Raw genomic sequence first — 131892 nt, 5'->3', positions numbered from 1 at the left:
GCCGGCCTCCACAGTCTTCTGTGGCAAAGAATTCCACAGATTCACCGCCCTCTGACTAAAAGGATTCCTCCTCATCTTCCTAAAGGAACATCCATCAATTCTGAGGCTGTGACCTCTGGTCCTAGACTCTCCCACCAATGGAAACATCCTCTCCACGTCCACTCTATCCAAGCCGCTCACTATTTGGTTACGCCAACTGCCACACACTCACACACTGACGCCAAATGATACACTCTCAGTCATTCACAGACTCACACACACACACACACACACATACACACACACACACTGATGCAAGCACACACACACAGACGCACGCACACACACACACACAGACGCACACATACAGACGCACACACAGATTCACGCACACAGACACACAGACGCACGCACACACACACACAGACACACACATACAGATGCACACAGACACGCACATACAGACGCACGCACAGACACACAGACACGCACACAGACGCACACGCAGACACACGCACACAGACACACGCACACAGACGCACACACAGACACGCACACAGCAGCACATACACAGATACATGCACAAACATGGAAAGACGCACGCACATAGACGTACGCTCACAGACACACGCACACAGCCACACACACACACACACACACAGACACACACACACAAACGTATGCACAAAGAAACACACACACACACAGACGCATGCACAAAGAAACACACACACACACAGACGCATGCACAAAGAAACACACAGACGCACGCACACAGACACACGCACAGACACAAGCACACAGACACACGCACAGACACACATACACACACACACGCACAGGCACACATACACAGACACACACAGACACACAGACGCACACACAGACGCGCACACACACACACACACACACACACAGATGCACGCACACACACACACACACACACACACACACACACACACACACACACACAGACGCACACACACAGTGACATACATTCACTTTGAGGTCATGGTCTCTGGTCAGTGAGGACTGGAAAGAGGGTGGGTTCCAGAGGAGTTTTACGAGAATGATCCCAGGAACGATGGGGTTAACATGTGATGAGCCTTTGAAGGCCCTGGGCCTCTATTTCCAAAATACAATCCCGATCACACCCTGTAATTAATCCCAGGGCTCCCACAGGTAGACGATGTCAAAATACAAGCACGCAGTGTGAACTGTAGACACCAAGGTGGTTGTGGACTGGAGATGTACACACGTGGGGCAGTGGACCTGGGTGCGTGGCTTGAAGATTTCAGAAATCCAAGGTACAAAGGCACTTGGGAGTGCAGGTGCAGGATTCCCAGAAAGTTCATCTGCAAGTCGAATCGGTAGTAAGGAAGGCGAATGCAATGCCAGCGTTTATTTTGAGAGGGCTAGAACACAAATATAGGGATGTAATGCTGAGGCTGGATAAGACGCTGGTCACACCACACTTGGACGACTGTCAGCAGTTTTGGGCCCCGTATCTGAGGAAGGGGTGTCGGTGTAGGGAGAGATCACTGCTTGGTCAGACTCGGTGGGCCAAAGGGCCTGTTTCTGAGCTGTCTCTCTGAACTAAACTAAATTGTTGATGGAAGAGGTGTGGTTGGGCAAATACCTGATTATTTCACCTTGTCTAATTTAGTTTGGTTTAGTTTAGTTTAGAGAGACAGCGCGGAAACAGGCCCTTCGGCCCACCATGTCCGTGCCGACCAGCGATCCCCACACACTAACACTATCCCACACATTGGGGAAAATTTACAATTCTGAGCAAAGCCAATTAACCTACAAATCTGCACATCTTTGGAGTGTGGCATGAAACCGGAGCATCTCGGAGAAAACCTTCCTGGTCACCTCAAACTTTCCCCCATCCTGATGGATTGTCACTGAGATTTGTTTCTATCCCACGGATACTGCCCGAGATGCTGAGTGCTTCCAACATTAACGTTTTTATTTTAGGCTCTTTCCCTTTTAAATCCTTCGGTAACTTTAAAAAAAAATTGATTAGCTGTTAAGTTTAATTATTTTAAACTCTTTACACGCTGTTTGTTCATTTTTGTGAGATTTAACATAGAAACATAGAATATAGGTGCAGGAGGAGGCAATTCGGCCCTTCGAGCCAGCACCGCTATTCATTGTGATCATGGCTGATCGTCCACAATCAGCAACCTGTGCCTGCCTTCTCCCCATATCCTTTGATTCCACTAGCCCCTAGAGCTCTATCTATCTCTCTCTTAAATCCATCCTGTGATTTGGCTTCCACTGTGGCAGAGAATTCCACAAATTCACAACTCTCTGGGTGAAAATGTTTTTTCTCACCTCAGTTTTAAATGGCCTCCCCTTTATTCTTAGACTGTGGCCCCTGGTTCTGGACTCCCCCAACATTGGGAACATTTTCCCTGCATCTAGCTTGTCCAGTCCTTTTATAATTTTACACGTATCTATAAGATCCCCTCTCATCCTTCTAAACTCCAGTGAATACAAGCCCAGTCTTTCCAATCTTTCCTTATATGACAGTCCCACCATCTGGGGGATTAACCTTGTGAACCTACGCTGCACTGCCTCAAAAGCAAGGATGTCCTTCCTCAAATTAGGAGACCAAAACTTCACACAATACTCCAGATGTAGTCTTACCAGGGCCCTGTACAACTGCAGAAGGACCTCCTTGCTCCTATATTGAAATCTTCTCATTATGAAGGCCAATATGCCATTAGCTGTCTTCACTGCCTGCTGTACCTGCATGTTTACTTTCAGTGACTGGTGTACAAGGACACCCAGGTCTCACTGCACTTCCTGTTTACCTAATCTGACACCATGGAGATAATTATCAGCCTCCTTGTTTTTGCTGCCAAAGTGGATAACCTCTTATTTACCTACATTATACTACATCTGCCACGCATCTGCCCACTCACTCAACCTGTCCAGGTCACCCTGCAACCTCCTAACATCCTCTTCGCAGTTCACACTGCCATCCAGCTTGTCATCTGCAAATTTGCTCGTGTTGCTTTTAATTCCATCATTCAGATCTTTAATATATATTGTAAATAGTTGCGGCCCCAGAAGGATTTAGAAGGAACCTGAGGGGCAACCTTTTTCACACAGACGTGGGTGGCAGGGTGGTGCAGCGGTAGAGTTGCTGCCTCACAGCGCCAGAGACCCGGGTTCCATCCTGACCACGGGCGCTGTCTGTACAGAATTTGTACCTTTATCCCCATGACGCGAGGGCAACGAAGGCTATCCCGTCTGGTCCGAACCGACAGAAGGTCGACTGTGGCACAAGTCACAGAAAATGTTAATGGTGGTCACGGGAGGAATGTGTCACAATACACAGTGCATCGCACCCTGCTGCATATGGGGCTGCACACGGAGGACCAACAGCATATTAGGCGGGTGGGCATAATGTTTTGGCTGATCGCTGTATGATGAGCATTTGAAGACACTGGGCCTGTACACGCTGGAGTTTAGAAGGTTGAGGGGAGACCTCATTGAAACCTCTCAAATAGTGAAAGGCCTGAATAGGGTGGATGTGGAGAGGATGTTTCCACTGGTGGGAGAGTCCAGGACCAGAGGGCACAGCCAGAATAAAAAGGACGTACCTTTACAAAGGAGATGAGAAGGAATTTCTTTAGTCAGAGGCTGGTGAATCTGTGGAATTCATTGCCACAGACCACTATGGAGGCTAAGTCAATGGATATTTTTAAGGTGGAAATGGATAGATGTTTGATTAGTGCGGGTGTCAGGGGTTATGGGGGGGAGACAGGAGAATGGGTTTAGGAGGGAGAGATAGATCAGCCATGATTGAATGGCGGAGTAGACTTAATGGGCCGAATGGCCTAATTCTGTGCGTATCAATTATGAACTTATGAACATCTCTGGAGAACATGGATAAGGGTCCCAATGCAAACCATTGCCTATCTGTGATCTTCAAAGATGCTGCCTTCCCGACTAAGCAACTCCAGCACTTTGTACCATGAGTGGAATACAGCACGGCAAATTGTGGAGTCATGCATTTTGTTAGTAGGAATAAAGGCGCAGTCTGTTTTATAAATGGGGAGAGAATCCAGAAATCGGAGGTGCTGAGGGACCTGGGAATGCTGGTGCAGGATTCCCAACACAGTTAATTTGCAAGTCGAGAATCGGTAGTAAAGAAAGCACACACAATACTAGTATTGCTTTCAAGACGACTAGAATACAATAACAGGAATGTAATGCTGAGGCTCTATAAGGCGCTGGTCAGGCCGCATTTGGAATATTGTCAGCAGTTTTGGGCACCGTATCTGAGGAAGGATGTGCTGGGTCTGGAGAGGGTCCAGAGGAGGTTTACAAGAATGATCCCCGGAATGAGTAGGTTAACCTATGATGAGCGTTTGTCGGCACTGGGCCTGTACTCGCTGGAGTTTAGAAGCATGAGGGGGGACCTCATTGAAACGTACAGAATAGTGAAAGGCCTGGATAGAGTGGATGTGGAGAGGATGTTTCCATTGGTGGGAGAGTCTAGGACTAGAGGTCATAGCCTCAGAATTAAATGGACGCACCTTTAGAAAAGAGATGAGGAGGAATTTCTTTAGTTAGAGGGTGGTGAATCTGTGGAATTCATTGCCACAGACGGCTGTGGAGGCCGTCAATGGATATTTTTAAGTGGAGACTGACAGATCCTTGATTAGTTCGGTTGTCAGGGGTTATAGGGAGAAGGCAGGAGAATGGGGTGGAGAGAGAAAGATCGATCAGCCATGATTGAATGGCAGAGTAGACTTGATGGGCCGAATGGCCTAATTCTGCTCCTAGAACTTATGAACATCTCTGGAAATCATCGATAAGGGTCCAAATCCGAAACATCGCCCATCCATGATCTCCAAAGATGCTGCCTGACCCACTGGGTAACTCCAGCACTTTGTGGCCTTGGTGTTATATTGTGTTTCCACACTGTCCCTTCCAAGATATTCCTCTATCATGATGACCAGGACTTGTGACCCAGACAGAAACTCCAGTGGCCAGCATCTTTGTTTAGTTTAATTTAGAGATACAGTGCGGAAACAGGCCCTTTCGGCCCACTGGGTCCACGCCGACCAGCGATGCCCACACATTAACACTATCCTATACCCCACTAGGAACAATTTGTACATTTACCAAGCCAATTAACCTACAAACCTGCACGTCTTTGGAGTGTAGGAGGAAACCGAAGATCTCGGAGAAAGCCCATGCAGGTCACGGGGAGAACGTACAAACTCCGTACAGACAGCGCCCGTAGTTGGGATGGAACCCGGGTCTCCGGCGCTGCATTCGCTGTAAGGCAGCAACTCTACCGCTGCGCCACCGTGCTCAGACTGGAGAAGCTCATCAGCCAGAGCCTTCAACATCTCAAAACGCAGGGAAAAAATTATTGGATTCATGTGTCAGACATGTAATATTTGCCCGGACAACTGGACTGTCGACATAACCATGGGGACAAAGGGTGGATTCCTCTCTGCTTAATACTCAGTTAGCTCACAGCTACAGCAACAGCGTGTTGAATAACAGACCTGGACAAAGGGTTTTAATAAGTGTCACACTGTTATACCGTGTCATTTTAAATTGAAACTTCATACGCTCCTAGACTGAATAGAGCATTGAGGAGAGGTAACCAGAGCTGATGGAATGCTACTTCAGCCGATCAATCACTTTCTTTTTCATACAGCACTTATATATAATTGTGTACATTTTTTTTTAACAGTTGAACCTTTTATGACAGCACTTCGAATGAATGGCCACAGAGAAAACAAAGAAAACATTAGCACGTCCGATAAGAGCCAGCTTAACTGCAGGAAGAATTACTTCAGTTCATTTTAGTTTAGTTCAGAGATACAGCACAGAAACAGGCACTGCGATCCACCGAGTCCACACTGACCAACGATCCCCACACACCAACACTATCCTACACACACTAGGGACTATTTACAATTTTACCGAAGCCAATTAACCTGCACGTGTAAGTCTTTGGAGTGTGGGAGGAAACCAGAGATCCCAGATGAAACCCACACAGGTCACGGGGAGAACGTACAAACTCCATACAGATAGGCAGATTATTATCTGAATGGTGTCAAATGAGGAAATGGGGAAGTACAAAGAGATCTGGGTGTCCTTGTTCATCAGTCACTTAAAGTTAGCATGCAGGTACAGCAGGCAGTGAAGAAAGCTAATGGCATGTTGGCCTTTATGATGAGGAGTTGAGTATAGGAGCAAAGAGGTCCTTCTGCAGTTGTACAGGGCCCTAGTGAGACTGCACCTGGAGTACTGTGTGCAGTTTTGGTCTCCAAATTTGAGGAAGGATATTCTTGCTATTGAGGGCGTGCAGCGTAGGTTTACTGGGTTAATTTCCGGAATGGCGGGACTGTCATATGTTGAAAGACTGGAGTGACTAGGCTTGAATACACTGGAATTTAGAAGAATGAGAGGGGATCTTATTGAAACATATAAGATTATTAAGGGATTGGACACTTTAGAGGCAGGAAACATGTTCCCAATATTGGGGGAGTCCAGAACAAGGGGCCACAGTTTAAGAATAAGGGGTAGGCCATTTAGAATGGAGATGAGGAAAAACTTTTTCAGTCAGAGAGTTGTAAATCTGTGGAACTCTCGGCCTCAGAAGGCAGTGGAGGCCAATTCTCTGAATGCTTTCAAGAGAGAGCTAGATAGAGCTCTTAAGGATAGCGGAGTCAGGGGGTATGGGGAGAAGGCAGGAACGAGGTACTGATTGTGAATGATCAGCCATGATCATATTACATGGTGTTGCTGGCTTGAAGGGCTGAATGGCCTCCTCCTGCACCTATTGTCTATTGTCTATTGTCTACAGCACCCACAGTCAGGATGGAACCCAGGTCTCTGGCGCTGTGAGGCAGCAACTGTACCGCTGCGCCCCTCTATTAGATTTCTTGATATTTCTCCATCAAACCTGTGAAGAGAGAGTGCAAATTAGGACAAGGTGCAGGTGGTTTTACTGTAAGAAATTAACTGCAGATGCTGGTACAAATCGAAGGTATTTATTCACAAAATGCTGGAGTAACTCAGCAGGTCAGGCAGCATCTCAGGAGAGAAGGAATGGGTGACGTTTCGGGTCGAGACCCTTCTGCCTGACCTGCTGAGTTACTCCAGCATTTTGTGAATAATTACCTTGGATGTGGTTTTTCTGCTTTAGTGCAGCACTCACAAACAATGAGCTTGCATTTATATCGTGCCTGACCAAATGTCAGATGGTCCCGGGTGTTAACAGCTGACTGAGGATTCTGGACGTGATGTACTGGTGGAAATTTGGTCGACTAACTTTAACACAGCAAGATCCAATAACCATTTTAGTTTTAATTTTAGAGGTACAGCGCGGAGACAAGCCAACCGATTCCGCGCCGACCAGCGATCCCCGCACATTAATATTATCCCACACACACTCGGGACAAGTTACAATTTTACCAAAGCCAATTAACCTACAAACCTGTACGTCTCTGGAGTGTGGGAGGAAACCAGAGCACCCGGAGAAAACCCACGCAGTCACAGGGAGAACGTACAAACTCCACACAGACAGCACCCTTAGTTGATTGATGAATAGATACAGCTTGGAAACAGGTCCTTCGGCCCACCAAGTCCAAGCAGACCAGCGATCAACTAGTTCCATGTTATCCCACCTTCCGAAACACTAGGACCAATTTACAGAGGTCAATTAACCTACAAAGCCGCACGTCTTTGGGATGTGGGAGGAGACCGGAGCACCCGGAGGAAACCCACGCAGTCACAAGGAGAACGTGCAAACTCCACACACACAGCACTCAGGGTCAGGATTGCAAGCGGGTCTGCGGTGCTGTGAGGCATCGCTGTGCCACTGTGCCATCCCAATAACACAGACAATGCTGCTTGCAGGTAGTTGGAGCAAAGATTGGTCAGGGAATAACATCCCGACAAGCACGTCCCAAAAGGAAATCTGATAGTTTGACATCCACCAAAGAGAGTAGACAGGGGCTCAGTTTGACATTATTTTTATTAGTTTAGTTTAGTTTAGAGATACAGCGCAGAAACAGGCCATTGCCCCACCGAGTCCACACCGACCAGCGATCCCCACACACTAACACTACCCTACACACACTAGGGACAATTTACAATTTTACAGAAGTCAATTAACCTACAAACCTGGACGTCTTTGAAGTGTGGGAGGAAACCAGAGATCCCGGGGAAAACCCACACAGGTCACCGAGAGAACGTACAAACTCCGTACAGACAGAGGGCGGCACGGTGGCGCAGCGGTAGAGTTGCTGCCTTACAGTGAATGCAGTGCCGGGGACCCGGGTTCCATCCCGACTACGGGTGCTGTCTGTACGGAGTTTGTACGTTCTCCCCGTGACCTGCGTGGGTTTTCTCCGAGATCTTCGGTTTCCTCCCACACTCCAAAGACGTGCAGGTTTGTAGGTTGATTGGCTTGGTAAATGTTGATTGGTTTGGTAAATTGTCCCTAGTGGGTATAGGATAGTGTTAATATGTGGGGATCACTGGTCGGCGCGGACCCGGTGGGCCGAAAAGGCCTGTTTCCGCACTGTCTCTAAACTAAACTAAACTAAACTAAACTTCAGGATGTGGTCAGGATGGAACCCGGGTGTCTGGCGCTGTGAGGCAGCAACTCTTAGACAATAGACAATAGGTGCAGGAGGAGGCCATTCGGCCCTTCGAGCCCGCACTGCCATTCAATCTGATCGTGGCTGATCATTCTCAATCAGTACCCCGTTCCTGCCTTCTCCCCATACCCCCTGACTCCGCTATCCTTAAGAGCTCTATCTAGCTCTCTCTTGAATGCATTCAGAGAATTGGCCTCCACTGCCTTCTGAGGCAGAGAATTCCACTGCACCACCATGCTACACCATCAGCAAGAGTGGAGGTTCTCCAAGAAATAAAGCATCCTGTTTGCCTGCATCAGTCGAGTGCAAAGGCACTTGCTACTACATAAATATTTAGGGAATTAGGAAGGGGCCATGAAATGTCATTGGCAAGGCAGATTAAGGCTCAACTCAAGGCTTTTTATATGTACATTAAAAACAAGAGGGTATCTCGGCAGAAGGACCACTCAAGCATAAAGGAGGATGTTTGTGCTTGGAGTCAGAGGATGTGGAAAAGCTATTAAACGAGTACTTTTCACTGGTATTCACCAAGGAAAAGGTCTTGGAGAATTGTGAAGACAGACACAAAATGCTGGAGTAACTCAGCGGGTCAGGCAGCATCTCTGGCGAGAAGGAATGGGTGACGTTTCGGGTTGAGGCCCTTCCTCAGACTGAGAATAGTTAGATTAGTTAGGGTATTCTGGTATGCTAGGGCAGTTTGAGATCAAGAAGGAAGCGATGTTAGGTCTTGTGAAGAACATGCAGCTGGTGCCTGAAGAGATGTATTGAGATTGGCAAGAGAGGAGCTTGCAGGGACTTTGATGAAGATTATTGCGACCTCCCTAGATGTAGGTGGGGACTGGAGAATAGATAATGTTTTAATTTAGTTTAGAGATACAACATGGAAACAGGCCCTTTCGGCCCACCAGGTCCGCGCCGACCAGCGATTCTTGATCATTAACACTATCCTACACCCACTAGGGACAATTTTTACATTTACCAAGCCAATTAACCTACAAACCTGTACGTCTTTGGAGTGTGGGAGGAAACCGAAGATCTCGGAAAAAACCCCATGCAAGTCACGGGGAGAACGTACAAACACCGTACAGACAGCACCTGTAGTCGGGATCGAATCCGTGTTTCCGGCGCTGCATTCGCTGTAAGGCAGCAACTCTACCACTGTACCACTGTCTGTACAGAGTTTGTATCAGAAAGAGAAATAATTCTTGAGTCAGAGGGTGGTGAATCTGTGGAATTCATTGCCTCAGTCGGTTGTGGAGTCCGTCAGCTTTTTAAGATGGAGATTGATAGATTCTTGATCTGTACGGGTGTCAGGGGTTATGGGGAGAAGGCAGGAGAATGGGGTTGAGAAGATAACGGTAGATCAGCCACGATTAAATGGCAGAAACTTGATGGGCCAAATCGCCTAATTCTCCTCCCACAATTTATGAATTTATGAAGTTATAATCCAGGAAATTATAGGCCAATTAACCTTGCATCAGTGGTGTGAGATGTAAATGTGAGTGCTCACAATCACGATGCCAGAGACAAAGTCGTGGAAACAAGAAATTTATTCACGAGTCTGCAGAACCGGGTGCCTCTCCAAACCGAGACAAAGACAGTGCCTTCTCTTTATACAGTACAACTTCGTTGAATCTCCCTCCCTTCTGCTGAATCCTCCTCCCCTTCGGGCTCCTTCCAATCAGAGCGCTGAGGTGCACAATCTTCTGTACCGCCCCCAGGTACCCCCCCAGATCATACATTGTATGTGCATGGCAATTGGCAGTTCCCCAATCAGGGGCATATTTGCAATATTCATTTACCTCATTGAGCAAACGCAGTAGTTATCCACATGACCCTTAGTTACCTTCACAACCCATTTCAACCCATCCCTGCTGCTTAGACACTCTCCTACATTTATGGCCCTTTGTCCAGCCTGCCTCTATCCCCGTACCACACTCTCAGTGCTCCAACGAACTCGGTGGTAGTTCAATCATCCAGCCTATCTCTACCCCTGACAGTTTAATAGCCCTGTCCTTGGTAGAGTGGTTGTTCCAGTATCCTGTTTCTGGTGGTTTAATCATCCTGTTTCTCACAAGTGGTAAGGAAGCTGTAAAATAGGATAGTTCAGGATAGGATTGACTCACGTTTGGAAGAGAGTTGGTTAATTTGGGAGAAACAGCATGATTGTCCGTAGCAGGTCAGGTCTTCAAAGACTGAGTTCTGGTTGAGGAGGTGTAGAAGGTGATTGATGATGATAGGGTAATATTGTAAGGTATTTGATAAAGGTCACCATGGTAGCTGAGCTGAGCTGAGTTGCATTGAATTGAATGCTTTATTGCCACACGTGACAGGTCACGGTGAAGTTTTTGCTTGCACACCCAAGGTATACAAATAGTCACCCATAAAGGACACTTAGGGTAACAAACTCCCCCATGTGGCAGATCCCCCTTTGTTCCCCTCCCCCCCCTCACGGCGGTCCCGCCACGCCGGCTCCTCCTTTGATCCTTCCCTCAGCAGCGGCGTTTTCAATTCCACGTGTCTGTCCTCATCTGTGGGTCGGCGCCATCATCGACCTCCGCACGACCTCTCCGCTAACGCCGCCAGGACCCTCCAGACCCTCCGTGGCTCCGACCCAGGGCCCAGCCACGGGCGCCACTGACCCCGGCCCCCGACACGGGCCCCACAGACCCAGGCCCCAGCCACGGGCCCCACAGACCCAGGCCCCAGACACGGGCTGACTCAGGCCCCAGACACGGGCCCCACAGACCCAGGCCCCAGACATGGGCGCCACAGACCCAGGCCCCAGACACGGGCCCCACAGACCCTGGCCCTAGACACGGGCCCCACTAACCCCGGCCCCAGACACCGGCCCCACAGACCCAGGCACCAGACACGGGCCCCACTGACCCCGGCCCCAGACACGGGCCCCACAGACCCAGGCCCCAGCCACGGGCCCCACAGACCCAGGCCCCAGACACGGGCTGACTCAGGCCCCAGACACGGGCCCCACAGACCCAGGCCCCAGACACGGGCCCCACAGACCCAGGCCCCAGACACGGGCCCCACAGACCCTGGCCCTAGACACGGGCCCCACTAACCCCGGCCCCAGACACCGGCCCCACAGACCCAGGCACCAGACACGGGCCCCACTGACCCCGGCCCCAGACACGGGCCCCACAGACCCAGGCCCCAGACACGGGCCCCACTGACCCCGGCCCCAGACACGGGCCCCACAGACCCAGGCCCCAGACACGGGCTCCACTGACCCCGCCACCAGCCACGGGCCCCACAGACCTAGGACCCAGCCATGGGCGCCACTGACCCCGGCCCCAGACACGGGCCCCACAGACCCAGGCCCCAGACACGGGCCCCACAGACCCAGGCCCCAGACAAGGGCTCCACAGACCCAGGCCCCAGACACAGGCCCCACAGACCCAGGCCCCAGACACGGGCTCCACAGACCCAGGCCCCAGCCATGGGCCCCACAGACCCAGGCCCCAGCCATGGGCTCCACTGACCCAGGCCCCAGCCATGGGCTCCACAGACCCAGGCCCCACAGACCCAGGCCCGAGCCATGGGCTCCACTGACCCAGGCCCCAGCCATGGGCTCCACTGACCCAGGCCCCAGACACGGGCCCCACAGACCCAGGCCCCAGCCATGGGCTCCACTGACCCAGGACCCAGCCACTGGCCCCACAGACCCAGGCCCCACAGACCCAGGCCCCAGCCATGGGCTCCACAGACCCAGGCCCCAGCCATGGGCCCCACAGACCCAGGCCCCAGACATGGGCCCCACAGACCCAGGCCCCAGACACGGGCCCCACAGACCCAGGCCCCAGCCATGGGCTCCACAGACCCAGGCCCCAGCCATGGGCTCCACAGACCCAGGCCCCAGCCATGGGCTCCACAGACCCAGGCCCCAGCCACTGGCTTCAATCGACCCGTGAGGATACTCCAGTTTCCTCATACAACCCAGTTGTCGGTAGTTAGTTGGAGAGGAATAGTTCAGGTAGATGCACAGAGTCTCTTGCCCAGTGTAGGGGAATCAAGAACCGGCGGACATGGGGGGGGACTTTAACTGATATCTGATGGGTAACTTTTTTACACAAAGGGTGGTGGGTGTATGGAATGAGCTGCCAGAGGAGGTAGTTGAGGCAGGGACTATCCCAACGTTTAAAAACAGTTAGACAGGTACATGGATAGGACAGGTTTGGAGGGATATGGACCAAACGCGGGCAGGCGGGACTAGTGTAGATGGGACATTGTTGGCCGCTGTGGGCAAGTTTGGTCGAAAGGGCCTGTTTGCACACTGTATCACTCTATGACTATATTTTAAACCCTCAGTCACGTGTGAGTGGTAAAATCCGGAGGAAATTGTTGAGATTATGGAGAGAATAAAATGGGAAGTGTAAATGGGGTTGTTGATGGTTGGCACGGATTCATAGAAACATAGAAAATAGGTGCAGGAGTAGGCCATTCGGCCCTTCGAGTCTGCTGTTCAATATGATCATGGCTGATCATCCAAAATCAGTTCCTGCTTTCTCCCCATATCCCTTGATTCCGTTAGCCCCAAGAGCTAAATCTAACTCAGTGGGCTAAAGGGCACGTTTCCACACTGTGTAATCTAAGACTGCAACGTGCTAACACTGAGCTGGAAACACATTCATTCTAATCGCAACTCTGGCATGACATTTCAGCTGAAAGAATTCAAAAACAGTTTGCTACAATGGCCAAGAAATAACCTTGGCAGATTAAGCCCAGACAATACAGCAATTGTGTACGGAACAATCACATTGTTGCCTTTGTCAAACACACATTCAGGCATTCAACATCGCAGCACTCATCTGAATTTAATCAGCTGCCTTGCCAGTATGGGGGGAATGTTGCTACCCAGTGGAGCTCTGACCAGCAGAAGTCTCCTGCCTGGGTTGGTACATGAGGGTTAGTGAAACAAGAGACATGTGAAGTACATTCATAGAGTCATGGAGTGATACAGTGTGGAAACAGGCCCTTCAGCCCAACTTGCCCAAACTGCCCCACAATGTCCCAGCTGCACTAGTCCCACTTGCCTGCGCTTGGTCCATATCCCTCCAAACCTGTCCTATCCATGTACCTGTCCAGCTGTTTCTTCTGATGGGATAGTCCCAGCCTCAACTACCTCCTCTGGCAGCTTGTTTCATACACCCACCACCCTCTGCGTGAAAAGGTTACCCCTCGGATTCCTCTTAAATCTTTTCCCCTTCACCTTGAACCTATGTCCTCTGGTTCTCGATTCCCCTACTCTGGGTAAAAGACTCTGTGCATCTACCCGATCTATTCCTCTCATGATTTTGTACACCTCTATTAGATCACCCCTCATCCTCCTGCGCTCCAGGGAGACCCAACCTACTCAACCTCTCCCTGTAGCTCACGGTGGGCGGCACGGTGGTGCAGCGGTAGAATTGCTGCCTTACAGCGAATGCAGCGCCGGAGACTCAGGTTTGATCCTGACTACGGGTGCTGTCTGTACGGAGTTTGTACGTTCTCCCCGTGACCTGCGTGGGTTTTCTCCGAGATCTTCGGTTTCCTCCCACACTCCAAAGACGTACAGGTTTGTAGGTTAATTGACTGGGTAATATGTAAAAATTGTCCCTAGTGTGCGTAGGATAGTGTTAATGTGCGGGGATCGCTGGGCGGTGCAGACTCGGTGGGCCGAAGGGCCTGTTTATCTCTAAATCTAAAAAAATCTAAAAATCTAAACCCTCTAGTTCCGGCAACATCCTCGTAAATCTTTTCTAAACCCTTTCAAGCTTGACAATATCCTTCCTCTAACATGGTGCCCAGAACTGAACACAATACTCTAGATGCAGTCTCACCAACGTCTTATAGAACTGCAACATGACCTCCCAACTTCTACACTCAGAGTACTGAAAGATTTAAGATCAAGTACTGGAAGATTGACCTCTTTACACTGCGGCAGTGGGGTGGTATCTGGGGCAATATGGTGAGTGCATGTGTGCAACAAGCTAACGTTGACCCGAAGACCCAGCATAGGCGGCCATTGCTCTTCACCCAGACGTGGCAGCTCCTAGAGGGGCGGCCCGGTGGCGCAGTGGTAGAGTTGCTACCTCACAGCGCTAGAGACACGGGTTCAATCCTGACTACGGGTGCTGTCTTTACGGACCTGCGTGGGATTTCCCCCGGGATCTCCGGTTTTCTCTCACACTCCAAAGACGCACGGGTTTGTAGGTTAATTTGGCTTTGGTAAAATTGTAAATTGTCCCTCGTGTGTGTAGGCGTGTAAGTGTGGGGGATCGCTGGTCGGTGCGGACTCGATGGACTGATAGGCCTGTTTCCGAGCTGTATCTCTAAACTAAACTAAACTGAACTAAACTAGAGTCATAGAGTTAAACAGTGTGGAAACAGGCACACACCAACCAACATGTCCCATCTACACTAGTCCCACCTGCCTGTGTTTGGCCCACATCCCTCCAAACCTGTCCTATCCATGCACCTGTCTGTTTCTTAAACATTGCGATAGTCCTAGCCTCAACTACCTCCTCCGGCAGCTCGTTCCATACACCCACCACCCTTTGTGTGAAAAAGTTACCACTCGGGTTCCTATTAAATCTTTCCCCCTTCACCTTAAACTTATATCCTCTGGTTCTCGATTTCCTTACTCTGGGCAAGAGCCAAGAGAGTCTGCGATGAGTTCATGGCCCTGTGCCAGTTTACAGAACACAAATGCTAGGGTAATGCAGGACTCGGGCAGAGTGGATGCTCCAAGATGTCACACTAGGGGTGCCAACTATCTCAGTGCCAAATCAGGGACAAGGTGACGTCACCACCCCGCTCCCCACGTGACCTCACCCAGCCAGCAGCTACGTGCTCCCGCTCCACCAATGGTGGCCGCCCGGGCCGGGAGGTGGTTTGCTATGCAACCTCCGTTAGGCGGCGCCCAGGCCTCTGGGCCTATACTGTCCGGACCTATACTGTCCGGACCTACACTGTCTGGACCTACAGCATCCGGACCTACAGCGTCCGGACCTACATTGTCCGGACCTACACTGTCCGGGCCTACAGTGTCCGGGCCTACAGTGTCCGGGCCTACAGTGTCCGGGCCTACAGTGTCCGGGCCTACAGTGTCCGGGCGTACAGTGTCCGGGCCTACAGTGTCCGGGCCTACAGTGTCCGGGCCTAGAGTGTCCGGGCCTAGAGTGTCCGGGCCTAGAGTGTCCGGGCCTAGAGTGTCCGGGCCTACAGTGTCCGGGCCTACAGTGTCCGGGCCTACAGTGTCCGGGCCTACAGTGTCCGGGCCTACAGAGTCCGGGCCTACAGAGTCCGGGCCTACAGTGTCCGGGCCTACAGTGTCCGGGCCTACAGTGTCCGGGCCTACAGTGTCCGGGCCTACAGTGTCCGGGCCTACAGCGCCCCCTGGCCTAATCCTGTACGGGACAAACCAATTTAGCCTAAAATAAGGGATGTCCCGGCTAATACGGGACAGTTGGTAACCCTATGTCACACCAAGGCCACATTCACCCTTGGCTGGACATCAATAAACTCAGTCATGCAGGGAACAGAGGGCCATGGATCATGTACAGGCTGATGAGATTAGTTTTCCTTGGCATTATGTTCGGCACAGACATTGTATGCCGAAGGTAGACACAAAATGCTGGAGTAACTCAGTGGGTCAGGGAGCATCTCTGGAGAGAAGGACTGGGTGACGTTTCGGGTCGAGACCCTTCTTCAGACTGATGCTTCTCTCCCGAGATGCTGCCTGACCCACTGAGTTACTCCAGTATTTTGTGTCTACCTTCGATTTAAACCTGCATCTGCAGTTCTTTCCTACACTTTGTATGCCGAAAGGCCTGTTCTTATGCTTAGTTTAGTTTAGTTTAGAGATACATCGCGGAAACAGGCCCTTCGGCCCACCGAGTCCGTGCCGACCAGCGACCAACCGACCTATGCACTATCCTTCACACACGAGGGATAATACCAAGACAATTAACCTATAAACCTGTATGTCTTTGGAGTGTGGGAAGAAACTGGAGCACCCGGAGAAAACCCACTCGGTCACGGGGAGAACATACATACTCCGTACAGACAGCACCCGCAGTCAGGATGGAACCCGGGTCTCTGGTGCTGTAAGGCAGCAACTCTACCGCTGCACCACCGTGCTGTCCTGTGTTTTACTGGTCTATGTTCTATGTTATCGAGTCATGGAGCCCTACAACAGCCCTAACTCATCAATGCCCACCAAGATGCCCCATTTGAGCTCGACGCATTTTCCTGCGTTTGGCCCATATCTCTCTAAACCTTTCCAATCCATGTCGCTGTACAAGGGTCATTTAAATGCTGCTACACTGTCTGCCTCAACTAGCTCATTCCATACACCCACCACCATCTGAGTGAATACATTGCCCCGTGGGTTCATATCAAAGCTTGCCCCTCTCACCTTCTTGGTTTTGATTCCCCATCTCTGGTTTAGATTATTGTCACGTGTACCGAGGTACAGTGAACAGCTTTTGTTGCGTGCTAACCAGTCAGCGGAAAGGCAATACACGATTACAGTCGAGCTGTCCACAGCGTACAGATACATGATAAAGGGAGCTACGTTCAGTGCAAGGTAAAGTCCAATAAAGTCCAATTAAAATAGTCTGAGGGTCACCAATGAGGTGGATAGTAGTTCCGGACCACTCTCTAGTTGTGGTAGGATGGTTCTGTTGCCTGAAACTGTCCCTGAATCTGGAGGTGCGCGTTTTCACACTTCTATACCTTTTGCCCGATGGGCGAGGGGAGAAGAGGGAGTGGCCAAGGTACGACTGGTCCTTGATTATGCTGCTGGCCTTGCCGAGGCAGCGTTCGGTGTAGATGGAGTCGATGGAAGGGAGGTTGGTTTGTGTGATGGTCTGGGCTGCTGGCCTTGCCGAGGCAGCGTGAGGTGTAGATGGAGTCGATGGAAGGGAGGTTGGTTTGTGTGATGGTCTGGGCTGCTGGCCTTGCCGAGGCAGCGTGAGGTGTAGATGGAGTCAGTGGAAGGGAGGTTGGTTTGTGTGATGGTCTGGGCTGCGTCCACAATTCCCTGCAGTTTCTTGCGGTCTTGGATGGAGCTGTTCCCAAACCAAGCTGTGATGCATCCCGATAAAATGCTTTCTGTGGCGCATCTGTAGACGTTGGTGAGAGTGGTTGGGGACATGCTGAACTGCCTGAGCCATCTAAGGCAGTAGAGTTGTGGGTGTGCTTTCATGGCCATTGCTTCATTATGGGTGTTCCAGGGCAAGTTGCTGGTGATATTTAACCCTGGAAACGTGAAGCTTTCAGCGATCTCTACTTCAGCGCCCCCAATGCAAACTGGGAAATGTCACTTCCTGAAGCCGATCACCACCTCCTGGTCTTGCTGACATTGAGGGGAAGGTTGTTGTCTTGAAGAAAGCCAATGGAATGTTGGCATTCATAACAAGAGGGGTTGAGTATCGGAGCAAAGAGGTCCTTCTGCAGTTGTACAGGGCCCTAGTGAGACCGCACCTGGAGTACTGTGTGCAGTTTTGGTATCCAAATTTGAGGACGGACATTCTTGCTATTGATGGCGTGCAGCGTAGGTTCACCAGGTTAATTCCCGGAATGGCGGAACTGTCGTATGTTGAAAGACTGGAGCGTCCGGGGTTGTATACTCTAAAAGTTTTAAAGGATGAGAGGGGATCTTATTGAAACATATAAGATTATTAAGGGATTGGACACGTTAGAGGCAGGAAACATGTTCCCGATTTTGGGGGAGTCCCGAACCAGGGGCGACAGTTTAAGAATAAGGGGTCGGCCATTTAGAACGGAGATGAGGAAAAACTTTTTCACTCAGAGAGTTGTGAAGCTGTGGAACTCTCTGCCTCAGTGGAGGCCAATTCACTGGATGCTTTCAAGAGAGAGTTAGATAGAGCTCTGAAAGATAGCAGAGTCAAGGGATATGGGGAGAAGGCAGGAACGGGGTACTGATTGTGGATGATCAGCCATGACCACGGTGAATAGCGGTGCTGGCTCGAAGGGTCGAATGGCCTCCTCCTGCACCTATTGTCTATTATGTCTCGGCACCAGGTCATGAGGTTCTCGATCTCCATCCTGCACTTCCTGAGTAAAATACTCTGTGCATATCTATTTCCATCATGATATTTCACACCTCTAGAGTCACCCCTCATCCTCCTGCGCTCCAAGGAATCAAGTCCTAACCTGCCTAACCTCTCCCTACACCTCAGCCCCTCAGCCCCTGGTAACATCCTCATAAGTCTTCTCTGCACTCTTTTCAACTCAATGACATCTACAGAGGGACGATTAACCTACAAACCTGCACATCTTTGGGATGTGGGAGGGAACTGGAGCACTTGGGGACAAACCCGTGTAGTCACGTGGAGAACGTGCAAACTCCACGCAGTCAGGACCGGAGGTCAGGATCGAACCCTGTTCTCTGGCGCTATGAGGCTGATGTTTTACCAGCTTGTACCACCTTAAGTGCTAGATGATTCCTTTAAACACCAGGGTAGAGCTACTGCCTTACAGCGCCTTACATCCTGACTGCGGGTGCTGTCTGTACGGAGTTTGTACGTTCTCCCCGTGACCTGCGTGCGTTTTCTGCAGGTGCTCTGGTTTCCTCCTGCACTCCAAAGAAATACAGGTTTGTAGGTTAACTGACTTGGTATAAATATAAATTGTCCCTACTGTGTGTAGGATAATGTAAGTGTGCAGGGAGATCGCTGGTTGGCATTGCCTCGGCGGGCCGAAGGGCCTCTTTTCACGGTGTATCACAAAACTAAACTAAACATTGGGTCTCGCCCCGAAACGTCATCCATTCCTTCTATCCACAGATGCTGCCTGCCCCGCTCAGTTACAGCAGCATTTTGTGTCTATCTTCTTAAACTCAACATCTGCATCTTATCTGGAATGACAGCTGGAGCATAGAATCTGCTTTGCATCTGTTGTGTTTACCTGCACCCTCAGTCATGCCTAGCTAGGGTTGCCAACTGTCCCGTATTAGCCGGGACATCCCATATTTTGGGTTAAATTGGTTTGTCCTGTACGGGACCGCCCTTGTCCCGTATTAGGCCCGGGGGGACGCTGTAGGTCCAGACACTGTAAGCCCGGATGCTGTAGGCCTGGACACTGTAGGCCCGGACGCTGTAGGCCCGGACGCTGTAGGCTCGGACACTGTAGGTCCGGACAGCTTAGTTCTGGACACTGTAGGCCCGGGGGCCGCTGTAGGCCCAGACAGTGTAGGCCTACACTGTCCGGGCCTACAGTGTCTGGGCCTAGCGGAGGTTGTGTAGCGACCAGCCTCCCGGTGCATTGGTGGAGCAGGAGCACGTGGCCATTGGCTGGGTGAGGTCAGGTGGGGACGTCACCTTTTGTTCCCTTGTTTGGGAGTGAGGATGTTGGCAACCCTCGTCACGCCCTGCCTTGTGCGGTGCATGCATGGCAACCTCTGTCCACATTTGATTGCTTGCACCCAAGGGTGCTGCAGTGCCCAATAACACCCCACTGAATGCAAGCTAGAGGACAACACTGCCACCTGGTGCCTGAGCGTATAACAATCCCTCCGAGATATAATGGGAAGGATGTGTGGGGAAGGAACTGCAGATGCTAGTTTACATCGAAGTTAGACAGAAAATGCTGGGGCAACTCAGTGCGTCAGGCAGCATCTCAGGAGGGTGACATTTCGGGTCGAGATCCTTCTTTAGATTGAGTCAAGGAAGAGAGAAAGTAGAGATGTGGAAGGCTAAGGTGTGAAACTGACAGATCAAAGCAGACTCCTGTATGTCGGCGATACCCAGCGCAGGCTCGGCGATTATTTAGCTGAACACCTCCGCTCAGGCTGCCTGGGCCTACGTGATCTCCCAGTTGCCAAACGCTTTAACTCCCCCTCCCATTCCCACAATGACCTTTCTGTCCTGAGCCTCCACCATTGTCAGAGTGAGGCCCAGCGCAAATTGGAGGAACAGCACCTCGTATTGAGCAGCTTACACGCCAGCGGTCTGAATATTGTTTTCTCTAACTTCAACTAAATCCTGCTTTCCCTCTCTCTCCCTCCCCCACCCTAGTTCTTCGACTAGTTTCTCTGTCCTGATTAATTTTATTGATTGTATGCACCCTTGTCACCTTCTCCTCACCTAACAATCAACCATTCTATATTTCCTTCAACATCGTCTTCTTTGATCTGTCGTTTTCACACCTTACCCTTCCATATCTCTAGTCTCCCTCTCACCTGACTCTCAATCTGAAGAAGGGTCTCGACCCGAAACGTCACCCATTCCTTCTCTCCAGAGATGCTGCCTGACCCGCTGAGTTACTCCAGCATTTTGTGTCTATCTTCGGTGTAAACCAGCATCTGCAGTTCCTTCCTACACACAGAAAAGTACAACACAGGAACAGGCCACTCGGCCCACTATGTCTGTGCCAAACATGATGCCAAGCTACACTAATCTCCTGTGCGTGCATGTGACCCATATCCCACCATTCCCGGCACAACCATGCGCCCATCTACAAGGCTCTGAGACACCATGATGCTCTCTGCCTCCACCACCACCCCTGGCAGCGTGTTCCAGGCACCCACCACCCTCTCTGTAAAACACAAGCCTGGACATCTCCTTTAAACCTTGACCCTGCCTTTAACATTTCCACTCTGTGAGAACGTTTCTGACTGTCTACCTTATCTATTCCTCTCATAATTTTTAATACTTCTATCTTTGTGGGCAGCACGGTGGCGCAGCGGTAGAGTTGCTGCCTTACAGCAAATGCAGCGCCGGAGACCCGGGTTAAATTCTGACTACGGGCGCCGTCTGTACGGAGTTTGTACGTTCTCCCCGTGACCTGCGTGGGTTTTCTCCGAGATCTTCGGTTTCCTCCCACACTCCAAAGACGTACAGGTTTGTAGGTTAATTGGCTTGGTAAATGTAAAAATTGTCCCTAGTGAGTATAGGATAGTGTTAGGATCGCTGGTCGGCACGGACCGGGTGGGCCAAAGGGCCTGTTTCCGCGCTGTATCTCTAAACTATCAGCGTCTCCCCTCAGCGTCTGACACTCCAGAGAAAACAATCCGTGTTTGTCCACCCAGTTTGTTCATTCCCAGAGATCTCTGATCTCAGCCCAAATACAATCCCAGAAAAATTCACAGGTTCTCAAGGTTGGGACTCTGTGTCGATCAGAATCAGGAAGAATGACTGATGAATGCAAAGCTGTTTAATCCTGTGTGCGCAGGAGAACTGAAACAATACACTTGGCCACTAGGAGGGGGTGTCGTTTCATCCACAGGATTTTGTAACAGAATGTTTGACAGAAGGGTGATAGCGGTAGAGTTGCTGCCTCACAGCGCCAGGGACCCGGGTTCCATCCCGTCTACGGGTGCTGTCGGCACGGAGTTTGCACCTTCTCCCCATGACTGCGTGGGTTTTCTCCGGGCGCTCCAGTTTCCTCCCACACTTCAAAGACGTGCAGGTTTCTAGGTTAATCGGGTTCGGTAAAAACTGTAAGTTATCCCTAGTGCGTGCAGGACAGTGTTCGTGTGCAGGGATCGCTGGGCGGCACGGCCGAAGGGCCTGTTTCGGCGCTGTATCACTAAACTAAATGAAACTAAACAGAACATCTAACGGATCTTTTGCAGAACTGCAGGCATTTAAAAATATGGATTTCCAGATGAGATAATAAACAAAGTCCTCTCCTTCACTTTCTGCCAGTGAAGCTCCAGCACTGGTGACGTGATCTCTGACCCAGCAGAAGAGGTTAGACACCAAAGGTCCCACCTGATCTCATCTTCATAAAAATCGTAATCATAATCATGCTTTATTAGCCAAGTATATTTTGCAACATACGAGGAATGTGATTTACCATACAGTCATACCAATAAAAAGCAACAAAACACACAAATACATTTTAACATGAACATCCACCACAGTGACTCCTCCACGTCCCTCACTGTGATGGAAGGCGAAACAAAGTTCAATCTCTTCCCTTCTTTGTTCTCCGGCAGTCGGGGGCTTTGAGCCTTCCGTTGACTGGACGATCTTGGCTCCCGTAGCTGGCGGTCGGGCCCTCCGTCTCGGGGCGATCAAGCTGCCACCCTTCTGTCAAATTTCAGCTCCCCCGCGCCGGGCGATCAGACCCCGGGTCGGGGCTGGTCGAACCTCCTGCGACTTTGGAGCTTCCCGACATCGGTCTCTACCCGAGACTGCGAGCTCCTCGGTGTTGAAATCCGCAGGCCGTGGTTGGAGCGTCGATCCCAGGCAAGGGATCGCAGGCTCCGATGGTAAATCCACGGCCTCGCGGTGGGGCTCAAAGTCAGTCCCGAGCAAGGCCGCCAGCTCCATGATGTTAGGCCGCAGAGTGACCGGAGATACGATCTGGAAAACAATGGCATCTCCGGCAAGGTAAGAGATCTTGGCTTCAGCCCCACTCCCAGCAGAGTGAGATGTCCGTTAGGGAATGTTGCCGACGAGCTTGTTACAGGAGTACGTGCTGAGGGACGCACTGAAGCTGAGTGCAGCCAACGCCAAGGCCCTGTGAGGGAGGCCCATAGTCTAGGGTCCTTCCTCTGCTGCATATTGGGGGCCAGGGTGTAGTGGAGACGCCCCTCAAACAAGGGAAGGGATATCACCCCGGGGGGCCGCGTGAATGGCAAGGGTGCCGGGTATAGAAACGTAGAAACATAGGTGCAGTAGTAGGCCATTCGGCCCTTCGAGCCTGCACCGTCATTCAATGTGATCATGGCTGATCATCCACAATCAATACCCCATTCCTACTTTTTCCCCATATCCCTTGATTCCGTTAACACAAAGTGCTAAATCTAACTCTCACTTGAAAACACCCAGTGAATTGGCCTCCACTGCCTTCTGTGGCAGAGAATTCCACAGATTCACAACTCTCTGGGTGAAAAAGTTTTTCCTCATCTCAGTCCTAAATGGCCTACCCCTTATTCTTAAACTGTGACCCCTGGTTCTGAACTCCCCCAACAATGGCAACATTTTTCCAGCATCTAGCCTGTCCAATCCTTTAAGAATTTTATATGTTTCTATAAGATCCCCTCTCATCCTTCTAAATTCCTGTGAATATAAGCCCAGTCGACCCATTCTTTCATCATATGACAGTCTTGCCATCCAGGGAACTAACCTGGTGAACTCCCTCAATAGCAAGAATGTCCTTTCTCAAATTAGGAGACCAAAACTGCACACAATCCTCCAGGTGTGGTCTCACCAGAGCCCTGTACAACTGCAATAGGATCATCTTGCTCCTAAACGCAAATCCTCTCGCAATGAAGGCCACATGCCATTAGCTTTCTTCACTGCCTGCTGTACCTGCATGCTTACTTTCAGTGACTGCTGTACAAGGACACCCAAGTCTCGTTGCACCTCCCCGTTTAAGAAATCTGACACCATTCAGATAATAATCTGCCTTCTTGTCCTTACCACCAAAGTGGATAACTTTACATTTATCCAAATTATACTGCATCTACCATGCATCTGCCCACTCACCCAACCTATCAAAGTCAAGTCAAGTCAAGTCAAGTCAATTTATTTGTATAGCACATTTAAAAACAACCCACGTTGACCAAAGTGCTGCACATCTGACTAGGAAAAAAAAAGAAACATACAGTGGCAGGCAGCCAAACACAACGGCGCGGCAATCTTGAACAAAATGTTAATTCAATCACCCACAGTCCAACAATAAAAGCACTAAACAGGCACCCAAATTACCCAACCCCAAAAACCCCCCAAAACACAGTCCAACAATAAAAGCATTAAATAGGCATTCAAATCACACACCCCAAAAACCCCCAAAAACACAGTCCAACAATAAAAGCATTAAATAGGCACTCAAACCACCCAACCCCAAAAACACACAAAAAAGAAACATCCATCAAAGAAACATCCATCACAGTGAGTCTCCTCCAGTCCTCTCTCTCCTCACTGTGATGGAAGGCCACAATGTCTTTCCCTTCTCCCGCTGTGCCTCGCCCGCAGTCAGGTTGTTGAGGTTGCAGGCCGCACCGGACGGTCCACAGCGGGCCAAGCCCAAGGCGCGTCGCGTCGCAGCCGCTCCCGCAGCCTCCGAAGACGGCCGGCTCCGCCGATGATAAGTCCGATCCGGGGCGGGCGAACACGCTGCTGCCGCTGTTGCTGCACGTCGGGGCGGTCGTGGCTCCCGACATTGAAGCCCCCGCCCAGTAGAGAAATATCCCGCGGCCTATCTTAGGCCGCGCCGGACGGTGAAATGTCCGCGCCCCAAGCCCCGCGATCCGGGGCGGGCGAACACGCTGCCGCTGCTGGAGCTCCCGATGTCGGCATCCACGCGGCCCGAGCCTAAGGCGAGTCGCAGCCGCTCCCGCAGCCTCCGAAGACGGCCGGCTCCGGTGGTGGTAAGTCCGATCCGCGGGCTCCGCGAACCAGAGCCCCGGAGGCCGACAGCTCCAGGAGTTGGGCCGATGGTAGGCCGCAGCAGGAACGGAGACACGGCCCAGAAAACAAAGGTCGGGTCTCCGTTCTGAAGGGACATCTATTTACAGTGTTAGTTTCCCCCTCCCCCCCACATACACCCATAGTACACAAACACAAAAACACCACATCACAACTACAATTAAGACCCCAAAAAAAACAACAAAAACACAAAGACAAATGGACCGCAGGTGAGCGGCAGCTGCTAGGGCAGTGCCGCCATTTTGTATCACCCTACAACCTCACAGCATCCTCCTCACAGCTCACACTGCCACCCAGCTTAGTGTCATCCGCAAACATGGAGATGTTACATTTAATTCCCTCGTCTAAATCGTTAATATATATTGTAAATAACTGGGGTCCCAGCATTGAGCCTTGCAGCACCCACTAGTCACTGGTATAATGATATTTCTGTGAACACTACCAAGTACAACTTTAATGATTGTATGTATGTGGAGCCGCTGAGAATGTCAGAATAGTTTTTGCACAGTTCTTGTTTTGTATATATTTTTTAAGCTGAATAAAGTTTATTTTTTCAGTTTAGTTCAGTTTACAGATACAGCCCAAAAACAGCGATCCCCACACATTTAGATAGAGCTCTTAATGATAGCGGAGTCAAGGGATGTGGGGAGAAGGCAGGAAGGGGTTCTGATTGAGAATGATCAGCCATGATCACGGTGAATGGCAGTGCTGGCTCGAAGGGCCGAATGGCCTACTCCTGCAACTATTGTCAATTGTCTATTGTCACTTACACTATCCTACACACTGGGGACAATTTACAATTATACCAAGCCAATTAACCTACAAACTTGTACGTCTTTGGAGTGTGGGAAGAAACCGGAGATCCTGGAAAAAACCCATGCAGGTCACGGGGAGAACATACAAACTCCATACAGACAGCACCTGTTGTGAGGATGGAACCCGGGTCTCTGGCACTGTGAGGCAGCACCTGTTGTGAGGATGGAACCCGGGTCTCTGGCACTATGAGGCAGCAACTCAACCAATGCGCCATCATTCCGCCCTAATTTTGACTTTAAAACATATTTTTAAACATTCCTATCTGATCTCCACAATAACTGCTCTACAGCCAAAACTCAATCACAACCTTGGATACAGCTAATAAGTTCATGTTCCTAAGATCTAGGAGCAGAATTAGGCCATTTGGCCCATCAGGTCTACTCTGCCATTCAATCATGGCTGATCTCCCTTTCCCTCTCAACCCCATTCTCCTGCCTTTGCCCCCTTAACAAACTACACCAGTACTAGTCAAGTCAAGTCAAGTCAAGTCAATTTATTTGTATAGCACATTTAAAAACAACCCACGTTGACCAAAGTGCTGCACATCTGACTAGGAAAAAAAAGAAACATACAGTGGCAGGCAGCCAAACACAACGGCGCGGCCATCTTGAACAAAATGTTAATTCAATCACCCACAGTCTAACAATAAAAGCACTAAACAGGCACCCAAATTACCCAACCCCAAAAACCCCCCAAAACACAGTCCAACAATAGAAGCATTAAATAGGCATTCAAATCACACACCCCAAAACCCCCAAAAACACAGTCCAACAATAAAAGCATCAAACAGGCACTCAAACCACCCAACCCCAAAAACACACAAAAAAAGAAACATCCATCAAAGAAACATCCATCACAGTGAGTCTCCTCCAGTCCTCTCTCTCCTCACTGTGATGGAAGGCCACAATGTCTTTCCCTTCTCCCGCTGTGCCTCGCCCGCAGTCAGGTTGTTGTGGTTGCAGGCCGCACCGGACGGTCCACAGCGGGCCGAGCCCAAGGCGCGTCGCGTCGCAGCCGCTCCCGCAGCCTCCGAAGACGGCCGGCTCCGCCGATGATAAGTCCGATCCGGGGCGGGTGAACACGCTGCTGCTGCCGCTGTTGCTGCACGTCGGGGCGGTCGTGGCTCCCGACATTGAAGCGCCCGCCCAGCAGAGAAATATCCCGCGGCCATCTTAGGCCGCGCCGGACGGTGAAATGTCCGCGCCCCAAGCCCCGCGATCCGGGGCGGGCGAACACGCTGCCGCTGCCGGAGCTCCCGATGTCGGCATCCATGCGGCCCGAGCCTAAGGCGAGTCGCAGCCGCTCCCGCAGCCTCCGAAGACGGCCGGCTCCGGTGATGGTAAGTCCGATCCACGGACTTGGATGGTAAGTCCGATGGAGGCCGACAGCTCCAGGAGTTGGGCCGATGGTAGGCCGCAGCAGGAACGGCGACACGGCCCAGAAAACAAAGGTCGGGTCTCCGTTCGGAAGGGACACATATTTACAGTGTTAGTAAATATGTGTTAGTTTCCCCCTCCCCCCCACATACACACATAGTACACAAACACAAAAACACCACATCACAACTACAACTACAACTACTAATCAAGAATCTGTTCATTTCCAACTTAAAAATATCCCTCGGTTTGATCTCCACAGCCATCTGTGTCAATGAATGTGACTCAACCTCCACAACTCTCTTGAGGAAAGAATAGCAAAAATTCACCACCTTCTGAGAAAATCTTGTCAAATGAGGAAAGATTAGAAAGACTGGGCTTGTATCCACTGGAGTTTAGAAGGATGATGGGATCTTATAGAGACATATAAAATTATGAAAGGACTGGACAAACTAGATGCAGGAAAAATGTTCCCAATGTTGGGGGAGTCCAGAAGTCTATGAATAAATGGGAGGCCATTTAAAACTGAGGTGAGGAAAAACTTTTTTACCCAGAGAGTTGTAAATTTGTGGAATTCTCTGCCACTGAGGGCAGTGGAGGCCAATTCACTGGATGAATTTAAAAGAGAGTTAGATAGAGCTCTCGGGGCTAGTGGAATCAAGGGATATGGGGCACGGGTTATTAATTGTGGAGGATCAGCCATGATCACAATGAATGGCGGTGCTGGCTCGAAGGACCGAATGGCCTCTTCCTGCACCTATTTTCTATGTTTCTAAAATAATTCTTCCTCATCTCCATCGTAAATGGCCAACCCTCAGTTTGAAACTAATATCCCCTTTCATCACCTCTATCAATCTCCCTCAGAACCTTCGGTACCTCAGGCGTAGATAACTATCTGTCAAGAACCCGATCGGAAACGTAACCCATCCGGGTTCTCCAGAGATGCTGCCTGACACGCTGGGTTACTCCAGCACTCTGTGTCCTTTTGTGCATTAACCAGCGCCTGCAGTTCCTTGTTTCTACATCGTGAAGCTGACGCATTGCTGCTCTTTTGTTGTTTTGGGTATTTTATACTCCGAGTTTGCGTTTGTTTGGAGGGAATTGCCTGAGGTTGTGTGAGTTAACGTGTTTGTGCTTGTGTGTGAAAGTGTGTTGATGTATGGGGCTGGTAGGGGGCAGTGTGTGTGGAGTGTGTGGGGGATTGTCTCTGCAGGTTACAGTGGCATATAGTGATAAGGTGTGGAAACAGGCCCTTCAGCCCAACTTGGCCATGCTGACCAATATGTCCCAGCTACACAAGTCACCCCTGCCCATGTTTGGACCATATCCCTCTAGCCTTTCCCACCCATGTTGCTGTCCAAATGATTTTTAAATGTTGTTGCAGTAGCATGTGGAGGTGTAGTTTGTTAAGGGGGCAAAGGCAGGAGAATGGGGTTGAGAGGGAAAGATAGATCAGCCATGATTGAATGACGGAGAAAACTCGATGAGCCGAATGACCTAATTCTGCTCCTGGAAATTATGAACTTTTTGCAATCTTCGAAGAAGATGCTGCCTGACCCGCTGAATTACTCCAGCATTTGTGTCTACTTTCAGGAACAGCTTCTTCTCCACAGCCATCAGGCTATTAAACACTACTACCTCCGTCATTCAATCATGACTGAATCATCCACCTTTTACTATTCTTTAAATGATGCCATGTAGGTATGTCCAAATTCAGGCCATGATAATAAATCGAAGAATGCAATGGTCCTAACTCCTCGGGTGCAACAACCAGAGGTGCGGAAAGTGGCAGGAGGGAGCAAGAAATTGCAGAGAATTGTGGACGCAGCCCAGACCATCACACAAACCAACCTCACTTCCATCGACTCCATCTACACCTCACGCTGCCTCGGCAAGGCCAGCAGCATCATCAAGGACCAGTTGTACCACGGCCCCCCCCTTCCCATCGGGCAAAAGGTATGGAGTGTGAAAAAGCACACCTCCAGATTCATGGACAGTTTCTTCCCAGCTGTTATCAGGCCATTGAACCATCCTACCAACTACTAGAGAGCAGTGCTGAACTACTAACTACCTCATTGGAGACCCTAGAACTATCTTTGATCGGACTTTACTGGACTTTATTTTGCACAAAACATTACTCACGTTATAGACACAAACTCAGTGGGACAAGCAGCATCTCTGGAGAGAAGGAATGGGTGACGTTTTTGGTCGAGACCCTTCTTCAGACTCAGAGTCAGGGGAGAGGGAGTCTCGACATATGGTGTAAGGTGTGAAAACGCCAGATCAAAGCAGATGGTGGTGATAAGATGTAGAATGGCTCTTGTCAGCTGAGGTGAAGGGGCCAACGTGACAGATAATCCGTAAAATTAATCAGGACAGTAGAACTAGTCGGAGAACGAGAGAGTGGGGGTGCAAGGGTTACACGAGGTTAGAGAAGTCAATATTCATACCACTGGGTTGTAACGATACAATACAACTTTATTTATCCCAGGAGCGAAATTGCTCTGCCAATTGGTAGGCTGCCCAAACGAGATATGAGGTGCTGCTCCTCCAATATTCTCTAAAGGTGTAGGGATGTCCAAGCTCAAGCCATGACATTAAATAAAAGTGTGCAATGGTCCTAACTCCTCAGATGCTGTGGTCCTAACTCCTCAGATGCAATGGTCATAACTCCTCAGATGCAATGGTCCTAACTCCTCAGATGCAGTGGTCCTAACTCCTCAGATGAGGGAAGTTGCAGCGGGGAAGGAGGAAGAGAATTAAGTGAAATTAGACTGAAACAAGCTCCTTGTGGCTGCTGCTGCTGGTGGTCGACTGATCGACAGGTCACCCCGGGACTGGGATGTGATGCAAACCCGTGGGGGGGGGGGAGGGAGCGCTTGTGATGTCACCGGTGCCCAGGAGTGTGCCCGTGGGCAAAGATAATAGAGGAGCAAGATAGACCACTCAACCCTAAAAACCGTAGTAGGTCATGGGTAAATTGGGAGGGGAAACCTTTCTTTTAAAAAAAAATCTCTTGCTCGAGGCGCGGGACTTTCCAGCGCCCGGCGCGGCTCGGCCGCGGGACCTTCCATCTCCTTGCGCAAGTCGGGAGCCTCGGTCGCCTCAGCAGAAGTTAAACTATCTGTCCGTGGGAGAAGCATTGGGGAAGAGAGAAAAAAAAATTCTTGCCTTCCATCACAGTGAGGGGGTGTCTGGAGGAGTCACTGTGATGGATGTTTGTGTTAAAATTGTGTGTCTTGTGTCTTTTACTCTGTACTGCGTGGCTGCGTGGCAAATGATTTCCGTTCAATTCATTTTGAATGACAATAAAGGTAATTCAGATGTCTAAAGCTAGCACTTCTGTAGCAGTGTAGGTATGTCTGCATTACATTTTATTACACTAATATAGAATGGAAAAATATCTTGACATGTGCTCATAGTTATTTTATTCACAATGTTAGGATTTCTGGAAATAAGTTTGATGTCACTGATTGTGAATGTGTATGGGTAGGCCCTAATGAAAAAAGAGAGAGAGGAGAGAGAGAGAGAGAGAGAAGAGAAGAGAGAAAGAGGGAGAGAGAGATTGAAAGAAAAAGGTTACTAAATAAATAATTAGAAGAAATCACAAGAAAGAAACTAGATATATGTGTGTGTGTGTGTATATATATATATAAGGGCGGATATATGTATAGAAAGGGCGAATCGCCTTTATGGTTTATGTACATCATGTGAAAAATAAGATGGAGAGAGAAATAGAGCTTTGCTATAAATCAAAGTTGCTTCTGATCCATGAGAATGTGGCGGTGCCCGGGGATTAGGCCACTCCCTGGGTCACCAGACCCACTACAAGAAGGAACATTGAGATATATTTTTCTATCTTGCCTCTCACATAAACACACATTCATATATATATATATATATATATATATATATATATATATATACACATTTATATATATATATAATAATTTAAATTTGTGCAGAGTGTGTGTTTGAGCAATACAAGGGAAACTGCACAAATATTAAGACGCTTTCTCGTTCCTGCTCGCCGGACCTGGAGCATCTGACTATCTCATGCCGACCATTCTACCTTCCCCGGGAGTTCAGCTCGGTGATCATCACAACCGACTATATCCCACCGCATGCGGACACCGACGTGGGACTGTCGACCCTACACGATGTGTTGTGTCGACACCAAAACAAGAACCCTGATGCGGCTGTGCTGGTGGCTGGAGATTTCAATAGGGGAAATCTCAAAAAGGTCATGACTAACTTCTACCAACACATCACGTGTGTCACCAGGGGGGAAAGAACTTTGGACCACTGCTACACACCATTCAGGAAAGGCGACAAGACCGTTTCTCTCCCTCCTTTTGGAAAATCTGCCATTTTTCTGCTGCCGGAGTATAAACAACGGATAGTACGGGAAACGACAGTGACGAGGGACGTAAAGCGGTGGGCTGACCATTCAGAGGCCATGCTGCAAGATGCACTGGGCGATGTCGACTGGAATATGTTCCAAGCAAGTTCCAGAGACGTCAATGAGTTTGTGGAAGCGGTTACGGACTTCATTGCCACGATAGCCGATAACATCGTCCCCACGGTAAGGGTCAGTATCTTTCCTAACCAAAAACCCTGGGTGGACAGGTCTATTTGCGTTGCCTTGAATGCTCACACCGCTGCTTACAACTCTGGCCTGGCATCCGGCAACATGGACGACTACAGGGTAGAGTCCTACCGACTGCGAAGGGCAGTGAAGGAAGCAAAAAGGAGATACCGGGACAAGATGGAGTCACAGATGGAGCAGCAGAACACCAGGCGCCTTTGGCAGGGGCTACGGACAATAACTAGCTACCGGTGCAGCACCCCCTCAACCGGAAGTGCCGGCTCCTCCTTAGCTGATGATCTGAACTCTTTTTATGCACGGTTTGAGACGGGTAACACCCCCAGCTCGCCGTCTAAAAACAACACCGAGGGGGCGCTGGCTAGCGAGGCTGGAGGGAGATCCACCGCCGGGGATGTGCACACATTTTCGGTGTCCGAGCATGAGGTGAGGTGGGCTCCGACGCGTGTGAACACGAGGAAAGCTGGAGGCCCAGATGGTATATCTGGGCGAGTACTAAAGTCTTGTGCTACTCAGCTTGCTCCAGTGCTCACCACAATACTCAACCTCTCCTTGGCAAAGTCCGTAGTCCCTGCATGCTTCAAAAGATCCATCATTGTACCGGTGCCAAAGAATGCCTCTCCAGCGTGTTTAAATGACTACCGACCGGTGGCCCTCACCTCGGTTGTCATGAAATGCTTCGAGAGCCTGATCAAGAAGCACATCTGTGCCCTCCTTCCTCGAAACATGGACCCACTACAGTTCGCATACCGTCCGAACAGGTCCACGGATGATGCGGTCTCCCAGGTTCTGCACACCGCTCTCTCTCATCTGGACGAAGTACAAGTCTCATAGTACAAAGCGAATTTACAGAAAACTCTGCTTTAAGTGTCGAATAGGTCAGGAGGACACATTATTGGCAACAATGCTGAACACAAGATTCAACTGTCAGCACCTTATGCCAGTTTACCCACTAAACAAAAATCAGATTCATTTCTGGTTTCTGGAGGGAGAGACAGATTGCATTTTGCAATGACCTTTGGCCAGGGGGGCTATGTGAGGATGCTGTTCATTGACTTTAGTTCAGCATTCAACACAATAGTCCCCAGCAGACTGGTTGAGAAGCTGCTGGAACTGGGGCTTAGCACCCCTCTGTGTGCCTGGGTCCTGGACTTTCTCACTGCCAGGCCCCAAGTGGTCAGGATGGGGGAACACACATCTAGCTCCCTCACCCTGAACATAGGATCCCCCCAGGGTTGCGTCCTTAGCCCCCTACTGTACTCCCTGTACACACATGACTGTGGGGCCAGGTTCAGCTCAAACTCCATCATCAAGTTTGCTGATGACACTGTGGTGGTGGGCCGGATCCCCGACAACGATGAGTAGGCCTACCGGGAGGAGGTGGCTGATTTGGCACTCTGGTGTCAGGAAAATAGCCTCCTCTTGAATGTCACTAAAACTAAGGAGCTGATTGTGGACTTTAGAAGGGCTAAACATCCAAGGACGTACACGCCACTGGAAATAAATGGGTCTACTGTGGATAGGGTGAGCAGTTTTAAATACTTGGGAGTCCGCATCACAGAGGATCTGACATGGGCAACGCACATTGCCGCACTGGTGGGTAAGGTAAAGCAGCGCCTTTACCACCTTAGACAGCTGAGAAAATTCAGAGTGTCTCTGAGGATCCTTCAATGCTTCTACTCTGGGGCTGTAGAGAGCATCCTATCCGGCAACATTACAGTCTGGTTTGGGAACAGCTCGGCCCAGGACAGGAAGGCCCTGCAAAGAGTAGTGTGTTCGGCAGAACGCACCATGGGAACTACACTCGCCCCCCCTGCAAGACCTATACATCAGGAGGTGCAGATCCAGAGCAAGCAAGATCATGAGGGACCCCTGCCACCCCAGTAACGGACTGTTCCAGATGCTACGATCAGGCAAACGCCTCCGCTGTCACGCTGTGAAAACGGAGAGGATGAGACGGAGTTTCTTCCCACAGGCCATCAGGACTGTCAACGTTTATAACTCCAGAGACTACATTTTTGTCTACACTATAGTAACTTTATTAACTATATTTATATGCTGTAACTGTAATTCTTTTTTGTGCACAATCCGCAGGCATTGCCACTTTCATTTCACAGCACATCGTGTATGTGACAAATAAACTTGACTTGACTTGACAATAGGGACTGGGGAGAAAGGATGGGAGGGAAGTGGGCAAAAACAGTAAGAAAGAATAAAATCAGAGAGAATAAGCAGGGGGAAAACATTTTAAAAGAAAAATAACAAAAAAATGTGTTGATAGATGAGATATATTCTGCATTTTAATGGTATCATCACACATACTGTTTCCCCACAACACTGATTACACTGCGAGAGGCAGAGCGGACGCGGGCTTTGCTTACTAAAATGGCGGACGCTCCGCTCCGTTGAGGACGACACTTCGGTCTACGCCATTTCAAGTGGTCCATCTTGCTCCTCTAGTATAAGAAGATAACTGTAGATGCTGGTACAAATCGACGGTATTTATTCACAAAGTGCTGGAGTAACTCAGCGGGTCAGGCAGCATCTCAGGAGAGAAGGAATGGGTGACGTTTCGGGTCGAGACCCTTCTTGTTCTTCAGTCTGAAGAATGGTCTCGACCCGAAACGTCACCCATTCCTTCTCTCGCGAGATGCTGCCTGACCCGCTGAGTTACTCCAGCACTTTGTGAATAATTGCTCCTCTAGTATCTTTGCCCGCGGTTGAGCGTGTGCGTACGTGACGTCACCGCGCAACGGCGGTCAGGGGCGCGTGACGTCACCGGTGGTCGGGAGCGCGCGACGTCACCGGTGGTCGGGAGCGCGCTCGCGGGTTGGCGTGCGTGTGACGTCTTCATGCAGCGGCGGGCGGGAGCACGCGTTCGACGTCACAGCGCATCGTCCGCCGTGCGCCCCCCCGCGGAGCCGCTCAAGATGGCGGCGATTTGAAAGGCGGATCGTTAGCGAGGGGGAGAAGATGGAGCGGCCCGGAGCGGGCACCGGGAGACGTCGGAACGGTCCACGTCCAGTGCGCCGGCATTGCGGGTATGAACCCACCCCGGGCTGTTGGTCCCACCGACCGGGGTTGTGGCGGTTTCGGCCTCCCGCAGGAGCGGGCCCGGGCACGTTGCTCGGGCCGCTTTCCGCCCCTCCGCCCCGGGGGCTCCCATCCGCCCCGGGGACCCGGCTCCCACCCGTCTCGGAGACCCGGCCCCACCCGCCCCGGGGACCCGGTCCCATCCCCACCCGCCCCGGGGACCCGGCCCCATCCCCACCCGCCCCGGGGACCCGGCCCCACCCGCCCCGGGGACCCGGCCCCATCCCCACCCGCCCCGGGGACCCGGCCCCATCCCCACCCGCCCCGGGGACCCGGCCCCATCCCCACCCGCCCCGGGGACCCGGCCCCATCCCCACCCGCCCCGGGGACCCGGCCCCATCCCCACCCGCCCCGGGGACCCGGCCCCATCCCCACCCGCCCCGGGGACCCGGCCCCATCCCCACCCGCCCCGGGGACCCGGCCCCATCCGTCCCGGGGACCTGGCCCCATCCGTCCCGGGGACCCGGCCCCATCCGTCCCGGGGACCCGGCCCCACCCGCCCCGGAGACCCGGCCCCACCCGCCCCGGAGACCCGGCCCCATCCGTCCCGGGGACCTGGCCCCATTCGTCCCGGGGACCCGGCCCCATCCGTCCCGGGGACCCGGCCCCACCCGCCCTGGGGACTTGGCCCCGTCCGTCCCGGGGACCCGGCCCCATCCGTCCCGGGGACCCGGCCCCACCCGCCCCGGGGACCCGGCCCCACCCGCCCCGGGGACCCGGCCCCACCCGCCCCGGAGACCCGGCCCCACCCGGGCTGCGGGAGCTCCCACCCGTCCCAGGGACCCGGCCCCATCCCCACCCGGGCTGCGGGAGCTCCCACCCGTCCCAGGGACCCGGCCCCATCCCCACCCGTCCCGGGGACACATCCCCACCCGCCCCGGGGACCGGGCCCCATCCCCCTCCCCCCCCGGGCTGCGGGAGCTCCCACCCGTCCCAGGGACCCGGCCCCATCCCCACCCGGCCGGGTGATGCCAGGAACTGCCGCGCCTCCCATCACTGTTCCCTAGAGTAGACACAAAATGCTGGAGTAACTCAGCGGGACAGGCAGCATCCAGAGAGACCCTACCTCGACCCGAAACCAGAGATGCTGCCTGACCCGCTGAGTTACTCCAGCATTTTGTGTCTACTCTACGAGGGAGCAGTGATGTGTGGCGCGGCGGGTGAACCGTGGACTCCACCGGCAGTTCCTGGCATCATTTCGGTTTAAACCAGCATATGTAGTTCCTTCTTACACTGTTTCCGAGGACCTTTACACGTTAATGTTATGGCATGGCGCGATACACCTGCATGGCATCATTTAAAAGATTGCAAATGGTTCAAGATTCCCAAACTGTCTCGAGTCATACAGCGTGGAACTGGGCCCTTCGGTCCAACTTGCCCACACCGACCAACATGCCCATCTACATTAGCTCCACCTGCCTGCGTTTGGCCCATAGCCCTCTAAACCTGTCCTAATCCTGTCTAAATGTTTCTGAAATGTTGTGAACATACCTGCCTCAACTACCTCCTCTGGCAGCTCAATTCCATACACCCACCACCCTTGGTGTGAAAAAGTTACCCCTCAGATTCCTATAAAATCTTTCCCCCCCCTTACCTTAAACCCTGGTTCTTAATTCCTGCACTCTGGGCAAGAGACTCTGTGCATCTACCTAATCTATTCCTCTTGTGATTTTATACACTTCTATAAGATTGCCCCTCATCCTCCTGTGCTCCAAGGAATAGAATCCCAGCATACTCAACCTCTCCCTGTAGCTCACACCCCCTTGTCCTGGCCACATCCTCGTAAATCTTATCTGTACCCTTTCCAGCTTAATAACATCTTTCCTACAACATGCTGCCCAGAATTGAACAGAATATTCTGAATATGACTTCACCAACGTCTTATGCAACTACAGCATGACCTCCCAACTTCTGTACTCAATACTGATGAAGGCCAATGTGACAAAAGCATTTTTGACCACCTACTGGCGATTTCACCTTCAAGGAACCATGCACCTGCACTCCTGGATCTCTGTGCTCTACAACACTCCCCAGAGCTCTACCATTTACTGTGTAGGTCCTGCCCATGTTGCACTTCTTGTCTGTGTTTGCTCCATATCACCACCCTTTGTATGAAAAGGTTTTCCCTCGGATTCCTATTAAATCTTCCCCCCTTCATCTTAAACTAATACCCTGTGGTCCTCGATTCAACTACTCTGGGCAAGTGCATCTACCCAATCTATTCTTCTCATGATTTTATACACCTCTACAAGATCACTCCTCCTGTGCTCCAAGGAATAGAGTCCCAGCCTGCTCAACCTCTCCCTATAGCTCAGACCCTCGAGTCTTGGCAACATGCTCAGAAATCTCCTCTGCACCCTTTCCAGCTTGACAAAATCTTTCCTTTAACATGGTGCCCAGAACACAATACTCTAAATGTGGCCTCACCAACGTCTTATACAACTGCAACATGACCTCTCAACTTCTATGCTCAATATTCTGACTGATGAAGGCCGATGTGCCAAATTCCTTTTTGGCCACCTCATCTACCTGAAGCCACCTTCAAGGAATTATGTACCTGCACTCCCAAATCCCTCTGCTCTACAACAATCCCCAGAGCCATACCATTCACTGTGTAAATCCTGCCCATGTTACACTTTCCAAAATGCAACACCTCACATTTTTCTATATTTAATTCCATCAACCATTCCTCAGCCCACCTGGCCAACCGATTAAGATCCTGTTGCAATTTCTGACATCCATCTTCACTATCTGCAATACCACCCACTTTTGTATCATCTGCAAACTTGCTAATCGTGTATATAATGAGGTATGCTAATAATAACGTGTATAAAGGACATTAACCTCACAGACAATCAGACTGATGGATGGGACATAGATGAAGTGATTAAAAGTACCATTAGCAAATTTGCAGATGATACTAAGCTGGGAGGTAGTGTGAATTGTGAGGAAGATGCAATAAGGCTGCAGGGTGACTTGGACAGGTTGTGTGAGTGGGCGGATACATGGCAGATGCAGTTTAATGTAGATAAGTGTGAGGTTATTCACTTTGGAAGTAAGAATAGAAAGGCAGATTATTATCTGAATGGTGTCAAGTTAGGAAGAGGGGATGTTCAACGAGATCTGGGTGTCCTAGTGCATCAGTCACTGAAAGGAAGCATGCAGGTACAGCAGGCAGTGAAGAAAGCCAATGGAATGTTGGCCTTCATAACAAGAGGAGTTGAGTATAGGAGCAAAGAGGTCCTTCTACAGTTGTACCGGGCCCTGGTGAGACCGCACCTGGAGTACTGTGTGCAGTTTTGGTCAACAAATTTGAGGAAGGATATTCTTGCTATTGAGGGCGTGCAGCCTAGGTTCACTAGGTTAATTCCCGGAATGGCGGGACTGTCGTATGTTGAAAGGCTGGAGCAATTAGGCTTGTATACACTGGAATTTAGAAGGATGAGGGGGGATCTTATTGAAACATATAAGATAATTAGGGGATTGGACACATTAGAGGCAGGAAACATGTTCCCAATGTTGGTGGAGTCCAGAACAAGGGGCCACAGTTTAAGAATAAGGGGTAGGCCATTTAGAACGGAGATGAGGAAGAACTTTTTCAGTCAGAGTGGTGAAGGTGTGGAATTCTCTGCCTCAGAAGGCAGTGAAGGCCAGTTCGTTGGATGCTTTCTAGAGAGAGCTGGATAGAGCTCTTAAGGATAGGGGATATGGGGAGAAGGCACGGGGTATTGATTGAGAGTGATCAGCCATGATCGCATTGAATGGCGGTGCTGGCTCGAAGGGCTGAATGGCCTACTCCTGCACCTATTGTCTATTGACAGTTGACATTTACACTAAATTGAGTGTGTAATGATTTTTTTCAAATATGAAGAAATAAGAATTAAATGGCATTGTTTTAAAGTGGCTGCAGACATTGAAAACTGAGGGAGACACAAGGAACTGCAGATGCCAGAATATTGTGTAAAACACAAAGTGCCAGATGGGTCAAGCAGCATCTGTGGAAGGTAGACACAAAATACTAGAGTAACTCTGTGGGTCAGGCAGCATCCCTAGAGAAAATGAATAGGTAACATTTCAGGTCAGAACCCTTCACACTGCAACCCAAAATGTCACCTATTCCTTTTCTCCAGAGATGCTGTCTGACCTGCTGAGTTACTCCAGCTTTTTGTGTCGATCTTTGGTATAAACCAGCATCTGTAGTTCGTTCCCACAGCATCTGTGGAAGGAATTGATCGGTGATGTTTCGAGTCAGGACCCATCCCCAGGACTGAGGGAAGGTGCATGTAAATCTTGGAAAATCCATATTTCAAAACATTATGTAAAATTATTAATTTATTATTGGAGTACAACAGCTAGGAGAGTTATTGTGCTTTATTGTGATCACCTAGCATTGAGGAAGATATTAAATGTTCAGTGTTTACGGCCCATGTATTGCCTTATTAATGAAGAGTCTTTCCGCTGAAAGCTTTTCACTGCACCTCGGTACACGTGACTTTAAACTAAACTGATTTAATCTAAAAATGCAATAGAGTGAAGCACGTTTTGACATGTTGTGGTTTTGAAATTTGTTGCATAAATTCTCACTTCCACATATTGCCATCAATATGTTGTAGATCCTAATTTGCTGTGTGATGCAATGTATCAATGACTTACTGTCGCGTAGTTAATAAATCATTGTTATCGGACTGTTATTTTACTTGTCATTTTGTAAAATCTAGTTACAGTGATTTTGCAAAATGTGGGTTTCAATGCAAGCTTGAAACATTTCCCTTTTTCATTCGGAAGTGAGTAGATCGTTCACCACAGGATTAAATACTTTGACACCCATTCCTGATATGTGAACCTGATTTTGGCCCACATGCAAGGTTTTTTCCTCAATATTAAAATTAAGCTGCTGAAGGAACTCAGTTGGCCAGGCAACGTCTGTGGAGTGAATGAGTTGCTTGTCCATTTCGCTCCACAGGTACTGCCAGATCTGCTGAATTCTTCCAGCAGCTTGTTTTTTACACAAGATTCTGGCATCTGCAGCCCCTTTTGTCTCTGTTTTCCCAATGTGGCTTATCCTAATACGCTTTGCTTTTATGGAATCCCATTATTTTTTTATTAAAATATTTGTAACTAATCTTTAAACTGTGTGTTACCCAGAGCACTACATTCAGTGATTGTCATGGCCTTTTGTCATTCTACAATGGTCATTGTTCTCAAAAATTGTTTTGGAAGATGGTTTAGTCTAGTTTAGCGATATGGTGCAGAAACGGGTCCATGCCGACCAGCAATCCCCCACACTAACACTATCCAACACACACGAGGGACAACTAAGCAAATTAACTTTGGAGTGTGGGAGGAAACCGGGACACCCAGAGAAAACGCATGCCGGTCACATGGAGAACATACAAACTCTATACAGACAGCACCTGTAGTCAGAATCAAACCCGAGTCTCTGGTGCTGCAAGGCAACAACTCTACCGTTGTGCCACTGTGCTGCTCTCATCCCACTCGCCCATGATGAGTGTGGAAAATGTGCGTCTTTTTGGAACGCTCCCCCTTTCAAAATATATATAAATGAATGATACTTTATTGTCGCATGTACCTGGGTACAACCACGACAGTACACATGTCGCCACGTTTTGCCGAACTGTCCTTCCTATCTACTGCTGGGGCCCCCTTCAGTCCATGCGTTCTCAGCCGGTTCCCCATCATTCTCGGCCTTTTGGAGTGAGGGAGTGCTTCAGAGTTCTGCCTGTATAGAATACAAAGATTTTCATCTGGTAGTATTGTGTCACACTTGTCCTGAATGTGTTGAAGATCGGCAACATGGGTGATGAAGTGTGGTGATATTGAGCGTGGGTTGGTGGGCAAAATATTCAGATTAGTGATAAATCTGCCAGTGAGGACAGGATGATCACAAGGTGCAATAATTGATCTACCGACTACCTGTTCATATGATTAAACATTCTGACCACCAAGCTTTTCTAAGGTATCACAAAATGCTGGCGTAACTCGGCAGGTCAGGCAGCATCTCTGGAGAGAAGTGTGACGTTTCGGGTCGAGACCCTTTTTCAGACCAAGCTTTTCTGCTTACCTTTGTTATCGGAATATATTTTCCCATATCTACTAATATAAAGAAAATATATCAAAATCTAGCTAAGATTAATTGCCTAGTTTTGATCAGTTTGGTCCCTGAACTGATTATGCATTGTATTGTAGAATACAGACTCACAAGTAGTATTGGCGTAGTTGTTAAGCAAGAAAAATAGTGAAATTGGTTGTTGTGCTGCTTCATTTTCTCAAACTACTGATGAACTGCACTTTGGAGATTATCCAAACTTTGTTTATAAGGGCACACTTAGTCTCACTATGTTGAAGTTTTTTGGAAAGAATATCTGTTCCTTCAAACTTGTTTAGTCGAAATATCAAAGGGCTGTTCAGCGGTAAAGTTGCTGCCTTACAGCGCCAGAGACCCGAGTTTGATCCTGACTACGGGTGCTGTCTGTACGGAGTTTGTACTTCTCCCTGTGACCTGCGTGGCCTTTCTCCGGGTGCTCCAATTACCTCCAACACTCCAAAGATGTACAGGTTTGTAGGTTAATTAGCCTCGATAAAAATAGTGAATAGTCCCTAGCAGGTAGGATAGTGGTAATGTATTGCTGGTCGTCGTGGACTCGGTGGGCTGACGAGCTGGTTTCTGCACTGCATCTCGAAACTAAACTAAGTTGAGGATAGTACTTTTGTATTGGAATCATACAGTTTTGTCACGCAGTATGCATGTACTTTGTGACATGGAGTGAAGTGGATATATTTTTTTGCAGTACTTTGAGTAAAATGACCTAGCTGCTTCATTATTGATAATGTGGCTATTAACATTGTTTGTCTATTTAGTTTCATGAGTATATGAGACAGATTAGTTTACATTTAAACAGTATGTAGAGCAGGAGAATATTAACTTGGCAGTATATATTACACCTTTCACATAGTAAGACAGGAATTTAAAGTGTTCTTGATCAAGGTTTGACAGTGAATCGGAAGGAATTAACAGGTTGACTATCAAAGCTCTAAATGAAGACTCTTTCAGAAGAGAGCTGTAGAGATTTAAATAGGCAGTTTCAAACCTAGGGGCCCAGTCAGAAAAAGACACAGCTGTTAATATTTGAGTTGTTTTAAATTGGGAATGTGCAAGTAGCCAAAATTGGAGAAGTGCCGATGTCTCTGAGAGTATTCTGTCTGGAGGAGATTGGGAAATCAGGATGAATATATTGGGTCCAGAAAAGACCGGGTCATAGGTAACAGGCCCTCGGTTGCTGAGGGAATGATACTTAGTGTGCCACTGACCGTGAGGCAACAGCACTCTGATAAGTCGTGCTTTACTAAAGGGAGATGGGAGGGCAATGAGCACTTGAGCAATATTTTGTGGCTTCAGACTTTTATGGTTTATGTTGCAATTAATAGGAATTGCATGTTGCTTACCCGAGTATGAAAATCACAAATGTTTTCTGAAAGGGTGCTCCTTAAATTTGCAGATTTCTTGTTTCAAGATCATTTATAGCTTCCAAGTGCTTTTACTACACTTTGTGACCGGTTTTCCCTCTTTCTGCTCTCACTCAGAAGGAATACACCTACATACGGCAAATAATTTTTTCCAACTGTTTGAGTCGACCTGGGAAAATAACTCTGATCCATTCCCCTTTCCCTGTGGATGATGCCAATCAAATCAATGTTATTGGCCGCTGCTCCTAAAAACTCAGTCATACAACAATGATCTGCTGTCGTTGTTCTTACCACAATGTTTGCAATTTTTTCCACACGCACTATATCATCAACCCTTGAACAAAAATAATATTAGTCTATAGTATGATTTTAGGATTAGACTGGATAGAATGCAAAGAAAGTTTTGCACTTTCGTGGTGCATGTGACAATAATTAACCAATACAAATATTAGTTGGTCCATTTTTCTCTTTCCCCTGACTCTCAGTCCTATATCTCTCATTCCACTTTCCCCTGACTGTCGATCTATATCTGTAATTTCCCTCTCCCCTGACTCTCAGTCTGAAGAAGAGTCTCGACCTGAAATGTTACCTATTCCTTTTCTCCAGAAATGCTGCCTGTCCCGCTGAGTTACTCCAGCACTTTGTGTCAATACAAATATTATTTGTATACTTATTATAGGCAAAGGAATGTACCACAAAATTAAACAGAAGCTCAATTTTTGAGTTGCGTTAAATGATATTGTGGTAAAGAAGCTGACCACTTTGAATCCACCTTGAATTGCAAACAGCCAAAAGTGGACTGTTTTTTAGTTGGGATTGATATTGGCAAAATCTCCGATTTTCAAATAGTGCCACTTGAACCAACAGAACTCTAATCCACCATCTTGTCTGAAAGACCTACACCAATTCATCACACAGCCTAGACAATGGATATTTTGGATGTTCTTTTTAAAATCTATATACTAAAACTCTTGTTTGTTTGTTCCTGAACTACAGCCAAAACAGCACACGATTGCGCAACAATTTTAGGCCCACCTTACTCACCTTTGGTGCTAATGGAAGAAGTTTCATTGAAATCGGTGTTATATTTTTAAAGTAATTCACATTTTAAAGTTTAAATCTATCTCTTAGGGAGGGAGAGGGAGGGAGAGAGGGAAGGAGGAGGGAGGATAAGGGTTGTGGGGGAGGGGAGGGAGGGTGCGGGAGGGGGGGAGGAGAGGGTGCTGCAATGCAGGAGAGGTTTGGGCCCAACGGGTCCACTTGGTCTAGTAGCTATTAAAGGCTCTATTACAGACATGTGGCTTGATAAATTGTTATGCTTTGCAAGTATTTGCCAAGCTGTAGTATCGTATATTGTATCGTATCTTCTGTAAAAACCAGCATCTTTCTACACATTAGTAAGCAAGAATCACTTTGAGCAGCTAAATAACAATTGGATGCAATCTGTATTTTTTCTCTTTCATACTTTCCTAGATTAGACCAAATGACCTAAAAAAGTGTAGACTGTGACAGTGGGTGCCTTGGCAGCAGCGTGAGCCTCGGTGGTGGTGGGGCCTCGGTGGTGGTGGGGCCTTGGCGGCAGCATGAGCCTCGGTGGTGGTGGGGCCTCGGTGGTGGTGGGGCCTCGGTGGTGGTGGGGCCTCGGTGGTGGTGGGGCCTTGGTGGTGGAGGGGCCGTGGCAGCAGCGTGAGCCTCGGTGGTGGTGGGGCCTCGGCAGCAGCGTGAGCCTCGGTGGTGGTGGGGCCTCGGCGGCAGCGTGAGCCTCGGTGGTGGTGGGGCCCCGGCGGCAATGGTAGCCTGGGTGGTGGTGGGGCCTCGGTGGTGGTGGGGCCTCGGTGGTGGTGGGGCCTCGCAATCGACCAGTGGTCCGTCAATGAGCGTGATGAAGATAACGGGGACCTGGCATGGGGGACCGCCGTGAGGGATGGTGGGAGAACACGGGGGGGGGGGGGGGGGGTACTCTAGTTTTAGAATCCTCTGCCCAGTAGATAAGCCTGCGTTTGTTTGTTTGTTCATTCGTTCCGGTGAAGGCGCTGTGCACACGGCAGCCAGCCAGCAGTCGCCTGTCTTTTTCTTTTTGTTTTCACTTTTAATTTCAAGTTTTCGTGTACTCTGTTGTGACTGTTTGCAGACCAATTTCCCTCCAGAGATGAATAAAGTTTTATTGTATCGTATAATTTGAGTTGGCATTGTTTAGTTGAATGAGGAAGTTGATAGGCAATAACATTTTGAATTTATGGCTCTGCATGCATCTGAGTTTAGTAAATTTTCATCTTTATCAGATGTGGATCTGGTCTCCATTCTTGCCTTTTAACAGCTATGTCGCAGATAAATTGTAAATCTTAATGCTCCGCCACATTGAAGTGCATATGATGCCACATATCCTGTTTATTTGAAGTTAGAATTGATTCTGTGAACGTTTACGATTGTTGTTCATGCTCAGTTTCTTGTATTTCTTGCAGTTTATCAAATTGGATGTTTGGCGTGCAACCTCCAGAATGGCGTTGCGTGTGATTGATGGATAGGTGCAAGCATGTGGGGCGGCTTCGGCTGGCCCAGGATCATTCGATTTTAAATCCGCAGAAATGGCATTGCATGGACTGCAACACCACCGAGTCAATGTGGGCATGTCTCAGCTGTTCCCATGTTGCTTGCGGACGATACAATGAAGAACATGCACTCAAACATTTTCAGGAGAGTCAACACCCCGTGGCCTTGGAAGTAAATGAACTGTACGTATTTTGCTATATATGTGACGACTATGTGTTAAATGACAATGCGACTGGTGATCTTAAGCTATTGAGGAGCACATTAAGTGCGATCAAGAGCCAGAACTATGACTGCACAACTCGAAGTGGTAGGACTTTACGGTCAATGGCAGGCGGTGACGACTCTGATCTTTCTCGAGGGTGTACGCAAGCACAACTGCGCAAGGAAGACCGGATGTTCACCGCACTTTGGCACCGGCGTAGATCGCTTATGTCCAAGGTTTTCCAGTCGTGGTTCACGCTGACTCCCGCGGGTAGACTGAGCCTCGAGGAAGAGCGGTTAAGAGAGGAGGCTGAAATTAAGAGGGAAGATGCTCGGAAAAGACGACAGGAGCTGAAACGCCGGCTGCACGAAGAGTTCTTAAACTTGCCGCCACGTAAGAGTCCACGTACAAAGGATCTCTCGGATACAAATGACCTGTCAACTGAACTCCCACCTACAAAATATCCAGCCCTACCAGCTGACCTGCCTTTAGCCACAGTTAGATTGAAAAGAATTGGTGATTCTCCTATTAAACGAAGGCCGACTGTCACGCCTGGTGTGACGGGACTGAGGAACTTGGGTAATACCTGCTACATGAACTCCATTCTACAGGTGCTCAGCCATTTGCAAGTGTTTTGTGAGTGCTTCTTGGACCTCGATTTGAGTCCTTCCCAGGATCTGCTGGCTGGTACAGCAAATGGGAAAACCAGGTCGTCCAGCGGGCGACGTTTTGTCGGTGACGTAAGTTCGAGTACATCTCTGGATGAGGAGAAAGGTTCGAGGCGACCCAGTTTCTCCGAAGGCCTAAGCGGGGGAGCATCTCAGAGCCAAAATCGGGAGCTCATTCAATTAAAGGAGCCGAACTCTAAACATATTACCCTGTGCCATGAGCTCCATAGCCTTTTCCTGGTCATGTGGTCTGGGAAGTGGGCGTTGGTGTCTCCCTTTTCCATGCTGCACTGCGTGTGGCGACTTATCCCTACGTTCCGTGGCTATGCCCAGCAGGATGCTCAGGAGTTTCTCTGCGAGCTGCTGGATAAAGTTCAGCAGGAGCTGGAAGCTACAAGACCGTCAGTTCATCATACGCGATCAATTCCCATATCACAGCGAAAACTCATCAGAAGAGTTCTGAATGTGATTAACACCATTTTCCATGGACAGCTGCTCAGCCAGGTACTGATTGCGTTAGTTGTTAAACCTTAATTTAATATTTGTTGGCCATATAGTAGTACATTGCCAAAGTGGTTCAATTTATTTTTCTTTGTCACCAAACTACAATGCAAATATTTTAGTTTCCTGTTTTTATTGTCCTAATTAAAAAGCTGTATGTGTTGAGAACTTTTTCAAAGAACCAGCGATGTTACCCTGCATTTATCTTGCGATATTTGTTGCTTATTGCATTATGATATTTGGAAGTTGAAAGAACAATCGTCATGGATCAGAGGCCATTGGTTTAGAATAAAAGGACATACCTTCAGAAAGGAGATGAGAAGGAATTGCTTTAGTCAGAGGGTGATGAATCTGTGGAATTCATTGCTGCAGAAACTTTGGAGGCCAGGTCAATGGATATTTTTAAGGCGGAGATGGACAAATTCTTGGTGTCACGGTTATGTGGAGAAGGCAGGAGAATAGAATTGAGAGGGAAAGATAAATCCGCCATGATCGGATGACTTGATGGGCCGAATGGCCTAATCCTACTCCGATAACTAACAAACAATTCTAAATTCACAAAATGCTGGAGTAACTCAGCTGAGAAGGAATGGGATGAATGGAATGGAATCTCCTGAGATGCTGCCTGACCTACTGAGTTACTCCAGCATTTTGTGAAATAAATACCTTTGATTTGTACCAGCATCTGCAGTTATTTTCTTTACATTAACAATTCTAAATGAAACTTCAAGTCTTGAGTAGTTAAGAAATTGGTTGTTGCTCTGAGCTAAATTGGAGCCCTGAAAACCATAACTTAATCCCCATTTATTGTTGAATTTAGCAAGATGATCAGCCATGTAGGAAAATAACTGCAGATGCTGTACAAATCGAAGGTATCACAAAATGCTGGAGTAACTCAGCAGGTTAGTCAGCATCTCTGGAGAGAAGGAATGGGTGACGTTTCGGGTCGAGACCCTTAAGAAGGGTCTCGACCCAAAACCTCACCCATTCCTTCTCTCCAGTGATGCTGTCTGACCTGAGTTACTCCAGCATTTTGTGATACCTTCAAGATGATCAGCCATGATCACAGTGAATGGCCTCCTCCTGCACCTATTTTCTATGAGATTGATCAGGGTTCCTCTTGAGGTTCGATTAAAAAAGGAAGATCAGTCAGAGTCTAATGGCTGTGCGTGTTCTCGCCCCACTCCTCTTTGCTCCCTTCAGCAAAGAACTACTATTAGATGAAGACTGGAGCTGTGAGGTGCTGCATGATCAAATAACTTAAGAAGCTTCTTATTAAAGTTCATGCATGATCAAAAGTGTGGCTGAAGCCCTTGAACATTGAGTCTGAACACTTAAACAAAGTATTTGTAAATTTGCAGAGTATGGTCTAAAACACCTGGGGTATCTGGATAGGGAGAGCTGGCCCACAGACTAGTTAGACTGGTCAGACTAGTCGAGCAATGGTCTGATGTAATGCTCATAATCACCCCTATACAGATGATGTGCCAGACTCCCTCTTTGCAATTGCTGGATCTGTTCTGCCCGACCAGCACAAGTCCCACTGGAAGTTATAACATGTGCAAGGAGGAACTGCAGGTGCTGGTTTACACCAAAGATAGACACAAAATGCTGGAGTAACTCAGCGGGCCAGGCAGCATCGCTGGAGAGAAGGAATGGGTGACGTCTCGGGTTGAGACCCTTTTTCAGAATGAGAATCAGGGAGGGGGAAACTGGAGGTCTGGGAAAGTACAGAACAAAGCTGAGCCTGCGTCAATGACTGGCAAGGTGAAGCCCACAATGGTCCAATGAATATTGATTTCTCTGACTTCATATAACCCTTGCATTCCCTCTCTCTCCCTCTCTCTCCCTCTCTCTCCCTCTCTCTCCCTCTCTCTCCCTCTCTCTCCCTCTCTCTCCCTCTCTCTCCCTCTCTCTCCCTCTCTCTCCCTCTCTCTCCCTCTCTCTCCCTCTCTCTCCCTCTCTCTCCCTCTCTCTCCCTCTCTCTCCCTCTCTCTCCCTCTCTCTCCCTCTCTCTCCCTCTCTCTCTCCCTCCCTCTCTCTCTCTCTCTTAACCCTATCCTCCTCCTCCTCCTCCTCCTCCTCCTCCTCCTCCTCCTCCTCCTCCTCCTCCTCCTCCTCCCCCCCCTCTCCTCCTCCTCCTCCCCCCCCCCCCCCCCCCCCAATCCTAGTCCTCTTGCTAATTTTACGGTTTGTATTCCTTTGTAATCGCAAGCAGAAGAAAGTAATCCCAGTAATCTTCAAAATTTACTCAAGATTTGTTTTAGTCTCAATTAAGGAAGGAAGGAAACACTCAATTTCCCCTAATATCCTTTCTCAGCTGATGAATCTGTACTCTTCTGTGTTGGTCAACATTCGGAAGCAGCATTGAACATAGCAAGAGGGAGGATTAGCTGAGTATTGAGAGACAAAGCATTCGGGCTGCATCTGGGGAAGGTGGTGAAAAAACCAACAGGAGAGATGATCATGCTTTTCCAATGTACCTGTGGGTGATGCACCTGTCTGTAATAGGATTGGCGGAAATAATGACTGCAGAGTACTTGGCAAATCAAAGTCGCCTTGCATGGTGTGTGGCACTTAATGAAATAGACAGAACAAGTCCGAACTTAAAATTGGCTGAGGAACAGCAGATGCTGGTTGACACCGAAGATAGACAGAAAATACTGGAATAACTCAGCGGGTCAGGCAGCACCTATGGAGAAAAGGAATGGATGATGTTTCGGGTCTGAAGAAGGGTTACGAACAGAGTCCGTCTCCGAATGTGTCCCTGGGAACAGTCAGTAGAAGTAAACAGTGACTAGTATCTGCAGTTCCTTGAGTCGACCCCATAAATTACAGTTGAGAGCTCACTCTGTCTAGTACACAAATCCCCCTATTATTGATTGACTAACAAACATGCCTAGAGCTGTGCATTGGGCGCTAAGTGACAAAATAAATCTGTTCTGGAAACTGCTGTATTTCCATCACAAGAGTTTGATGTAGGCCAATTAACATTCATCTTTCTTAGTCTGTTTGCAATGCTGTCCTTTTACCGTCAAGCCGTTTGAGGTGAGAAGAGGAATGTGCAATTATCATTTGTAATGTTCAATACTAACATGCCTGGTCACAAGACTTGGGGACAGTGTTCAGTCATAGACTAATAACGATCATTCCTCAAAAGTTCCAGGCAATGATAATCTTTCTCAGAGGAAATCTGACTTTTTAATAATGATGACATTGCCATTGAACAGGTGCAGCTACTAGAGATGCTACCTCACAGATCCAGTATCAGTCTGAAGAAGGGTCTCGACCCGAAACGTCACCCATTCCTTCTCTCCCGAGATGCTGCCTGACCCGTTGAGTTACTCCTGTATTTTGTGTCTATCACAGATCCAGTGACGTGTTCTTTCTTGACCTCTGGTGTTGTCTGTGTGAAGTTTGCACATTCTTCCTATGACTGATTTTTCCTCTGTGTGCTTTGGTTTCCTCCCTCATTCCAAAGACCTGAGTTGATAGGATCTGAAGAAAGGTCTTGACCCGAAACATTGCTTTTCTGCGGAGATGCTGCCTGACCCGCTGAGTTACTCCAGCTTTTTGTGTCTATCCGGGCTGATTGGCTGCCCTAGTGCATAGGAGAGTGATAGAATCTGGGAGAATTGATGGGAATGAGGAAAGAATAAATCACCTCCGGAAAATTAGAGGGGAGCGAGTGCTTTATCAGCTGGCGGAAGTGGTCTTTAAAAAAAAGTCACAAAAATGGGAATAGTCAATTCTGCTACCACAATGATTCTAGGGATACCATTGACCAGAAGCTCAACTGGATCAGCCGCATAAATACCGTGGCTGCAAGAACAAATCAGTTGCTGGTTATCATGTGTGACCCAAGACCTCTCCACCATGTACAAGGATTGTGTGGGAGTACTCTCCACTTCTCCAGCTGACTGCAGTGCTGATGAATCACAGGAAGTTTTATATCATTGAGGCCAAGCAACAGTGCATACCATCTACAAAATACATAGAAAATAGGTGCAGGAGGAGGCCACCCGGCCCTTCCAGCCGCTACTCACCCTGATCATGGCTCCACAATCAGTAACCCGTGCCTGCTTTCTCCCCATATCCCTTGATTCCGCTAGCCCCAAGAGCTCCATCTAACTCTCTCTTAAATTCATCCAGTGAATTGACCTCGACTGCCTTCTTTGGCAGCGAATTCCACAAATTCACAACGGTGCAGTTCCGTGTGTGGATGCTCTGACAGCACTCCTTGGACCCTCTGCTTCCACCACCAAGGTGGAGCAGAACCGCAGGCTCATTGGAACACTATCTGCCACTGCCCGTACAGGACACATCCCACACTAACCTGGAAACATAGCACCATTGTGTTATCATTGTTAGATGTATATCCTGTAATCCACCCTGGAGCATTGTGGGAGTACCTATGCCAGTGGGATTGTAATGGTTCAGAAAGGAGACTCATTGACACCCATCAAGACAATTTAACAAGGCTAATAAATGCAGATCTTGCAGCAGTGCCTCCATCCACAAACAAATAAAAATGTATATCCAGATCATTAATTCACAGTTCAAAACTTGCAATGTATCAATTACAGAAACGCCTTTCTCTAATGTTTGGGCGGCACAGTGGCACAACGGTACAGTTGCTGCCTTACAGCATCAGAAACCCAGGTTCCATCCTGACTACGGGTGCTCTGTGTATGGAGTTTCTACGTTCAACCTGTGACCATGTGAGTTTTCTGCAGGTGCTCCGGTTTCCTCCCACACACAAGTCACATAGATTTGTAGGTTAATTGGCTTTGGTAAAAATTGTAAATTGTCCATAGTGTGAAGGATAGTGCTAGTGTACGGGGATCGCTGGTCGGCGCGGACTCGGTGGGCCAAAGAGCTTGTTTCCGCACTGTATCTTTAAACTAAAATTAAACTAAATGTGGGAATGAGAGTTTATGAACTATTCCTTCAACCCTATACCTTGTCGCACTCTTTACTAGCTCCTGATAGCCAGATCCATTTTGTAAAAGTTTACAATTTGCTCATCCTGGTCCCACTAAGCTCGCTGTGTTCCCCTTTTGTGCCATTCCACTGGTGAACAAAGCTTGGAATTTCCCGGTAGTGGTCCATTCATCATTCCCTCCACTTTCTGCTCCATGGTTATCAGAAGTGGATCTTCAAACAGCACTTGTGAATGGAAGCAGCTCTGCGATGTTTGTATGTGAATGTGCCCTATTCATGACCCCATGCTGGTGTGTGGGCCAAGCCCTTGTGCAATCATTCACCCAGGGTTAATCACCCAGCTTGGTGTCGACTTCCAGAATTGTTTGACAATTGTTTAAACCATTTATTATTTTGATGTACCTTGATTTGGAGGGCATGTATTTTAATGAACACTTAAAAAGAACAATGGGATCCAGCACAGGAGGCAAAGAGATACAAATTGTACAAGTGGAGCAAAGGTGACATTCTCTTAGTTAAATATGAATACTACACCTTGTGGATTTTGCATTTATTACCTGTGCATTTGATAATCCATTATCTTTCTCTGAAACTAACTTGCAATTTATTAGGTTGACAGATTGAATGTAATCTCATACCTTTTAATCTGGTTGATAATAGTTTTATGCCATTACCAGTGCTTGAAGAATAAAACAGTTTTGCTGAACTCTGAGGATTGATAGGCAGTTTCTCATGCCCGAGGGTTGTTGGGATTGTTGGGATTGGGTCAGAAAGTGGAGGCCGAGATCAGTTCGGCCATTGTCTTAGTGAAAGACTCTGCGGGTCAGGAGGCCACATGGCCTCTTCCTGCTCCTGTCTCTTGCATCCTTATGAACTCTGCACATCTTCAGTGCTTTCCATTCGTGTCTATATCTAAGCCCTTGTCTTATCAACACCAGCACTTGGTCTGTTCCTGTCATTATACAAGACCATCCACAATATGATCAGGTGTGTAGGAAGGTATTTATTCACAAAATGCTGGAGTAACTCAGCAGGTCAGGCAGCATCTCAGGAGAGAAGGAATGGGCGACGTTTCGGGTCGAGACCCTTCTTCAGACTGAAGAAGGGTCTCGACCCGAAACGTCGCCCATTCCTTCTCTCCTGAGATGCTGCCTGACCTGCTGAGTTACTCCAGCATTTTGTGAATAAATACCTTCGATTTGTACCAGCATTTGCAGTTATTTTCTTACAACACCACGTGTGTAGGAAGGAACTGCAGATGCTGGTCTACATCGAAGATAGACGCAAAATGGTGGAGTAACTCAGCAGGTCAGGCCAGCATCTCTGGAGAAAAGGAAAATCTTTTCTCCAGAGATGCTGCCTGACCCGTTGAGTTACTCTGCTATTTTGTGTCTGCCTACAATATGACCATGTCTCATCTGATCTTGGCTTCACTTCACTTTCCAAATACCCATAATTTAATTTCTATTGGTGAGAAATTGTAGCAAGAGCATGATGTCACATTCACATGAATTTGCACAGAAACCTGCCAGTCATCAAAGACCATTCAATATTTAAGCTTGAGGGGAATGGCTACATTTGCTATTACTGATTATTGCACACAAGAACTTGGCATGAGACAATGCCTTGCACCTTGTACTTAGCTTGGAAACAACTAAGTTACACACTTAATGCACACTACATGTAGGTGAGGGATTGAAGTTTGGGAAAAGAATGTTGAATAACTGTAGAAATGATATGTGCAACTTTAAAGGCTTTTTAAATGGAGGATCCAAGTTACTTCGGAAATACTTTGCTAAAAAATTAAATAACCCCCCTGTCATCAACATGAATTCCTTTCACTTGGACAATGCTATAAAAAGTTGACTTATTTGTATATACTAAGATCTTCAAACACAACCTGTCCTAATCATTCAAAGTGCACATTACAGCACTGCCAAATAGTTTCCTCCCCTTGTGCTTTTCTCCAATTTATGGACATATTGCTTTTTGAAAATTGACTTTCTTTGTTATCAATGGTGCTTTGTTCACAAACGTATTAGCAGTCTCGTAGTTTGTCTTGGAAGGGAAGCAAATCTGATTCCAGGCGAATTTCTAAATGTTTGTAATATCTGATGGTGTGACAATTAGCAACTGAATATCTAATATAAACCTCAGGATGCTGAACAGTAATATTATATTGGTCAAAAAGCAGGGTTAAAGCATATCTTGGGGTCCTTGGACACCATTATGGCTAATGCTGTGGCTGGGGACCACAGTTTGTGAGAGGCTCCAAGGGTAATGGCTTTGGTCTTTCTAATGATCATTTGGTGAAACCAATTAGGGGAGAAGTGGAACTAAGGAAAGACCGTGTTGGTATGTCCAAGTATTTGTTGGTATGTCCAAGTAGATATTTCGTGATGATACTAACGGGACATCATGAAAAATGGAAGGCCGTGGATAAGCTACCAGATATCTCAGGCATCATGGAAAAGAAAATAAAGCCAATATAAGAATTTCTGTGGATCAGGTGGAATGGGTAGGAGTGAAAGAAAGTGAGGAAATTCCCATCCAGCGGGGACAAGGGAAAGCATTTGGAGGGATGATGATAATTCTCTTGAGTAGGCAGAGGATAAGATAAAGATAATGTTCCATTGGTTTTGGCAGTGACTGTTTCTGGCACAGAGTACTACATAGAGTATGATCTATGTAACATTAATGTGGAAGTGTGATTCCAAGATGGTTTTCTGGACAATTGTCCATTTGATGGTCAGTCATATCATTAGCAAACACCAAAATCCTAAGCTATTAAAACGGTAGTCATACATGTATAGAAATAACGTACTTTGTTCTGGTTGCTATGTTTTATTTGTTGCTTATCATCAATTCAGACGATTTTTCGCTGAATGCAGTTAATTTATTTTGTGTTTGTACACTGCTGTTTGATCTAGTCCTTTTCAAACTTCTTATTGACACTAGGGAAATTGTAAAATTATCCCATGGGAACAATGGGAACTATATTACCCGAGCATGATTTATTTTCCCCTCTTGGCAGATTACGTTTGACATTGGTTTCTGTTTTGTTTTTATTAAATCGCTCGTATAATCTTCTGAAATTAGGATGTTGATATAAGGGCGGCACAGTGGCACAGCAGTAAAGTTGCTGTCTCACAGCGCCAGAGACCCTGGTTCAATCCTGACCACGGGTGCTGTCTATACGGAGTTTGCACGTTCTCCTCGTGACCTATGTGGGATTTCTCCAGGAGCTCCGGTCTCCTCCCACACTCCAAAAGAACGTACAAGTTTGTAGGTTAATTGACTTGTAAAAATTGTCCCTAGTGTGTAGGATGTGTGTTAGTGTGTGGGAATCACTGGTCGGCATGAACTTATTGGGCCAAAAGGTCTGCTTCTGCATTAAACTCTGTTTTGGAACAGAGAACCCTTGGAGAAATAGGTGAAAATAAGGGCCATGTATAACTTGTGTTATACAAATTGTTGGCTATTATTAGTGGAAAGATTGTTCGCTATTATTAGTGGAAAAAAACTGCAGATGCTGGTTAAAATCTCAATAGACACAAAATGCTGGAGTAACAGCGAGTCAGGCAACATTTCTGGAGAGAAAGAATGGGTGACGTTTCGGGTCACCCATTCCTTCTCTCCTGAGATGCTGCCTGACCTGCTGAGAAACTCCAGCATTTTGTGTCTACCATGTACAACATTACTTTAAGTGTGATTTCTGAAGCACTTCATGGGTTTAATTCTGAGAAAGTATGTTAAAATGAAGCAAGTCAGATACTTTTGTCAAATTGATTCGAACAGTGATGTGCTTGAAGCTGTTTTGGACCAGTTAATAACATTTGGCTCATTAGCTATCCTGGTTAGACTGGTTTAAGTGGAATTGTAAATATAAAAGTGTGAATGATGCATCTTAAAATTCGTGCCTGGTGAAGTCACTGCAAGCAAAATTAAAAAGTGAATGGAGCACCCTTTTTGTTATTCAATTTTTAAACTTTGCAGGCTGTAGAATAGGAGGGTTGATGCTCCTGTCAAGTTGCATGGCAGGTCTGCAGGGTGTGCGTTTACACGGATACATAATCTTTTAACCTAACACTTGAAAAATGTTGATAAAGTTGATTAAATAATATATTTAAAGAAAGAAGGATTGCATCAAACATTCAAATGAGTACAGTTTTTTCTTGGCATGTGGACTAGTTGAGATTGTTTTAACATGCCTTCCTATTCCAACAGTTTAGTTTAGAGATGCATCGTGGAAGCAGACCCTTTGACCCACTGAGTCCGCGCTGGCCAGCGATCCCCACACATTAACACTATCCTGCACCCATTAGGGTCAATTTACAATTATACCAAGCAAAGTAACCTACAAACCTATACATCTTTGGAGTGTGGGAGGAAACTGCAGCTCCTGGAGAAAACCCACACAGGTCACACGGCGAACATACAAACTCCATATAGACTGCACCGTTAGTCAGGATGGGCACTGTGAGGCATCAACTCTACCGCTGCACCACTGTGCTGCCCTGCTGTGTATACCTCGGACAGTATTTTGCATTTGGTGGCTCTGGGAATGACCACAATTTAAAGGGTTTTTTTGTATTTGTATTTTTTGTATTTGTATTTTTTGTTTTTTTGTAAATGTAAACAGAGCAGACTTAATTCTATAAAATGTGTGCAAAAAGGAGATCAAATAATCTAAGATGAAGGAATTTGGTTACTGCTGGAAGAGTTTACCACACTGCAAATAGAAATATTAGAAATAACAGCAGCCCAGAGAGGTGGGGAAAAATGGCTAGAGCATTTTTGTTATTTGCCTTTAAATCTTAAAAATAGATGGAAACTAAGATGATGATAATGTCCACGTTGAAAGTCATTACTATCATAAAAGGAAAAAGTAGTCAAGAAATAAAAAGGAAAATCTAAAACTTGACTGAGTATATTTCAACAACCTTCAGTAGACCTAAACGGTAGCTGCAAAGAAAGTGCGTTAATGACGATTTTCCAAAATAACTGTAATTCTGGAATAGTCTTAGCAGGTTGGGAGGTAGCAACTACAATACAGCAGCTTAAAGGAGATATTTAAAGCAAATAGGAAGCTGAATATTAATTAGATTGATATCAGTTGTCGTACTACTAGAATTCATTATTAAGGGGGAAATTCCTATTCTCCTTAATAATGAATACTATCACTGAATTCCAGTGTAAGATATGAAGGAGATAAGTAATTCATGTGGAGTCTGGGACTCTTTGGAAAATCTCATTACAAGATGGCTGCCAGGGGAGTCAATCGTCCAAGGACAAAAATGCTCTCCAAAATACAGTGCAAACATTAGCTTCCTTAACTGTAAATATTTGGTTAAGTAGAATCTTTCATTTGTATTTAGCACCATTATTGTGTCACATGCGCTATGTTCAACATATTTTGGCCATTTGGGTGATTATACACACATCTTGCATAACATCATATACGCAGCTAATGCCCTCATTTCCTCCAGTACATCCTGTTTGTTCCAGCCTGGGAGGGTTACGGGATGGTTGTAGAAAAACCTGGGATTACCTTTGGTCATAAGAGCCTACAGCTCTGTTTGAGCTGGTTCCAGCCATATATCCAGCTGGCCAGATGGCTTAGATAGGCTTTGTCTCCCTGCCATAGAGTCAGGAAAGGAAGTAAACATATGGCATACCTGGAATTTCTAAGTGGGTTTTATAAGATGCATAGAAAAGGTCACTTAAAATATGGACTAAATCTTGTCAAATTGTTGGCTATTATTAGTGGGATCGTGACTTTGTCAGCCTTTTGCTACTTCTAATAATATATTGGATGAGAAAGTAGACTATGTTCATGGTTTTTGATGATAAGTTAATTTGTATGTAAGAAAGCAAGCCACTAGGAGGATGTCAAGTTTTGCAAAGGTTTATCGTCAGGTTAAGCAAATGGACAGGAAGATGATAGATGGCGAATAAAGAAAGAATAAGTGAAATTGTGCACCTTGGTAGGAAGAATTAAAGTAGATGTTGTAAATTGCGACGAAGAAATGTTGTTATAGACAATAGACAATAGGTGCAGGAGTAGGCCATTCAGCCCTTCGAGCCAGCACCGCCATTCATTGCGATCATGGCTGATCACTCTCAATCAGTACCCCGTTCCTGCCTTCTCCCCATACCCCCTCACTCCGCTATCCTTAAGAGCTCTATCCAGCTCTCTCTTGAAAGCATCCAACGAACTGGCCTCCACTGCCTTCTGAGGCAGAGAATTCCACACCTTCACCACTCTCTGACTGAAAAAGTTCTTCCTCATCTCCGTTCTAAATGGCCTACCCCTTATTCTTAAACTGTGGCCCCTTGTTCTGGACTCCCCCAACATTGGGAACATGTTTCCTGCCTCTAATGTGTCCAATCCCCTAATTATCTTATATGTTTCAATAAGATCCCCCCTCATCCTTCTAAATTTCAGTGTATACAAGCCCAATCGCTCCAGCCTTTCAACATACGACAGTCCCGCCATTCCGGGAATTAACTTAGTGAACCTACGCTGCACGCCCTCCATAGCAAGAATATCCTTCCTCAAATTTGGAGACCAAAACTGCACACAGTACTCCAGGTGCGGTCTCACCAGGGCCGGGTACAACTGTAGAAGGACCTCTTTGCTCCTATACTGAACTCCTCTTGTTACGAAGGCCAACATTCCATTGGCTTTCTTCACTGCCTGCTGTACCTGCATGCTTCCTTTCATTGACTGATGTACTAGGACACCCAGATCTCGTTGAACTCCCCCTCCTCCTAACTTGGTGTTGCTCTTTGCAAAGTCAAACCTGGGCAGGGCCTACAGATTGGGTGGCTAGACTCTGGGGAGTGTTGTAGAGCAGAGGGATCTAGGAATGCAGGTACACAGTTTCTTGAAAGTGGCGTCATAGGAAGATATGATGGTCAAGAAGGTTTTTGGCACATTGGCCTTCCTCAGTCAGAATATTGAGTGTTGAAATTGAGACATTATGTACAAAATGTTAGTGAGGCCACATTTGGAGTGTTGTGGAGGCCACCCTGTAATAAGAGAGATGTTGTTAAGCTGGAAAGATTGCAGAGAAGATTTACGGGAATGTTGCCAGGACTTGTGGGCCTGTACTTTAGGGAGAGGTTGGGCAGGCTAGGACTTTATTCCTTGGGATGCAAAGAGATGAGGGATGATCTTGAAGAGACGCATAAGAGCACCAGATGAATAGATTCAGTAAATGCACAAACTTTCCTCAGAGTAGGGGAATCAAGAATTAGAGGACATGGGTTTATGTTGAGGGAGGGGGAAGATTTAATAGGAACCTGAGGGGCTACTCTTTTACACAAAGGATGGCGAGTATATGGAATGCGCTGCTACGAGGAGATAGTTGAGGCAGGTACTATCACAACGTTTAAAAGACATTTGGACTGGAAATGTCCTATATGAATAGGATAGGTTTAGAGCTGTGCTTCTTAAACTATTTCAGTGTCATTCACCCTTGAGTCTTTATCACAAAATTTCATTCATCCTTGACTAAAATTTCTTATGTTATTTGGTAATTTTCATCTTATTCTCCCTTGTGTATAATTTTATATATACTAAGTCATTCACCCCTCTAGTTTCATTCACCCCAAAATAATTTCATTCACCCTTGGGTGAACCATTCACCAGTTTAAGAAGCACTAGTTTAGAGGATATGGACCAAACATAGGCAGGTGGAACTAGTGTAGATGGGGCATGTTGGTCGGCGTGAGCAAGATGGACCGAAGGACTTGTTTCCACGCGAAGTGCAAAGTGGTGTTCTAGTGTGATTGATTCATGAAATGCAGAAAGTAAACTTGCCAGTGTGACAAACATTTTGGAAGACAAATAGTGATTGGAGTACAAACAATGCAAGATCTTTCTACTGTATAGGGCTTTGGTGAGATCAATTGGAGTAGTGCGTGGAATTTTAGTCTAGGTCCTTAAGGAGGATGTGTACCTTGAGAGTTGCTGCATTCTGGACTTGCCAGATTGATTGCTGTTGGGAGAGTGAGATAAGTTTTTCTTAAATATTAAGTAGAATCTTCGTTAAGCTCATTGAGAAATGAGCTCTTTGGAGTAGTTAACAGGGTGGACATCAAAATGCTGCTTCCTCCAGCTGTCAGTTCAAGGGAGAGCTGCCTAAGGATTGGGAATTAGCCATTTAGGGTGAAGATGAGAGACATTTCTTTGTACAGAGTTGTGATTTTTTTTTCCCGGATTCTCTACTTAAGTGAGTTCTTGAATTTGGGCTCTCATTTTTGCTTTGGATGTTGAGGAAATTGGCATGGAAAACAAGGTGGGAAAGCAGGTGAGATACATCTCACAGACCCTCCAGTTGACTGAATACACTCAGATTGGGCTGTAGTGTAAACCTATTCCTCTACCCAATGCTGCAGATTCTACATTTTGCTTCTTTCATTGAGCCAAGTTTCCTATTTTCTGCATGGATCACATTGACTGCAGCCACATAGAACAGTTCCCTCAAGAAACAAGACTTTCTCGTTTTTAATCTAAATCCCACCAAAAAAACATGTAGATTCTTTTGTTTTTTGTGATTACTTTAACTGAAGTTGATTTCAGTGATAATGGGTAATTTTGTTAGCAGGGTTTTCTGTATGTTTCAGGTGACTGGCTTTAAACATTTTTTTTAAATGGAGAAAATTTAAACTGCAAGAAATGCTCTCCTTTGTGTGACAGGAACTATGATGTGACAGATATGAAATGTGCACATGTACCACTTCATTTGCCAGTCTCCTGAGTCCCTGCTTGGGTGAGTTTGTGAATATTACCTTGTATTTGACAATCTGATCTGGGCATTTCTCAGCAGAAGGTACCGTGCTTTCTGTTGATTTAAATTTCTGCCTTGTTTGCAGTGATATGGGGATAGTACGCCTGATGATAAACTCACTGGAAATGCTAAGATCAGGGCAGGTTTACTGGATTTGGCTAATCTGTATTTCATTATACATATCGAAATTTCCACCTTTAATTTTTTGTTTAGTTTAGAGATGCGTTGTGGAAACAGGCCCTTCAGCCCACTGAGTACTCACCGACCAGCGATCACCACACATTAAACTATCATATACACTCTAGGGACAACTTGCATTTATACCAAGCCAATTAACCTACAAACGTGTACGTCTTTGGAGTGTGGGAGGAAAACGGAGTACCCGCAGAAAACTCATGCAGGGAGAACGTACAAACTCCTTACAGACAGCACCCGTAGTCAGGATCTAACCCGGGTCTCTGGCGCTGTAAGGCAGCAACTCTACCACTGTGCCGTCTTGTATTGATCATGTGTTGATCTTGTATCAAACACTGGGGCTAACATCTGCTACCAAAATTCATTTTAATGCTCTTGAACTTGCTGCAGCTTGGGTAAATAGTGTGGGATGTTACAATTAGTGCCAACCAATCCCTCTGGCTGTGACATTTACCTCTACAAGTGGAGTCTTTAACCCTGCTGGACTGAAAAGGTTTAATGGGCTGATATTTCACCACCTGGATTCTGATTTGCAACCCAAGAGAAATTAAATTGACCAACATAAGCAGTCAAGCACTTTTGAACTGGGTCTGTTTCTTGAGTCGGACACAAAATGCTGGAGTAACTCAGCGGGTCAGGCAGCAGCTCTGGAGAAAAGGAATAGGTGACCTTTAGGGTGAGACCCTTTTTCAGGCACTTTTGTTTTTTGAGTGTTTTGCTTTAATCTCCAACAAATGCTTTATTCTTAGGTTTAAAAGGACCTTGAGCAACAAAATAATAACGTAAACTGTATATCATAACTGTCTTGTACTGAGGCAGAGATTTTTACAAATTTAAAGCAAGAATTTAGAAAATTGGAACCAAAATATTACTCTTTTTTTGTGCTTTTATGCATTTGTTGGAAATCACGTATATAAGACTGGTTAAACATAACTCCACTGGGTTAAATCTTAAATTTCATCTTGTAAACTAAAGAGTCTAGAGCAGGGATCTCCAAACTATGGCCCGCGGGCCACATCCAGCCGCCACGAGATTTTATCCGGCCCGCAGCAAGCTCAGGTGGCGGGGACTGGAGGCAGAAGCTGCCGGTGAAGGTTCACCGGAGAGCGGATCGCCACCGACCCAGAGCTGGGACATGGCGAGAGATCGCAGCGCCCCCTCGCAAACAACAAACTCAAGTGAAACTCCCCTCCTTGCCGCCACCGCTCACCCCGGGGATGTGGGGCTTCTGAACAACAACTACACTTGTGTTTGTTCTTATTTCGCTGCGTTAGAGGGAGATGGGGCCGGGGAAGAGAGTAGAGGAGCGGCGCAGATCTCGCTGGCTCTGGGAGAGAGAGAGAGAGAGAGAGGAGAGAGGGAGAGGGAGGGAGCAGCACCCGCAAGTGGCCCTCACCCTTCACCTTTACCCACTGACACCCCCCCCGCGCTCCCGCTCTCACCCGCTGCTCCCACTACCCTGACTCTGCCCCCCCCCCCCCCCCACTCTCTCTCTCTCCCCCTCTACCCCCCTCTCTCTCTCTCTTCTCTCTCTCCCCAGTGGTGGTCACTTTATTTTTTCTGTTTTCTAAATAATTGTATACCTACGGTACATATATATTCCAATATTTCAAGCTCTTTTTAAAAAATTGAATATTATTTATTTGTTGCTATATAAACCTAATGTAAACTAACCAAATCTAACCTAACCTAGTTTAGCCTTTCCTAATCTAATCTAACCTAACCTAACCTAGTCTAAACCTTTTTGAGTTGATTAAATTTATAAAACTCTTTTTTTTTCCTACGGCCCGCAAAAATGTGCCGAATATATAATGTGGCCCTCGTGCTGAAAAGTTTGGAGGCCCCTGGTCTAGAAAATCATTTTTCACCACCTCGGATGATGGTGAGCAAATCAACTACTGTTAGGGAAGCATTTTGGGACATTTAAAGTCATCTTAACAGTAGATAGGAATTATGGCAACAGTTGCAATGGCAGCACAGAAACTGTCTGTTCGGCCCATGACGTCGGTGCCAACTGTCAAGTACCAATCCCATTTTATATTCCCCACATTCCCTTTTAAATCTTCCAAGATTCTGAATTTGGAGAAGGTCATTGAAGTTAGAGAATTCATGGAAGAGGGTAGTGATGTCGTCATAGAGGAGGTGTTGACAGCTTTAAAGTACATGGCTGAACCCCTGGGGCCTGACCAAGTGTATCCTGGAACATTGTGGGAAACCAGAAAATAAATTGCTGAAGCCCTGGCAAGGATATCTGCATCATTGTAACCCACAAAAGACAGGAGAATGGCAAATGTCATGCCTTTATTTAAGAAAGGCTACAAGGCAGGAAAGTACAGACCAGAGAACCTAATGCCTTTGGTGGGTAGGTTACTTAAGGGGATTCTGAGAGACAGGATCTCAGTGCATTTGGAACGGCAAGGACTGAGTAGGGCCAGTCTGCATGGCTTTGTGTGTGGGAAATTGTCTTTCACAAATTTGGTTAGGTTGTTTTGAAGAGGTGACCAGCACGATTGATGTATCGACGTGGACTTTGAGCAAGGCTTTTGACATGGTCTCTATTGGAAGGTTGGATCTCATGGGATTCACGATAAGCTGGTCAAATGGATACAAAATTGACTTGAAGGTAGGCAACACAGGGTGGTGGTAGAGGCTTCAGACTGAAGGCCTATAACGTGGTGTACCACTGGAACTGGTGCTAGGGTGACTTTTTCATTTTATATATATATATATATATATATATATATATATATGTAGGTTAATAGGTATGTAGGTTAATTTGACTGGGTAAATGTAAAAAAATTGTCCCTAGTGTGTGTAGGATAGTGTTAATGTGCGGGGATCGCTGGGCGGCGCGGACTTGGTGGGCCGAAAAGGCCTGTTTCCGCGCTGTATATATATGATATGATATGATATATGTGTGTGAGTGTATGATTTGGATGTGAAAGCTAGTAAGTTTGCTGCGACACTAAAATTGGTGGTTTAGTGGATAGTGAAGAAGGTTATCTAAGATCACATCCGTATGTAGATCAACCAACTCAATAGACCGGGAAATGGCAGATGGTGTTTAATTCGGATCATTTTGGTAAATGGAGCCAGGGCAGGACTTGCACAGTAATGGTAAGGCCCTGTGGGGAGTGCTGTGGAACTGAGACCTTGGGGTATAGATACACAGTTCCATAAAAATGGCGACACATGTGAACAGGGGGTTGAAGGAGGAGTTCACAAGTTCAAGGAACAGCATTAGGCCATTCGGGCCATCCAGTCTACTCCACCATTCAATCATGGCTGACCTATCTTTCCCTGTCAACCCCGATCTCCTGCCTTCGCCCCTTAACCACTGACACCTGTACTAATCAAGAATCTGTCACTCTCCACCATAAAAATATCCATTGATTTGGCCTCCAACGCCATCTTGGCAATGAGTTCCACAGATTCACCACCCTCTCAGTTAGATAGAGCTCTTAATGATAGCGGAGTCAGGGGGTATGGGGAGAGGGTAGGAACGGGGTACTGATTGTGAATGATCAGCCATGAGCACATTGAATGGTGGTGCTGGCTAAAAGGGCCAAATGGCCTACTCCTGCACCTATTGTCTATTCTCTCTGACAAGAAATTCCTTCTCATCTTCTGTGTAAAGGTACGTCCTTTTATTCTGAGGCTATGGCCTCTGGTCCTAGACACCTAGACTGTCCCACTAGTTTTCCACACACGCCAAGTTTGGCATGCTTGCCTCCATCGCTCAGGGTATTGACTACAGGAGTTGAGACATCATATTGCCATTGTTCAAGATGCTGGTAAGGCCACATGTGGAATGCTGTGTAAAGTTCTGGTCACTCTGCTATTTGAAAAATGCCATTAAACTGGAATGGACCCAAAAATGATTAAGGAGGATGTTACCAGTTCTGGAAGGTTTACGTTATAAGGAGAAGCTCGATAGGCTGGGTCTTCTAGAAGTAAATAAAATACACCGATCAGCCAAAACATTATGACCACCGACAGGCAAAGGGAATAACATTGATTTTCTTGTTACAGTGGCACCTGTCAAGGGGTGGGATATATTAGGCAGCAAGTGAACAGTCAATTCTTGAAGTTGATGTGTTGGATGCAGGAGAAATGGGCAGGAGTAAAGACCTGAGCGACTTTGACAAGGGTCAAATTGTTATGGCCAAACGACTGGGTCAGAGCATCTCTGAAACGGCAAGGCTTGCGAGGTGCTCCCGGTCAGCAGTGGTGAGTACCGACCGACGGTGGTCTGAGGAGGGACAAACCACAAACCGGCGACAGACAGGGTGCTGGGTACCCAAGGCTCATCGATGCGCGAGAGCAATGAAGGCTATCCCGTCTGGTCCGAACCGACCGAAAGTCGACTGTGGCACAAGTCACAGAAAGTTTTAATGGTGGTCATGGGAGGAATGTGTCACAATACACAGTGCATCGCACCCTGCTGCGTATGGGGCTGCACACGGAGGACCAACAGCATATTAGGCAGGTGGGCATAATGTTTTGGCTGATCGGTGTATATTCCCCTGGAAGATCCAAGATACCTTCTAGGGGTATATAAAGTTGTGAGGGGCTTGGGCAAGATGAATGGTCTGTTTTTTTCTCGAGGCTTCATGGAGTCTAAAATTGGAAGGCACAGGTTTAAGCTGAGAGGAGAAAGATTTAAAAGGGACAAGAGAGTTAGCTTTTTCACTCAGAGGGTGATGGTTGTGTGGAATGAACTGAAAGAAGAAGTGGTCGAGGGAGGTGAAATTACTATGTTTCGAATACATTTGGACAAGATCAGAAGGCAGTGGAGGCCGATTCCCTGGATGTTTTCAAGAGAGTTAGATAGAGCTCTTAATGATAGCGGAGTCAAGGGATATGGGGAGGGGGCAGGAACGGGGTACTGATTGTGGATGATCAGCCATGATCACGGTGAATGGCCTCCTCCTGCACCTATTGTCTATTGATCATGGATAGAAAGGATTCAGAGGGAAATGGACCAAACACATACAAGTGTGACTTGATTAGATGGGTACCTTGGTGATCTTGGACAGGCTGGGCAAAGGCCCTGTTTGCGTGCTGCATAATGCTATGACTTTCTATGGCTCTACTCTACCAATTGGTTTACAAGCTCTGACCTTTGGAATGGGGAAGGTGTGGACTGGAATGTTGTTAAAGGGCTCAGTGAAGATATACTCACATAGTCATGACGGCAAACAGCAGGGAAATAGGCGCACCATGTGCCAACCGCAGATGTCTATCCATGCTGATCCAGCACTCAGCGCATAGATTGCTGTGCCGTGTAAATACATTTAAAATAATATAAGCACACCTGCCCTCACCACCCCTGTAGGCAGCATTTGTAGATTACAACCACATTCTGGGTATAAAATTCTTCATCAAATCTCCTTCTAAATTTTCTATTCCTTGCCTTAAACTTTGTGAACAGCTCCATCCAAGACCGCAAGAAATTGCAGCGAATCGTTGTCGCAGCCCAGACCATCACACAAACCAACCTCCCTTCCATCGACTCCATTTACACCTCACACTGCCTCGGCAAGGCCAGCAGCATAATCAAGGATGAGGTGCAGAAGTGTGAAAACGCACACCTCCAGATTCAGAAACCGTTTCTTCCCAGCTGTTATCAGGCAACTGAACCATCCTACCACAACCAGAGAGCCGTCCTGAACTATTATCTGCCTCATCAGGGAACCTCAGACTATCTTTGATCGGACTTTACTGGCTTTACCTTATACTAAACGTCATTCCATTATCGTATCTGCACACTGCGAGTGGCTTGATTGTGATCATATATAGTCTTTCCGCTGACTGGTTAGCACGCAACAAAAGCATTTCACGTGACAATAATCCAAACTGAACTGAAACTCGGTTCTCAAAATTCAATTGAACAGGTCCTCCCTTTAACAAAGCCATTCCAAGTGCACATTGTTCCAGAATTCTCCATCTACTGTGTTCTTCTCCATAGTGAATACAGACGATAGGTTTTCATTGCAGACCTGAGCTACATTTGTTGGCCCCTAGAATGCTACTTTAGTTATGTTCTTGGAGTAGAATAAGGCCATTCGTCCCATCCAGGCTACTCCGCCATTCAATCATGGCTGATCGTTTCCCTCTAGTCCCTAATATGCCCTATTCTTCGTATGATAAAAGAGGAACTGCAGGTGCTGGTTTATACCAAATATAGACACAAATTGCAGAGTAACTCAGCAGGTCAGGCAGCATCTCTGGAGAAACTGGCATTGCCCTCTTGAGCTTAATGTACTGTTGTTTATTTTCCTTAATTTTGTTCTCTAGAGCCCCTCTTTGCCCTTTAATCTTTTTCGAGGCCCTGCCCTTACTGTCTGTGCTCCTGTATGCGTGGACCCGGTGGGCCGAAGGGTCTGTTTCCACGCTGTATCTCTAAACTAAACTAAACTAGTCCCACCTGCCTGCGCTTGGTCCATATCCCTCCAACTTGTCCTATCCATGTACTTGTCTAACTGTTTCTTAAAAGTTGGGATAGTCCCAGCCTCAACTACCACTTCTGGCAGCTTGTTCCATACACCCACCGCCCTTTGAGTGAAAAAGTTACCCCTCAGATTCCTATGAAATCTTTTCCCCTTCACCTTGAACCTATGTCCTCTGGTCCTCAATTCCCCTACTCTGGGCAAGAGATTCTATTCCTCTCATGATTTTATACATCTATAAGATCACCCCTCATCCTCCTGCTTTCCAAGGAATAGAGACCCAACCTCTCAGACCTTCTAGTGCTGGCAACATCCTCGTAAACCTTCTCTGAACCTTTTCAGGCTTGCAATATCTTTCCTATAACATGGTGCCCCGAACTGAACACAATATTAAAGTCTTTCACAACCATCTTCACTATCTGCAAAACCACCCACTTTTGTGTGATCAGTGTGTGTAGGATAGCATAAGTGTACGGGGATTGTTGGTTGACACGGACTTGGTGGGCCGAAGGGCGTGTTTCTGCGCTGTATCACTAAACTAAAGGTGAAGATAATAAATAAATGTTCATGTTAAACGACCCTCGTTGAAATTGCACTTTTCTGATTTGCAGAAAAATTGATTTACGGACAGTTCTTGGGAATGGAACCCTAGGTAAACCCAGGGATTGCCTGTATTGGGAAAGTTGAATACCCCTACTAATACCCCTCTCATTTTTAAACTTGTATTTACTGAGGCTTTTATGAAATACAATGGGCAATTTGTAAAACTTGTGTTTCAGCTAACTCTTAAAGCCCTTCACAATCATTTCAAATGTAACGTTGGTGCAATTTATCAGAGGACGAGTCGTGAGCTTTAGTTATGTGTACAAGCTTGAAAATATCCTGTTTTAAAAGGATCCATTAGAAATGATGCAATACTTGTACTGGGAGTTTAATTTGGTTTTGTTTATTGTCATGTGTACTGAGGTACAGTGAAAAGCTTTTCTGAGGTACTTTTCAGAGGAAATTACAAGCATTTCTATAAATTACATAAAATCATAAAATCATTTTAGTTGTTTGGAGAGGAAAATGACATTATGCTGTCATTGTAACACCTAATGGATCTTTGAAATTCTGCACATTATCCGTCCTTTGTTTGACATTAACATTTGCAAGTACCAGGAGTCCGTGTACTTGTGGAAGCAGTGGGTGAAGAAAACCAGTGAAAGCAATTCAAAGGTGACTGTCATTTATGTTGTGTAGCCATTGGCAGCATAATGACTGATGCTGCAAATGGTTCTCTTCATGTGCTGGAAGGGGGGGTGCTTTTTTTAGCCTGCCACTGACTGCTGTACATGTCAGGTTAACTGCTGGCTCCAACTGAATCAGTGGCTGTTGAGTCAGTGCTCCTACAGTAGTTTGGAGTGTTCTGTTAATGTGATTGGCATTATTGGTTTGCCCATTCGATGGTGTTTCGACAGGTATCACATGCCTATTGAAATGCTTAACGTGGCTTCTCTGGTCCTGGAGTTGCTTGCATTTGCCTCCAAGTAACATGCAGCAGGAAGATAGAAATTACTTTCTACAGAGCACCACATTCTTTGTTTCAGTAAAGGCAGCCTCGAATAAAATGAAGCTTCTTTTATTGCAGAGTGTGCCGTGGCATATTTACACGTCTATCTGTAAAGATTTACTGTTGCACCAAACATCTCAAATTATTGCCTTTCAGCGTTTATAAAACCCACAACCTTTTACTATTCAAGCGTTCTCAATGCGATTGACCCATAAAATTTGAGAAAATATTAAAATTATTAACCAATTAATTTATTACACACTTTCAAAACTGGGAATGGTGGTGTTATTATTGCAGGTAATTTCTTTCACCCTTTTTTGCCATTTTCTAAACTTTAAATTAGCCTCACTGGAAAGCTCTGTATAATTAAGCTATTACCAGATTTCTGCTGAAACAAAATCTGTTACTGTCTAATTGGGATCCGCTTTTACTTGAAGGATAAAGTGGGAATGAGGGTTGAAATCACCAATTATGTAATTGACTCGTATCCTTTGAAACAGGTTACTTGCCTTACTTGCGACAACAAATCCAACACAATTGAATCCTTCTGGGACCTTTCTCTAGAATTTCCCGAGCGATACCACTGCAATGGAAAAGAAGATGCTTCCCCATATCCTTGCTTGTTGACGGAAATGTTGGCAAAATTCACTGAGACAGAGGCTTTGGAAGGGAAAATTTATGCCTGTGACCAATGCAACAGTGAGTAAAGTTGAAGCAATATGTTTGAACGCTGTGCAAAGATTGAATCGTTATGGAGTAGGGATCTTTTTTCTATTGAAAATGCTCCTTACTTATGTATAAGATTGTTAAAATGTGGCAAGAACTTTGTTTTAGACATGTGGCAATAGAATCTTATAAGAAAATGACTGCAGATGCTGGTACAAATCGAAGGTATTTATTCACAAAATGCTGGAGTAACTCAGCAGGTCAGGCAGCATCTCAGGAGAGAAGGAATGGGTGAAGTTTCTGGTCGAGACCCTTCTTCAGTCTGATGGGTGACGTTTCTGGTCGAGACCCTTCTTCAGTCTGAAGAAGGGTCTCGACCCAAAACGTCACCCATTCCTTCTCTCCTGAAATGCTGCCTGACCTGCTGAGTTACTCCAGCATTTTGTGAATAAATACTGGCAATAGAATCTAAACTTTGTTTGGTTTATAATTTTCTGATTTATTTTGTATTCCTCTTCGCTAACCCATTTATTTGTGATGCTGACCAAATATCAGATTCTGTTATTTAAAGTGAAATCTGACTCGCACTGCTCATCATGTATCAGTACATTATAAATGGCATCGATTGTAATCATGTATTGTCTTTCTGCTGACTGGTTAGCACACAACAAACAGCTTTTCACTGTCTCTTGGCACATGTGACAATCAACTCAAACTGATTCGTTAATCATATCATATCATATCATATATATACAGCCGGAAACAGGCCTTTTCGGCCCACCAAGTCCGTGCCGCCCAGCGATCCCCGTACATTAACACTATCCTACACCCACTAGGGACAATTTTTTTTTTTTTAATAACATTTTTACCCAGCCAATTAGCCTACATACCTGTACGTCTTTGGAGTGTGGGAGGAAACCGAAGATCTCGGAGAAAACCCACGCAGGTCACGGGGAGAACGTACAAACTCCTTACAGTGCAGCACCCGTAGTCAGGATCGAACCTGAGTCTCCGGCGCTGCATTCGCTGTAAAGCAGCAACTCTACCGCTGCGCTACCGTGCCGCCCAATCTAATGAAAGATTCTGGGCACCATGATATAGGAAAGATGTTGTCAAGTTGGAAAGGGTGCAGAGAAAATTTACAAGGATGTTACCAGGACTCGAGGGTCTCAACTACGTCCTGTGACAGCTTGTTCCAGACATCCACCACCCTTTGTGTGAAAAAATTACCCCTCAGATTCCTATTAAATCTTTTACCTATGAACCTTAAACTTATGTTCTCTGGGCAAGAGAATCTGTGCATCTACCCAATCTATTCCTCTCATGATCTTATACACCTCTCTAAGATTGCCCCTCATTCGTCTAAGCTCCAAGGAATAAAGTCCCAGTCTACTCAACCTCTGCCAATAGCTCAGACCCTCTAATCCTGGCAACATCCTTGTAAATCTTCTCTGTACCCTTTCCAGCTTGACAACATCCTTCCTATAACATGGTACCCAGAACTGAACACAATACTCTAAATGTGGCCTCACCAATGTCTTATACAACTGCAACATCTTCTATACTCAACACTCTGGCTGATGAAGGCTAATGTGCCAAAAGCCTTTTTGACCACCCGATCTACCTGCGATTCCACCTTCAGGGAACTATGCACCTGCACTCCTAGATCCCTCTGCTCTACAACACTGCCCAGAGCCCTACCATTCATTGTGTAGGTCCTGCCCCGTTAGACTTTCCAAAATGCAACATCTCATATTTTTCTGTATTAAATTCCATCAACCATTCCTCAGCCCACCTGGCCAATTGATCCAGATCCTGCTGCAATCGTTCACACCCATCTTCACTATCTGCAAAACCACCCACTTTTGTATCATCAGCAAACTTGCTAATCTTACCGTGTATGTTCTCATCCAAATCATTGATGTAGATGACAAACAGTAACGGGCCCAGCACCGAACCCTGAGGCACACCACTAGTCACAGGCCTCCAGTCCGAGAAGCAACCTTCCACCATCACCCTCTGCTTCCTTCCACGAAACCAATTTTCTATCCATTCAGCTATCTCTCTTGGAGCCCAGAGCTACCAACTATGGGAACCTTGTCGAATGCTTTACTGAAGTCCATATATACAACATCTACAGCTCTGCCCTCATTGACCTTTTTGGTCACATCTTCAAAAAACTCAATCAGATTTGTGAGACACGACCTCCAACGTACAAAACCATGCTGACTGTCCCTAATCAACCCTTGCCCATCCAAATGGCTGTACAGCCTATCCCTCAGAATACTCTCTAGTAACTTTCCAAATACAGATGTTAAGCTCACTTGCCTATAGTTCCCAGCATTCTCCCTGCAGCCCTTATATAAAGGCACAACGTTTGCCACCCTCCGATATCCGGCACCTCTCCTGTATTTAAAGACGACTCGTAAATTTCAACCAGGACTCCCACAATTTCCTCTCTGGTTTCCCACAATGTCCTCGGATATATCTGATCATGCCCTGGAGATTTGTCTACCATCACACACGACAGTACCTTCAGCATCTCTCTGACCGTAACACTGACTGCTCTCAAGACACTTCCAGAGACTGCCCCAAATCCCTCCGTCCTCCTGTCTTTCTACTCGGTAAATACAGAGGAGAAATGCTCATTGAGGACCTTGGCCATCTCCTGTGGCTCCACACAGAGTTGACTGCTTTGATTCCTGCGGGGGCCCACTCTCTCTGGTTACTCATTTCCCCCTTATGTATTTATAGAATCTCGGGGTTGATCTTAATGCTATCTGCCAGAGCTATCTCCTGGCCCCTTTTTGCCCTTCTGATTTCCTTTTTTACTATGCCCCTTCGTTCCCGAAACTCCTCCAGGAATACACGTTGATGAGTTGCCTCCTGATGTTTTTTCCTGTTGTACTGCCACCATTTTATTTTCTCCTTACACCCATCTACGTTGTGGTTGCTTTGATAGCTTGACTTTCCGGAGTGCCTTGGAAATGTCTTCCATCGTTATCCACTTTGGAGGTTATCCACTTGGACGGCATGTGAGGTTATCCACTTTGGCGGCAGAAACAAGGAGGCAGATTATTATCTCAATGGAGTTAGGTTAGGTATGGGGAGGTCCAGCGAGACCTGGGTGTCCTTGTACACCAGTCACTGAAAGTTGGTGTGCAGGTACAGCAGGCAGTGAAGAAAGCTAATGGAATGTTGGCCTTCATAATGAGAGGATTTCAGTATAGGAGTAAAGAGGTTCTTCTGCAGTTGTATAGGGCCCTGGTAAGACCACATCTGGAGTATTGTGTACAGTTTTGGTCTCCTAATTTGGGGAAGGACATCCTTGTAATTGAGGCAGTGCAGCGTAGGTTCGCAAGATTGATCCCTGGGATGGCGGGACTGACATATGAGGAAAGATTGAAAAGACTAGGCTTGATTTCACTGGAGTTATAGACAATAAACAATAGACAATAGGTGCAGGAGTAGGCCAATCGGCCCTTCGAGCCAGCACCACCATTCAATGTGATCATGTCTGATCATTATCAATCAGTACCCCGTTCCTGCCTTCTCCCCATACCCCCTGACTCTGCCATCCTTTAGAAGGATGAGAGGGGATCTTATAGAAACATATAAAATTATAAAAGGACTGGACAAGCTAGATGCAGGAAAAATGTTCCCAATGTTGGGCGAGTCCAGAACCAGGGGCCACAGTCTCAGAATAAAGGGGAGGCCATTTAAAACTGAGGTGAGAAAAAAACATTTTCACCCAGAGAGTTGTGAATTTGTGGAATTCTCTGCCACAGGGGGCAGTGGAAGCCAAATCACTGGATGGATTTAAGAGAGAATTAGATAAAGTTCTAGGGGCTAGTGGAATCATGGGATATGGGGAGAAGGCAGGCACGGGGTATTGATTGGGGACGATCAGCCATGATCACAATAAATGGCGGTGCTGGCTCGAAGGGCCGAATGGCCTCCTCCTGCACCTATTTTTTATGTTTCTATGTCTTGAATCATGGTTTTGCCTCCACCCTAATTGTATGGCCCTGACTCCACCTATTCCTGAACCTTTTCTCCTACCCCTCTCTGTTGGGCAGTGTTTCCCTCTGAAATCTGCTCTTCCAGTACTTTAACACTTTCCATAGTTCAGCTCCTTCATCAGCCCAGTAACTTTGTCGATAAGTTTTTTTAAACTATTTTAAAACAAAATTTAAATTCTAATCGCAGTTACAAAATCTTTGGGATGTTGATGCCATTGTCAAGGCACCAATTATCATCCACCTGTGCTGCCTGCATTCAAAAAGCTTCAAATGTGAAAATAAATAAGTCTAATGGCCTCTGTAGCCTGCTCATCATTCACAATAGACAATAGGTGCAGGAGGAGGCCATTCGGCCCTTTGAGTCAGCACCGCCATTCAATGTGATTATGGCTGATCATTCTCAATCAGTACCCCGTTCCTGCCTTCTCCCCATACCCCCTGACTTCGCTATCCTTAAGAGCTCTATCTAGCTCTCTCTTGAAAGCACTCAGAGTATTGGCCTCCACCGCCTTCTGAGGCAGAGAATTCCACAGATTCACAACTCTCTGACTGAAAAGGTTTTTCCTCATCTCAGTTCTAAATGGCCTACCCCTTATTCTCAAACTGTGGCCCTTGGTTCTGGACCCCCCCAACATTAGGAACATGTTTCCTGCCTCTAACGTGTCCAACCCCTTACTAATCTTATACGTTTCAATAAGATCCCCTCTCATCATAGAGGGCTTGATACCAATGTTCTTTGATTCTTTTATTGTCCAAAAATTTGTTTGTTAAATTTTAGTTTTGAGTATATTTTTGCAATGCAGCCAAAGGTCTCTGCTGTGAATTCTAAGGGCTTATCGCTGTGTAATTTCTTTCACCACTTATTCTGACACTGATCCAAGATGTCGGCTCCAGATAGTGGAAATAGCCTTCCAAAATCCTGTTTCTGTGGGATCACCTTCCTCAACTATTCTGCACTCTAGCAGAAGCCAGCAGTTCCTTGTCCAATAAATTAATCCAGCTACTCTATGGCACAGCTTCTAAGGCTGGTAATGCGTCTTTGGTGTAGGAAAAAACTGCAGATGCTGGTTAAAATCGAAGGGAGATACAAAATGCTGGAGTAACTCAGCGGGTCAGGCAGCATCTCGGGAGAGAAGGAATGGGTGACGTTTCGGGTCGAGACCCTTCTTCAGACTGACTGAAGAAGGGTCTCGATCTGAAACGTCACCCATTCCTTTTCTCCCGAGATGCTGCCTGACCCGCTGAGTTACTCCAGCATTTTATGTCTACCTTTAATGTTTCTTTGGTGCAGACACTGAAACTACCAACAACAAGTCATCTACTGTCTCTAAGCACTCTATAATTGCAGCAAAACCTCCTACAACAATTACCCTGCAATTTGCCATTCATTACGAGCTGAATATGCAAGGGTAAGTCCTTCATTTTGTCAATTAGCAGATTAAGAGATCCCAGTGAATTCTGTGAGGGTGAAGATCAAGAGACTGACAGGCATGTTGGTAATGCTGATTGAGAGGGTGATGAAGGCTTGTTTAGTTTAGAGATACAGCGCGGAAACAGGCCCTTCAGCCCACCGGGTCCGTGCCGACCAGCGATCCCCGCACACTAACACTATCCTACACACTAGGGACAATTTGTACATTTACCAAGCCAATTAAACTACAAACATGTACGTCTTTGGAGTGTGGGAGGAAACCGAAGATCTCGGAGAAAACCCACGCAGGAACGTACAAACTCCATATAGACAGCACCCGTAGTCGGGATCGAACCTGGGTCTCCGGCACTGCATTCGCTGTAAGGCAGCAACTCTACCGCTGCGCCACCGTGACCGCCCAATGTGTAATCAAAATATACTTTATTCAGGCTAAACGATATATGCAAAATAAGAACTGTGCAAAAGTTCTTCCACGTTCTCGGAGGCTCTCTCTCTATTCATTCATCAGCATCGTATGGCCGTATTCACAGAAATATTATGATAGCCAGCACCGTTGCCACTCACGTGGCCTCCTGGGGTGACATCCCTTCCCTTGTTTCAGGGGCGTCTCCATCACACTCTGGCCCCCAATGTCAAGTGGTGGAAGGATCCTAGACTGTGGTCCTCCCCTGATCAGGCTGCTGGAAGTGTGAATAGAGGTGACAAACGAGATCAATGAGGGGAATAAAAAACTATAGATTAGACTCAAAGTGCTGGAGTAACTCAGCAGGTCAGGCAGCATCTATGGAGAAGAAGGACAAGGGCCTTCAGTCGGAAAAAGTGTCTCGACCTGAGACGTCGCCTATCCTTTTTAGATCCTTCTTCAGACTCTGGAGAAAAGGAATAGGCGACGCTTCTGGTCGAGACCCTTCCAGTGATGTGGCCTGCCCCGCTGAGTTACTCCATTTTTTTGAGTCTGTCTTTGGTTTAAATTAGCATCTGCAGTTCCTCCCTGTGCATTTTATGCAGTGCTGGGTAGCACACCTTGCAACTTTCCTGAATGCTTTGGATAGGATGCATGAGAGATTTTACCAATATAATTCAGACCTAGGAGCGTTATGTGGGAGACTAGAGAAGCTAGGGGTATTCTCCTTGGAACAGTGGTGGCTGTGAAGACATCAATGGATATTTAATCCTGACACCATATTTCCAAGTTCTCTATCGTCTTAGACACAAAATGCTGGAGTAACTCAGCGGGACAGGCAGCATCTCAGGAGAGAAGGAATGGGTGACGTTTCGGGTCGAGACCCTTCTTCAGACTGATGTCAGGGGAGGGGGTGGAACGAAGATAGAATATAGTCGGAGACAGGAAGACTAATGGGAGAACTGGGAAGGGGGAAGGGATAGAGAGTGGAAGCAGGGGCTATCTGAAGTTAGAGAAGTCAAACTACCCACACGAAATATGAGGTGCTATTTCTCCAATTTGCTCTGGGCCTCACTTTGACAATGGAGGAGGCCCAGGACAGAAAGGTCAGATTGGGAATGGGAGGAGGAGATGCAGTGCTGAGCCACCGGGAGATCAGGCAGGTTATGTTTTTCTCTGTTGCCTTCCTATACTCCGCCTCGTCATTGTTCCTGATATATGGTACTCTACCATACTATGGTATACTACAGGGATCTCCAAACTATGGCCCGCGGGCCACATCCGGCCGCCACGAGACTTTATCTGGCCTGCAGCAAGCTCTTAGACGGCGGGGATTGGAGGCAGAGGCTGCCGGTGAAGGTTCACCGGAGAGCGGATCGCCACCGACCCAGAGCCGGGACATGGCGAGAGATGGCAGTGCCCCCCTCGCAAACAATAAACCCAAGGAAACTTCCCTCCTCGCCACCACCACCAATCAACCTGGGGGAGAGAGAGAGGGGGGGGGGGGGGGAGAGAGAGTCGGGGTAGAGGGTCCTGGAGAGAGTGCACCCGGGGCAGCGGGTGAGAGCGGGAGCACGGGGAGGGGGAGGGTGTCAGGGTCCGGGGAAGGAGCGCCGCCACATGTGGGTGCTGCTCCCTCCCTCTCTCTCTCTCTCTCTCTCTCCCAGAGCCAGGGAGATCTGTGCTGCTCCTCCACTCTCTTCCCTGGTCCTGTCTCCCTCTAACGCAGCGAAATAAGAACAAACACAAGTGAAACTTCCCTCCTCGCCACCACCGCTCACCCCGGGGATGTGGGGCTTCTGAACAACTACACTTGTGTTTGTTCTTATTTTAGATAAAGGGAAACTTCCCATTGACAGGGGGGTCGGATTAATGGACATATTGTAGGAATGAGAAGTGCAGTTCAGTGACATGAGGAAAACGTTTGTATGTAACGGGTGAATAGAGTCTGCAGTGCAATGCCAGTGGTGGTAAAGGTAGCAGATTCAACTGTGGTGCTGACAGGGGAAGGATGTAAATATCTGACAGGAGAAAGAAAGGCAGCACAGTTGGGCAGCGGGTAGAGTTGCTGCTTTATGGCTCCAGAGACCCGGGCTTGATCCAGACTACGGGCACAGTCTGTATGGAGTTTGCACGTTCTCCATGTGACCGCGTGGGGTTCCTCCGGGTGCTCCGGTTTCTACCCACAGTCCAAAGACGTGCAGGTTTGTAGGTTAATAGTAAATTGTCTCCAGTGTGTAGGATACAACCAGTGTACGTGTGTTCGCTGGTCGGCGTGATCTCAGTGGGACAAAGGGCCCGTTTCTATGCCTTCTCTTTCTAAACTAAACTAAATGGAAGAGCTGTGAGTAAAGGGTGAGGGAGAATGGTACTATATAGATTGGTCTTCTGCTTTAACCAACCTGTCATTCTATCATATATTGATTGTCCAAACATTCTATGATTTTCCTTATTTGTGAAATTCTCTAGCTTTAGTTTAGTTTAGAGATACAGCGCGGAAACGGGCCCTTAAGCCCACCGAGTCCACGCCGACCAGCGATCCCCGCACACTAACACCATCCTACACACTAGGAACAATTTACAATTTTACCTAAGCCAGTTAGCTTACAAACCTGTGCATCTTTGGAGTGTGGGAGGAAACTGGAGCACCCGGAGAAAACCTACGCAATTCACGGGGAGAAGGTACAAACTCCGTACAGGCAGCCACCCGTAGCCCGGGCGTCTGGCGCTGTGAGGCAGCGATTGTACCGCTGCTCCACCGCTCTACCGCTAGATCCCTATAACGTTTTGTTCCTGTCCGGCTAATTGATAGTTCCACACACTTTGTCTCCCTTATTGAAATAGTGGCACACCTGAGACTGTTCTGCAACCACAAGAGTGGTTGGCCACCAGTTCTGCAGACAAATGCAGTCAAGATGAATGAGAGCAGCCATACTACTTAAAACACTGGATTGTGGTATTTTCCCCGTAGTTTGTTGCACTGCTTGTTGTACTGATGTATGGCTTGACTGTACTCGGCTATCCTATGATTTGACTGGATGGCCCACAAGCAAAGCTTTTCCCTGTACGCCCAAATTCTGCTCTAACTCCATCTGTGTTTGCAAATGACACCACTGTTGTGGGCCTGATATCAAATAGTGACGAGGCAAAGTGTAGGAAGGAGATGAAGAACGTTGTAACATGGTGTCAGGATAATAACCTCTCCCCTGATGTCCGCAAGATTAAGGAGCTAGTTATGAACTTCGGCAAGCCTGATGGAGTATATGCCCCATCAGCATCCATGGTGCCAAAGTGGAAATGGTTGAGAGCTTCGTGTCATAGAAACATAGAAAATGGGTGCAGGAGGAGGCCATTTGGCCCTTCGAGCCCTTCGAGCCAGCACTGCCATTCATTGTGATCATAGGTGATCGTCCACAATCAGTAACCTGTACCAGCCTTCTCCACATATACCTTGATTCCGCTAGCCCCTAGAGCTCTATCTAACTCTCTTTTAAATCCATCCAGTGATTTGATCTCCACTGCCCTCTGTGGCAGAGAATTCCACAAATTCACAACGCTCTGGGTGAGAATGTTTTTTCTTGGCGCTACTGTTGCCAATAAGCTGTCGTGGACTAACCGCAGTGATGTGAAAGCCAAGAAGGCACACCAACTCCTCTGCTTTATGAGGAGCCTGAGAACATTCTGCATGTATCCGATGTCTCTTCCGATTACCAACTTCTACACACGCACAATAGAGAGTATATTGTCGGGTTGCATCACAGCTCAGTGCTGGAACAGCTCTGCCCAAGACCACAAGAAATTGCATAATCAGTCTGAAGACGGGTCTCGACCCGAAACCTCACCCATTCCTTCTCTCCTAGATGCTGCCTGACCTGCTGAGTTACTCCAGCATTTTGTGATACTTTCGATTTATACCAGCATCTGCAGTTATTTTTCTAATTGCAGAGAGTTGTAGATGTGGCTCAGTCCATCACACAGACCAAACAGTCCATCAGTCCATCACACACACCACACTCACCACCATTGTAGATGTGACCCAGCCCATCACACACACCACACTCACCACCATTGTAGATGTAGCCCATCACACACACCACACTCCCCACCATTGTAGATGTGACCCAGTCCATCACACACACCACACTCCCCACCATTGTAGATGTGACCCAGTCCATCACACACACCACACTCCCCACCATTGTAGATGTGGCCCAGCCCATCACACACACACACCATTGTAGATGTGACCCAGTCCATCACACACACCACACTCCCCACCATTGTAGATGTGGCCCAGCCCATCACACACACCACACTCCCCACCATTGTAGATGTGACCCAGTCCATCACACACACCACACTCCCCACCATTGTAGATGTGACCCAGCCCATCACACACACCACACTCCCCACCATTGTAGATGTGACCCAGTCCATCACACACACCACACACCCCACCATTGACTCCATCCACACTTCGCGCTGCCTTGGAAAAGCAGACAACATAATCAAAGATTTGCCCCACCCCGGTCATTCCTGTTCTCTGCTCCGGTCTGACAGGTTGAAAGCACGCACCACCAGACTTGGGACCAGCTTCCCCTCTGTAGGGCTTCTGATCGGGCTTCTGAACGGTCCTTCCATAAGCTGGGGTACTGTCTGCTTCTCTATATCCATTGCGGATAATGCACTTTGTCTATGGAACTGAATGCGCTACAATGCTGAGAACTATATTCTGCACTTGGTACCTTTGCCTTTGCTCTATCTATTGTACTTGAATTTGACTTGATACAAGTATTATTAAATATATTATATTGGATCTGTTTGAATAGCATGCAAAGACAGCATTTAATTGTACACGTGACAATAATAGGTCTCTAAGGCCCCCCCTCGGTCATGGCTGATGCATCCTGGGTGTTGGCTGCTTGCGCCAAGTCTCGGCTAGAGCAGCGTGGATGTGTGGGTGGGATGCCAGCCTGGGTAATGTCACATGAAGGATAGGCTGTTGCCCATTCAGCACGTCCCCCCTCTCCACGTCGCTGATTGATCCAAAGGAACAGCAGAGCCGTTACAGTTTGGCACCAGCACCATCGCAGGAGCTGCCAGAACGAGGTTGTAGACAACGACCAACTGCCTCAGGGACTCCCACTCCGGAGTTTTCTTGAGGTTTACTCCTGGAGCCTTTTTCATGACTGGATATGGCCACAAGGCAGTGCAGGTTTTAGATCAGAGCTTTCCCTCTCCTAGATGCACTGCCTTCCCAGGCTGACGAGCCTCATCTGCCCGAGACTCGTGGTGGGGGGGTGGGTGGGGTGGGGGGGGGGGGGGTGGGGTGGGGTGGGGGGGGGGGGGGGAGAGCTTCTACCTTCCCGTCTATAGCACCGGCCCACTGCAGCCTTCATCCATCCACCTTCCCAGCCGTTGTGACGCTCCACTAAAGTCACCCATCATCCTCCCTCCGCCTGTTCCACCGTGGAGGTCTTGGTTGGATCGCTCTTTGTCAGGGACCTCCCCCTCGACCGTACCGCCATGGGTGACCCTACCAGGAGCGTAGCTCCAGACGGCATCGCTCTCAGGATCTCAGGACCACACAAGCTTCTCCACCACGACACGGTGACAATCGTGGCAATAATAAACCTAACCAAATCAGTCCCCACTCTTCCTTCAAGGGTGTTAGAAACTAATTTGTAGTTTTTTTTTACACTTTTACCTGTTGCTACTGCAAATGACCAGATTTACAGAATTCTGTTTCACAGCTTGTGTCTGATTTGAACTTGTCATTGGGTTTCTTACTGATGCTCAAACCTAGTATTATAGGCACAAAAAGCTGGAGTAACTCAGCGGGTCAAGCAGCATCTCTGGAGAAAATGAATAGGTGTCGTTTGAGGTCCAGATCCTTCAGACCAAGAGTCTGGGGAAAGGGAAACAAGAGATACAGAGATAGAGAGATATAGAACAAAATGAATGAAAGATATGCTAAAAGTAACGATGACCATGGAAAGGTGGAGCGCACAATGGTCCATTGTTGGCTGTGGGCTACGTGATAACGAGTTAAACGGACAATGAAACTCAGAACGATATTGCCCAAAAACAGGCAGGTGGGACTAGTATAGATGGGACATGTTGGCCGGTGTGTGTAAGTTGGGCTGAAGGGCCTGTTTCCACATGGTAAGTCTCTGTGATTTTCCAGCAGTGTAGGCAGGCAGGACAACTGAACCCCTATTTATTCAGCAAAATCTAGTCACCACTCTTCAAAGAACTCCATTTGATGTGAAGCGATATTTGGTGAATTGCGTTGAAATGTTCATGAAGAGATGTTTAAAAGTTGCTTCTTGTCTCAGGCAAGCGCAGGAAGTCCTCTTCAAAGCCCTTGGTCCTAACTGAAGCACAGAAACAGCTCGTGATCCACAAGCTACCTCATGTTCTGCGTCTACACCTCAAACGCTTCAGGTAACGGAGGTTTTAATCACCAAAACCATTTGCGTGTGTTCACGTCTGCGGTTCAGTATTTGGCACGGTGGCGCAGCGGTAGAGTTGCTGCCTTACAGCGAATGCAGTGCTGGAGACCCGAGTTCCATCCCTACTATGGCTGCTGTCTGTCCGGAGTTTGTACGTTCTTCCCGTGACCTGCGTGGGTTTTCCCCGAGATCTTCGGTTTCCTCCCACACTCCAAAGACATACAGGTTTGTAGGTTAATTGGCTAGGTAAATGTAAACATGTTCCCTAGTGGGTGTAGGATAGTGTTAATGTGCGGTCGGTGTGGACCCGGTGGGCCGAAAGGGCCTGTTTCCGTGCTGTATCTCTAAACTAAACTGGCATTTTTCTTGCAGGTGGTCAGGTCGCAATCACCGTGAGAAGATAGGAGTGCACGTGAGCTTCGACCAGGTGTTAAACATGGAACCATACTGTTGCAGAGAGTCCACTGGAGGCCTTGGGACCAATTACTTCACTTACGACCTGGCTGCTGTGGTCATGCATCACGGAAAGGGCTTTGGCTCAGGACATTACACAGCGTATTGCTACAATATGGATGGAGGTGTGTGCTTTTACTGTGCCCTTATCCCTAGTGCAGCAGTCTGGGGAAATCAAAAATAGTCTTAAATAACAATGTAAAAAAACTACATTTATTTGCTCATGAACACTGCACATAATTCGCTTTACAGTGGCAATCTGGGAGCTACCAGTTAAATTGTATTTAGAGATCTGTGAGGGGACAAACAGCGAGAGAGAGTGAGTGAGAGTGTTGTCTCTGGTTTCTGTTCACTCCTCCCATCATCCTTCCCCATTCCCCTCACTATAACCTCCCCATTCCCCACACTATAACCTTCCCCATTCCCCTCACTATAACCTCCCCATTCCCCTCACTGTAACCTCCGTCACTATAACCTCCCCATTCCCCTCACTGTAACCTCCCCATTCCCCTCACTCTAACCTCCCCATTCCCCTCACTCTAACCTCCCCTCACTATAACCTCCCTCACTGTAACCTCCCCATTCCCCTCACTATAACCGCCCTCACTGTAACCTCCCCATTCCCCTCACTATAACCGCCCTCACTGTAACCTCCCCATTCCCCTCACTATAACCTCCCTCACTGTAACCTCCCCATTCCCCTCACTATAACCTCCCTATTCCCCTCACTATAACCTCCCCATTCCCCTCATTATAACCTCCCCATTCCCCTCACTGTAACCTCCCCATTCCCCTCACTATAACCTCCCTCACTGTAACCTCCCCATTCCCCTCACTCTAACCTCCCCTCACTATAACCTCCCTCACTGTAACCTCCCCATTCCCCTCACTATAACCTCCCTCACTGTAACCTCCCCATTCCCCTCACTATAACCTCCCTCACTGTAACCTCCCCATTCCCCTCACTATAACCTCCACATTCCCCTCACTCTAACCTTCCCCATGCATCGTTGGGGGTTGCGTTCATCAGCAGCCTGCGCGTGTGGAGCACGTCATTTTCGACTGCACTGTCCTCCGTCCCCCTGGTGGAGGGGTAGACCTCACGGCCCTCGACAACAGCACATTGCACTGGCTACAGCGCCTGGAGGCCGGCACATAACTTCTGCTGCCTCAAACGCAAGAAGAAGAAGAACCATCCTCATTCCCCTCTCTGTAACCGTACTCATTCCCTCCGCTATAATCTTCCCCATTCCCCTCACTGTAACCTTATTCGTTCCCTCAGCTATAACCTTCCCCAGAGTTTAATCAATCAAAATCTGGCTCTATTGTTCATCTTTCCTCATTGCCAGACGCTGCACATGTAATCATCCAATTTCTAAATCTATTGGCTTCAGGGGTAGGAATGTTTTTGGCAGGTGGGAGTGGGGGGGACTGCATTTGAAACGCACACTTTAAACCAAGGGATTGGTTCTCTTTCCAGATACTTTCCATGATGCAAATACTTTTGTCTCATCCAAAAGTTAAAACTGCAGAGGAGAACTGTGAAAATGGGATAATGTCTTGCATTAGGGTGTGAATCTGGTTGATTCAAACGTGACCTAAACGTGATAATTGCTGTCAATTGCATTTGATTTTAATGAATCATGGGCTGAGGCAAATCTGATCTGATCTTTCAAATGAAATTAGTGTCATGTTCTAATTTTGAGCTGCATTGAATTAAACGCAAGTCAGCCTGAATTGCCTTTAATATCGTGTTAATTTTCTTCTTCCTCTCATCTGCTCTTGCGTTGTCTTTCTATGCACGATTAAGTGTTTTGACTGATGCTTCTGCATGTCTTACTTTAAAGCAGTTGCCCTCTCAAATCACTTTCAGAATGTAACATTAGAATCTTTTGACCATTTGCCACCCTATTTCAATTTGTAAGTGACTGAACTGTCGTTCAATCACTGATGTAAGTGACTGATATTGTCCTGCTGTAGTTGGCCGTAGCTCGGTGAAGCCCCCGCGGTGTCCAATTACTGCAGCTGTGTCGTATCCCTTTCAGGAGTGCGGACTCTGATGTTCTCCTTGCGATTTAGGCTGTTTTTAGTTTGCATGTAATGGCACCTCGGAACATGGGCGGCGCAGTGGCACAGCGGTAGAGTTGCTGCCTCACAGCGCCACAGACCCGGGTTCCATCCTGTCTGTATGGAGTTTGTACATTCTCCCTGTGACCACGTGGGTTTTCTCCGGCTGCTCTGGTTTCCTCCCACATTCCAAAGACGTACAGGTTTGTACATTGTAAATTATCCCTTGCGTGTAGGGTAGTGCTAGTATATGGGGTGATCGCTGCTCAGCGTGGGCTCGGGCCGAAGGGCCTGTTTCTGCCCAGAATGGAGTAACTCAGCGGGACAGGCAGCACCTCGGGAGAGAAGGAATGGGTGACGTTTCGGGTCGAGATCATTTCTTCAGTCTGAATCATCCACAATCAGTAAACCGTGCCTGCTTTCCTCCCATATTCCACTAGCCCCTAGAGTGACCCTTCTTCAGACCCGACCCGAAATGTCACCCATTCTTCTTTCCAGAGATGCTGCCTGTCCCGCTGAGTTACTCCAGCATTTTGTGTCTACCTTCGATTTAAACCAGCATCTGCAGGGTTTTTTTCCTAAAAAAGAATGTGCGGTTTATTGCCCCAAGTGGCAGCGTTGAAGTTCAGTGCTACGTTTACTTTGTAATTTGAATACTTTGGCTTTTGTAGGGTTGTGGGTCCATTGCAATGATTCAACGGTGACTCTGTGTACTGTGGATGAAGTCTGCAAAGCTCAAGCCTACATCCTCTTCTACATTCGCCGACTTCCTCAGGGCATCAAAGTGCCTTCATCGCCTGCCTCACCCGATAACAACTGAACACCAGCAACACAACTACAGCTCTGTCATAATCACTCTCACAACAAAATCCTGACACAAGGATTTTATGGACGTACGTTTTACTGATGACTACACTGATGATGTTGGGATTTTAATTTTTGACGGATTTTTTAAAAAGCACTAAGCCACGTGATTAAGCTTACAAATCTCAAAATTCTCATCACTGGAGCCTGAGGCAACGTCACTTCCTCTGTGGATTTGTAGCTTTCCAGCCCTGTTCTCACTCGCTTTACTTTTACCACGTTCGTATTTATTCAAAATTATTCAAAAATTCTGATTCAAAATTAATTTTGATACGTTTGTTTAATAGTTCTGTTTTATTTCCCTCAGAAATATTTGGGTATAGTTTGAATGAATGCTTTCCATTGCTTCATACGCAATAACCTTCTTATAATGATGATGTACATGCAATACAGCACCTTTTTAGTTTCATAAATTTGATAAGTGGATTTCAATAGATCAGTTATGGAGACCCTGTATAGTCTGACAGTTCATAGTTTGGTGGTAAGTGTAAATGTTCCCATCTCAGTCTCCTAAAATGATCCATTCACCATCGATCCACACACCATTGTCTCTTCAATATTTGCAGATTCAATGTCATCTCATTGGCTTTGATATAGAATGTGCAAGGATCCTAGGTTTAAATTTCTACCATTTTATCTGCAACGTTAAAATCTTTTTTCCCTTTATGGGAAATTTGGAGTGGCACGGTGGCGCAGCGGATAGTTGCTGACTTACAGGGCCAGAGACCCAGGGATCGGTTCTGACTACGGGCGCTGTCTGCACGGAGTTTGTACGTTCTCCCCATGACCTGCGTGGGTTTTTGTGCTCCAGTTTCCTCCCACACTCCATGCAGGTGTGTAGGCTAATTGGTTTGGTTAAATTGTAAATTGTCCCGCGTGTGTGTAGGATAGAGTCAACGTACGGGGATGGCTGGTCAGTACGGACGCCATGGGCTGAAGGGCCTGTTTCCGCACTGCCTCTAAACTGAACCAAACTAAAACGTGACCCTCTTCCAGAATTTGAAATGGAGCTCTATCTAACTCTCTCTTAAATTCATCCAGTAATTTTATTTCTAGACTAAGAGGGGATAGTAGTTGTGTTCCAGCTCTACAATGTGCTGGTGGAAACACATTTGGGAGCATGTGTTCCGTTCTGGAGCGTGGGAAGTTTGTGAAGAAAGTGCACTATGGTAAATCAAGGGATGCACATCAAAGGGAGATGAGATAAATGAGGGTTACGTTTTTGTAATTTTGAAGATGAGCGGCAAAGTTGATTTTCAAAATATTAAAGGGAACTAACTGCTGGGAAAGAAGAGGAGAAACTTTCCCCATGCATTGAGCATTCCACAACTAGGGGAGTGCATTCTACACATGGCCTACACCTGGCCTTTCTAAAAGCACCACCCACAAGTGAATGGTACTGTTTGAGGCAACTTCATTTAATCCTTGGTAGAAGCATAATGCTGGAGTAACTCAGCGGGTCAGGCAGCATTAAAGATACGAGAGGAGCAAGATGGACCACTCCGTTGAAATCGCCTCTGTTTGCGCCTGAAGTGTAGTACGCAAAGGAGCGTAACGTCCGCCATTTTAGTAAGCAAAACCCACCGTTCGCTCTGCCTCTCGCAGTGTAATCAGTGTTTTGGGGGAACAGTATGTGTGATTATACCATTAAAATGCAGAATATATCTCATCTATCAATTCACAGATTTTTGTTATTTTTCTTTTAAAATATTTCTGCAAGTTTCTGCCTACTAAAATGGTGCCATGACATACTACGAGTGGTCGAGTGGTCTATCTTGCTCTGCTCTATTATCGTTGGGCAGCATCTCTGGAGAGCAAGAATGGGTGACGTTTTGGGTCGAGACCCTTCTTCAGACTGATGTCAGGGGAGAGGGCGAGACATTTGTCCCACCCCCTCCCCCGACATCAGTCTGAAGAAGGGTCTCGACCCATTCCTTCTCTCCAGAGATGCTGCCTGACCCACTGAGTTACACCAGCGTTTTGCTTCGACCTTCGATTTAAACCAGCATCTGCAGTTTTCTTTCCTATTCATTTAATCCTTTACTCACTTGAACAGGATGGGTGTAAAAGCACGGCAATACTGGGAAGGGGCAGCAGCTTCTGTGGACCGGGATAATTTCTTGCAGAGAGTTTTGTTCTTATGTTGGACTTTCCACATCTAGCTTCTACACCCGGAGAGCTGTTAGACCTCCTGTAGTTGGGGATTGTCATGCGGCTCACTAGCACTTTTCAGTGCTGCCGTTAAATATTGCCCCGCTCACACCACAAGAGTACATGTCCCTGGAGATTGTCATTGCCTGATGTCAATGTGGCTCATTTGCCGATTTTTCCGTCCTGTTTTTTGAAGGGTCCAGCTCATGCTGCGAGAGTACGTGGGACTGCACATTCTGAGGCAATTGTGAAAGGAATTCAACAATACTGCAGCGAAAATACCCAATTTGGATAGACCCTGCTGGCATTGTTAGTGTTGAAGTGAATCTATGTTCAAGAACTCTTGCTATGACCTGGAGATGAAGTCATCCATGCCATCAGCCATCCCCAACATATTTTGGTTTAGATAAGAGCAGAATTAGGTCAGTCTGCCCATCAAGTCTAATCCTCCATTCAATCACGGCTGATCTATCTTTCCCTCTCAACCCCATTCTCCTGCCTTCTCCCCATAACCCCTGACATCCGTACTAATCAAGAATCTGTCCATCTCCGCCTTAATAATAATCTATTGACCTGACCTCCACAGCCGACTGTGGCCATGAATTCCATAAATTCACCACCCTCTGACTGAAGAAATTCCTCCTCATCTCCTTCCTAAATGTACATCCTTTTATTGAGGCTATTGCCTCTGGTCCTAGACTCTCCCACTAGTGGAAACATCCTCTCCACATCCACGTCTTTCACTAATCAAAGATGTAATTCTGGACAGATGTATCTCCCTTAACAATGAGCAAACGTTGATTGAGGGAGTGCATTGGAATCCTGCTGACCCACAGCAACTCTGAATAATTCCACAAATGTCATACTCCATCCAATACTTGACCTAGTTTGCTGTTGACGAGAAATTGTGCATATCTTCCCCAGAAATTTGTAAAATGCTGGAGGAACTCATCAGGTCAGACAGCATCTAGATAGGGGAATGGTCAGGCGGTGTTTTGGGTGGCCTGACCCCCTGAGATTGGGGGGGGGGGGTGGGGGCTGAGTTTGGGGGTGTCCTGACCCGCTAAGTTCCTCCAGCACTTTGTGTTTCGGTCAAGATTCCAGCATCTGCGGTCTCTCATGTTTCCATTCCTCAGAAATATCTCAATTTTGGCACCTTTTATTAATGACCTGGAAAAACATTGGGAGGAATTTCTTTTTTGACATCATCAATTGGAGTTTCAAAGCATTGAAATAGTTGACTGAAGTGTTTGATTGTACTTCTGAACATACCAGAACAGATTATTTACTCCTCTCTCTGCATGCCACATGAATAAACATTTCTGCTCACATTTATCACATCCCTTCATTTCCTTTCCAGGATCCATACAATAAACAATAGGTGCAGGAGGAGGCCATTCGGCCCTTCGAGCCAGCACCACCATTCAATGGCTGATCATTCTCAATCAGTACCCCGTTCCTGCCTTCTCCCCATACCCCCTGACTCCGCTATCCTTAAGAGCTCTATCCAGCTCTCTTGAATGCATTCAGAGAATTGGCCTCTACTGCCTTCTGAGACAGAGAATTCCAGATTCACAACTCTCTGACTGAAAAAGTTTTTCCTCATCTCAGTTCAAAATGGCCTACCCCTTATTCTTAAACTGTGGCCCCTTGTTCTGGACTCTCCCAACATTGGGAATATGTTTTCTGCCTCTAACGTGTCCAACCCCTTAATAATCTTATACGTTTCGATAAGATCTCCTCTCATCCTTACAAACATAAAAAATAGGTGCAGGAGGAGGCCATTTGGCCCTTCGAGCCAGCACCGCCATTCATTGTGATCATAGCTGATTGTCCACAACCAGTAACCCGTGCCTGCCTTCTCCCCATATCCCTTGACTCCACTAGCCCCTAGAGCTCTAACTCTCTTAAATTCATCCAGTGAATTGGCCTCCACTGCCTTCTGAGGCAGAGAATTCCACAAATTCACAACTCTCTGGGTGAAAATGTTTCTTCTCACCTCATTTTTAAATGGCCTCCCCATTATTCGTAGACTATATTCAATCCAAATCTTAAGTTAAAGCCCAATGTTCAGTCACCACTTCAGTCAATGAGTTTCACTGTTTTAAAGTGTTTCCCTTTTCCTCTGAGATTGCATTTACCTGTGATCTTTCGTTCTGTAACCCTCAATTATCGCAAAACGGCCGAACTCTCGTCTTGTTTTTGATTGTTTATAGTTTTAAAACTTCTTTATATTTTTGTTGTTGTTGTTAATGGAACAACTTTTCAATGTAATTAACATTTTGTTTTTTACACTAGATGTTTCCATGTTGCCAGGCTGTGACATTGGATAGAAATCGGCATTTGTACCATTGGTGGTGCGTGTGTACACAAGTTCTAATGTGTCCCGCTGGGATGTAGTTTATGCGGCACTTAACGCTGGCTCTTGCCAACATGTGGCCACGCTGGAGCCAGGTGACTGTTGTCAGCAAGTTGCTGTCGTCCGAGGAAACCACGATACAAATTGCAACGGTGCACAAAATGCTGGAGTAACTCAGCGGGTCAGGCAGCATCTCTGGAGACAAGGAATGGGTGACGTTTCGGGTCGAGACCCTTCTTCAGACTGATGTCAGGGACGAATGTCCCGCCCCCTCCCCTGACATGGGTGACCCGAAACGTCACCCATTCTTTCTCTCCAGAGATGCTGCCTGTCCCGCTGAGTTACTCCAGCATTTTGCGTCTACCTTCGATTTTAACCAGCATCTGCAGTTTTTTTCCTACATGTATTCCCACTACATGTGTTTCCTTGCACATCTTCATCCACTTGTAGGCTTCTTCTGCAAAGGGGACGCTGATTAATGGCCTCTGCCTCCCGGGCTATCTTTCTGATTTGCTTTTTATGCATTTCTATCTGTGCTTTGAAATAACAACGTACTTTTAACCTGGAATAGCGAATTCTGATGGAAATCCAGTAGGGGAAAGTTGCAGCTTGAATGTAATACACTGGTGATTTACTTTGAATGTGGAAATATTAACTTGTGCTTTAATGTAGGAAATCATTCTGAACAATAATATGTGTAACAGTTAGTAACTGAGATGAAACCAATATTCATCACAAGCACACAGCAGATCGGGGGTGTGGAGAGGCATAAGGAGAGTTCATGTTATAGAAAGTAGTTTGTTATTTTATATCTCCACCATTTAGTCATAGGATTGCACAGTACAGAAACAAGCCCTTTTGGTATTGAGTTGTGTAAATTATCAGTGACAAATCCAGTTGAGATGCCCAGTTCTTTAATGAACCCTTACACTCTTGAATTTTGCTCAAAATATTGAATTTATAAAAGGGAAGTGAAATTGGGCTAATCCTGTGCAGCTCTCTGAATGCCCTTGTGTTTTGGGTAATCGTGCAATAAAGTGTTCACTGAAAGCTTAGAGTTGATGGCGAAGGTGGTTTCTGCTGTTTGTTCCATGCCTTTCATGTGCAATGCCCATCACAGTGTACCCACCTGCTCACGACGATTCACTTCTTGAATGTACATCTGATCAGCAAACCCAATCATCACGAGCATGATTAAGGAAGGATCTGTTTTGTTAGCTTTAATTGGGAAACGTTTCCAAATCAGTGTTCCAGACTTTGTAAGAACATGTAAAAGCCCCAAACCAAACAAGATTGGAGCTTATGTTTTTCAATTTGTATTGGGCTTCAAAAGGTGGAATCTTATCATAGGAATGTGACGTTTAATATTCAATTTTTGTTCTTGGTGTAATGTTAATTTTACAATGCCTAGTTCATATTCTTTGCCAAGTCTGTTTGCATCATTGTTTCCACACTTATCTTTCCCTTTGCTCCCAGGTGCCGTTCCAGGCTGAGCCTGGCTTGTCTTCTCCCCATACACGAGTGTTCAGCCCAACTTGTCCATGCTGACCAGTGCAGCAAACTGGTTTTAGACCATTCTTTTCTCTGCCTCGTTGCAGATTGCTATCTCCTATCATAGAGGTTAGGTGACGTTTCGGAGTGAGTTCCAAACCTGCAAAATTGATGACAGGTTTGTGTTTAAGGCTGCTTCTTACCTATATTTTGATGAGCGGCTGGTTTATTTTACTGAGCACACTGGGACTTGTAAAGCATCATGTTGTATTGAATATTTGATCATGTCTATAATTGCCGACAAGTTGTTAGCTTTAATTTTTTGTGGTTGTTCCATATGTCCCATTCTGCAGACTTGGCAAAGGCGAGAGTTGGCGTCCACTGTTTATAAAATTGCATCAACCTTAATCATCTCGTCCTGCTTGGAGCTGTAATGTGTTACTGGTGGTCTGGTTGGGAGTTTTCTTGTTGTTGAAATACTTCCTTTGATAGCCTGTGTTCATATTTCCCTTTGACATGGAAAGCCATTTGGCCATTGCGGTCTATGCCAGTTCTTGGTGCAGCTGTACAAGTGCCTCCTCTCAATTTGACCTATTTTTTCTCATCTGCCTATTAACTTGCCCCAGTTCTCCCACCACCCATCTACACCACAGGTCTTTTAAAGTGGCCACTAATTTACCAACTAGTGTCTTTGTGATGTGGATGGATCCCAGGGTAACCCTGGAGAGAACTTGCAAACTCCGCAGGTTGAGAAGGTGTAGATTGAAGTCATGTCTCTAACACTGAGGCAGAAGCACAGCCTGCTGTACCACTGTTTAGCATTGATGCTTTGTTAGATATTAAACTCTGGTGAGGAATGGACCTAACGTTGCCAATACTCACTAAAGGGTGTTTGAATTCTCTCCCTTCTCTGGGACCGTTGTATGATACGTGTATTCCAATTTTGCTGAATTTCAAGCAGAATACAGTGGGATAAGTTTTTAATTTTTGGATATTTTTGTAGAAGAGTTATCTAAGAGATAAGAGTTTATCATTTAATATGGTTGTGCCATAATGAGGGGCAGGAAATAGTGATAATGGGAATAGAATTTGTCTCAAAGGTTTTCTACAATCAAGGTTTGGATTCAAGGTTCTATATTTTTTTAAATATACAGATATTGTAACATGAATTTTTGCATGTATGTGCAACTAGCTTTAATTGACAGATTGACTTGTATCATAGCAGCATTTTATACAATCGTAAAAATTTTAGCTTTTTATCCAACTTTGTTAACAGATGAGCTTATTCATTTTGCTATTTGAAAAATCTTTGGTTGTTGTAAAGTAATGCAAAATTGTTACCTCAATAAAATTCTTAAATAAACAAAACCTCCAGGTGTTACTTTGCTCCATTTAAATCTCCTAACAGAAATGTTTTGTTTCAGTTAGAGGGGAAGAGAGGGACAGAGGAACTATCTAAAGTTGGAGAAGTCAATGTTCATACCACTGGGCTGCAAGCTGCCCAAGCGAAATATGAGGTGCTGTTCCTCCAATTTCCGGTGGGACTCACTATGGCACTGGAGGAGGCCCATGACAGAAAGGTCAGACTGGGAGTGGGAGGGGGAGTTGAAGTGCTCAGCCACCGGGAGATCAAGTTGGTTACGGCGGACTTTCGCTCAACACCTTCGCTCAGTCCGCCTTAACCAACCTGATCTCCCGGTGGCTTAGCACTTCAACTCCCCTTCCCAGTCTGACCTTTCTGTCATGGGCCTCCTCCAGTGCCATAGTGAGGCCCACCGGAAATTGGAGGAACAGCACCTCATCTTGACTGGGCAGCTTGCAGCCCAGCGGTATGAACATTGACTTCTCCAACTTTAGATAGTTCCTCTGTCCCTCTCTTCCCCTCCTCCTTCCCAGATCTCCCTCTATCTTCCTGTCTCCACCTATATCCTTCCTTTGTCCTGCCCCCCTGACATCAGTCTGAAGAAGGGTCTCGACCCAAAACATCACCCATTCCTTCTCTCCTGAGATGCTGCCCGACCTGCTGAGTTACTCCAGCATTTTGTGAATAAATACCTTCAATTTGTACCAGCATCTGCAGTTAATTTTCTACACAGAGTGGTAAGTGGTATTTTAATAGATCCCCATTCTCAATGACAGAAAACCAAGTAATAGCACTATCATTAAAAGATTACGGGGAAAAAATATTTTGGGGAAAGGGGGGATTTTTTTAAAAAGTGTGTAGTTCCAAAGGGATAAAGAGCAAGATAGTTGAGGGATGAGACCACTTACGTGAGAAGTGAAGCAACAGTAACTTTAGGGGAGACAAAAATCCTGTGACCACATTTACCAAGACCTCAACGGTGGAACAGGCGGAGGATGATGGCTGACTTTACAACGGCTGGGAAGGCGGATGGATGAAGGCTGCAGCAGAAAAGGGTCCCCGGTCGTCTTGGACTCCACGCCACTGGATCCTGACCCAGATCTGTCAAGGACCGTGTGGTGGCTGTCTGTGCACCAGTCTCCCCACGTTAAACAAAGTCACGCACAGGTGTCCGACCCTATGGAGAGGACAGTCATACTCATTTCCAGTGACCGCCGATGATGACTCCACATTGCACCTTGGGGCACTGAACAATTGAAGCTATTTAAAATGTTCATGATTGTTTTCTTTTTACGGGTGCAATAGCTGAGCTGGTTTGCAGATGGGGCGATCAGGGCTCACCGAACATCAACAGGCCAAGGCTGCAGCGTACAAGTCAAATGATCCTAAGCAGGAGCAGTACAAGAAATCTCACTACGCTCTTTACAAGGCCATCAATATGCCAAGAGACAATACCAGGACACGCTTGAGACCCAGTATAATCACTCTGAAGCCCATCGATTCTGGCAAGGCCTGAATACTATGATGGGCTGCAAAGCAAAGTCAGGCAGCATCGCTGGTGATAGTGCGGCCTCCTATTGAAGCTAATGCATTGTACCCTCGCTTTCAGTAGAAGGCCAACAGGACGATGACATCCATCCCGTCAGACTCGAGTGTGTCTTTTCCCAGAACTTATACAGGTTAGATTGGCCTCGAAGGTAGACACAAAATGCTGGAGTAACTCAGCGGGTCGGGCAGCATCACTGGAGAGAAGGAATGGGTGACGTTTCAGGTCGAGACCCTTCTGAAAAACTGCAGATGCTGGTTTAAATTGAAGGTAGACACAAAATGCTGGAGTGACTCAGTGAGACAGGCAGCATCTCTGGAGCTGCCTGCCTGACTGTTACTCCAGCATTTTGTGGCTACCTTCCATTTAAACCAGCATCTGCAGTTTTTTTCCTAGTTAGATTGGCCTTCCTGAGGGTGAACTCAGAGTCCCTGGCTGCGTCCTTAGGAACCGGTGGTCCACTAGCGGGAGTGTTCATGGGCATCTTTAATCATTCCCTGCTCCGTTCTGAGGTACCCAGCTGCTTCAAGAAGACCACCGTCATCCCAGCGCCAAAGAAAAGCAAGATCTCATGCCTTTGGTGATGCTGCTGATGAAGGAACCCAGCGGCATCATTGTTGTACAAGATGTAGGCGAGGCCACATACGGGGTACTTGGTTAAGCTTTGGTCACTGTTGCAGGAAGGATGTCGTTCAGCTAGAAAGGTGCAGAGAACATCTAAGAGGATTGTGCCAGGACTCCAGGGCCTCAGCCAAGGGGAAAGCTTTGGCAGGCTAGGGTGTATTTCTTGGTGCACAGGAGGCTGAGGGGTAATCTTACTGAGGCGTATAAAATCATGGGAGCAGTAAATAGGGTAAATGCACAGATTGTCTACCTAGCTTGGGGAATCAAGGACATGGGTTCCTACTAAATCATTCCCCTCAAACCCAAGAGGCAACTTTCACACCCTGCGTGTCTGGAACATGGAATCGGCTGTCAGAGGTAACTAAGTTAAAAGACGCTTGGACAGCCACATGGATAGGAATCGTTTAGAAGGATATGGACCAAACGTGGGCAAATGGGACCACTTAGACAATAGGTGCAGGAGTAGGCTATTCGGCTCTTCGAGCCAGCACGACCATTCAATGTGATCATGGTTGATCATTCTCAATCAGTACCCCGTTCCTGCGTTATCCCCGTACCCCCTGACTCCGCTATCCTTAAGAGCTCTATCTCGCTCTTTCTTGAAAGCATTCAGAGAATTGACCTCCACTGCCTTCTGAGGCAGAGAATTCCACAGATTTTCAACTCTATGACTGATAACGTTTTTCCTCATCTCCGTTCTAAATGGCCTACCCCTTATTCTTAAACTGTGGCCCCTGGTTCTGGACTTCCCCACATTGATGGGGCATTGTGCTCGGAGGGCCTGTTTCCATGCTGTATCCCTCTAAGATTTTTGTGGTGGTGCAGCTCATCCAAAGGAGATAAAATGAGGGCTGAAGAGCTGAACTAACGTAAAAAATGTACCAGGCGCAAGTTCACAACTGAATGTTTTATTCCTTTGACTAGGTAGAAAGCTTCCTTGAATACAGGCTGCAGATGACGGTGTGAAGTTACACACAGTGCCCCAACGTCGTTCAATGTTGTTTCCCTTACCATCTCCAGACCCCTCTGGCTCTGCACATTACAACCGTTACCTTTTAACGTACAGTGACTACAAATTGTGATTGTACATCTCTGGGGGAGGGGGAGGAGAAGGGGGGTTGAGGGGGAGGGAAGGGGAGTGGGAGGTGGGAGGAGAGGGTGCTGCACCAATGCAGGAGAGGTTTGGGCGCAACGGATCCACTTGGTCTAGTTGCAGGTCAAAGGTAGACACAAAATGCTGGAGTAACTCAGCAAGACAGGCAACATCTCTGGAGAGAAGGAATAGGTGACCCTTCTTCAGATGTGACCTGAAATGTCACCTATTCCTTCTCTCCAGAGATGCTGCCTGTCCCGCTGAGTTACTCCAGCATTTTGTCTACCTTTGATTTAAACCAGCATCTGCAGTTCTTTCCTACATATAAAACCAACTTGATTTAGCTCTTTGTCCATCAACCCCTTCATCTCAGGAATCAATCTTGTGACTCCTTTCTGTGATGTCTGCAATCCAGGAAGATATATCCTTTGTCGTGCGAGATGAAAGCTGCAGACCTTCAGATAAAGTCACAATATAATTGACTCTTCACTACAGGATTCTCACCTGCCTAGCTAGCTCCCATGTTATTATATTGAAACCGGCTCTCCCTCTACACCATCTTCACAATGTGCTAATTGATCTATTGGCCCAGACCCTATTCCATGCAAAATTTGAAACTGAGGAAAAGCATTTTCTCTTGATAAGTAATTAATTGGCTGTTTCTTTAAGCAGGTCCACAATACATTGGAAACATTCAGACAACATAAAATAGACTTTTATGCTACCTTTTAGGGTGTTAGCTGAGGGCCTCAGGTCTTTTAAGTTTCCTTCTGGTCAAAGCTTCACCTCATTAAATGCCATTAAAAAAAAAAGCAACTCTCCCATCTATTCAAATTCCTTATGCTGCTTCTCAATGAGCAAACACGCATGCAAACAACCAAAATTGACGTTGGATTATATCACTCGTGAGAACTGGGCCAATACATCCTGTGGAAGAGCAGGGTAGTGCTGAAAGCAGCTTCTTATTTTTTGCTGTTAATTATGCATCCACGGATAAAATCTCAGAACAAATCTTCAGAATGGAGACGAGGAGGAATTTATTTAGCCAGAGGGTGGTGAATATGTGGAATTCATTCCCACAGATGGCTGTGGAGGCCAAGGTAGAGATTGATAGTTTCTGGTCAACATCCCTTCCCCAGGTACTTTCCCCTGCAACTGCAAGAGATGCAATACCTGTCCCTATACCTCCCCCCAAGGACCCAAAGTTTTTTCAGGTGAGGCAGAGGTTCACTTGCACCTGTTCCAAGTGTGGACTCCTGTATATCGGTGAGACCATTCACTGAACACCTCAGTCCACCTGAACCTATCTGATCTTCCGGTTGCTGGACATTTTAACTCCCACTGACCTTTCTGTCCTGGGCCTCCTCCTCTGTCAGAGCGAGGCCCAGCGCAAATTGGAGGAACAGCACCTCAACATTGACTTCTCTAACTTCAAGTAACCCTTGCTTTCCCTTTCTCCATCCCTTCCCCTTCCCAGTTCTCCAACCAGTCTTACTGTCTCCGACATTTTATCATGGCTTTCTTGTTACCTTCTCCCAGCTAACAATGATCTATTCTGCATTTTCCTTGATCTCCATTCCAGTTGCCCATTTTCCACCCCTTCACACTCCTTATCTATCTATGTCCCTCCCCCGACACAAGTCTAGAGAAGGGTCTCGACCCGAAAAGTCACCCATTCCTTCTCTCCAGAGATGCTGCGTGTCCCGGTGAGTTCCTCCAGCATTTTGTGTCTATGGTTTAAACCAGCAGCTGCAGTTCCTTCATATACATCCATTGATAGTTTCTTGATTGGGAAGGGCACCAAAGGTGACAGGATCAGTTGTGATTGAATGGCAGAGTAGACTTGATGGCAGAATTAGGCCATTCGACCTATGTGTTAAGGATTTACGGATGGTAGAAGTTGCTTTCAGATTTTTGATGGGGTTGCAGCTCTAGCGAGATTAATTATATCTACCCAAGGGGCCCTCTACAGAACATAATGTGCAGCAGCTCCAGTCTTGAACTAAAGGATTAGAGTAGATTATATTGTCTCATATCATAAATGGACAAGACTGTAGATCAACCACATTTCTCTTTCAATATGACCTTCACCACATATCTTATGCATGATACACATTCCACCAGGTAGTCCAGTCCGGGATTTGAGTCGGACTGCAGCCACTGCCTGCAGCCTGCTGGTCCCTTTAGTTTGGTAGTCTGTAAGCTGACACCAGGAGTGCAACATTATGTATTGTCCACTCTGCGTGGGTTTCACTAAATGCTTCACCTAATACTTTGTAATGGATTGATTACAAAACAAAGACTCAAAGAAGCATTTGTGTTGTACTAACCCTTTCTTAACAGCTACCCACCCCAAACACCGAAGGCGGAATTACAATCTGGAGCATAGCTTGTACGTCAAGCCTTCTGAATTAGAGTTCTTATCCAATGAGCCAGTGTTGAAGGTGGTCGTGCAGATAATGAAAATGTGCAGCTGCCACAGAGGATAATTCTTGTGCAAACTGAACAGTGACATTCATTAATAGAGACACAAATGTTGGAGTAACTCAGCGGGACAAGCAGCATCTCTGGAGAAAAGGACCTATTCCTTTTTTCCTTCCCTCCAGAGATGCCCTTCCTGACCCACTGAGTTATTCCAGTATCGTGTCTGTCTTCAGTGTAAATTAGCATCTACAGTTCCTTCTTATACATCTGTTACTATAAACAGATTGATGTACTACTTGTAACTAAGAAGTCTCTCTCTTAAAGAATGAATGCCCCTATTAAAGGGTGGTTAAGTGATGAACCCATTGCCTTGCTGCACTGCACTGCAGCCTGCACTTTGCACCCAAGACCTGTCCACTATTTTTCCCCACAGAAAATTCACACAACCCACTCTTAAATATTAGGGCAGTTTAAACAGTTTTTAATTTAACTGGTGCTTATAAATACCAACTTCAGATTCTCAGTACTTAATAATTGCATAATATCCATCTTAAAGTATCAGCCGACATTTCTCGGTGGTTTAGGCCAGCATCTCGCAGTCTTGGCCATGGCACTAAACAGTCCAACCTCCAGTCTTGACAATGAAACTACACAAGCGCTAGACATCTCCAAACCGCTAGGAATTGGACTGGTGAGTTACAAATCTAACTCTTGCTGTTACGGCAAATTGTGCATTAATTAGGAGCCCCCAGTCCAGCACAAGGTTGCCATTCATCTAGGAGCATTTGTACTGGTAAACAAATAGTTATTAGAAGTCAAACAAATGTGATGAATAACAAAGCTGACAGTTCCTGGATTGTCTCCTCCTCAAACACCTCTTCAACATAAGATGTTAAATCGGCACGGGTTAGAAGGCAATTGAGAGTGCAGGTACTGATGAGACAGTTATATTCAATACCATTCTTAATGTTAAAAAGAAGCCTCTGGGAAGTATTAGTAGAACTCTCTGTTGGAGATGAGTGCCTACAATAAGCAGCATTCCACGCTCCTGAAACTCCAGTACCAAATTAGTTTTTATTATAGCAGCAGAGAGTTTAATAGGGGTCATCACATTCTGCTCCAATGGCTGTATTTCAATTGCACTCTATTAATCCATCCGTAAGTGTTAAGGAGAAAACCCCATCAATATAACAAAGTTCCTAGATATCAGAAACCTTTTATTAAAAATCTGTGATGGGTGGGAATACAAGCTGCTCCTCCACCCTACTGCCACCCTCTCTCAAACATGGCAAACTTAAACCCGGTCCATTACCAAAACAAACAGGTGGGAGAACGCTGAAGGCAAAACCATTCACACAGCCTCTCAGTGCAGCAACGGCCAAATGATTAGTAATCGTCCCCACGGCTCACAACTTCTTTACACGTTGGGCGTAGCAGGATGGTGTGTTCAAACTGTGCTGTGTACGAGCCTTTGATGTCACACAGGGGAGGGTATGGATCTACGATACCCAGGTCACACAGGTTCTTCAAGGCCATGAGGTATTTGCTCTCACCCAGGCGGTCGAGCCATCGACGGCAAAAGGCAAGTGTCCCAAAGTTCTCATTGATAACATTCAGGAGGTGCTTTGCTCGTGGAAGTCTAAAGAAGAGAACAATCAATTTGGAATGATTTGCTCAAAAACTCAAATGTATCAACTACTATGATATTGCTGGACAACGCTGAATGAATTGTTCATCAAGCAATGTAGCACTCAGTAACAAATAAGCAGCAAGAGCTGGAAAATTCAGTTTCATTTAGGTTAGAGACACAGTGCGGAAATAGACCCTTCGGACCACCGAAACTGCACTGACCAGTGATCATCCCACACACTAACACTGTGCTACACACACTAGGGACAATTTACACTTTTTACAAAGCCAAATAGCCTATAAACCTGTACGTCTTTGGAGTGTGGGAGGAGACCGGAGCACCCGGAGTAAACCCACGCGGGTCACGGGGAGAAGGTACAAACAAGCACCCGTAGTCAGGATGGAACGTGGGTCTCTGGGGCTACTGTAAGGCAGCAGTTCTGCTGCTGTACCACCGTGCCAGCGTGAAAGTGTAACTGACAAATACCCTACTCTCCTGTCATGCTTCTAGGCAAGCACATTCTTTTAGCATTTAACATTAAACCACCAGTTGTTACTGCATTGCCAATGTCGATCTTTTTTTTACATTAACTGAACAGGGGTATTATCCAGCGGGAAGTACAGGAAAGGTGTAGGAGCAGAGTCAAGTCTCCACAAAACTGGAGCTCCTTACTGCTCCATTTGATGCAGAGCTTCCACATTTTTAATTCAAACAACCGTGGCAAGAAATAAGATATCTGTTGACTGCCAACTCCCAAAATATTGTCAGAATTACCTAATTGGTACATGGCCAACATCAAAGTTCTTCATGTAATGTGAACAGTCCATGTCATCGTGAACGACGCCTTTCCCCGTGCTTCCAAATGTCTCGATTGCATACACTTCTCCCTCCTGAATAAAAACACAAAACATCCAAAGTTTAAACCTGAAAAGACTTTAAAGGTCAAAATGATATGTCTTCCCACAATATAAAATATCCCATGAAGATATGACTTTTTTCAAATTTATATTACTTTTAAAGCTGACAGCCATTTTATTTGGGTGTCCTTCACAGATCACCAAGCTGATGAACTTTTCATTGCACACTCGGCAACCCAGAAGGCTCCTGGCCACAATGTTGGCGGCAGAGTCTTCCAGCCTTTGCATGGGGAGGCAGCCTCCTTTTCTGGCGATGCGTGTCGGCACGGCTGGATGCTTCAGAGGGGCTCACGTTGTCGACCTCCCCGTGGTAAGCCCTGTCAACACCTCAGTCAGGCGAACGACAACAAACAGAGACAGCAGAAGCAGCTTCATAACTTCTGCTGCCTCAAACGCAAGAAGATGCATCAGACAGAGGGAGAGCCCGGGAAGGGAAGAGTCTCTGCCTCATGCAATGAACTGAGCTAATGTTTCTTTAAAACATCCACATCTCTCAATAGACCTGATATAACAGTGCAACTCTGTGCACTGTTATTCATCCCTGAATGCAGGATTTTGGAAATGAAAAAGGCGCTGCAGTTAATTTAGCAAACAAGAGAAATTAAACTGACTTCCTTGGCAATCAAAGGAAGACACAAAATGCTGGAGTAACTCAGCGGGTCAGGCAGCATCTATGGAGAGAGGGAATGGGTGACGTGTCAGGTTGAGACCCTTCTTCAGATTGCTATCGGGGGAGGGGGTGGGATTTTGTCCCACCCCCTCCCCCAACATCAGTCTGAAGAAGGATCTCAACCCGAAACGACACCCATTCCTTCTCTCCCGAGATGCTGCCTGACCCACTGAGTTACTCCAGCATTTTGTGTCTGCCTGTTATCACCCCGAGAGTAATATTGATCTGGAACTCACTGACAAAGGGTGGGACGGGCAGGTGCCATCCGCAATAGAACTTAGATGTGTAATTGTGACCTGCAGAGCTACGGTCCAAGACGGAGGTGGGAAGAGATGCATAGCTGTTCTTCAACTCATGTGGGCTGTTGAAAAAGAATGCATCAGATGGCTTCCCATGCCATCGTTTTACCATGACTTCATGAAAAAGGAGTCTTTAAAGAAACGTAATTGCTGACACCTCACTGCATTTATCCAAGCCAGTCTCACACCTACTGCATTCAAGTTTGCTTTATTTTAACCACAGTTCCTTCATGTAGTTAACAGACTCTTGTGAAAAAGTCAGTGTAGTACAAAATCCACACTTTGCTGCTACAGCACATCCAACTAGGATGCAGTAATGCAAGATTGCCCTGCTCCAACTATTGGTATTGGTTTGGTTTTTTTATTGTCTTCTGTACCAAGATAGTGAAAAGCTTGTTTGCATTCTGTCCAGTCAAATCAAACCACGCTATGCATGAGAACAATCAAACCGGCGGACACCAGTACAACAGGTAGCACAAAGAGAAATAACACTCAAAAACCAACACAAAGTTAAAAATCCATTGGTCACAACAAATGCGTAAAGTTGGCTATTGTTAAGCAATAGCTTGAACATATAGTCCTCAAAGATGATTGAATATTTTGTGCACATGCAGTCATTATTTGAAGTGCAGCCAATGTTCTGACTGAATCTCATGTACCTTTGTTGTTGGGGCAATTTATAACAATCCACACATGAAGGCTTTGGGGAAGCAACAGAAACAAGCTTTTGGGCCAGATGTGGGCAGTAAAGGGCCTTTTAAACACTAACATTATAAATAAGTGCACGATCAACCCTTTTATGTAAAACCTAGAAGTTATTCATGCCTTGGTACATCACCTCTGGACATGTAGCAGCCAATGATGTTCCATGTGATACTTCTCTTTATAAAGGACAAGAGCAAAGGTGGGTAAAGGGAAGCAAGGTACAAAACAGCCACAATCTCAATCAATGACATAAAAGCCTTCCCCTGTCCCTGAGAAAAAGGGGGAAATATTAAAGAGGCCTGAACCTTCAATTGATTAGAGGAAAGTTATCACACAAGCAGCCAGAGGACAGAGGTTGCCCATCAGCTCACTGGTCGTCTGCTCTCTCTTCCCATGTATCCCCAAATGTATTCCCTCACAGGAGCAGACTCCAGTTAATCTATGAAGCCCTGCAAAGGCCCAATCTGCCAATCTCTTCTTCTTTCACTTAGCTTATTCTGGTGCCTTTGCAGGCTCCTAGTCTTTACTTTTCACTTGTAAACCAGCCCTCCAGGCCTCAGCTTCCATCTTTCTAGTTTCCCACAAAATCCTCTGCACCAGTACCTGTCATTCGTCACTCCAATGAACAAAGGTCCAAGCTATAACATTGTTTCATACTTCAGCCCAGTGAGGCTGTGAATCTTCCCTGTACAGCCTCCTGTGCAAATATACTGTGTGGTCTAGTCTACACTGCAGACACCAAATGCAGAGTTGATGCCTGTGCCATGCCTGTACTCAGTCTGTAGGAGTGACCCCGAGATTACAGTTGCCTGCTACTTTAATTCACCATCCAATCTGACTTCTGGCCTCCTGTAACAGGACCAACTGCAAGCTCAGGGAACAACCGCCATCTTCTGTCTGGGCCGCCCGCCTCCTGGGCTCAACATTGAATTCTCCAACTCTGGGTAACTCGCCCTTTCTTTGTGTAGAAAGGAACTGCAGATGGTGGTTTGCACCAAAGATAAGTGCTGGAGTAACTCAGCGGGCCAGGCAACATCTCTAGAGAAAAAGGACGGGTGCCGTTTGGGGTCGGGGCCCTTCTTTCTCACACTTTCTATCTTCCGTTTCAGAAATGGCCATTTCTGCCAAACATCCATCAGTGATGGTGTGTTTTTCTTTTCATCAGTATGGTTTGGCCTCCAGGGCATTGCCACACCCCTGCTATCAGCAACACCCACATACAGATAGAGCAGCAGAACTGCTACATCAACCCCAGCAGAAATATTCACTTTATTCTCATTCTTTCAGCAGATGCTGCACAACTTGAGCTTTCCAGCATTTTCTGTTTTATGTCAAATTTATGGCATCTACAGTTTGATGTTTGTTTCTTGTACAAATAAGGAGACCAAAAATACCTGCAGTTTTCTATATCCTACAAAGTTGCATCAAAACATCCCTACTAAACTCCATAGCAAGTGCGATAAAAGCCTTCCTGGCTTTTGGCTTTCATGTTTCAGGACCCTTTCACCTGCAACATTTGTGGCCTTGGTCCATATAAACAAGGTGCTTTTTCAGTCTTCCTTCTAAAATGGACAACTTCATATTTTCATATTGCCAATCCCTTGGCTGATCCAATACCTTTGCAGGCTCCTTGCTTTGTTTTCCCCCAATGGACCAAGCCACTAATCTTTCTACCAACAAATCTTGCTAATATGCAGTCCTATTCAAAGCTATTATGTGACGCTTCTGGAAAGCCAAATACCTACATCTGTTGGTTCCTTACCGCCCAATCTGTTTGTTCTGACCTCAAAGAACTCGAGCAAATTTGTCAACACAATTTCCCATTCAGAAAGCCTTGCTGTCTCTGCTTACTCTATATACTAAAACTCTTGTTTGTTTATTTCAGAACTACAGCCAAAATAGCGCAACAATGTTAGGCCCACCTTACTCCCCGTTGTCCCTTTGGTGCTAATGGAAGAAGTTTCATTGAAATAGGTGCTATATTTTTTAAGTTATTCACATTTTAAAGTTTAGATCTATCTCCTAGGGAGGGAGGGAGGATAAGGGGGGTTGAGGGGGATGGGGTGGGAGGGGAAGGGGGAGGGAGGATAAGGGGGGTTGAGTGGGAGGGGAAGGATAAGGGGGGTTGAGTGTGAGGGGAGGGGGTGGAGGGGGGTGCACCAATTTGGGCCCAACAGGTCCACTTGGTCTAGTTTCCCATAAATGTATAATTACGTCATGTTACCTCCTGAATAGTGAGTTCCGGCATTCTCCCCATGAGGCTAACTGCAGTTCCTTCCTACACATAACTAATCTATAGTTTCCCACTTTGGTGAACAATGGTGCTACATTTGTAGTTTTACAATCCTCGATGCCTTCTCCAAATCTAGGGGTTTTGGTCAATTACTGATCACGGCACAGCCACTTTCAAGCTGTGGAATACAGACTATTGGGGCCACGGGTTTTGTGACAATCAAGCCCATTAGATACGATACGATAGAACTTTATTCATCCCCGGAGGGACATTGCTCTGCCAACAGTCCCAAACACACAAGGTACACAACAACTTGAAATTAAAAGTGAAAACAAAAAGAAAAAGACAAGCTGGCTGGCTGCCATGTGCACAGCTGCAGTAGGAGTTAGCTTGAGTAGGAAGAACCTGCAGATGCTGCTTTACATCGAAGATAGACACAAAATGCTGGAGTAACTCAGCGGGTCAGGCAGCATCTCTGGAGAGGAGGAATGGGTGACGTTTCAGGTCGAGACCCTTCTTCAGACTCCTGACGATCTGAAGTGTCGACCCAAAAAGTCACCAATTCCTTTTCTCCAGAGATGCTGCCTGACCCACTGAGTTACTCCAGCATTTTGTGTCTATGTTCAGTCCCATTAGCTTGCCTGTTACTTGTTTTTCTAGTGATAGTCCTTCCCAATGTTTTATTATGCAGAAGATTTTAGAGGTTTGGAATCAAACCTAGTGAAAGCACAGCTATTAATCTCACTTCATAATCCAAGACCAAAGTCTTGAGCCATTCTCATAGGGTATGAAGCCCTTCGACCCAGAGTCTATGCCGGGAATCAAAACAATCGATCCCACTCCCCCACTTATTTTCTTGCCCACTTATTCCAGCAGTTGTTGCTACCTAGTTTGATTTCTTTAGTCAGAGGGTGGTGAAACTGTGGAACTCATTGCCACAGAAGACTGTCAAGTCAATGGATATTTTTACAGTGGAGATAGATTCTTGATTAGTACAGGTGTCAGGGGTTATGGGGAGAAGGCAGGAGAATGGGGTTGAGAGGGAAAGATAGATTGAATGGCAGAGTAATGATTGAATGGCAGAGTAAACTCCATGGGCCGAATGGCCTAATTCTGCTCCTATGACTTATGACCACCAACGCAAGGGTTAGAAGAGTGCTTAAGCCCGTTTGCCTAACATGGCCTTGTGTTATCGGTGCAACTGCCAAAGGACTACCCAAAGATTACAGGCTTAAGCTTAATGTGGTATGCAGAGAAATTGAATGAAGAATGAAACTTCAAGAACTTCACCTCCATTCTGGTAGCTTCACCACCTTTGACAATTGGAACAGTTTTCCCTGCATGTATTCTATACTGCCCAATGGAATGTCCATTTAGATTGCGAATTGGTTTTACTGTTGAGATAAAAAACAAATACAACTGAGAATGTACTTCATAGAAGACACTTTCTCATGCAATGGCAACATGATAGACCTTTGCAAGCGATACAGTGGGAAAACTCGAAGTGCAATTCAATACATTAAGAGGAGCTCAGTCTCCAAAACAAGGTCTCCAGGAATGAACTCGTGCTCTGGTCTCAGCTGAGGGATTCAATTTACCTCAATGCCTCTGGTTACATGGTGAGAAATAGGGGGAGAGTGTTCCTATGGCATTCGAAATAAACAATCATTCTATTTAACATTAATAAAACAAAATGTGGAAGCATTCAGCAGGCCACGTCTCATCGATGGAGGGAAACACAGTATTAACATTCAAGGCTGACAAACTTTCATGAGAACCAAGAGCACGTTTGGTGCAGTGAGGACAGGGAGAATGGTGGTACAGGGAAGATCCAATTAGGCTGGAAGTTACATGAAAATAAGTGACAAGATGTTTTTGTAAATCAAGTGAATATGTCCATGTAGTTACTCAAGACTTCCGGAGGAATAGGAAAATTTGAAATAACAATAAATCAAACATGAATTAAATTTCAGAAAACCAAAACATGATTAGTTGGAAGATAAGGTGCTGTTTCATGAGTTTATATTGCGCTTTGCTGAAGTAGTGTTGGAGGCGGGCAACAGAAAAGTCAGAGCGGGAAGAGCACAGTAACAGTAGCTGGAAACTCAGTCACACTCACGGACTGAATGGAAGTGTCCCTCATAGTAATTATCTAATCTGATATTTGTTTGTCCGATGTACAGAGCATCCCATTGTGAGCAGCCAGTACAATACACTAAATTGAAAGTACAAGCAAATGCCTGTTTCAAATAGTAGACACAAAATGCTGGAGTAACTCAGGCAGCATCTCTGGAGAAAAAGAATAGGTGACGTTTCGCATGGGAACCCTTCTTCAGACCTGTTTCAAATGGATGTCTTTCAAAGTTCAGACAATGGGAAGTGAAGCAGTAAAATGCAGGGTTTGAAGTGACTTTGTTATATGGATTCAGAACTGGCTCACTGAGAATAGACAGAGTTGTGGTGATAGGACGATATTCAGGCTGAAGGTCTGTGATCAGTGGAGTTCTGCCTGTGCTTGGACCTCGACTGTTTGTGATATATGTAAATGATTTGGACATAAACTTGGACGGGTGGGTTGGTTGGTAAGTTTGCAGGAGTCACAGAAAGCCCGAAAGGCTGTCATGGTATGCAGCAGGAAATAGATCAGCTTCAGAAATAGGCAGAGAAATGGCAGATGGAATTTAACCCAAGCAAATGCCAGATGTCGCATTTTGGGAGGTCACATGCAAGGGGAAAATATACTATGGCATGTCCCTTAACAGCATTGATGTACAGAGGGATCTTGGGGCTAAATGTGCAAGTGAAAGTGGCAACATAAGTATATAGAGTGGTAAAGGACGCACATGGTATGTATATGGGTCGCATGCAATCCATGAAAGCAATCATACCATGTGCCTCCTTTACCACTCTATCTACTTATGTTGCCACTTTCACTTGCACACTTAGCCCCAAGATCCCTCTGTACATCAACGCTGTTAATGGTCATGCCATTGTATAATGTCCCCATGTCAGGAAGCCTTGATACAGCTTTATAGGACATTGCTTCAGCTGCATTGGAGTATTGCTTGCTGTTCTAGTCCCCTATTACAAGGAGGATGTAGAGGCTTTGCAAAGAGTGCAGAGGTGATTTACCCGAATGATGCCTGGATTAGCAGGGGATTAGTAACAGGAAGAGGTTGGACAGACTGGGATTGCTTTTTCTGGAATGCAGTAAAACTGTGATAGGCATAGAGAGTGTAGACAGTCAGAAACTTTTTCCCCAGAATGGAGAAAAAAAATTAAACACGAGAGTGTGAAAGTGAGAGGGGCAAAGTTTTAAGGAGATATGTGGGGCAACTTCTTTTTACACAGAGGGTGGTGAGTGGCTGGAACATGCTGCTGGGGTGGTGGGTGAGGCAGACATGATAATGAATTGAAGAGACTTTTGGTTAGGCATCTGCAGAGAGTAATGTGCAAGTAGATAAGAGAAGGTCTTTGCTGCATATTCGACAGGGACATTGTGGGCTGAAGAGCCTGCCCTTGTGCTGTACTGTTCTCTGATCTAAAAGGCCACGCATTGCACCTTTTGCAGTTGCCTGCAATGATTTCACAGAGGTGGAAACAGAAGAATGGACCAGAATACTCTGGAGGGAACAGTTACTCTGGAATGTTGACAGTGAATAGTATGTCTGGTTATAGCATCAATCTATTGGGAAGGAAGGCAAATGGTAACTATTCTAGGTCTGGCAGTGGGTTGAGGGGCAATTCCAGAAGAGCAGGAAATGGAATGCATTTTGGGGCCCTAACATCGTGGCTGATAGAATCTAATGTTGAGGAGAAAGGTATTGGAAGGTGGCAGCACCAGAACAGAGACCGGGGAAGGTGGCACAATAAAGCTGCGGCCTTACAGCGCCAGAGACCCAGCTCTGACTCTGACTCTCAACTCAAACCATATATTTAGCTGATACCTTGGTAAGTTTTGCCATCAATTTCAACTTCATAGGACTCCATGACTTCCTGAATGGATTCTCCAATTTCACACAGGCGAACATCAATTCCTGCATTCTAAAATAAAAGGCGTAGTCAGATTAATGACAGATGAAAGCATAGAAACATAGAAAATAGGTGCAGGGGGCAACCATTTGGCCCTTCGAGCCAGCACCGCCATTCATTGTGATCATGGCTGATCATCTATAATCAGTAACCCGTGCCTGCCTTCTCCCCATATCTCTTGATTCCACTAGCCACGAGAGCTCTATCTAACTCTCTTTTAAATTCATCCAGTGAATTGGCCTCCACTGTCTTCTGTGGCAGAGAATTACACAAATTCACAACTCTCTGGGTGAGAATTTGTCTTCTCACCTCAGTTTTAAATGGTCTCCCCTTTATTCTTAGACTATGTCCCCTATGTACCCCAACGTTGGGAACATGTTTCCTGCAACTAGCTTGTCTAGTCCTTTAATAATTTTATACGTCTCTATAAGATCCCCTCTCATCCTTCTAAAGCATCAGATTTCTGTCAAATGCAACACTTGAATGGCTCAGGATCTTTTAGCAAGGCTTCAATATAGATTCTTGGCACATCTAGCATCGCTCCACTCCACCAATAATGGAACTATTGTTGGGGAAAAAATATTAACTGCATATGATGGAAACCTGAAAATAAAGAAACACAACAGGTCTGGTCACATCTGCATGGAATGTCCAGATTCAGAGTCTCAACCTGAAACATCAACCATTCCTTCCTGCTCACAGATGCTGCCTGAGCTCCAACACTTGTTTTGCTCTAGATTCCAAAATCTGCCTTCTCCCCATACCCCCTGACTTCGCTATCCTTACGAGCTCTATCTAGCTCTCTCTTGAATGCATTCAGAGAATTGGCCTCCACTGCCTTCTGAGGCAGAGAATTACACAAATTCACAACTCTCTGACTGAAAAAGTTTTTTCTCATCTCCGTTCTAAATGGCCTACCCTTATTCTTAAACTGTGGCCCCTGGTTCTGGACTCCCCCAACATCGGGAACATATTTCCTGCCTCTAACGTGTCCAACCCCTTAATAATTTTATATGTTTCGATAAGATCCCCTCTCATCCTTCTAAATTCCAGTGTATACAAGCCTAGTCGCTCCAGTCTTTCAACATACGACAGTCCTGCCATTCCGGGAATTAACCTAGTGAACCTACGCTGCACGCCCTCAATAGCAGGGATGAATGGGCAGTGTGGTGGAGGGGGAATAGTGTAGGGGAAGGGGTGGAGTGGGTAGGGTGGAGGGGGAGGGCGAGGGTTGGTGTTAAGTGCATTGCAGCACAGTTCAGCTGCATCTAACTGAGTTGTGGTGCAAGCCAGTTGCAAGTGTTGCAGTGTGTCAGTGCAGGGTGGGTCCCACAGCAGAAGTGTCCACGGTGCAGGGCTGGAAACTGGAAGTGTCCTGAGCTAATTCTGCCACCACCATCGTCTATTGTACAAGTGATGGCTCCCACTGACTGTCGCCGGAGGCTTGCGTCCTTTTCAGGACGGACGATGACAGTGATGTAACCTCATGCCCCCAACAGTGTGGACTGTCTACCCTATAGAGTTTTAGTTATTAAAGGGTATGGGTTTAGTGCAAGGAAGTGACAATGAAGTGAAAGATTATCCATGAACGGCGGAGCAGCACAGGAGGCTGGATGGGCATTCCAATTTCTATTTATCTTCCGTGTCGGAGGGAACTGCAGAAGCTGGTTTAAACTGAAGATGGACACAAAAAGCTGGAGCAACTCAGCAACCATCTCTGGAGAAAATAAGTAAAGTTTCAGGTTGAGACACTTCTTCTGACAGTCAGGGGAAAGGGAAACAAGAGATATAAAACAAATGAATGAAAGATTTACAAAAAAGTAAAGATGATAAAGGGAACAGGCCTTTGTTCGCTGTGGCCTGGGTGAAAACGAGTTACAGACAATGAGACTCAACAAGACAGCTTTGAGCCTAGTACAATGACTTGTGTGGGGGAGGGACAGAGAGAGGGGAAGCATGAGTTACTTGAAGGTAGAGAAATCAATATTCATTCAACTGAAATACGAGGTGCTGTTCCACCAATTTGCGTTTGGCCTCACTCTGACAACGGAGGAGGCCCAGACAGAAAGGCTAGTGTGGGAATGAGAAGAGGAATTAGTGTTTAGCAATCAGGAGATCAGGCAGGCCCAGGCAGACAGAGCAAAGGTGTTCAACGAAACAATTGCCTAGTCTATGTTTGGTCCTGTCGATGTACAAGAGTTCACAACTTGAACAACTGATACAGTAGATGAGGTTGGAAGAGGTGCAAGTGAACCTCTGCCTCACCTGAAAGGACTGTCGAGGTCCCTGGACAGAGTCGAGGGATGAGGTATAGGGACAGGTGCTGCATCTCCTGCGGTTGCAGGAGAAGGTACCTGGGGAGGGGGTGGTTTGGGTGGGAAGGGACAAGTTAACCAGGGAGTTGCGGAGGGAACAGTCTCTGCGGAAGGCAAAAAGGGGTGGAAATGGGAAGATGTGACTCATGGTGGGGTCCTGTTGGAGGTGGCGAAAATGGAGGATTACGTGTTGTAGGCGACATGTATGTGATGGGGTGAAAGGTAAGGACGAGGACTCTGAACACCTTCATACAGTCCGCCTGGGCCTACCTGATCTCCTAGTTGCCAAACACTAATTCCCCTTCCCATTCCCACAGACCTTTCCTCCAACAGTCTAAGACAGGTCCCGACCCAAAACATCATCTTTGCATTCTCTCCATAGATTCTGCCTGACCACCTACAGCCTTTTACTCAGGATTCCAGCATGTGTAATTTTTTTGTATCTCCATCTTGCTCTTTTCTACCTTATCTTGTGCATCAAGAAACATATCCACATCCTTGACTATATTTAATGACTTGGTCGCCCAGTCCTCAATAGTAGAACATTCCACAGATTCACCACACTTTTGGATGATATGTGTAGGAAAGAACTGCAGATGCTGGTTTAAATCGAAGGTAGACATAAAATGCTGGAGTAACTCAGCGGGACAGGCAGCATCTCTGGAGAGAAGGAATGGGTGAAGTGTCGGGTCGAGACCCTTCTTCAGACTGATGTCAGCGGAGGGGGCGGGACAGAGATAGAATCTATCTTTGTCACACTTTGGATGAAGATCTCTCCCTGGTTCTGAACTCTCCAACCATCAAGGAAATGCTTCATCTACTTTATCTGTCTAGATCAATTTCAATTTGACTGGTTTGCGTGAGAACCCCGCTCGTTCCTCTGTGCTGTGACTAATGGCCTGACTGACTCGGTCACTCTAGCACATTTATGTTGCACTCTCTCAATAAAAACATCCTTCTCAGATAAGGAGACCAAACTGCAGCAAGATATTCTTTGCCCCTGTCCTCAGAGGACCAAACACACTATTTATCTTCGATTCGCCCAATGTCAGCATCAAATCATGTTCATAAGTTCTAGGAGCAGAACTAGTCCATTCAGCCCATCAAGTCTACTCTGCCATTCAATCATGGCTGACCCATCTTTCTCTCTCAACCCCATTCTTCTGCCTTCTCCCCATAACCCCCGAACCCTTAATGTCCTTACAGCCCAGTGGGATGAATTTGATTTCTCTCACTTCAGGTAGCCCCGGCATTCCCTCTCTCTCTCCCCCACCCAAGTCGCACTAGCTTCTCATTTTCACTCTACAAACAGCTAACAATGGCCTTTCCTTTATCATCGTTACTGTTTTGCATATCTTTCGTTCATTGTTCTTTATCTCTCCACATCACCGTCTATATCTATCATTTCCCTTATCCCTAACCAGCCTGAAGGGTCTCGACCCGGAACGTCATCCATTCCTTCTCCCCAGAGATGCTGCCTGTCCCACTGAGCTACTCCAGATTTTTGTGTCTATCTTCAGTTTAAACTACCATCTGCAGTTCCTTCTTACACAAGAATCTGTCAATGCCCACCGTAAAATTATCCATTGACTTAGCCTCCACAGCTTTCTGTGGCAATGAATTCCACAGATTCACTGACCTCTGACTAAAGAAATTCTTTCTCATCTCCTTTCTAAAGGCATGTCCTTTTATTGTGAGGCCATAGCCTTTGGTCCTACACTCTCCCACTAGTGGAAACATCGTCTCCATATCATTCTATTCAGTAAGTTTCAATATCCCCCTTCATCCTTCCAAACTCATGATCAACAGTTAACATTTTGTGTTACTGTTTAAGCTAGAAATATATTAAAGTGTTGTAAACTTTCAGCAGATGCAGGTATGTGCGAAAGAACGGAGGAGTTGATATTTCAGTGCGGTTAACTTCTAGCTTACCTTGATACCAGTATTGGTGGCATCTTTAACAGCTTCTATAAGCTTGTCATATTTGGGGTTAAAAGCAACTGTGAAAGCGCAGTCAATGATATGGCCTGTGAAGGAGAAAAGTCAAATTTACCATTTACTGAAATAAAATCCCAGAAAAACTAGGTATCTCAGTTCATCCAGACTAACATAAAACTAAACCAACCATTGATGTGCGTTCCAAAATCTATTTTGCACACATCATCATACTGCAGTACCGTTGGGTCTCCTGCATTGGGTGTGTAATGGGCTGCACAGTTGTTCAGAGAGCAGCCTGTCGGAAACGCCAGCCCCGCACTCAATCCATCTTCTTTGATCAACTTACGGGAGCAATCTTCCAGCCTTTCACTGTAAAATGAAAGCTTGCCATTATCAACTCCTAGTACACAAAAAGTCGCTCTACAACTTTGCATTGCATTATAAATAATTGGGCACACCTAGTTTATTCGAGAGATACAGTGCAGAATCAGGCCCTTCGGCCCACCGAGTCCGCACCGACCAGCGATCACCCTGTACACTAGTTCTATCCTACACACTAGGGACAATTTACAATTTTACCAAAGCCAATTAACCTACAAACCTGCATCTCTTTGAAGTGTGGGAGGAAACTGAAGCACCCGGAGAAAACCCATGCGGTCACGGGGAGAACGTACAAACAGCACCCGTAGTCAGGATCAAACCCGGGTCTCTGGCGCTGCAAGGCAGCAGTTCCACCGTGAGGCCACTGTGCCGCCCCATCTAGGTTGACAAATTATTGGGTAAAGGAAAACATTTGGGACATGTTACTATGTATGACTATTTTACAACGTGTCCAGAACTAAGAATCCGAGTGAGCCTGCTGTTCACCTAAAATGTTCTAGTTTTATGTCCAATTTTCAGTACAATTTTACTATTTAATTGAAAGATATAGTGTGAAGTATATGTTATATTAAAAGCAAAATAAAACTTTATGGTCTTGGCACCATCAGCTGGAAAGGAACCAAAAACATCAGTTGCAGAAACCAAGATCTGCTTTCCAGTGGATAGCCAATTAATATTTTATGTCAAATAAAGGACAAAGTACTGTAGTAACTCAGCGGGTCAAGCAGCATCCCTGGAGTACGTCGCCTATCCATGTTCTCCAGGGATGCTGCCTGTCCCACTGAGTTACTCCAGCACATTGTGCCCTGTTTTGTAAACCAGCATCTGCAGTTCCTTGTCATCCTCAGTCTTACAGCCTGGAAACAGGCCCAACTTGCCCACACCGGCCGACATGTCCCACTCGCCCCGCCTCCCTGTGTTTGGCCCATATCCCCCTCCTATCCACGTATCTGTCTAATCCAACTATCTTATTTCTAATGTATTATGTCAACTCGATAACTTTGTGCTCACGTGCATTAATAGTATATTCAATTAAAGGAATTTAAATTTTCAAAGTGCCTAGGTGTTTTTAAGTTTACTAACCCAGAAACAGAAGGATGTGGTGGAGTTGTCATTAACCTACTGAATTATTGTCCAGAGACTAAACTATTGCTCCAGAGCCACAAATCCAAATCACAAGATAGGTGGCTGACAAGCCTGTGTGAACAGTGATCACGATACTAACGCATGGATGGTACCAATGTACTTCAAGGAAGGAAATCTCTACACAAATTCAAATCATTCCAAGGTGGCAGGAGAATTTAAATTCAAGTATTGGAAGTAAATCAGGAATGATAATCTGATAATAGGAATCTGAGGGGGAATTTTTTCACGCGAAAGGTGGTGGGTGTATGGAATGAGATGCCAGAGATAGTAGTTGAGGCAGGGCCTATTGCAAACAATTAGGCAGGTACAAGGATAGGACACGTTTAGAGGGATATGGGCCAAACGCAGGCAGGTGGGACTAGTGTAGATGGGTCATGTTGGCCAGTGGGGCAAGTTGGGCCGAAGGGCCTGTTTCCACACTGTATGGCTATGACTCTAAATAGATGCCATAAAAGGAAATCTGCCTTTCTTGGTCCGCATGCACTCGTGACAGTTGTACGGTGGATGCTGGCCTTGCTGGTAATGTTCACAGTCCTTGATGAAATAAACTGTACCCACTCCTTATCAATAACAGTTGTGGGGTGATGTTTTACTCACCAGATCTCAATCATGGTCATCCCTGGTTTAAGCCAGCTTCTAACATACTTGCGAACTTGTCTGTGAGCTTCTGCTGCTTGTCTAAAATCACTCCAGATTTCCTCACTGGCCTGATTCAGCACCTTCTTTTCCTCACTGGTCATGCGCCATGCAGAAGTACGCCTTGAAGTCAGGGATAAGGATGGAAAGGACAGAAAATAAAACATTACAGAACAGCCAACTGGAGACAAAGTCAAGAAATAGTCAAGATAACTCAAAGCTTCCACATCTCTCTCTTATAAACACTTTGTTTCCCACACACTTTACATTTGCAGGTATTTAATGATTTGAGGAAGGACATCCTTGTAATTGAGGCAGTGCAGCATAGGTTCACGAGATTGATCCCTGGGATGGCGGGACATATCATTCGTGAGATGTGAGAATTTCATCTCATTCTTGGGGGGGGGGGGGGGGGGGAATCACTCATTAGTGAACAATGTACTGTATGTATGAGACTGAGTTTTACATAGAAACATAGAAAATAGGTGCAGGAGTCTACTGAATAGAATGACTGGAGTTTAGAAGGATGAGAGGGGATCTTATAGAAACGTATAAAATTATAAAAGGACTGGACAAGCTAGATGCAGGAAAAATGTTCCCAATGTTGGCCGAGTCCAGAACCAGGGACCAGTCTTAGAATAAAGGGAGGCCATTTAAAACTGAGGTGAGAAAAAACTTTTTCACCCAGAGAGTTGTGAATTTGTGGAATTCTCTGCCACAGAGGGCAGTGGAAGCCAAATCACTGGATGGATTTAAGAGAGTGTTAGATAGAGCTCTAAGGGCGAGTGGAATTAAGGGATAGGAGAGAAGGCAGGCACGGGGTATTGATTGGGGACGATCAGCCATGATCACAATGAATAGCGGTGCTGGCTTGAAGGGCCGAATGGCCTCCTCCTGCACCTATTTTCTATGTTTCTATGTAAAACTCAGTCTCATACATACAGTACGTCGTTCAGTAATGAGTGATTTCCCCCCCCCCCCCCCCCCCCAAGAATTAGATGAAATTCTCACATCTCAAAATATAGGGAAAGAAATACAGTAAACCTTCATAATAACTGACCATGGAGGGGGGCTGATGTGTGTTATTGCCAGTTGTCCGCTGTAAACAGCGTGAGGAGGGTGGGTAAAGTTTAACACGAGGCCAGGAAGGAAGAATCGCAGTGTTGGGGTGTTAAACACGTGGGAATTCCCAGGCCGGGGAGCTGCTGGCCCCCGGGAGCTGCTGGCCCCACGCGGTGCTCTCTACCTCACTTTATATTCCCAATTGAGCAAGAAATACACAGTAAAATCATATTTAAAATGCCTTCCTCAGTAATTAAGTTGCATCATAATATAGTTGTCCAAGTCCAAATCATAGATTCCCACTGCCTTATGACCTCAGTTTAAGTGCTTTGACCTGTATATTGCTACTTGCTCAACAAATAAAATCCAATCCATGGCTGCAAATACAAACCAATAAATAGAATCAAACAAGCCAGAATGTCCAATGATAATGCACCCGAGTGGATTATTTGCCAGTTTAAGATCACTTTTTCTCCCAATTTGGCATGATTCCATTTCAACAGGAGGCTGCTAAATGACCAATGAGCTGGAGTGGCTTGCTGGCCACATGGTTGGCTCCACTCAAACTATTTTAATGCCCAATACAATGTTTACATGCTAATAGCCCAGAAACAATAGACAGAGCCAGACTAGGTACTGCTTGCCAACGCAAAAGCCCAAGAATCAACTTTTACCGAGAACAGTCCTGCTTGCTTCTTTGAGCCATTATTTATAATTTGTTTCAGGAGAATTTATCAATTGTTTAGATTTAACCAATAACTATTTTACAGCACAAAATAAAAAATGTGCATTTCCCAAAAGAAATCAGCTTCTGAAAGAAATGTCTACTTTCGATTAGTTTAGAGATACAGGTGGAAACAGGCCTTCAGGCCCACCGAGTCTGCACCGACCAACAACCCCCATTACACCAGCACACGCTACACACGAGGGACTATTTACAATTTAGCCAATTAACTTACAAACCTGTATGCCTTTGGAGTGTGGGAGGAAGCCAGAGCACCTGGGTAAAACTCATGCAGTCACGGGGAACACTTACAAACTCCATACAGACAGCACCTGTAGTCAGGATCAAACACGGGTCTCTGGCGCTGTAAAGAAGCAACTCTACCGCTGCACCAACGTGTCACCCTGACCTTCAAGAAAGTGCCATTACATATAGCTCCATAACTATCAGGCAGATTCAAGCACAAATAAGGAAGTCTGAACCCTAACTAAAATTTAGGGTGTGGAATTGAAGGATGCACAAACACTCACAGTGCATTTACCAAAATGTACGTGATACAAGTTCATTTGATTATTACAGATAAGTAGTGATTAATTTATCCAAATCTGTCCCCATTGAAGGATGGCAGAGTAGCACAGCAGATAACAATTCTGTCACGTAATTTTGATGGGACCAGAATTCGATCCTAAATTCCCATACTGTTCAGACGGTCTTCCTGGGACTGCATGAGTTTCCCCAGGTGTGAGTTTCCTCACACATCCCAAAGGCGTGCTAGTGGGTAGGCAAACGGTTAATGTAAATTACATCTTATGGTGGATGAAAGGAAAAATCAGGGGGAAGTTGATGGACATGCAAGAGACAATAGGTTGCAGAGAAATACAGAGGAATGGGATTGATCTGAGCGCTGACATCTTCAGTTCAAGATGGCGTGCAAAAGTATTTCAGTGGCCACCCCATTGCGGAATTCAATTGTTTCTCAATTCCATAAATCTCACCACCACACTTTGGGCAAACTTTGAGTGTTAAATTTCTTTATTATCAAACATTGTGCTTCTTTCACCAATTTAAACCCAAATTCTTTTTTCCTTTTATATTTTTTAAATAGAATTTTGGATTTACATTTACACACCATTTGATGATTTTGTTTCTAAAATGGCATACTACTGAAACATAGAACAACGCTGGCATTAACCTGGTGGCTTGAGATTGTTTTGAAATAAATGCCCAACGCAAGCAACAACTGCAATCTCAAATATTTGACAGTAGGTTTGAGAATAAGCACTTAAATAAAATCCATATTGTAAAAATGGTTGTAGCTCAAGGGAAACATTGAGTATAGAGTTTAATTTGCATGCAACGTTATTCAGATTGGGAATGCTCGATAGCCAAGTCTTGTGTGCATTAAGTAACATCCACCATCACGCCCTTCAAAAATGCAAAGCACTTATTCAATAGAAACAATTATGTAATGATATTGGAGTCATCCATACAAGTTCCTCACACCAAAGAAAAATCAAGCTGATGTTTACAGACTTTGTAGTGAAGACACTAAGACCCCAATGGATCAATAACAAAAACTTATTTGAAAGATCATGAGGAATTTATCACTCTGAAAGGAGAAATTATGCTCAAAATAAGAACTTACCCATCCTGTAAAGGTGGATATTCACACTCCTGTCCTTTAAGAAATATGCCAGAGGGAAACAACTCGCAAATGGGAATGGAAGGAGGATCTGTCTGCACTTTTGCTGTCATTGATAAAAGCATTAAGACATGTTTTAGTGATTGTGACAAACATGAAAGTGTATTAAGATCCATTGCACTACTGTTCTGTCATTGAATTTGATCTTAGCTGATCGGTGTCATGCCATTCCTAACATTAGCTCCATAATCATTATACCTTTCCTGAAATAAAAAATGAATCAGTTTTGAAATATTCAGTTAACCTCAGCCTCAACTGTCTTTTTGGAGTGGTGTTCCAAATATCTATTACTACTCGTGAAGAGACACATCATAACAACAAATATCTTAGTTCGCACTTTAAGTTCCCTTACGTTATATTCCTCAGAGGTAATAGACTTTCTAGCAATGCTGCAAAGTTCTACAATCGGCCTAAATGAGCATGTGAGCAGAGAGCTAGTGCATTTCATTCAGGAGAATTCTCAGAGTGCAGGTGGTTGGAATATGGCAAGCCACAGAAAATAGGTGAACAGGGGAAGAATTTTTAAAATAGTTTAATTAATAACATTCAATGGATGGTTAAGTGGAAGATAAAGCACAGGTACCTAGGCCAGCTTGCTTTCTGTCCAAAATGAAAGTGATCATGAATGTAGGCAATTACTGGATTAACTGTCCACAGCCAGTGTAGGATATGCCCCATGCAGAATGTTGGAACTGACTGAAAAGGCTGCATTAAAACAGGAAACCATGGATTTTTTTAACAGCAACCCTGGCCTGTTCTGACAGCAACAAAGCAAAATATCTGAAGTTATAGAATTTGATCTTGAGCTCCTGAAATTTAAGTTAGGCCTCAGTACAAAGCAGTAATGGACAGGTGGTTCAGTGGAAGGATCAGGAAGCTGAGTCACCACAATTGACTGAATGCTACTGTTTATCAAAGTTCTCACCCAATGTGTTGGAGTTTCAGTGTACAGTAGACGACACTGAACATTAGAGTAGAGCACACAGTAATGGGAGGGCAAGTGAACTGATCCTTCACCTGGAAGGTGTGATCGAGCCTTTGAACACTGGGAAGAAAAGTGGTAAAGGGACAGACGCAGCAACTCTCAAGAGTTGATGGGAAAGTGCTGCAAGAAGAGGTGGTCAGTGGGAACCCACGGGCCACAGATTTATGAAGGGAATGGCCTCTTCGGACTGCTGGGAGGGGCGGTGGAATTGCATTGAAGTGGGTAGAAATCACAAAGTATAACTTGTCAATGCAGAGATTGGTGGGGTGGAATCGAAGGCCAGGGGAATTCAAAAAGTCTGAAGAAGGATCTCGACCTGAAACTACACCCATTCCTTCTCTCCAGAGATGCTGCCTGTCCCGCTGAGTTACTCCAGCACTTTGTGTCTACCTGCGATTTAAACCAGCGTCTGCAGTTCCTTCCTACACAAAAAGGTTGCACTATGGGTTCACAAATATTTCAATTAAATTGCCCTCAATCTCCCATCTTCAAGAAAACTCAAACCTCTCTGTGCAATCTGCCGTCAAAATGTAATCATTAATCCCAGTATTATTCTAGTGAGGTGATACATTTCCCAAATTATCCGTCTTCAGCAATAAACACAGCACTTCAAATGCTGTTTCACCAGATTTTCCCCCTCAATATAGCCACAACTGTAAACGTTCACCCTTTCCACTATTTTTATAATCCATCTCTTGAAATCCGATAGCCTTAATTGCCCTTGTCCTTTACCTTCAGCCCATCATGGCTGATCTATCTCTCCCTCTCAATCCCATTCTCCTGCTTTCACCCCATAACCCCTGATACCAGTACAAATCAACAACTAACCAGTACTAATCTCTGCCTTAAAAATATTCACCGACTTGGCCTCCACAACAGCCGCCTATGGCAATGAATTCTAGATTCACCACCCTCTGACTAAAAAAACTCCTCCTCATCTCTTTTCTAAAGGTACATCATTTAATTTTGAGGCTATGGCCTCTGGCCCCAGACTCTACCACTACTCCACAGCTCTACCTCTACAGATCTTTCCTAGATTTTCTTTTCTAATCTTCTGGCAAGTTTTCCAATTCACAGGACTAGTTTTTAATCAAATGTTTTCTGGAAGAGCATAATTTGGGCAACAGCAGTGGGTTTTTTTTCCCTGAATATCCTGGTGTAGAAAATGAGCCACTTGCAGAATGTTTGTCTACCTTATTGGACATGCGGAAAACCACTCAAGATGTCAAAGGTTAGACCCTCTTCGCACTGTAAGATTTATCAAAAACCTGAGCTGCAGCCTCTCTGCAAACTCTGACACGGTAGCGCAGCGGTAGAGTTGCTGCTTTACAGCGAATGCAGCGCCGGAGACTCAGGTTCGATCCTGACTACGGGTGCTGCACTGTAAGGAGTTTGTACGTTCTCCCCGTGACCTGCGTGGGTTTTCTCCGAGATCTTCGGTTTCCTCCCACACTCCAAAGACGTACAGGTATGTAGGTTAATTGGCTGGGTAAATGTAAAAAATTGTCCCTAGTGGGTGTAGGATAGTGTTAATGTGCGGGGATCGCTGGGCGGCACGGACTTGGAGGGCCGAAAAGGCCTGTTTCCGGCTGTATATATATGATATGATGATAAAGCAAATATCCATTTAACAGAAAGCTATTTATATGGTATTAATCTGGAGCAATTGCAGGGTCACATCCTGTACAGCTTGGGGAAATAGCTAAGACTGCTGCTCCCCATTATTGCTTTTACTAGATCTATGCATTTTTCGGCAAAGACTGCCCCATATGAGGCTCTGTGGTTTCTCCCCAGTTAGATTCCTGAGATTTTGCTTTTGAAAGTGACACATAGAGACTAAGAGTGGATAATCTCTAAATGGGAGTAACACGATGGAAACTAAATATTTATCCATTGTGCATTTAACAAGGCATTAACTTTCTATTTGGTCAAGTTTGACTGTCTCTACCAGTTTATCTGTAGGCATACAAAACTAGCAATGCAGGTGAATTATCTGCAATATTATAATGAGGACAACAAGAGATTACTTGGTGGGTTGTGCCATAAAAAAACAGCAGTGTTTAAAAATATAGGTTTGCCATTGGATATGTTTCAGGAGGTAATAAATCTAGCAGAGTGTAATTTACTGTAGATTGCAACATTTATTGAAATAGTATCCTTAATATAATTCTAAAAAAAAATCTATCCTTGACACAAAACTATACAGGACTCCTGAACTACTATCTAATTCATTGGTGACCTTCGGAGTATCCTTGATCGGACTTTACCTTTACCTTTACCTTCACTTTACCTTTATCATGTATCTATACACTGTAAATGGCTCGATTGTAATCGTGTATTGTCTTTCCGCTGACTAGATAGCATGCAACAAAAGCTTTTCAATGTGCTTCGGTACATGTGACAATAAACTAAATTAACTCTTCAGAGAGACAAATTAGAAAGATTGGTACCTCACTGAAGAAATAAGGAAGATCAAAATTTGGTCAAAAGGCAAACTTCAAAGAATGAAATAAACAGGTTCACTGCACTGCACAAGACCCGGAATAAGAGAGTTCTAGTCAGGACGGGACAGAATTCCAGGTAAAGTTGGAGATCGGCAAATAATTTAAAAACTAGGGTGATCATATTAAAATCAGTGGATATTGAGACTTTGGAGATATGACAGATAGGATGGTAAGTGAGATTTGATGCAGAATGGAATATTGCCGAGTTCTGGACAAGTTGGTTTACATTATCAAAGTGTACCCAGCTCCAGTGGAGTTCCTATCTCAGATATGGTTTTTACTCATCCCTAGCCGTCACTTTACCAGAATCAAGGCAAATACTCTGCAGCATATAAATGTTAACTGTAAATGCTCTCCTTGTTTAATTACAAGAGGTCATCCTCAGCAGAAAGTTTATCAACCTGTCAAAGTGTTGCTTAGACGGAAACCAGAATGGAACTGCCCAGCACATTACAGAGGTTTGACAATCTAAAATGCTTTGAGACCTGGCAAGGAGGTCTGCTGAGAACGATGAGGGACCAACTTGACTCTAACGAGCACTTCTGTAACATTGTCACGCCAGAAACGTGGAGACTCTGTGTACTTTGGGTATTGTATGCAAAACAAAGAAGTTCACTGTACCTAGGTACACACGACAATAAAGTATCATTGAAGATAGACACAAAAGGCTGGAGTAACTCAGCGGGACAGGCAGCATCTCTGGAGAGAAGGAATGGGTGACGTTTCAGGTCCGAAGGGTCTCCACCCAAAACGTCACCCATTCCTTCTCTCCAGAGATGCTGCCTGTCCCGCTGAGTTACTCCTGCTTTTTGTGTCTATCTTCGGTTTGAACCAGCATCTGCAGTTCCTTCTTACACAAAGTATCATTGAATCCTTGAGGCAACAAAGTGATTATGTGAGTTTTAATTATTTATTTTTAGTGGTGTGACAAAATAGCTTGTGTTTTAATTTTTTCTACCAAATCTTTGCTGCAGTTGTAAACTCTGATCATGCCTTCCTACTTTGCAGCCTACTATTAACATTGTTCTCGCTTATGGGTAAATAGAGCATTTCTTTCTTCGTCCCGTTGATTACTGGAAAAAAGTCGTTATCCTATTCACAACCTCATCATAACTTTAACCATGTTTGAAAGTCACATGAAACTCCTGTGCAATGAGAAGGACATTTATTATTGCCCGGCAACGTTCTAGTAAATTTGCATTGCCAACTTTCTATTGAGCAACTATCCTTTGGTTAATGCAGTGCTCAAAACTAAACAGACATCTTGTTTTTGGAGTTCTACTAAGGTTTGTTATATTTAAATTTGTCTTTGCTTTGACCTTTATAGTGCGTGTCTTGTCATGAAACATTTGATACCAGGATATAACTTGTATCAATCAAAACAGATAGGATTTCCTCTCCAGAAAAGATAAAATTTTATGGATCATCACCAAGTGGATCCTTTTAAAATTTATGGAAGGTTTTAATTGAATGGACCAACAATACTTCCACTGATGGGGGAGAGGTGGTGGTGTTTGAGCAAAATGTAGATGTTAACTCCTCAGATTGCCATTATGAAATCATGTAGGGAATGCAGATCCAACTTCTAGGAAGTTGGGTCCTTGCCCAAAGGCCATGACGAGAGTTAAAGGCATTGATGCCGTAGTTTAGTTTACAGATACAGCACGGAAACAGGCCCTTTGGCCCATCGAGTCCGCACCGACCAGCGATCCCCACACACTAACACTATCCTACACACACTAGGGACAATTTACAATTATACCATGCCAATTAACCTACAGACCTGTACGTCTTTGAAGTGTGGGAGGAAACTGGAGATATCAGAGAAAACCCACGTAGGTCACAGGGAGAACGTACAAACTCTACATTCCGTTATAAGGAAGCTAAAAACATTCATAAGATACACAAACAAAAATTGCTGGAAACAATTAAGTAAGGCAAAGGAAAGAAACAGAATGTATTTGGGTGAATACAGTTCACAAAACAAACTAACAGAGGGGGTTCAACCTGAAATATTAACTCTTTTCTCCACAGATGCTGCTGAATGTTTCTAGCATTTTCTGTATTTACTTCATACCGCTTTTCTTTACATTTTCACATACATGAGGGAGAGCAGAGGAATGGGGTTATCTTAAATGAGTCGAGGAAGGGAGCAGCCCGAATGGCAGGATGGACTTTTGTGCTGAATACACATTGTATGCTTTTATTCAGTTGAGATATAGTGGATCCTAATCGCATCAGCCACTTTTCCAGATTTATAAAAATTCCACTTACGTCCTTTCTTCTTTTTCTTCTTCTTCTTCTTCTTGGCTGCAGCACTTTCACCTTCACCATCTCCCTCTGTTAAATTAGCAAGCGTGTTCCACTTTAGTGTAATTCATAAAACAAGCAATCACAAAGTTCCTTCCCTTCCTCAGTGTACTTGCCTTCTTCACCTTCTTCCTCTTTTTCCTTGTCTTCGATTATCTGCTTTTCCAGCTGCTTTGTTACATCGTCAACTCCCGCAGATTCTTTCTCACATTCATTTTGTCCTCCTTCAGATGAACAAATTTCAGAGTCAGAGTTCTACAACATAGAAACATTCCCTTCCTCCTATCGTGACTAACCCAACCATTATGTGCATCCATATTAATCCCACTTACCCAAATTAACTCCTATGCTTTACTCATTCACTTATCTGTCCCGGTGCCTTTGAAATGTCGTTACTGTTCCTGTCCTTAGCACCCCCTCTGGCAGTTCATTCTGGATAACAAGTACTCCGTATGAAACATCCTCAGGTCCCCTCAAAAACTACTCCCTCTCACCTCAAACTTATGGCCTCAAGTTTGTTAATGAGATTGTCAAGTGCCTTTGGCATTCCCCCTCAGAGTGCAGTGCCTATATCAGAATATTTTTAATGCAGGTTGTACAGATACTTGACATACAATGGGGTAAAAGATTATTGTCTGTAGAAGGGAATGGGAAAGTTGAAGTTTAGTCTAAACAGCCATCCCCTCATTAAATGGAAGAATAGGCAGAGGGACCATGTCTTCCACTCTTGCTCCAAATTTCTATGTTTATATTTGACTAGGCTTGTATTCACTGGAGTTTAGAAGGATGAGAGGGGATCTTATAGAGATGTATAAAATTATAAAAGGACTGGACAAGGTAGATGTAGGAAAAATGTTCCCAATGTTGGGGGAGTCCAGAACCAGGGGCCACAGTCTTAGAATAAAGGGGGGGTCATTTAAAACTGAGGCGAGAAGGAACTTTTTCACCCAGACAGTTGTGAATTTGTGGAATTCTCTGCCACAAAGGGCAGTGGAAGCCAAATCACTGGATGGATTTAAGAGTTAGATAGAGCTCTAGGGGCTAGTGGAATCAAGGGATATGGGGAGAAGGCAGGCACGGATTACTGATTGTGGATGATCAGCCATGATCACAATGAATGGCGGTGCTGGCTCAAAGGGCCGAATGGCCTCCTCCTGCACCTATTTTCTGTGTTTCTGTTTCTAATTTTACAGCAAATTGTAGGACCCCTGCCACTGAACCAAGATCAGACTGGCTGGCATAACTGGGCCTTTGAACATGAAATCTTCCAACTATATAAGGAAGTGAACACTGCACACCAGAAAAGGCCTGGACTACTCTTCCCCAATGAAGAACAAATGCAAAAAATTGCTTCAGGCCCTTCGACAAGCCGAGGGTGACAATAATAAAAGGCATCTATTTAGTTTTCACATCACTTTTTTCATAGTCATATAAGCAAAGAATTATGTGGATAATATTGTTGAAGTTCTGTCTTTCCTTCCATCAGTAAAATAATAATTCACTTTCATTACATTTTGTTGAACAATAATTCACTTTCAGTTCAAGAGATCTTACTGTGTCCAAACTGTTGAGTTCATCTACATTAGATGACCGAACTTCAAAAGTAATTTGTTGAAGGTGACATACTGAGATTTGAAAATACGTTAAGTGCGAGTTCCTTTTTAATTTGCCTTCTTGCATATCACTCACTCCATGTTAGGCTTGAAGGGTTGTATTACAAGGCAACATTGATTTCTATGGTTAGATCCGCAACATCTGCTAAATCATTTCATTTTTATTGAATCTAATTGCCAACATTACTAAAGCACTCTTCAAAAGTATTAAGTCAGACTCTTGACATTATTTAAATGTATTTTCTAGACATAAAATTGATTCCATATCAACATTAAATCAATTCCCTGGAACAAGAATGATGAAAATAGGAAGATGAGTTATAAACCTTGGACTCTGAAAATCACAGTAAATGGCCAGTTACATGAATGTATTAAACATTTTATATAATACCTACATATACATGAAGCCCAGTGTTTTTTCTACACACACCCTGCACCATCTAAATACATACGCCGTTCAGCTTCACAGAAAGCCCCCGTGTTGTTCGGTGCAGGAAGAAACTACAGATACTGGTTTACACCGCAGATGGACACAAAATGCTGGATTAACTCAGCGGGACAGGCAGTTAGATCGGGTAGCATCTCAGGAGAGAAGGAGTAGGTGACATTTCGGGTCGAGACGAGAGTCTGAAGAAGGGTCTCGACCCGAATCCTCACCCCATCCTTCTCTCCCGCGATACTGCCTCTCCCGCTGTCAGTTACTCCCGTATTTTGTGTCTGCCTCCGTGTTGCTAAAGCTAAGTTCCGTATAGGGCCATGATGTCCCCACACTGACGAGGTGGGGTTGGAAAAACAGGGCGGGGAGGGCGATGAGTGTGAGTGTGTTACGGTGGGACATTAAATACCCTGAGGTGAGGTGGTGGAGAGGAGCGGAAGGCCCATGTGGCGGCGGGTCCGGCGGCCTGCTGGCGGAAGGGAGGAGGCCGACAGTCTGTCAGCGGGACTGCCCGGGACTGCGCGGCCCGGCCCGGCAGCGCCCACCCAGCCCAGCCCGGCCCAGCCCAGCCCAGCCCAGCCCGGCCCACTGGCCCACCCCAGCCCGGCCCGGCCCGGCCCAGCCCCGACACTCACCGCCCTTGCCCTTCCTTTTCTTCTTCTTTTTCTTTTTGGTGCTGTCCTCGGCCACCTCGTCGTCCTTGTCCTGGGGGCCGCCGTTCACCAGGTGCTGGGCCTCGGCCACTATGGGGCCTCCCTCTCCCTCGCCGCCACCGGCCGCCTCCACCTTCGCCGCCTGCTCCGCCATGTTGGGTGGGTGGAGGGGAGGGGAGGGGAGGGGGGGGAGAGAGGCAGCGCGCAGGCGCGGGGCTCGTGACGCGTCCGCCACAATCATGGGGCGGGGCCTCGCGGACGTCCGTGACGTCACCCGCGAACGGTCAACCCCAGCCCGTGACGTCACCCGCGAACGGTCGCACAGTGACGTCAACCGCGAACGGTCAACCCCACCCCGTGACGTCACCCCCACCCCCCACCCGCCCGTGACGTCAGCCCCCCACCCGCCCATGACGTCACCCGCTGCCGGTCACCCCCCCCCACCAGCCCGTGATGTCACCCACCATCGGACACCCTCCCCGCCCGTGATGTCACCCACCAACGGTTACCCCCCGCCCGTGACGTCACCCGCTAACGGTCACCCTCCCCGCCCGTGACGTCACCCGCTAACGGTCACCCTCCCCGCCCGTGACGTCACCCACCAACGGTTACCCCCCGCCCGTGACGTCACCCGTTAACGGTCACCCTCCCCGCCCGTGACGTCACCTGCTAACGGTCACCCTCCCCGCCCGTGATGTCACCCACCAACGGTTACGCCCCCGCCCGTGACGTCACCCGCTAACGGTCACCCTCCCCGCCCGTGACGTCACCCACCAATGGTCACCCCCCGCCCGTGACGTTACCCACCAATGGTCACCCCCCGCCCGTGATGTCACCCGCTAACGGTCACCCTCCCCGCCCGTGATGTCACCCGCTAACGGTCACCCTCCCCGCCCATGACGTCACCCACCAACGGTTTCCCCCCCGCCCGTGACGTCACCCGCTAACGGTCACCCCATGACTTCACCCACCAACGGACCCCCCCCCCCCCCCCCGCTGGAGACAAGGTGCGGACATCAGGTCCTTCGGCCCCTCCCACTCCCGCCAACACCACTAGCACTATTCTACACACACTAGGGACTTTACCAATCTTTACCGTAACCAATTAACCTGTAGACCTGTACGTCTTTGCAGTGTGGCAGGAAACCGGTGCACCCGGGGAAAACCCACGCAGGTCACGGGGAGAATGTACAAACTCCGTTCAGACAGCACCCGTAGTCAGGATCGAACCCTGGTCTCAGGCAGTAGCTCTATCGCTACACCCCCATGCCACCCCTTCTCATTAAACTTTGAAGATACACTGAGGAAACATGTCTTTCAGCCCCACCGAGTCCGCCCAGACCAACGATCACCTTATACTAACACTGCCCCACACACACTAGGGACAATTTACATCTTTTACCAAAGTCAATAATGACCCACGACCTGAACGTCTTTAGAGTGTGGGAGGAAACTGGAGCACATTACTATCGCAATGTTTAAGAAACAATTTGGCAGGTACATGGATAGTGTAGGAAGTAACTGCAGATGCTGGTTCAAACCGAATATAGGCACAAAATGCTGGAGTAACTCAGCGGTGCAGGCAGCATCTCTGGGGAGAAGGAACGGGTGACATTTCGGGTCGAGAACTGTCTTCAGACGGATGGGACAAGTTTCGAGGGATATGGGACAAACACATGTAGATGATACTAGTGTACATGGGACATCGAGTCTTAGAGTGATAGAGTGAGTGATACAGTGTGGAAACAGGCCCTTTGGCCCAACTTGCCCACACCGTCCAAAATGTCCCAGCTAAACTAGTCGCACCTGCCCGCGTATGGTCCATACACCTCCAAACCTGTCCTATCCATGTACCTGTCTAACTGTTTCTTAAATGTTGGGATAGTCAACTAACCTCCTCTAGTAGCTTGTTCCATACACCCACCACCCTTTGTGTGAAAATGTTACCCCTCAGATTCTTATTACCTACTCTGGGTAAGAGGCACTGTGAATCTACCCGATCTATTCCTCTCATGATATTATACACCTCAATAAGATCACCCCTCATCCTCCTGCGCTCCAAGGAATAGAGACCCAGCCTACTCAATCTCTCCCTATAGCTCAGACCCTCTAGTCCTGGCAACATCCTTGTAAATCTTCTCTGTACCCTTTCCAGCTTGACAACATCTTTCCAATAACATGGTGCTCAGAACTGAACACAATACTCGAAATGCAGCCTCACCAACGTCTTATACAACTGCAACATGACCTCCCAACTTCTATACTCAATACTATAACCGATGAAGGCCAATGGGCCAAACATCTTTTTAACCACCCTATCCACCTGCGACTCCACCTTCAAGGAGCCATGCACCTGCACTCCTAGATCCATCTGCCTTGTGATTCACTGTGGAGGACCTGCCCATGTTAGACCTCACATTTCTCTGTATTAAATTCCATCAACTAATCCTCAGCCCAGCTGGCCAATCGATCAAGATTCTGCTGCAATTTTCACAACCATCTGCAAAACCACCCACTTTTGTATCATCTGCAAAAACCTGCTAATCTTGCAGGAGGAGACTTATCGTATCCTCAAGGACTACAGCCGTGGGAGATGCAGCTCCTGACTGACAGAGTGAGGGAACTGGAATTGCTGCCGGATGGCCTCAGGATCATCCAGGATCATATAGGGCGGTCACGGTGGCGCAGCGGTAGAGTTGCTGCCTTACAGCAAATGCAGCGCCAGAGACCCTGGTTCCATCCCGATTACTGGTGCTGTCTTTACGGAGTTTGTACGTTCTCCCCGTGACCTGCGTGGATTTTCTCTGAGGTCTTCGGTTTCCTCCCACACTCCAAAGACGTACAGGTTTGCAGGTTAATTGGCTTGGTAAATGTAAAAATTGTGTGCGTAGCATAGTGTTAATTTACGGAATCGCTGGTCGATGCGGACCCGTTGGGCTGAAAGGCCTGTTTCCGTGCTGTATCTCTAAATCAAAACAGGACCTTCATAGATAGAAGTTCCAGTTAGTTGCAGGCAGAAGGTAGATGAGTGACCATTAGGAAAGGGAATAGGCAGGGAGTGCACCTAACCCTTCTAGCCATCCTCCAGAACATGTATACTCTTTATAAGACTGTGAGGGCCTGGCGACCACTCAAAGGAGAACAGCGGCAACAGTCAGGACTGTGGCACTGCGCCAGGCTCTGAGGCACAGAAAGGATGAAGTCAGATAGGGCTATGGAGATAGGAGATTCATTAGTCAAGGGGCATGTTGGCCAGTGTGGGCAGGTTGGGCCAAAGGGACCATTTCCACACTGTATGACTCTATGACACCTGGAGAAAACCCACATGGTCACGGGGAGAATGTATAAGCTCCGTACAGCACCCATAGTCAAGATCAAACCCTGGTTCTCTGGCTCTGTAAGGCACCAACTCTACCACTGCACCACTTCTCTTTAGACTTTAGAGATACAGCGAGGAGACAGGCCCTCTGGCCCACCGAGTCCACACTGACCAGCGAGGAGACAGGCCCTCTGGCCCACCGCATCCACACTGACCAGCGAGGAGACAGGCCCTCTGGTCCACCACGTCCACACTGACCAGCAAGGAGACAGGTCCTCTGGCCCACCGCGTCCACACTGACCAGCAAGGAGACAGGCCCTCTGGCCCACCGAGTCCACACTGACCAGCGATCTCCTTACACCAGCACTTTCCTACACACCCTGGGGACAATTTACAATCTTTGCCAAAGTCAATTGACCTGTAAACCAGTATATCTTTGGAGTGTCAGAGGAAACTAGAGCCCCTGGAGAAAACCACACATCATTGAGAGAACGTACAAACTCCGTATAGACAGCACCCGTAGTCAGGATCAAATCCAGGTCTCTGGTGCTGTGAGGCAGCAACTCTACTGCTGCGCCACCATGTCTCCCCAACATGCTTGGACAACATGGCGACCAGAGGTAGGCACAAAATGCTGAAGTAACTCAACAGGCCAGGCAGCATCTCTGGACCACTTCTTCAGATTGAAAGTAAAGGGGAGGAACTGGAGGCGGGAAATGCAAACTCTGTAGAGGGAGGGAAATCAGTGGAAGAGGGTCTGGGGAAGTGTTTTGTTACGTGCTAACCAGTCAGCGGAAAGACAATGTATGATTACAATCGAGCCATCCACAGTGTTCAGATACATGATAAAGGAGATAATGTGAATAATGTTCAGTGCAAGATAAGGTCAGGTAAAGTACAATCAATGATAGTCTCCAATGAGGTAGATAATTGTTCAGGACTGCTCTCTAGTTGTTGGTTGCCCGATAACAGCTGGCAAGAACTAGCCCCTGAATCTAGAGGTATGCATTTTCACACTTCTATACTTTTTGCCCGATGGGAGAGGGGAGAAGAGGGAGTGGCCGGGGTGAGAATAATCCTTGATGATGCTGCTGGCCTTGCTGAGGCAGCAGGAAGTGTAGATGGACGTAATGGAAGGGAGGTTGGTTTGTGTGGTGGTCTGGACTGTTCCCAAACCATGCTATGGTGAAAGGGGCAGGGTATGGGAGAATTAGGTGGGCACCAGGGTAGTGGAAGGAAGGGGTTGGGTATGAATCTGCTTCTTGGGCTGTGTTTGTGAGCCTGTGTTTATGAGAGTGCTTTATGAAAACATAAGGAACAGGAGCAGGTGGGCCAGTCTGTCCTTAAGGCCTAGGGTTGCCAACTGTCCCGTATTAGCCGGGACATCCCGTATATTGGGCTAAATTGCTTTGTCCCGTACGGGACTGCCCTTGTCCCGTATTAGGCCGCTGTAGGCCCGGACAGTGTAGGCCAGGAGGCCCGGGTGCCGCCTAACTGAGGTGGCCTAGCAAAAGCCTCCCGGCCCGGGCGGTCGCCATTGGGACCACGTGGCTGCTGGCTGGGTGAGGTCACGTGGGGGGGTGGGGGGGTGGGGCGGTGACGTCACCTTTTGTCCCTTATTTGGGAGTGAGAAAGTTGGCAACCCTAACCATATCTGGCCTGCTGTGCCATTCAACAAGGACGTGGCTACTCTTCTGCCTCAAACACCACCCTGCTGTGGACTTGTCATTCCTTTAGATAGACACAAAGTGCTGGAGCAACTCAACTGGTCAGGCAGGATCTCTGGAGAAAAAGGATGGGTGACATTTCGGGTCGGAAACCCATCTTCAGACTGAAAGTAAAGGGGAAGGAACTGGAGGTAGGAAAAGAGCAGAGCAAGGTAGGGCCAGCGACTGATGACCAAGTAGGGGTGGAGCCCACAATGGCCCACTGTTGGCTGGGGAAGAGGTGATAATGAAGGTAGACAAGGATGCGAACAGTGAAACTAGTAGGACA

The 131892-nt window shown here is 46.5% G+C and overlaps 2 protein-coding genes across 2 annotated transcripts; one reads left to right on the top strand and one right to left on the bottom strand.

The window, feature by feature from the left end:
* The first annotated feature begins 34754 nt into the window (after positions 1-34754).
* On the top strand, positions 34755-86459 carry usp44 (ubiquitin specific peptidase 44). The gene is made up of 6 exons (XM_078420211.1): positions 34755-34875; positions 44875-46336; positions 68775-68973; positions 81136-81244; positions 81625-81830; positions 84444-86459. The coding sequence occupies exons 2-6, from the start codon at positions 44930-44932 to the stop codon at positions 84590-84592; spliced, it is 2070 nt and encodes a 689-aa protein (XP_078276337.1). The 5' UTR covers positions 34755-34875; positions 44875-44929; the 3' UTR covers positions 84593-86459.
* Positions 86460-98074: 11615 nt separating this feature from the next.
* metap2a (methionyl aminopeptidase 2a) lies at positions 98075-126776 on the bottom strand. Its single transcript, XM_078420050.1, has 11 exons — positions 126561-126776; positions 123993-124100; positions 123841-123906; positions 118021-118123; positions 114551-114712; positions 112614-112795; positions 112421-112515; positions 108089-108185; positions 105432-105535; positions 100092-100207; positions 98075-99326 (listed from the first exon to the last, which is right to left on the bottom strand). Exons 1-11 carry the CDS (start codon positions 126730-126732, stop codon positions 99074-99076), a joined length of 1458 nt encoding a protein of 485 aa, XP_078276176.1. The 5' UTR covers positions 126733-126776; the 3' UTR covers positions 98075-99073.
* Positions 126777-131892: the final 5116 nt, after the last annotated feature.

This window comes from Rhinoraja longicauda, chromosome 23 (genome assembly GCF_053455715.1).
Source record: "Rhinoraja longicauda isolate Sanriku21f chromosome 23, sRhiLon1.1, whole genome shotgun sequence".
Lineage (NCBI taxonomy): Eukaryota > Metazoa > Chordata > Chondrichthyes > Rajiformes > Arhynchobatidae > Rhinoraja > Rhinoraja longicauda.
Note: the sequence above shows the minus strand (reverse complement) of the source record. Positions and strands in the feature narration are given on the sequence as shown.

Coding starts and splice junctions, on each gene's coding strand:
- usp44 (XM_078420211.1), top strand. CDS start 44,930: ATGGATAGGTGCAAGCATGTGGGGCGGCTTCGGCTGGCCCAGGATCAT. Junction 46,337..68,774: donor ATGGACAGCTGCTCAGCCAG/GTACTGATTGCG, acceptor CCTTTGAAACAG/GTTACTTGCCTTACTTGCGA. Junction 81,831..84,443: donor TTGCTACAATATGGATGGAG/GTGTGTGCTTTT, acceptor TGGCTTTTGTAG/GGTTGTGGGTCCATTGCAAT.
- metap2a (XM_078420050.1), bottom strand. CDS start 126,732: ATGGCGGAGCAGGCGGCGAAGGTGGAGGCGGCCGGTGGCGGCGAGGGA. Junction 124,101..126,560: donor GAAAAGGAAGGGCAAGGGCG/GTGAGTGTCGGG, acceptor GTTCATCTGAAG/GAGGACAAAATGAATGTGAG. Junction 108,186..112,420: donor CCACCAATACTGGTATCAAG/GTAAGCTAGAAG, acceptor CTTTTATTTTAG/AATGCAGGAATTGATGTTCG.